This window comes from Anolis carolinensis, chromosome 4 (assembly GCF_035594765.1).
Source record: "Anolis carolinensis isolate JA03-04 chromosome 4, rAnoCar3.1.pri, whole genome shotgun sequence".
Classification (NCBI taxonomy): Eukaryota; Metazoa; Chordata; class Lepidosauria; order Squamata; family Dactyloidae; genus Anolis; species Anolis carolinensis.
Window position 1 is genome coordinate 66,399,678 of NC_085844.1, and position 144,179 is coordinate 66,543,856.

General features: G+C 38.6%; 1 long non-coding RNA gene across 1 annotated transcript; it reads right to left on the reverse strand.

Moving 5' to 3' along the window:
• Positions 1-30,056: 30,056 nt before the first annotated feature.
• On the reverse strand, positions 30,057-98,779 carry LOC134298937 (uncharacterized). The gene is made up of 4 exons (XR_010006061.1): positions 97,861-98,779; positions 59,521-59,696; positions 37,634-37,685; positions 30,057-30,824 (listed from the first exon to the last, which is right to left on the reverse strand). It is a non-coding gene; the product is annotated as an uncharacterized LOC134298937 (long non-coding RNA).
• Positions 98,780-144,179: the final 45,400 nt, after the last annotated feature.

The window sequence follows — 144,179 nt, forward strand, 5'->3', positions numbered from 1 at the left end:
TGGCCACGGTGGTCCACGCTCTTGTTACATCTCGTTTGGATTATTGCAACACACTCTACGTGGGGTTGCCTTTGAAGACTGTTCGGAAGCTGGAACTAGTCCAAATTCCACAGCCAGGTTACTAACTGGAGCACCATTCAGGGAACATACAACTCCTCTGTTGAAGCAGCTCCGCTGGCTGCCTGTTAGCTTCCAGGCACAATTCAAAGTGCTGGCTTTGACCTAAAAAACCTTAAATGACTCTGGTCCAACTTACCTCTCAGAACGTATCTCCCCCTACGAGCCGTCCCGCAGATTAAGATCTTCAAGTGAAGCCCTGCTCTCGGTCCCGCCGCCGTCACAGGTGCGGTTGGTGGGAACAAGAGACAGGGCTTTTTCGGTGGTGGCTCCATGGCTGTGGAACTCTTTGCTAAGGGAGATTAGGGAAGCCCCCTCACTCATATCTTTCAGGAAGCAGCTGAAGACCTGGCTGTGGGATCAAGCATTTGGCCCACCCTAAGATATGATCTGATATGACTTGATGGATTAATATTAATTCGAACACAGACTGGCTCTGACTTTAGCTTGAAATTTCCCCTTTTGTAATGATCACATGGTTTTAATTGTTTTAATTTGATTTGGATACCAGCTTTCATTTGTGTTTTATGTTTGGTTTTTCTACATGTTGTATTATATGTGGCATTCTGCCATTGTGTAAGACCGCTCTGAGTCCCCCTGGGGCAGGGGTCCCCAAACTAAGGCCCGCGGGCCAGATCCGGCCCGCCGGAGCCATTTATCCGGCCCGCGGCAGCTTTCCTCCCTTTCCTGCGTTGTCCTGCTCCCTGCACAAGATGTGGAGACTTGCCTTTCCGCCTTCCCGGCCACTTTTCTGCTCTATGAGCCTTTGAGCCTCACCTGGCTCCCCACTCTCCCTGCATAAGCTGTGGAGGAGCCTTGCCTTTTACTGCTGATTAAAAGGTATTTTAATTATTATTTAATTAATTATTAATTACTAAGGTGTGTTTCCTCCAGGTTTAGCAATACGTTGATCAGCAATATACTCTGGATTTCTCCCTGGGCTAGAGACCTGAGTGAGGGAGAGTTTCTTTCCCCACTCAGACGTCCAGTCCAGGAAGAAATCTGGAGTATATTGCTATTCTTGATTAGCCATATACTCCGGATTTCTCCCTGGGCTGGAGGCCTGAGTGAGGGAGAGTTTCTTTCCCCACTCAGGCTTCCAGTCCTGGGAGAAATCTGGAGTATATTGCTATTTCTGATTAGCAATATACTCCGGATTTTTCCCTGGGCTGGACGCCTGAGTGAGGGAGAGTTTCTTTCCCCACTCAGGCTTCCAGTCCTGGGAGAAATCTGGAGTATATTGCTATATCGGATTTCTCCCTGGGCTGGAGGCCTTAGTGGGGCCTCTCCATTATTATTATTATTATTATTATTATTATTATTATTATTATTATTATTATTATTATTATTAACATTGAGTCTGGGTGGCCATCTGTCAGGGTTGCTTTGCTGTGCTTTTGGTGCACAAAGGCAGAAGGGGGTTGGACTAAATGGCCCAAGGGTCTCTTCCAACCCTCTCCATTATTTTATTATTATTAGTAACATTGAGTCTGGGTGGCCATCTATCAGGGGTTCCTTGCTCTGCTCTTGGTGCACAAAGGCAGAAGGGTATTGGACTAAATGGCCCAAGGGTTTCTTCCAACCCTCTTTATTATTATTATTATTATTATTATTAACATTGAGGCTGTATTTGTTTCTTTTTTTAACCTCAAAATAAAATATGTGCCATGTGCATAGGCATTTGTTCATAGTTTTTTTAAAAAAAACTATAGTCCGGCCCTCCAACGGTCTGAGGGACTGTTAACTGGCCCCTCGTTTAAAAAGTTTGGGGACCCCTGCCCTGGGGGAGAAGAGCGGTATATAAATAAATAAACAAACAAATACCAAGTGCTTCAGGCTATATTTTGCAGAAGTATATGACAAACTGCCTTTTAGTATTCCATGCTTAAGAAAATTCATGGGCTTGCTATAAGTTGACATGCACCTTGAAGGTACATGCACATATGAGAGCCAGTGCCATGCAGTGATTTGAGTATTGAACAGAGGACTTCGTTACATGGGCCAAATACCCCAAATTGAGCCAGAATGTACTCCTAGATGTCCACATGAACTAAAGGGAATTCCAGCCCCAAATGTAGGATAAAACTGGTTAATCTGATTTTATCTCATGCAGAAGTTGAGGAATGCTCTGGAGCTTCCATGGCATTCTGGATCACCCCTGTGCTTTGAGGATGGTGCCAGCTGTCCAAATCATATTGATGGGCCAGTGCTTTATTCCCCATCCTCTGAACCACAAGGAAAAGGGAATTGCAGTGGCCATGACCCCCCAGAAAGCTTCTGGCCATCACTGGACATTTTTAACAATGGCAGCAAAGGTATCTGAATGACCTGGAGAAAAGAAGGGGAAGATTGCACCCTCCTCTCCCCCATCCTTTCCCCCAAGTCACACAGGTCAAATAGTAAATCTTGAAGTGGTTTCCTAGAGATCTCACTTTGAAAGCCCAGGAACAGTATCTTTGAACAACAGTTGCAAGAATTCCCCAGCTACTATGACATGAAGCCACCTTTTTACCTTGAGATCTGGGAAGTTTTTAATCAAAAAGCTAATTTTTATTGCTTGGCATTGAAAAAACACTGCATGTTGCTATCAGATTCAGGACTTTTTCTGTAATGACAGCTTCCCTGTGCTCTTTTTAACAAATAGTTCAGATTATTTTGGCTGTTCTATATTTTATCTGTTGAACTATTGAGTAATTTATTTAGATTATTTATACACCACTCTTCAGCCAAAATGATGCTAGGGTGGCTTACAAGGCAGTTCTGTTATTTTAGGTTCACAATCTGCATGAGGCATGAAACAGAAGAAAAAGAGGAAGGTAGAGGGGGAGAGCATTAACCTGGTTGTTTATTTGTCCCTGAAAGTCCAAAGCAATGGAAGCTGGAACTGCATGGTATGATAGCGCTTAACTGCAGTTTTCTTCCTTTGAGTTTTAGCATTGGTTTGAAATGGAGGGAACAGCTTTCAGCAGACACTTGGCAATTCTGTTTTTATTTTATAGTATGATATAATTTTTATTGAACATCACCTTTACATTCAGATAGCATGAGGAGTGGTGTATAAATGTTTTAGCATAAGGAGTAAATGTATGTCTGTGAAGGAACTGTGTTCTGTGGGATTTTTTCAGTTGCAGAGTTCTGTTAACCTAGTAACATGAACAGTACGCCTTCTAGACATGAGCCTGAGTAACTGTATGTAGGAGTTTATCATCACTTTAACACATTCACAGGGAAATCTGAGATGCATTTGAAGCAGGAAAATGTCACTAGCTGCCAAGATGTCTGTACAAACTGGAGCAAGGGATGAAACTGTTTTCTCAAATGACGGCATTCAGCGTTTGGGTAGACTGAGAACAATTTACAGATGGCCTCAATGAGTCATGTCTCCTAAAACTTGAGGATTACACAATAGCTACTGTGTCAGCACAACATTCAGAAAAGGATGCCATATGGAAAACTACTTAACACTGGTCTCTAATCCAAAAATACCGAGAAAGAAAGAAAGAAAGAAAGAAAGAAAGAAAGAAAGAAAGAAAGAAAGAAAGAAAGAAAGAAAGAAAGAAAGAGAGTGAAAACATAGGATAAAAATAGAGGAACTTGACTTGCATATGCCCCACAAGCCCCGCTGTTTGTGAATTAACTGGTTACTTACATGTGCAAAGCATATGAATTTGCAGCTATGCAGCTGTATTAGGAAATGTGTTTCTCTTTACAAATTAAAGGGGGAAAGGGAGGAGCATGAATCCATGGATTGACTCCTGTGGCAAGAACATATTTTATTCTGAAGCACTCAAAGAGGTTTTGTTTGCAGGGATGTAGAGCATTTTGTGATTTACCCCATCCTCTATTACCACTATTGCCACCACAGCTCCTACTCTCAATGCTTTCCCTCTATTCAATCTAGGAATATCTAAGGTCCCAGTCCTACTCATATTAAGAAATTGGATTTCTCTACCCTCTCAAGTTGCAGGGTGGGTCTGCATTCTCTCTGTGTGCTATGACTAGAGCCAAGAGTCCTGTAACTTCCATAAATGTGTTCCAAGCAAGAGAAATGAATTGTTGGGTTGGACAGCAGCCGCACACCTTCCCAAATGTATGTGTTATGGCTAATGAATGTTTATATGCTAGGTCACCAGTAGTGAATGGTGGCTTTCACATCAGTAAAGCAATGTATCCACTACTCCTGGTCCTATTGTAAATTTTCAAGGACCTTTGCCGGATTCTGGACTTGCTTGTAGATTTGGTTTCAGCAAATTCAATGATTTCTTGAAAGTTCAGACTAAAATTCACATAGATTCACTGCCCACTGACCTGGGAGCAACTATTATATGTCAGCATATGCATACATATTGTTCCTTTACACTAATTTTTTCTATATTCCAGTCACATGTCAAAAACATTCTAAATTCTCATAATAATCAATATTACTGTTTCCCTGATTAAATTAAAAATGTGTTCCTTTTTTTGCCTACTTCCTGGAACTGCTATATGAAGTATAAGAACATTCTGTGCTTGTGACCTTTAATAATATTTATTTTATGTTCTTTAAGCAAATCTTCGGTTTGAGAAATGTAGTCTCTCTGTGTGCCTGTATCCATGCCGTTGATGTTGTTGTTGCTACTGCCACTTACATTGTAAGCTAGAAAAAAGCAGACAGTGAGCTTATAACTGGGGTCAACTGAACTATTTTCGTTAATGCCTGCCATGTGTTGCTTTATACTGATATGTTCCCTGCAAGTTTCACAATTCTTTTAAAAAGAAATCCTCAGGGGAAGTTACAGGTGGTTAAAAATTCTGTCAGAAACTTACACTAATGTATGATATTTTCTTCTTTCTTTTTCCAAAGAATTGTACAGTGCTGAACTTTTGATCCATAGCCCTCAAACAAAATCTTATTATCTTGAATAGAGAGGAGAAAGCCTACCTGAAAGTAATACTGTACCTGCAGTTTTCTCTGAGAATACTAATACATGCATGCAGTGTTTCCTTCCATTGGTTCTGAAAAATCAAAGCTTACCGATCTGCATTAGATAATAACAGAAATGCCAAAGCTCTGACAACAACTTATCCCACGGAGACTTTCAAGAATGAAGAATGATCCGTCCATGATGTCCTTGGAAAAAGTAGAAAGCACACAAGAAGCTGGTAGTATCATAGTAATGCATAAACGAAAGCAGCATTGCCTGAGGTCAACAGAGTCTCAGACTCGTGTGATGCACTTCCCCCTTATCAAAATGAAAAAAATTATTTCTGCATAGTTAAAAGAATCTGATAAGAAGAAACCTATTTAACAGAACAGAATGGAGTAGAGCCATATTTGCAAAATCACGCCAAGAGAATCATGAGCAATGAAACCTTTTCCTTCTCTTTGATCACAAAAAACAGTGGTGAAAGGTGTCTCCAATACCAAGGCAGAATAACCCACAATATCTTCTTTGACCTGGGTTATCTGAGTCCACATTTCTATATAATCCAGTTCAAAGCAGATAATGTGGATTATCTGCCTTGATATTCTGGGTTATATGGCTGTGTGGAAGGACCCTCAGGGCTCTTTCACACAGCCATATCACCCAGAATATCAAAGCCGAATAACCCACAATATCTTCTTTGAACTGGGTTATCTTGAGTCCACACTGCCCTATATCCCAGTTCAATGTTTGGTGCTAAATTCACAAATATAGTAATTCCTACATAACATTACCATGTATTGAACTGCTTTTTCTGTTGATTTATTGTAAAGCATGATGTTTTGGTGCTTATTTTGTAAAATCATAATGTAATGGGATGTTTAATAGGCTCTTCCTTAATCCCTCCTTATTATCCAACATTTCCGCTATAGTTATACTCCTGTCTCTGTTGGCATGCATCTATCTGGGAATGAAAGCTATACATTCTTTAGTAGCCATGCACAGGTGTCAGGGCCTCCCCACTGGCTAGATTCCCCAAACAAAGTTCCCTGTTTGTTTAGGAATTACTTCCAAATACCCTACAAGCACCCTAGGCAGGGTCAGCTCTCCTTAGTACTTGGATGGCAGACTTCCCCACTTTAACTGCCAGGCTTCAATCCTATGGAATCATGGCAACTGCAGTTTGATGCTGCACCAGCACCTTTTTTGGGCAGAGAAGGCTACAGACCTTGCAAGACTGCAACTCCCATGAATCCATACCATTAAGCCATGCAGTTACAAGTGGGGCCAAACTGTATTACTTCTATAGTGTAGTTGCAGCCTTGCTCACACAATGAACCCTCCAGTTAGCCGTGCATCTTGCTGCACTTTGCCAAGACACTGAATTCAATCAAGAGTTCAAATTTGCCAAAACCACTTCCTTTCCAACCAGGCAAATAGGTTCTCTGTCTGCTGGTATGTTTGCATAACTACTTTCCACAACTCATGACTCTGCATTTCAAGTGTTACTACTGAGCTTCTCCTTCATTGGATACTCCCCTGCCCACCCTGCAGAGCCTGCCTCCCCCTGAAGGAGCAGAAGACTTGCACACAGCCCTTGTCTGGCCCTTTGCCAGGAGACACAGCTGAATTCCCCTCCCTTTCAGCAAGACTCCAGAGGACACACCCTCAGACACAATCACAGGCCACCTTCCCACACCTGTGAGATGGGCTTCTGAAACATTGTTGCCTCTGCGACTGTCGGAACACTGTAGTTCAAAGCAGCCAGCCATAGCCTTTTTCAGCAAGTAGAAGGAAACATCCCAGCCACCTTTTAGACAACCTGACTCTGTGTAATATTCTTACTGACTCTTCTCTGATTGAGGGTTGCTGTGTGTTTCCCAGCCTGCAGGGCCAGAATCCAGAGATATTCTCTCCTGTTTCATCCACATCTATCCAAGGCATCCTCAGAGGTTGTGAGGTATACTGGAAAAAACTAAGCAAGGAAGGTTTATATTAAACATCTGTAGAAGTTCCAGAGTGGGAGAAAGAATTCTTGTCTCTTGGAGGCAGGTGTGAATATTGCTAATCAGCTTAATGGCCTTGCAAACTTCATGTCCTGGCTTCTTCCTGCCTGGGAGAATGCTTTGTTTAGAGGCGTATGCTGCCCCTGATTGACTCATGTCTGGAATTCCTCTGTTTTCAGAGTGTTGTTCCTTATTTACTGTTCTGATTTTTGAGTTTTTTAAAAAATATTGGTAGCCAGATGGTGTTCATTTTCATGGTTTCCTCCTTTCTACTGAAATTGTCCACATGCCTGTGGATTTCAGTGGCTCCTCTGTGTAGTCTGACATGGTGGTCAAGAGCGGTCCAGCATTTCTCTCTTCTCAAATAATATACTGTGTCCAGGTTGGTTCATCAGGTGCTCTGCTATGGCCAACTTCTCTGCCTGAATCAGTCTGCAGTGCCTTTTGTGTGCTGGAGCAGAAAAGGGAAGGTGGCATCTCTGGCCATCCAGGTGTTTTGGACTTTAACTCCCACAATTCCCAACAGCCGGTCTCCCTGCCTTCTTCCCTTCAATATAGATCTAGCCTTTCTCCTTTCACAGGACCCAAGGTGGCTTATATTCAAATGTGTTTCTCCATACAAAAAAACCTCTCTGTACACATGAAAGCAGGATGTCAGAAAGAATAATGGATTCTCTAATGTTGAGCTTTTTATGTGTAGAGATTGAGGGAAAAGGAGTAAATTGTGTGAGTCTCCACGGGTAATCTTGAAGCAAGACAATTCACTTGCAGGTTTATAGCTTCCATGAGATGTCATTGCTGATGATACCTAAAGAGACAGAGCTTGTACTGCCATAGCTGAACAGTTATCTTAAGCGTGATAAGCAAAACACAGCTAATTGGCTCTGCCTTATGGCAATTCAATTCCCATCTCACTGTCTTTTCAATAAAGAAAGCTGTACGAAGAAACTTATTAGCTCTCCTTATACATTAGCATCTATGATCTTTATCACATCAATGTAGCATTTGGCCTGGGTTTCAGCATAATCTTATGTTACTTTTGTATTGTGTTAGCAAGAAGAACTGTATGGCACTGAGCTGGGGGCGGGGGGGGGGGGGGGACAAGCACAGCATCCCATGAAAACAATTATATAAGTTTAAGCAATGCGAAATTAATGAGCAAAGGGAATAAGACTTATGGTAGCCCAGAGGAAAACCTATTATGTGGTTTTCTTGGTATTATATGTTGTGAGAGAGTTGTCTTTGCCTTTCTCTGACAAAGCGTGATTTGCCCATGGTCACCCACTAGCTTTCCATGTCTACACACATTATAACTAACCATGTAATGGCGATTGAAAGGCTGGGAGGGGAATTGATGGCACATGAAAGGATACTTTCTGTGGTGGCCCCTAGGCTGCTGTGATACATTTGACACTTATATTAAATGCACCCCATTAGCAAGTTAAAATATACATTTTATCCATACCTTTGGCCATAGATGGACAATATAAAACTGTGTTCACATACGCCATATACAGCTTGAACATTAATTTGCAACTTACGCAGTGTGTTTTAATGTATGTATTTTAGGTATGTATTTTAAGATGATACGTTTTAACTGTTATACCTTGCCTCAAGTCATGAGGAGAAGCGGGTAAAATATTAACAACAGCAACAATAATAATAACAACAGAAATATTATAATAGTTCAATATTGCTTAATATCATTTTATTGTTATGTACAAAGGTATAGATTCTGGTCTGAAGGGTAGGCTAAATGTTTAAGTGAAGGAAAGAAAGAAGGAATTAAATATATGCAATCAATTAAAAGAAAGAATTAAATTAAAAGAAATTAAATTAAGGGAAGACTTAAACATATGCCAGTGTGGTACATTGGTTTGACTATTAGACTGGGGTCCCTTCCAGACAACCTCATAATCCAAGACAAAGCAGCAGGGCAAAAAATTGTGGTACCTGAAAGCAAATCCAAACACGGAGTTGTCAGTACCGGCAAATAGTTCCCTATCATCCTGAGAGGTTTGTTTGTAGCTGATTTTAGTAATCTGCAAAATGGACATGGGACATCTGCTGGAAGTTTTTTATTAAATTTTCATTGACTCTCTGAAATGTGCTGGACCTCATAAGCATTGATGCAGATATACAAATGTGCACACAAGCAGATTTCTTGTCATTACTTCTCCTCACCCTCCTGCTGCCTTTATATTTGCCTTCTTGAATCCCGCTTCCCTTTGGGGTCACTTGCCTGCCATGTTGGTACCAACTGCATAAATCCAAGCTGGGTTTAATTTCATAAATATGAGAACAAAGGAATGGTTGCAGAGAATTCTCATGGGAATTGTGTTCGATTTGTGCTTCCATTTAGCCAACTGTGTGTCCATGGCTACATCTGCTTACAGCCCTCCTCAGTTGTTTTGGGATTTTAATTGTGCACATGTCCCATGATTTTGTTGAGTGCAGGGATATACAGTGATGGGGAAATGCACATTTTCGGGGTGATCTCAGGCTGGATTTAATAATAATAACAACAACAACAATGGTAATGATACTTTATTTATATTCTGCCCTCTCTCTCCAAGGGGACTCAGGGCAGCTTGCAACCAGGGAAAACAATGTACATAATATCAGTCACCCTTATAATCCAATCTACACTCCCTCTTGATGGATTGTCACTTTGTCGTGGTGAGGGGGCTTGCGTGCTCCAATGAACCTGCTGGCACAACCACCAGAGTCATGCACTCACAGGGGGGCCGCAGGGGAGATTCCAGACTGAGCACAATCCGCTCAACAGCGGATCAGGCAGAAGATAACATGGCACATGTTACAATAGCTGTGAAGGTGGAAAAAGGCTGCAACAGATTGAGAAGCCACCATCATCATATTAACCATGCCACTGGTTGGGACCCTCACTCTGTGAAGACTGTATGTTGATCGGCTGTGCATTGACCTCCACACATTAAAAAAACTCACACACAGGCATCTTCCAAGAACTTGGAAAGCCATCATACCTGGACAACGAGGGATCGCCTAAGCCAATTTACACTGTCCTATATCCCAGAATCTGATTCCAGATGATCTGGCAGTGTAGATTCATATAATTCAGTTCAAATCAGACAATCTGGAATCAGATCCTGGGCTATAGGGCAGTGCAGATCCTGCTTCGGATTATAAGAACACATTTTGCACTCGTGTTTTTCAGCCAACGATCCAATTCAGTTAACATTTTTGACAAGTATCATCTAGCCCACCCCCCCCCCCCCCACACCCCCCGCCCGCCATTCCTGGTTTCTCTTGGATTTTAGGGCCTGTGCAGAAGAGTCTTAAGACTCTGGGGAACAGAGTTTGATTCCCTACTTGACCACCAAAAAACAAAGCACTGATCTTGAGTAAGTCACACATTTTTGGTTCAAGAAAAATCCTGTGATAGATTTTTCTTTGGGATCACCATAAATTGGAAATGGCTTGAAAGCATGCAATTACAACAATCCTATGCATACTTATTTGTTAGGAAGACATATTATCTCTTGTCAGTCTCATTCTTAGTAAGTGTAACATTACATGGTAGTAGCATACTATAGTCATGAGCAAATGAATTGCAGCCACAAGAGTCTGCAAATGTAATCAAATAAATGGTAGGGGATAAGCAACCTCCCTCGGAGGGCCATTTTTCCATTCAAAATCAGTTTCTCCAAATGGCTTTCCTTTGCACAGAAGGGGAAATGTTTTTGCAAGACTGTTCCATGCTTCTCAGATCAAGGAAATGCCTGCCTGTTACTTTGGGATCAGAGTGGTAGCAGGGTGCTTCTAGCATATTAACTTTTGCAGAGCTTAAAAGCTGAAAACAAGTCTAAAGCTCCTCTATCAATGAAAATCAGATGCTGTAAGAAATCAAAAGAGAACCTTTAGGCTATGGGCTCCTGTGCCAGGTCTGATTTCTGAAAGAATTTCAGCCTCTAAGAACTCTGAGTGCCGGGGATAAAATGGCTAGAGCCCAAATAACAATAGCAGCTGGAAAAAAAGTCTATAATAATAAGCTACATATTTGTGTAGCCTGAAACCTTTTTTGTGAAAGAGAAGCTAACATTAACAATAGAAGGGAGTCAGCTAAGCAGCCTAAAAAGAAGCTACAATAGCAGCATACAAAAGTGACATTTTCTAAAGGGAAAAGGCCTCCCAGACTAACACAAACAATGTCAATTTTTAATATTATTAGAACACTGTATTTGTTCTGTCCCTCTGCTTCCCAACCCTGACCCTTCCCCTTTTGATTTTGTCTTCCCCCCCCCCTCCCTGACCTGCTTACCCTCACTGTAACTCCCCGTTTTTTAACTTGTTTTGTATGTTTTCACTTTTTGCAAATTATCCAATAAAAATTATTTTAAAAAAAAACAAAAAAAAACAACACTGTATTTGTATACTGGAGCATACAGAAGAACGAGATTATATACATGCTTGCAAAGAAGAAAATCTCCCAGTGCAAAGAAAAATATGACTGGAGTTGTACCCCCCAAATGAAAAAAGGGTCCTGCAAATTTCAGGCTAATCCACAAATGGATTTGGGTCAAGATGAGTACATAGGCTTTGGGGATGTGGATGACCCGGGACGGGGATGGGGGGGGGGGGGGGAGAGAGAGAAAGAGATTAGCCTGTGAAGCATTTACAAGTACCTTACCATGTACATCTGTGAGGCTATCTACAACTACACACTTAGGCCCCGTCTACACTGCCATATAATGCAGTTTGAACTGGATTATATTAGCAGGGCTGGCCCAAAGTAATTTTCAAGTATAGGCGAACAGAATTTTGCCCCCCCCCCCCCCAAAAAAAAACCAATCACTGAAAAATAAAAGCGTTGGATAAGCAAAAATGTTGGATAATAAGGAGGGATTAAGGAAAAGCCTAAATAAAGAAACAGGAAATCCATACAGGAAATGATCAGGGCCAGCTAATACCTCCCAACCAAGAATGCTCCCAGGGAGGAAGCAGCCCGGCTTTGAATCTGCAAGGCCATTAAATGCTAATCAAGCTGGCCAATTGCAACATTCACACTAGCCTCAAACAGACAAAAGCTCTTTCTCCCATCCTGGACTTTCTAGAGATATATAAACCCCACTTACCTAGCTTCCAACAGACCTCAGAACCTCTGAAGATGCCTTCCATAGATGTGGGTGAAACGTCAGTAGATAATGCTTCTAGAATATGGCCAGGCAGCCCGGAGACATGGCCTTGAGGAAGGGGCGAGAAGGAAAGCATTCACTGCTTCGGGGAGCAGAGAAGCGGCGTTTCTCTGCTCCCCAAAGCGGTGACCTCCTTCCTTGTGGAGGCAGGCGCAGCAGCGGAGGCAGGAGTTGCCTCAATGGCGCCCCCTACAGGATGGTGCCACAGGAAACTGCCTAGTTTGCCTCGCGGTTGAACCGTTCCTGTATATGAGTCTACACCACCATGCAATCCAGTACATGGGGTTTAGAGCATTTTGATACCACACTAACTGGAGGTGCATCTACATTGAAAAATTAATGCAATTTAATCCCATTTTAACTACAATGACTCAATGTATGGTGGTGTAGATTCATATAATGGAATCCTAGTTGAGGCACCAGCACTCTTTGGCAAAGAAGGCTAACAATAGTGTAAAAATACATTTTAAATGTTCTAACATAATGCTTATCAAGGCTTGGTAATGTTCTGTTTTTCCAGAATCACTTTCTACCAACAAATGGATACCGCACAAACCATACGGTAGCCTCAAACTTCAATTAGAAAATTGCCACTACTGTGTTACACTTATAACTTCCTTTTACAAGTTCTTTCTTTGCAGTCTTTTCTTCTCCTCTGAGGCCGTGAGTTGAAGGCAGACCACTCCTGTTGCTCTCAACAGGAATTCATCCGACTGCAGATCATTTTCATGGTAAGCACATAGTAGTCAAAATGCAATTACTGTTTAAAAGGATAATTGAACACATTAAGCAAATGCAGCTTGTGGTAGAGTAGTTCAATAATACAGAATAGTGTGGTGAAGAAAAAAGAATGGGCAAACCAAGCACAGGTAGCATAATTTTAATATAGTTGCTGTTTCTCTTTTAAAAGCTAAATGGAATTTAAAACAAACATGCATGCCTATTACTATAACCTAACATTAGTTACTGCTGTGCTAGGGCAGAAGTACTTTAATATGGGTGAGGGCATGAAGCAATCACAGGATATACATGATATGTCCCAAACATAATGAGAATGATTTTTGTTGTGTAGCATAGGAGGAACAGGACAGGAAAGTGAGAAAGGTGTCAAAGTGGAGGGGAAACCAAGGCATACAGTTTGATCTTTCTCTGTTCTAGCAGTTGGTACATTGGCGAAGTACACTGTAGCTTTTGTGTCTTGTCATTGGTGAAAATACAGCAGAGTCTGGAACAGTATCTTTTAACTTCCCAAACTGAGAACAATGTGGCTTATGTGAAGGCTGTTCTGAATGCTTTCCCACTCATCTGGTTCTGTGCAATTTCGTTCCCCAAGCTCAAAACCCATCTCAAAGGACATCATTTTGGGACAGTTGAAAACGTCCAGGCAGCTGCAATAAGGGCAGCATGTTCCACTGTTATGAAGAGTGGCAGCAAAGCTGAAGTTGCTGTATTCAATCACAAGGAACCCATTTTAAAGGGGGTAAACTGTATGTTCAACAAAAAAAATATTCTCATTTCTTTTGAGATATACCATGTACAAAAACTAGATAATTAGTTGATCAATAGATAGCCTTAATTCACCTTTAGAGTTCAGACTTAAACTTGAAGCAGCCCGTAGATTCCATTGTCTTGGGCTAATTTTGAGGCCGACCAATTCAGCCGTGTTCCCTTCAAACATGAATATCAATCTCTGTCCAGAAATATAAATCTTCACACTTTGAAAATAAATTGGTAATACTCAGGTGTCAGCAGTAAATCAGATTTATTTTCTGGACATACTCCATCGCATTAGTCTCCTCCCTGCTTTGTTTCTCCCTTCCACTAATTAATTAGAGATATAAAAGTATTTAAGGCTGGCTAGGATAGTGGCACCCTTTTTCTGATGGTTCAATGTACACATTTTGTTTCATGCATAAAACTATTCAAAATATTGAATAAAATTATTTTCAGGCTATGTGTATAAGAAATATATGAAACACAAATAGGTTGTATAGTTATCTTGAGTCCCATCTCCAAGATATCTCATTATGCTTATATATGCAAATACAGATATGTCAAAATCCTAAGAAATCTGAAATCCCAAACAATTTTGGTCTCAAGCATTTTGGATAAGGGACAATAAAGCAGTATTTTGATTATTCCAAAAGGAGATATACCACGCAGCTTACAATAAAATGCATATATAAAAATTATACAGTGCAATATAAATCAGTTAAAAATTATTATTAACTTACATCAGTATTCATAAAACACATTATAAAATACAGGTAGGTGTGTTTAGTTCAAAAAACTGGGTCTGTTGATTGAGTTCCAGCGTACAGAAAGATTGGGCAGCCATGGGGAGATTGGGCAGCCATGGGGATCCCAGTAGGGTGGCCTTTTGCAGTTGACAGATCCTAATTTTGTCAATGTCTATTGTTTCCAAATGCTGGCTGAGATCTTTTGGCATGGCCCCCAGTGTGCCCATCACCACCGGGACCACCTGCACTGGTTTCTGCCAGAGTCTTTGAAGTTCAATCTTGAGGTCCTGATAGCGGCTGAGTTTTTCCTGTTGTTTTTGTCAACGTGATTATCACCTGGGATGGCAACATCAATGATCCAAACCTTTTTCTTTTCCACAACTGTGATGTCTGGTGTGTTGTGTTCCAGAACTTTGTCAGTCTGGATTCAGAAGTCCCACAATATCTTTGCGTGCTCATTTTCCAATACTTTTGCAGGTTTGTGATCCCACCAGTTCTTTGCTGCTGGGAGGTGGTACTTGAGGCATAAGTTCCAATGAATCATTTGGGCCACATAGTTGTGCCTCTGTTTGTAGTCTATCTGCAATTTTCTTACAGCAGCTGAGGATATGATCAATGGTTTCATCGGTTTCGTTGTACAGTCTGCATTTTGGGTCATCAGCTGATTTTTTGATCTTGGCCTTAATTGCATTTGTTCTGATGTTTTGCTCCTGGGCTGCAAGGATCAGGCCTTCTGTCTCCTTCTTCAGGGTCCCATTATTATTATTATGAGCTCCTTTTGGCACACATCAGATGTAATGGGAAAGCAGCCCTCTGTCAGTACCTGCTTAGGGTCCCAGAGTAGCTATTTTTACGCGGCCCAAAAATGAAAGCAAGCACAGTGTCCGTGCAGCTATCTCTTTTGTTTGACCATTTGTTTCATCCAAAAATGGTATCTTTCATTTTGTACATCCAGATGGACAATACGAAACAAATACACGAATTAAATGGATGTAGCAAATACTGTGCACAACTCTAACGAATACAGGCAGCTCAGTGTCAAGAGCAGCTGCTATACAGTTCCAGAACTAGAAACTCATATGCCATAACTAATAAAACAGGATCTGATATGATTCAGTATAATAATATAAAAATGTGGTTGGAACTTTCCTGTTTTTGATTGATTTCTATTTACAGTGAACTTGAAGAATATGCCAACATTGTTCCATTATAGTAAAACTAATCCTTTCCAAATCAGTGCTGAAGGATGATAACATCTGAAAGCACAACATTATTTTTCAAAGGATAATAAAACTCACTTATGATAGCAAAGAGACCTTTCCCTCTCCCCAGATGTCTGGGAGCTAAAGCATTAAACAAGAATAAAAAGAGAAAAAATGTAAAAGCAAAAGACCACTGCTATTATAAAAAGCTAGATAACAAGTATGACACAAAAAGTAACCAAATGAGACAGAAGAATATCTTGACAGAAAAATTCCCTTGGAAAAAAAATCATAGGAAGGAAAATGAATGTTGTCAAAAAGTAGAATACAGATAAATAGTGATTTATTGTCTATGGGTGCTATATCAGCATGAACAAATATAACAGCATTTTGAATTCTTTCTCAAGCAATGATAAAGATCATATATTTTTGGCAGTAAAAGGCCCATCAGTTCAACGAACATCCCTAGCACACAATCTTCTTCATATATTTAATTTTTCAACAATATAGTAGATGACAAATTTGATGCAGTCTTCTCTCTTCTGACATTCAATGAAATCACTGAGCAGCAAGGAATCTGATTAGGAAACATATTGATGATGAAAAAAGATATGTTAGGAAGCCAAATCTTTTCTTTTCATAGAGAAACAATAAAATAGAATTTGAATATAATTGCTTGAGATGCCTAACAAATTCCTTGTGCTTTTCCTTCTTGCATCGAGGACCAATCTACATGTTCATTTTGTTTTCTTTTATTTAGGTGAAGGGCTGGATTTTATTGCTTGCTCTCTAATTATGCAATTAGGGAAATCTGAATCCAATTGATAGTCCCAAAAAGAGTAGACTGACTAAATCAATGGAAACTACAAAAGTGTTGATTTAGCATGTTTCCATTGATCCAGTTAGCTAATGTAGTTGAGATGAACAATTGGATTTAGGCCTTGATCGTTTCCTGGTTTACACTCATAAACTATTTTAAAATGTCCCTAGGAACCAAAATGAGAGCCACTTTTTATCAATTGGAGAAATTCATGATGTGGCTGAGATAGGATATATATTTGTGTTTACTCCACCTGCCCCTACCATCAAAAAACAATCCCAATTAGAGAATTAAATAAGAAAACAAACAAAGCAAAACAGAGACCTTTAGGGATTGAGCATGTTCAGTGAGTGCTAAATTGTGGCAAATAGCAACGGCAATGACTATTGGTGGACGGATGAGGCAAAAGGATCAATAAATTGGAAATGCTGGAAAAGTGGAAAAGTGTATACAATTCTTCTGACTTGGGCAAGAGAGACTGAAGTAAAAGATTATATGACTAAATGGGAAGCTAATATTGGACACTCCATAAAAATGGAGGAGTGGGAAAGAAAATGGAATAATAAGTTAAAATATACTTATTCATATGATCTGAAAGAAAACTGGTACAAAATGATGTATCAGTGGTATATAACTCCTCAAAAGCTGCCTAAACCTTCAGGACAAATGTTGGAATTGTGAAACACAAGTCGGATCATTTTATCATATGTGGTGGAAATATGTGGTTGCATGCAAATATTGGAGAAATATACATTAAAGAATTCAGAAAATATTAAAAATAAGATTTCCAATGAAACCGGAATATTTTCTCTTGGGAATAACACCTATAAAATTAGACAGGAATGAAGAAATACTATTTAATTACTTTGTAACTACTGGAAGAATAATCTATGCAAGCAAATGGAAGACTAAAGAAATTCCAAGCATGGAAGAATGGACAGATATAGACAATCTATATCAGAATTACCAAGGCATCCCGAAAAAAATGAAAGATTGGACTTTATTTAAAGACTATTTGAAACAAGAAAAAATGAGAATGATAATTTAAAATAGAAGAATATAGGAATACCAGAGAGAGCAGATTATATACAAAAAAATGGAAGAAAAACAAAGATCAAACACCATGATGAAAGAGACTGGAAGTCAACAATATCCCACTTATATGTTGTACTATTACCCCTCTTGCTTATTCTGATAGAGTATATGTTGTCTTTATATATATATTTGTTTTGTTTTTTATAAAATGTTACACCCATTTTCCCATTCCTTATCCTCACATGTTAAGCTCAGTTGGAGCACTTTGAAACTTGTAATCACCATTGTTTGATTAATAAGAATTATTTTAAAAATTAATTGGAAATACTATTATTTATTTATGTATAGTTCTTCTCTGTTGCCTCTTCATTCACATGAGTCTCAAGGCAATGAATAAATTTAGGTATCAAAATAGCACAAAGGTTTTTAGAAGGTTTTAAACATAATAAAATACTTTTTAAAACTTTTAAAACATGCTAAGATTCCAAACAGTGCAACTTTTTTTGCAACATCACACTTTTTCTATTCATATTTTCATATTTTTCTGTACATATGCCTACTATTTTCAAAATCATAAGAAAAACAGAAGTACCACCTGTACTTGCTATTCTAACTACACAATAAATATAAAGAAGGATCAAAATAGTTGAAAATTAACAAAACATATATTGCAAATATTAAAATAAAATCAGGATATAAATATTTAAATAAATCAATGGCCTGGTAAAAACTTAAAATCGTCTTTTCATACGATTGGCTTAAGGCACAATAAGCTTCAGGCCTGTGTGATATCTGAGATGAATTCCTTGCATGATAGGTAGTAGCAAGCAAAAACACTACTGGGATTTTCTGATGCTAGCTCCATATGGTAACAGTAACAGATTTTTTTCTTTAGCAGCCTTTGGAAATCACCCACTTGAGATCTCTTTCCCCCCAAATTTTAATTTTCTTTCTTTCGCTATGGTACACACAGATAACAATGAATAGGTACTATTCAAATAGCATCAATCACATGAGAACAAGGAAAATAAATGAAGGCAACGATAAAAAAAACAACTAACAAAAGCATGATTTTAAAGCCAAAGTTGCAGTAGAAATCAATCAATGTAGAGTCAGATCCAGGGCCCATCCAGACAGCCTCTTTAATGTGGCATTTCCCATAATAAAAAGGGGGCCGTCCAGATGATGTCCCAGAGAAACATGAATTAATTCACCACAATATAGGAAAACCCTGGTTTGTGGAAAATTAATTTGTTAGTGGGTTTATTCTGTGCAGCCTTGGAAGGCGCAGGATAAACCCACTACTTCCACTGTCTGGACTGGGCCTTTGAGGAGACAGTCCAAACAGTAGCCCCACAGTTTTCCAGGCTAAATTAGCCCGGAAAACTGTGAGGACACTAACACTTCCCCAAAACCCTCCAAACCCCCTTTAAAAGTAAAGAAATTACCTGGCCTCCATTAGAGTGGTGTTGGAGCTCTCCTGGCACATAAGAATGATGCACCAGGAGTGCTCTGGCACCACTCCAATGGAGGCTAGGTTAGTTCTTTTACTTTTAAAAGGGATTTTGAGGGGGTTTGGGGAGGGCATTAGGGAAAGAACCTGGGTATTCTCCTGGAAAGTTCCAGGAGCACATTTGGACACCCACCCCAGAAAGCATGCGCTTTCTGGGGTGTGTGTGGATAAGGACTGAGTAAGATTCATGTTTTTTAAACACGAATTTTCCCGGATTAAATGGCTGCTTGGAAGCACCCCTACAGTGCAGAGTCTCAACAAGGAAACAGTTCTCTAACTGTGGTATTACAAGAGAACTTAGGGTTAACAACAAAACTTTCTTGGAAAAGTTGCTTGAATTTCTTGCAGACCTTCAGACTCATCATGTTCATCAACGGACTAAATAAAAAGGAACAATATGTCCTAACACCACCACCACTTTTTGGCTCATTCATTGAGTTACTCTTAATTTCTAAATTAGTCACTAAATATATTTCACAGTTTCTGTAGAAGATTTAAAAAGTAGCTCCGGCATTCAGCAACATAGTGTTGCAATGACTTTAGTCACCTACTCATGGAGGGTTGGAGCTGAATCATTGCTCACTTTGGGACTAAAGGTATAATTTTAATACTTCAAGGCTTGGGGGAAAGGACTTAGATAATGTTTCAGCCTCCTCTGTGATCCTTCGTTGGTTTCCTACTTCTCTCAGTTCACAGGGACAAGAACCATATGTTTCATCTACAAAGCTTGTTTCCTCTCAAACTGAGCACTGGTGTCCCATGAAAACAGTACTTTTCTATAGGATGCATTCTCCTCATTGTATGCTATTGTTTCTGGACAAGCAACCTTTGAAAAAGTGCAAAGAGTGTTTTATTGATCTGGAAAGCCTTACTATGATACTATTTGAGAAGCCTTGCTTGTAGCAGTATGACTAATAGCACTACTAAATCTAATTAAAATGGAACAGAATCCTTGGTGAGAAGACCACCACTAGGATACAAGTAGAAAAAATGAACTAAAAATTAGCAGCTATGCCATTATGAAGCCAAGGAACAAACATATTAGTGAGCAATCTCCAGACAGCAATGCACAATCAGCACAAGACCTAATTGAACTGGATTGATAAAGACACCTGTGAAAGATCCTCTCTCTATTCCTTCTTCTAAGTTGTGTATGATGAGTAAGAAGCCAAGTAAAGACAAAGCCTTAGGGCCCTTCTACAGAGGGATTAAAATCCGGATTGAAGCCAACTCAAGGTTGGCGTATCTACAAAACATACACCCACAATGCAAGCTATTAAATTCTGGATCTAGCCATAAAATCCACTGAAGCTGATCATTGTATATACAATGGACAATGGAAATCCAGAAGGAAAATAAAGAGTGCTTACATGGACAGGGCTAATTCTGAAACAGTCGAAGAAAGAACCTGGGTAAAAAGTTCAACCAGAAGGCAAACAAATATTTCATTTGAGAGGAAATTGCAGTGTTCCCATGGAAACACTCTTTCTTGCTTTTCCCTTAATTGGTCTAGTGCTGATTCTCATCAGATTGGCTGCTTCTTTTTGGTGCATCTTCTTGGAGGTGGTAGGAAAAAATATTCCTTGGATTGGAACAATCCACACTCAATGGATCTTCATGTGGTGCCAGTGTAGGCACACCACAGTGAATCAGTTTTCTTTAATCCACAACCTGATTAAATAGCTGTGTAGAAGCAGCCTTAGTTTTGGCAAGTATTGCTTTCCATTTTTCCCTGATTGGGTCTTTTCTGCATTCATTTATCTGATATTTTAAGGAATTGTCCCTTAATCACTGTATTCCTCAAAAAAGAGAAAACAGGAGTCTACAAAGAGTAGATTATAGAGACTTCAATGTCAGTGAGACAATGATTCCATCGTAGCTTTTAGAATGAAATTTGCAGCCGCTTTCCAACTATATAAATCATGCCATCCTCTCTTCTTTCAATCTCTTTAATCCATCCTACCATCTCTAATACAGTGCAAGTTTGCCGGTCATTGCTTCTGGGTTGAATAGGAATTTCTACCTCATTTGCAGGTTTTGTTTATTTGTTTGTTTCGCCTACACTACACTGTTGTCAAAGGCATGGAATATTGAGCAGAGTAGAGGTTACCAGCCTTGTTTTCTGCTGCCCTGGAGATTAGGGCTTGGAGCAATGGCTCCACCTGAACATTAGGAAGAGCATCCTGACAGTAATAACTGAAACTCACTGCCTCTAAATGTGGACGAGGTTCATTTTTTCAGACTTTTAAACAGAGCCTGGGTGGTCATCTGTCAGGGGTGTTTCAATTGTGCTTTTCCTGAGTGTCAGGCACTTGGATTGTATGGCTCATGTGATCTCTTTCAACTTTATGATTCTATGATTCTAACATTTCTCAGGTAGTGTGGGAGGGGGAATGCAGTGAACACCTATGACACCCATTTGATAAAGGATGGGAGTCTGGAACTGCTCTTGCATATCATGCAACCAGTCGGGAAGGGAAGAGACTATTTTTTGGGCTGGTTTGACCATCAGGGTTTGACCATCATTATAGAACTTGTGGTTTGATGATAGGAACCCTTGATTTGACCAGCCTGGTAGCATCCCAGATTTTTCTCAGGGATTCAGGGGCTTTTGTCTAGGGGAAGCTGGGTGGGAGGCTTGGAAGAAACCAACTGCCCCAGCTGTACCCACACTAGGTTATTCTACCATTGCACATCTCAAAAAAGAAGAAAAATTAAAGAAGTGACAGTTTAAAATAATGTCACCCATATTTCAACCCATCTACTGTGTGTGGGTTTGTCATTCCATCAGTTGGTCAGTAAAAGGCAGCAAAGTTTCTGGAAATTCTGTTCTCTGTCATTAGTTCATATCACATGTGAGGGGTTTTTAAACTGAGTTTCAGTGAGAAAGTAATTAGTCGTTTTATATTTATACAACATGTTTAGAATGTTATCAGTGCAGGGAACAAATGTTTAGATATAACATAAAGCTGTATCAATAGGAATGTCATTCTTGATGTCAAATAATTTAATAAATAGCTTGGATTCCGTTTATTTAGAAAAATGATTATAAACTGCTGCTCTGTGCTCAGCTTTCAAAATCTGTGTTCCAAAAGTTCTACTATCCAAGCTTGTATTACATCACTCTATTTCAATAACATGAGCAGCTTTAAAAGGGATTAGACAACACACAAGCCTATTATCATTACAGATATAAATTAACTCTCATATGGGAAGAATAATACCAGTTGATGTGATCCATAGATAATTTGCAAAAGGCTTGTGGCTTTTTCATTGTCATCTGGTTAGCCATTTTAGGAAAAGAATACCGTATTGGATGGGAGTTTTTTTTTCTGATTCAACATTCTTCTTTTTAGGTTATTTCAATAGTCACAATTGCTGACTTCATGATAATATGCCCTTTAACTTTAAAAACATAAACATAATAGGCATAATGTTTATTTTTTAAAGATAGTTAAGTAGGTAGGTAGTAGGGCTGTGCAAAATCATTGTTAGTCCTTGTAAGTCAGATCAATTTCAATAAATTCACACTTATTATGCGATTTCCAACACATGGGCATGACCCACACCAAAAATGTAAGAATTGAAACTTACACAATACTTTTTCGTTTGCACTTTGTAAACCTCGGAAGCCTCCCAAAATCAGTTTCATTTTCAGTGCAAGCAAGCAAAGCAAAGCCAAAAAGGTTGCCATTCTCTTTAAATTAATGACCTCTCACCATTAGGAGAGGGAAGCAGGAGGGACAAAGCTGAGTTTGCTGGGAAAGAAACTGAGAAAGCACAGAATTCTGGAAAATGTGGTTTCGGAAGTGAGGAGTCCTATGACAGAGAATTTAAAAGGCCTTGCCCTAAACTACATTTCCCAGAATTCTGCTCAGCATCAGAAAGCCACAATGAGGCAGTGATTTGTCCCTCCATAGCAGCAGCCAACTGGAGTTACAATAAATGCTTGAATCTGCAAAGAGGAGGACTCACTGATACTTCAAGTAAATAAATCTCTGTTCTGGGCTGGGAAGAAATCCCTAAATGGAATTTCTATTTGTTAATATGAGAGATATTCAATGAGATAGCCATTGTGGCTTTTAAAAAAATGTTTTTGTCAAAACTTTGTAAAATTCTCTAAAATCAGTAGATATATGAATATTTCTGAAAGTTGTGGGGAATGATCCCCTGTTATCTTGTGCCATCTTATAGAAAATTCAAGGAGATGGTTCTTGTAGTTTTTTAAAATGTTGTTTATAAAAACTTTGAAAACTCCCAAAAACTCACTGGATAAGTGAAACATTCTGAAACATGATGGGCAAACAGTGGTAAATGTCTTCTTCCATTGTAACAAGTTTCACCTCAATAGCTGTAAAAATGAGGGAGATAGTAGCCCTTGAAGTTTCTCCACTTCTGCAATTTCTATAACAAAATATAACAATTTTTGTTATTCCCGTTATAGTAACAACATTTTCACTAACAATTTTTTAGAAACACTTTAGAAACAAAACGCCAGTGCCCCCTAATTTGGTAATGAGTTTTGAAACATTTTTTTCATTGATCATGATGATGATGATAATAATAATGTTATTTATATTCTGCCCTATCTTCCCAGGGGGAGTCAGCCCTAGTAGGTAGATAGATTTTACTATATCTCAAGTGATCTCAGTTTTTTATATAAAAAACTTGTTGAAATGTTGATACTATATTTGAAAAATATTGCTTTTTATTGTCACATGTTTATTAATAATTTAATGTTTTGCTGTTCTTTGTCTTATAAATTGTGTATCAGTTTGTTTAGCATGTATTATGTGTGTTTGTAGAAAGGTGGCATATAACATAAATTCCAATCTAAGTTAATCCAATATCCAGTCTAATATATTTTAACCTTTGGTGTTTTTGTTACCTCAAACATGTTAAAGGATATTTAGCGAAAAATAGAGGACTCTCATTTTATGTGATCATTCCTTCTTAAGTCAGCCACAGTGAAGATAAAGGTGCCTCATTTTTTTCAGACCAATCTTCCACTACATTAGTGCTTCATATTAGACTTGTCTCCAATTAAAACTGGAAAACTAGGGATTGGGATTGATCCTAAGATCACATAGCCAGGGTTCCTGTCAAGACTTAACTCAAACAGAGAAGACTTCAGTAATTGGGACAGTCAAGTGCCCACTCCTCTCAACAAAATCCATTTTCAGTTTGGCAAGAGTAGCAAGGGTTTGGCCTCTAAATAGCCTTGCAGTGATTAACGATGGCTATCAAGAGAAAGATGAGAGACTTGACTCTGGCACTATAATGATTTTTCTACTTCTCTGATAATTATTGAACTTAATGGTTTTCTGGAGTGGATGAAACTCATTTTTCCTTTTCCACCCCTTGCCCAGCCATGTATGAATGAACACTAAATTAAGACATTTTCAGATGGATTAGCATTATTTTGGTGATATCTGTAGTTCACAGACTATGGCTCCAATCTAGATATGTCAATAAGTAAAACATTTCTTTTTAAAAAAAAATATCTCAGTATATAACACAATATCTGAGGCTACAACTATGTAGTTGGGTGGGCAAATCCAAGGATCACTTAAAACCATGCTTATGAATTAGCTAGGTTACAGGGATAAATCTGTTTTCCAGCAGAATTAAAGCTTTAATAAGTAGATTTTTTTTCCACAGTCCTGCTTAAAACCAACTGATGGATTTTAGATCAACCTTAAATCTCCATGGCCTTAAGAAGACCCTTATTCTAAATAAGCTTCCTTTTTCTGCTCCTTTAGACATGTACTTCACCAACAAAAAGATACACGTACCTGTACTTTTGGGCACAGATGATTACTCATTATCTTTCCTTGACTCCACAAGCAAAGCAGTTTGAACAGTGGGCTTTGGAGACTTCTGGGGAAATCAGTTTCAAATTATTCTTGCCAGGATATGGAATTTCTGGCATTCATTCAAACCACACACACACGACACACACACACACACAAAATTTTGAAACCGTCATTATAAGAATGTGGCTGATATATTAGAATTTTCCAGTCCTTCTGCAAACTGACAACTCTTCTTCAAAATATATATCACAACTAATCCCAGTACTGACTGGAGACAACTGTCAAGCAATATGATGCATCTTTTTATTTCCCAGCACAGATACTGTGAATAATTTCCCCCTGTTCATGCAATGAAATGTAATTATTTGCCCTGCCAGCACCTCTAGAAAATCAATAGCTTCAGCATCAGCAGATGATCCGAAGCGAATAGACGGCTAAGTCGAGTTGCAAACTTCAGACAAGACATAGGAACAGAGGCCTTTGGGTCACTAACCACTGCAATGAATTTTGTAGATAGAAATAATTAACAAGTTGTCTGTGAAAACTTTTTTCCCTTTTACAATTAAGCTGAGTGCTTCAACTGGAACACAAACAGAAACAGTTGAAAGGGAGATAGAAGAAAATATCACTGTCAAACCATGGAACTACCGAGTTGAAAGAGACTTGGAAGTCACCAATTTTAATCAGTTGCTTTATTCAATGAAAGAAGTTCCACCAGATTCACAATGTAGCCCATTGTCTGACCCAGAAGGAGCACCTGCCATCTCCCTCTATTCATGTCCAACCACCATTCATTACCCAACCTGGTAATGGTTTACTTTCCTGTCTTCAACCCTCTTCTCCTTTCATTATTTGCTAGCCTCCAATGCCTCTGTAGCACAAGGCAATCTCTTTGCCTGCTCTTCCTAGATTGCCTCACACTGAGCAGATATCCCTCAGAATGAGATATTTGAGCTTTCCTTAGAGACTATACCTAGGCATGTCTTGGCTGTGGCTTTGCTAGAACCAAACCCTAAACAACTAGATTTTTCTGGGGATGAAAGCTGAAGAGACAGCACTTTCCAAAGAACACACTCCACTTCTTCCATGCTGTGAAGGTCACATCTGGGAGGAATGCTGCTATCCCAGAAACCCTGCAGACTCTTTCTCAATTGTGGCAAATGCTCCAGCCAGTGGGTAGTAAAGCTCACAAGGAGAAAAGAGCACCACAACCATAGTTCAGGCTCTCTTATGAGCCCTGCTCCTATCATAGTGAGCCCACCTGCCCATTTACCGACTGCAGTAAGTGTGGTATATAGAGGATACCTCTAGACTGTTTATGCTCAGAAAAGAATCTTGTCTCTTGACATCAGATTAGTTAGTGAGACTATGGATTTGACTCTCACTCCACACACATATTGATGTAGGAAATACTTGTTAAAAATGTTCTAATCTGCATTATGACCAAGGCCTAGAATAGTCGTTAGGATATTTTAAACAGGTGACTTTATTTTAAATACTTTTTAAAAATTCCTAGCTATGTTTAAAAGATAATTAATCATCAATAATACAAATTAACCCAACCTTAACAGATTATGCTAATAAATGCTAACCTTCAAAGTAACAATAATGAAGCCTCATTAAAATAACATTACGGTCTCACGAACATCTTTAAATGCCTTTACTAAACAGGAGAGTTTTGAATTGCTTCCTAGATGAGTGTAAGGCTGAGATCTGCCTGGTTTATAGGCTGTACATGCTTAGTTTAAAAGAATTATGTCCATGCTTTCCATTCCCTTTTTCATTGGAAAGGCACAGAAGCCAACTACAGACATCTTCAACAGGCATTATCAAAGCAGATAATCCACTCTGGAGAGTCTCCACATTCAACTCAGGACCTGTGAAAAAGCATCCACAACATCCTCTCATGTTGAAACGATTCAACAGAATGACTTTTTTCTTATTCCTTTGGGAGAAATGCATTTGACTACAGCAGCACATATACTAATCAAATGCAGCACATTTTATCACCTATTTCAGACTTTCTCCTGACTTTTAAAACATGTTTTAATGCGGATGTGTGTTGCAGCGCACATTAGGGGTGTGCATTTTCAAGCCAGCCCTCCTTATAATCCACATCATTCTGAATTTTAAAGCATGTGAGCTTGGTGAAAGTAACCTTCCAAAATTCTCAACTTAAGGAGGTGAAATTCAAAAGGAGGTATGTCAGTGTGTGAATGGAGAAATTTATCAAATAGTTTCATGGATTTCCAAAAACAAATTTCTCCAAAAATATATTTTCTGAGAAATTGTGGGACACTTAATGTTGCATGACATAATAGTATTTTCTTTTAGTGAATGAATGAACACCAGGCTAAGTCAAACAGCTGGAAGCAATGAGGATAAGTCAACTGCTTCCTTCAACATCTTGTATAGTTAAAAGTAGATATACAAATCCATCCAAAATTCTTCACTTTTTGATAAGTCTCAAAATCTGATTTTTTTCAAAGGCAAGTCTCTTAAAGTTAAAAAACAGTTTGCAGTTCAGGGGGGCTAATTTCGACCCAACAAATATGAAGTTACATATATCAAAGCTACATATATTCATAATAAAAGTGACTTGCCCTTTGAGATAAGACAGTCAGATAAGAGTTACTCTGATGAAAGCTTCTTTGAATGAATTTCCTGCTTCCAAGAAAATTACAGTTCATGACATATTATTTATGTTGGGGAAAAGATGCATTTTGAGGCTCAGAAAATAGTTCTGGGAAGAAATAATTCAAATATCTTCTTGCTAATCCCAGGCAGTATATAAATAGCCCTCTCTTGTTATTGTTCTCATTTTCTTCCATTCCCTTGATAATGCACTAGAGAACACATTCTTCATGATTTTTAAGACTGGAATATGTTTTGGGCTACCTTGATTTCATGATTTCTGCTACAGCCAAGATATCTGTGAGCTCCTTGTGCTAAGCCAATTTACTCCACCAAATTTCTGGGACAATGTCCAAAACATGAGCAGAAACACATCTTTTCAACACAGTATCTTTATATTTGGAATAACAAAGGATTCATAATGAGCATTTCCATCCTTTCTGGATTACCCTCCCCTCCGCCAATATTTATCTGTCTATCACTGAAACAACTACCTCTTCTCACTAGTGCCACAAAAGAATTGGTTTGATATAGCATCAAAGTATAGACTATTGTTGCTTTTTCGGTTCCTTTTAAAAGAACAAAACTACGAACACTATGTCTCAAAATATGTCTTGTGCTTTGACATTTCCTTCTCAGTTTCTTCAGGCCAATTCAGATGTCAAGACTTCCTCTCTGCGTTCTCACAAATGTAAGTACAAAGCTAATTGAAAAATTGAAACACAGAGATTATCGTTACAGCTGAAAGGTCAGACACAGGCCTGGAACATCATGCCTGAAAGGTTCTGCTGTGACTCTTGGCAGGGTCTGTACTTCCCTTTTCTCTCTTTCCTGTCTATAGAGTTCAACAGGATGAGGGGAGGAAAAGGCAGTATTTGAAAACTGTCTTGATTTTCTCTTGCAGTCTCACACAGTTGATGTTTCTTTCTTCATGCATACGTTATGTGTTTTGCCCCAATATGTATCCTTCATGTGGCATCAAAGTAAGCGAAAGGATAAGCTTTCAGGAGCTTGTGAGAAAGCCGTGTTATATTCTTCCTGATATCAGTAGCATTATTGCCCAAATTACCCCAAAAAGATGATATTTGTATGGGAAAGGATCACACTATATGGATGTGATATGTGCATGGGAAAGCAGGTCCATGATATTTTGCTTTGTTATCCCCAACAACAGAGAACTGGATGATAAAAATGATGGACTTGACCAAGATGGACAAGTTAACATGCTTACTAAAAGAAGGGACGCTGGAATTTTTTTTGAAAGAGTGGAGACCTTTTATTCACTTTTTTCACAAGGAAGAGAAGGACTTTCCAATTTTGAGCTTTGAAAAATAATGGGGGGGGGGGGGGTGGACAAGAAAGAAGTCAACATTGGGAGACCTAGAGAGTGTTTCCTTTTCCTTTTTTTTTTTTTTTTGCATTCTTTGGGTTCCTGTTCTATATTTCTTTTCTTGATTCACTTTTTTACTTTTAATGTAATTTTTTAAACTTTTTTTATTAAAGTTATTTTTAAAAAAGCAAATGCAGAATCACAGAATATACATAAACATAGAACATGAGGAAGATTATTTATCACCCCTGCCACTGCATGACTTCACTGCTAAAGCATCTCTGCTCAATGTTTCTATGTTTCTATCTAACTTCTGTTTAAAAACATTTAAGAAAAGAAAAAGCATCAACTTCTGAAATCATCTGTTCTACTGTTAGGAAATTATTCCCGATGTTTAATTGCAATTTTCTTTCTTGTAATTTGAACCCATTAATTCAAACTCTGGAATAGTAGAAAAAACTTGTTCCCTCTATCATAGTTTTTCAGATATTTAAAAAGGCTATCATATCACCTCTTGGTCATTTCTCCTCCATATCAAATATAGCAACATTCCTTAAACCTTTATCATAGGACTTGGTTTCCTGATTCTTTATTATCTTTGTTGACCTGACCTGAACATGTCCCAGCTTGTTAATATCCTTTTTAAACTGTGTAGATGACACAAAACAAGCTGGAACAGTGATCTGTTTAATTATAACAGCTTTTAATGTTCATTCCTCCCACATGTGCTAAAGACTCTGATGTTACCATATTCTCTAATTGTTTATGCTTATCTATTTTCTGTCTCTGTGATGAATCACAGTCCCTACTTCACTTTTTAAAATGTTGAGAGTTTCCTTTTCATTGACCAAAGTCCTCAAACACATACGTAGAAATAGACTTTTTCATGTATGCCCGTGAGAATTTTCTCATGCACATTCCTCTTATGGACATTTAATCCATATGTCATGCATTTTGTAACCCATATTATTATATGTTGATAATAATTTTGGCTTCCTCATAAACAACTTTTGGATGATAGTACTGCCCTCAATATTTTTTAACCAAAAGATGAAGAAACCATGCCTACTGGAAGAATGAGGAAGATGTGGTTGAAAATATTAACTTTTCTTTGTGGTGTGTTTTCTAACTTGTGGTCAGATGGTAATCTTGGAAAGACTTATTCAAGGGATGTTTGCCAAAATTTACAGAGTATGACTTGCCAAAAGCCATCCAGTTGGTTTCCATAAATGAATGGGAATTCAGACCCTATTCGCCCAATCTTTTAGTCCAATACTCAAATGACTACACTATGCTGGTACTCAGAAAATGTGAACACAACATGCCAAATTTATACATATGGCACAGAAATTTAGCAATATGTAACAGATGGAGGGAGCGCAACAAGGAAAAAAGAAGTTTAAGAAGAGTACTACAAATTGCAATGACATCCTGATTTTCACAGAGAATACATGATGCTGAATAACAATAAAAATGATAATGCATTTTCTTGCCATCAAGATGCCATCAATAAGATACACTCTAAATTTAGTACCACCAAAACTGGAAAAATACATAAGACACATCTATGATTCCATGTCGCACCAGGGGAAGAGCATTTTAAATTTGAAATGTACAGTAAATCAAATAATTGTCCCATCTAGTACAATATAGCATGCATCTTCAGTCTGCTACTTTTAATATGTTTGAACTACACACAATGCTTTTTCATTTGCCTTGGAATAATGAAATTTTTGGTCCAAAAAGCTAGAAAACACCAAACTAACAAAGGCAAATTTGGAACTATTGTATTTATTTCACAGTATTGGACAAATCTGTCAGTTTCCTTTCTTTCTCACTTGAAAGCTTTAATGTCTCAAGATTTTCCCTTCAATTTTTCAAATAAATGTACAGTCTTGCAAAGTTCTTGTCAAAAAAAAAACCTAGCAATTTTCAGCCATCTGTAGCTGTCAAATTTTAGAAATTGAGTTATTCCCACCAAGTGGTGGAGAAAGGTGTTTTGCTTCTCTGCAATGTAGCTGTTTAACATGATCCTATAAAAGGAAAAAGAGGTTATAATCTTAACTCATGACCCTAAACATATCAGAATACGCAGAAAATCTATTCATATTACACAATTTTAGTAGTTTAAATACTATGTCTCAATCCTATAAAATATTGGCTTTTTCAGTTTTCTAAGACTTGCAAAGGTCTTCGCTAAGAAATTGCAGTGTGTCAGGCAACTGATGATTTTTAAATCTCTCACCAAAATATGAATCCCAAGATTCCATAGAATGGAATGCTAGAAGTTAAAGTGCTATCAAAGTGCTGTAATGCTTCAATGTGGCTATTCCCAGTTATTCAGAGTAAGACTTTAAGTGCTAAGCATTCAATATTCTCTGTATAGTCAGACCTGTCACTTTTGTTTTCTCCTACATTCAATCATTTTTCAAATCCAGATCTTCTCCATTGATGAAAATATTAATTATTTTGGAAAGATCTTATCCAAATTGTACCAATTTTCTCCTCTATACAGAGTAACAAAGGAAGTAAATAACAAAAGCAGATACCAGTTTTCCAGAAAAAGGTTCAAAATGATAAGGCAAAAATCAAATCAACAGGTCTATCTCCTGAATTACTCTTTGCCCCATCATGAGAGTGGACCATATCTGAAATGCCTAGAAATGCCTCACTTTCCTGCATGGTCACAAAAAAAAAGGCAAAGCCTCGAGTGTTTTGAACATTTGTATTTAAGTTCATATTTATCTTGTTTGTAATTTTCCTCCACAGAAATTGATAATTGTTTTCATGAAATCACTATATGTAATGAGAGAAAGACAATAAGTTATGTCCTTCACTTAAGTGTTAATGGCAGCTTGAGATTTTCCATCTGTGAGAAATGGAGATGGATGGGTTAGGAGGGATTAAAAGTTAATAATTCATAAAAGCAACATATATTTCTACAGTTTACATTTTGAAAAATATATTTGTAGAAAACACATAAGCTTTTTAAAAAAAAAACGCAACAGATGTTTTTTGTTTGTTTTAATTGCGTTGCATTACAGGAATTGAATAGAGGTTAAGCTCTGAAAATAATCAACAAAGAATAACATTTTTAAAAGCATGTTAAACACAGCAGTGACATATGTTATTGCAAGCAATATTCATTAATTAACATTTCTTACAATTCCCTATAATACTTGTTAATCATTTGGAATTTTAACATTTAAAAGGTGGGAAGAAAATATACCAATATCATGCTGTTATTGAATAAGGTATGCAAGCCTGAAGTGAAAATATGGTGGAAACTTGAAAGTGGTTGGATAAGATAGCAAACTGTAGAGAACATGTATATTCATTTTTTTCTGTGATAACTTCCTGCTGCCTACATACATATGCTTTCAGGTATAAAAACATAATTTAGAATACAATTCATAACACAATATTTCTTCCACATGAGCAGCAAGATCAGATTTAAGCAAGATTAAAATGAGAACATATCTGGTGAAAGCAAGAATTGATATGGAAAAAGACCGCAGTGAAATTCATCAGAATATATTTCCTTTAAAAGGGCTACCATCCTTCTTTTATTAAGGCTTCGGCTCTGGCACTTGCAGGATTTTCTCTGATTAGTTTCTGGTTTTGTATTTCATTTTGCTTGTGGTGATGGGGGCCACCATGTTTCTCCTCAAATGCCTCAGAGCAATGCTGAAACACTGTCAGGCCCAGGTCGTGAACGACACTTGTAGCAGCAGCAAACAGGAAAAGAAAAGCAAAATAAGGAAAAGAGAAACAAGGGACCTCTTCACACAGGGCATTTTTGCCCCCTTTGGCCATTTTTGATGATTGCAAGGACAGGTCTTGCTATGCGCCATCACACGACGCATGGCAGACCCTGTCTATATTCCTCCCAAAGTGGAGGAGAAGCACTGAAAGGTGCTTTCTCCTGCACTACAGGGAGGAAAGTGTAGTTTGGATAGCTCTAATGGAGCTCCTCACACTTTCCTCCCCTTTTTGCTGTGTGTTGCTGCACATTGCTACCCTTTCTGCCATCTGATGAGGGAGAGAAAAAGTTCCAAAACACCCTCTCCCATCTCCTCCATGTGATAAGGGAAGGAGGGAGGGTTCACAGCGCACCACAAGCCATAGAATCATAGAATAGTAGAGTTGGAAGAGACCTCACGGGCCATCCAGTCCAACCCCCTACAAGAAGCAGGAAAATCTCATTCAAAGCACACCCGACAGATGCCCATCCAGCCTCTGTTTGAAAGCCTCCAAAGAAGGAGACCTCCACCACAGTCCGGGGCAGAGAGTTCCACTGCCAAACAGCTCTCACAGTGAGAAATTTCTTCCTGATGTTCAGGCGGAATCTCCTTTCCTGTAGTTTGAAGCTATTGTTCCGCGTCCTAGTCTGCAAGGCAGCAGAAAACAAGCTTGCTCCCTCCTCCCTATGACTTCCCCCTTACATATTTGTATATGGCTATCATGTCTCCTCTCAGCTTTCTCTTCTGCAGGCTAAACATACCCAGCTCTTTAAGCCACTCCTCATAGGGTTTGTTCTCCAGACCCTTGATCATTTTAGTTGCCCTCCTCTGGACGCTTTCCAGCTTCTCAACATCTCCCTTCAATTGCGGTGCCCAGAATTGGACACAGTATTCCAGGTGTGGTCTGACCAAGGCAGAATAGAGGGGGAGCATGACTTCCCTGGATCTAGATGCTATACCCCTATTAATGCAGGCCATAATCCCATTGGCTTTTTTAGCAGCCACATCACACTGTAGGCTCATGTTTAACTTGTTGTCCACAAGGACTCCAGGATGCTTTCCCTTTTGTTGGCAATTGCTGGCACAATGGCACAGCCCAAAAGGGCTATGTGAAGAGGTCAGAGGAAAAGAAGAGAAAGGATGCATGATGTGTCTAAAACAAATGGTGATTTTCTCTCCTGGGAAACTTCTAAGGACATTTTTAATCATTTCTGATATAAAAGTGCATTTTTGAAGTAAGCATGGAGTAAGCTTAGCAATTTCCTTCTCACTGTAAGAAAGTCAATGATAAGCACACAGCTTTGAAAGGTTTGGGGAAAATGCCTTTTTATATGTGTATGTTTTCCCTTTTGCTGGCTAAAGGGAAAAATTGTTATTATCGTTATTATTATTTTCTGTGCAAAAAATGCTGTAATTTTCTGCAGGATTCACATGTGGTTCATTAGCATCAATACAGCATGCCAAAAATTCTGTGCCAAAATGGTATTTTTTTTTAACATGAAATTTTCACTTTGGTGCTGTCTGAATATTTGTGTGTGTGAGAGGGGGAGAAAGTGTGCATGCAAGCATGCATGACAAAAGCTGATCAGGAACATCGCCCCCTGAAAATACCTCTTTGGAATCCATTTTGCATGGAATTTGGCATGAAAAAAATATATAAAAAGATGTTAATGCTGCCACCGAGACTTTATTTCAAATACTAAATGAAATAATCAACATCACTGCGGGAAACGGGTTTTATATGGACATTTTCTATTAACAGAGGATATTCTTTTTCAATAGTATTACTGTTTATGGAGGCTATGGAGTAAAAGGACTGTAATGTGTTACTAATGAGGGCCAGGGCATGAGAACATATTTTTTGGTTCTGCTATTATTAAAAGAAGCTCCCGGTAGCACAGTGGGTTAAATTGCTGAGCTGCTGGACTTGCTGACTGAAAGGTTGGCAGTTCAAATTCAAGGAGCAGGGTGAGCTCCCACTGTTAGCCCCAGCTTCTGCCAACCAAGCAGTTCAAAAACATGCAAATGTGAGTAGACCAATAAGTACCGCTCTGTCCACATGACCTTGGAGGTGTCTACAAACAATGGCGGCTTTTCGGCTTAGAAATGGAGATGAGCACTAACCCCCAGAGCTGGACATGACTAGACTTAATGTCAGGGGAAAACCTTTACCTATTATTAAAAGGAAGAACAGGGCAAAACATGTCAACATAGACATGAAGTATAGGTCTGTGTTAAAACATTGTTTCCTTTGTTCTTCTCCTAAGAGTTCATGGAACTTTTGGTATGGCAAGTTTATCTTTCTGTGAAATTTTTCATACATATCGGATATATTAAGCTATATTAGTACATTACTCTGGTTAGTGTTGTTGAGATTTCTCTCTGCACTTTGTTCTGGTAACAGCTTTCATTGTCAGCAATATGCTCTTTCTTAAGTACTTTTCTCTCTCTCTCTGCAAGTGTGCTTGTTTCCAAAATTAGTTTATCTATCATAGGGTGATTTGTTTAATAATTAAATTAGACCTCATTCTTGCTTTAATGTCTTCCTATTTCACTTCGTTGTCTGCTTATTGCTTTCATTTGCTCTACTAAATTTTAATCAGTTTACATACTTAATTTCACTGCATTGTTTGTTTATTAGAATCTGAATTAGTATAGATATGTAAATGTCTGCCTGCCAATTTAATTGATTACCACATATTCCATTGATTGCTTACTCAATTAGTTGCCTGATTCTTCTGTTTCTGGTTAATGGAGTACTGCCTAATTTTCCCAATGCATAATTTAACAGTGAATTCACAGAATTATATTTGGTAAAATATGAAGTTTGAGTACAACAGTCAGTTACAGCCACTGCAGAGATAGTAAAATACACTTGTGCAAATTTGATTGATTTGAAGGTTCTACCCTAGTTGATACCAACAATTGGATTTAGCTCTAGGTCTCATTTCTAACCCATTCCTTCCCTCACATCTCTTTATATTTTAGCCCCATAGCCTTTTCCAACATGCTATATTAATAATAGGGGCCCCTGGTGGCACAGTGTGTTAAAGCGCTGAGCTGCTGAACTTGCAGACCAAAAGGTGCCAGGTTCAAATCCTGGGAGCGGAGTGAGCGCCCGCTGTTAGCTCCAGCTTCTGCCAACCTAGCAGTTCGAAAACATACAAATGTGAGTAGATCAATAGGTACCGCTCTGGCAGGAAGGTAATGGCGCTCCATGCAGTCATGCCAGCCACATGACCTTGGAGGTGTCTACGGACAATGCCAGCTCTTCGGCTTAGAAATGGAGATGAGCACCAACCCCCAGAGTTGGTCACGACTGGACTTAACGTCAGGGAAAACCCTTTACCTTTACCTATATTAATAAATTCCTTCACAATGACCAATTATCCTGTCTAAATCTTGTTGTCTTTGCTGCCGTGTTTGGTCACTTTAAGATGACTGGCAAAACCATATGCTGCATTCAAAATCCATATATCTGTCAGCTGTGGGTGGCTCACCAAGACGCTTTCAGACAGCAGGAAATTGCAGGCAAAAACAGTAACTCATTTTCACCTGCATTCCTGTCCACACCTCCCACCCCAAACCCCAGATTTTTCCTCCCAGGTGACCAGATAGTATCCAGATTGTAATCAGGATAGGAGCCAGCCACCCCGCAAACCCCAAATTTAGGCCCTAAAATTTACCTAAAGCTGCTGCCAGGCACGGAGTCTGCTTGTAAGTTGTTCTGGTGCTAATTCCGAACAAAGCAGGGAAATCCTTCAGTCATTTGAATGCCTCCGGTAAAACCAAGACAGGTCTCAGTTTAAAGGTGTTTCTGGATGGTCTCCAAGACAAACACTATTGCCTATCCTATTATACTTTATCACAAATATATAATGAAATCAGCCAAGCTTTGGTGGTTGTTCTATCTTATCCCTTTATCTAGGGATAAAGATAGGCTGTCACTACCTGCTATTTCCCAAAACAGAAGGAGACACGATGTGGTGCATGCAGTCCAAGCTCAATTTATGCTACCTAAGTCCCTTGTATGATAGCCAAACTTGACATAGTGCTGCAAGATGCTGCAAATGTCACTTCTTGCCACAGTCATACCAACAAAATTTAGATGAGCAGTAAGATTTATTTCTTAAAAATAATTATTTTTGTGGCCATCAAAATACTACTGAAATCTGGCAGCTTAGACATGGTATGATGTGACTCACACTGGATTTGGGAAGGGAGTCAAAGGTATCCCTTTGGATGTTGATGAAATCTAGACTAGAAAAAATCACCAAAAGAAATCAGAAAACAGAGTAGAAGGTCAAATATATGTTTGTGTGCATGTGTATGTGTATATTCAATGAAAAGTAGACCAATCTTACATAGTTTTAATAGCCAGCCACTTGTTTTTTGCAACTCATATGGTTCATTTTATATTTCTTCCAGTGGGGGTTTATCTGATCTCCTTTTTAGAGCAGCATCCCTAGGTTCATCCTCCACATATAACTTTAATTACTTTTGCAATAATCTTACAGTCTCCCACTTGATCTACCCACACAAATTTCAGTACAATTACTATGATGTGGATGAATCATGGAGCTGCCTTTCTGTTCCCTTCTTTCATCAACTTATCTTGACATCTTGGACTCCTCTACATCTCCCGGAAAATCTCAATTTAATTCCTTTACTCCTGCAATATCTTTTAACCTCTTCAGGCATGGTTACCACTGATGCAATCACATTCTCCCCACCTGCTGCAATCCTGAACACACATTTTACAAGACTTTAATCTTCTTTCTCAGTGCTCATTTAGATGGAAAATTATTGTTGATTTATCACTGAAGAAGTAGGGGGAAATCATCTAACCTTTCACCAGTAAGATGGTGATGGGATAGTTTTAGTTCCTATCTTTAAAAAATATTGTTAAAGTATGACTCCACAACCATTTTAAACCTTTCAACACTTCCCTTTGTCCATCAAAGTATGTTTTAACTATAAAAGTCTCATTTTTTTTAAAAAAAGAAAAAGTTTGTTGTATATTAGTTGTCCCACACTTTAACATAAATATTTTTGCACACTTTATGGAAATATATTGGCCAAGGGAAGAATGTACTTACACAGAAACCAATTTCTGCGAGGAGTCAATACAGAGTCATGGTGGAGAGAGAGCTGTTAATGAAAATATAGCAAAACAGAAATAATATAGATTAATTAAAAGCAAATAAAAGACAGTTAGTAAAGGAATTGTTTCTCTCCTATTAATGATTTTCATAGTAATTGTTTTAGAATGCTAATTATACTGAAAATTAACAGTGAACATGAAACAGCTGTTATCAATACAGACAAAATTTCCATCTTTTTTGCTTCATTGAACAAATGTCATTTAATGCCAGCTTTTGCAATCTATCTCTGTTTGTACCTCATGCTCATAAAAAGAGCTTATCAACTATTGGGTTAACACAACGAGAATTCTCATGTTAAACCATATCAACAATATATATTTTAATAACATTACATTGATTCAAGCTTCTCCTTTCCCCATCATCAAATATATCCAATTAAGAAAAACTATAGCGGGTGGTATCTTAATCTATCCTGTCATACAATGATATATAGATAGATATGTACAGTTGGCATTGCATGACAAATTATTGATCAGAATTTTGTTCCTTTCCTTTCGGAAAAATGTATCACAGATCCAACAATGAGAAGGAGTGTGAGAAGCATAATAGAAAGTCGTATTTTGATAGATAGGCTTTTTTAGCTAAACAATAAGATCCTCATTACCATAGGGAATACATTCGCAACAGGACTACAATTCTGTGAATAATTGATGGTTCAAGCAAAACATTTGTTTCCAGTGTCACCACTATTTCAGTGTGTGCATGTCTGTATACAAAACATATATCTATATCTACTTTTAAAAATTCAAATAAATATTAAACAACAAAAGTTCTCCTTTGTGTCTAAACAGTAAAAGCACTGATCAATAAATAAGAACAGTTTTATTCAATTTCTCCCTCTATCCATAGTAAACAAAAATCCTTCAGTACAAAGCAGGATGGAGATCCAGAGAAATTTCCACTGGAACTGTTTCCAGAGGACTTTCCACAAATAGAAGACCCATGCAGCTTATCTCTTCCACAACCCAGAATTAAAGTTTAAAACAAGACATGGGATAAAAGCTGTATGTTTATTAAACAAATACAGGACTGGAATGAGCAATGATAAATTGTGGTCTTGTAGGCAAGAATATTAGAGGCAAAGATGAAGTACTTTGGCCACATAATGAGAAGACAGGAAAGCCTGGAAAAGATCATGATGTTGGGGAAAATGGAAGGAAAAAGGAAGAGAGGCCGACCAAGGGCAAGATGGATGGATGGTATGCTTGAAGGGACTGTCTTGACCTTGAAGGAACTGGGGGTGGTGATGGCCGACAGGAAGCTCTGGCGTGGGCTGTACTATGGGGTCATAAAGAGTCAGAACCGACCGAACGAATAAACAACAACTGAAGCAAGAGAGTAATTGAAATTCATGTTGTTTCATAAATAGTCAGCACCTTCTCTGGTACTAAGCCTAGTTCAAATGATTTTTTGGGGCTCAGATAATCTTTGTTAACATGAGGTCAGGGCGAGGTGGGCCCGACAGTTCCCCTGTCCCTCTTGGTGAATAAAAAGTAGAAAGATACCTCTTAAGACCCTCAGACTAATTCTCATGCCAAATTTCTAAACCAGACAGAGCTATTTGGGTATAACAATCCTTACCAAATGAAATGCTTCCAGATTTTTGTAATGATTTCTTAAGGGAGACCTTGTGTTGTTTTGCATGTAGACATTAAAGCTTCCATTTGGGTGCTGAGAATGGTAGCTAGATTTCTTTTACTAGAGACAGGGAGAAGCAAGGAGTATTCTTTCATTGCTGGAACCACAATCTGTTGCTCATAGCTTAGCAGCTGAAAAGGAAATTTCAGATCCCCCCTTGCACCATTTTAGACAAAACCAGTAGTAATTCTGGAAAGTGTTGATCTCTGCTTACATGGAAATAATGCTTGGCAGTTTTGAAACAATTTTATCTCTCTTGAAATTCTTGGAATCATCAGTGCAAAAGCATCTCAGTACTCTAAAGGGTTTTATTTTGAGTTTTAAAAAAGGTTTATTCTGGGTAATAAAAAAACCTGCTAAAGATCTGGATCTTTCAGTAAGGACTGGATCTTTAGAAATGTGGGATTTCTTCATGATCCCAGAAGCAGTCAACACAGCATGGGCTCAACCAGCCTGCAGAAGAGGGATAGCAATGCCATCCTCCTCTCCCTTGCTGCCTTTAAAACATTAAAAATAGGCTCAGCAAGCTCCTTACTGAGCCTGTTGTATTCCCTTTGCTCTCAATGATGCAACAAAGCTTTGGAGGGGTTAATTCCCTCTTGGAAGCTTCATGCATCATTTAGAGGTGCCATGGAGCAAAGGAAACACTCCGGGCTCAGTTAGGAGCTTATTTATAATGTTTTCATGGCAGGAAAAGGGTGGGGGTGGTGACAAGAGGTCAGGTGGACATGCCCACCATGCTGACACTGGTTTGGCATAGCTGGGTGTCTGGCCATCCATTTACCCAAAAGGCAGGATTTTGGTCCTGGTGTGGCCTCCAAATTTGTGTGAAATTTGCATTTTCAATGCTGATTGGAGGCTGATTTTGTCCAGTATAGCAGGGTCCCAGACTCTGGAACTCTGTCTCTATCTCTGGAGAGACCATGATAACCAAATCCCTGCTTACCTTTTGCAGGTAGGTGAAAACATAACTCAGTCATCAGGCATTTATTGAATAAGAGGGATGCTGGGAATGGTGTGAGTGGGATTTTAGAACAGTATGTAGTTTCTAAGTGTTGTTTTAAAAGTACTGTAATATTTTTATGTTCCATGACAGAAGGATTTGGATTGAGTTTTTTTTTAATTTTTCTATTTGTATTTGAATAAATGTTGTCCACCACCTTGAGCTCTTAATATCAGGAGAAAAGCAGGTTAAAAATGAAGTACAAAAATAAACAAATGGTTGCTTGTAAACTAATAAGAAAGCTGGGCTGTGGCACAGCTGGTTAGTAGCCAACTGCAATAAATCACTACTGATCATGAGGTCATGAGTTTGAAGCTAGCCCAAGTTGGATTGAGCGGCTGACCGTTAAAATAGCCCAGCTCATTGTTGATCTATGCAACCCGAAAGATAGTTGCATCTATCGAGTAGGCAATTTAGGTACCGTTTATGCGGAGAGGCTAATTTAACTAATTTACAACACCATAGAAATTGTCCATTAGCATGTGGAAAGGAATGAGGAAGTAATCCATCAAGGACTCAGTGTCACAGTGGATGATGAAGCAGCAGCTCCCCCTGTGGCCGGAATTGAGCATACCTTCATGAAGCTGGAAGCTGGAAAATGTTAAATTGCCGCTGTGTCTTTGTCTCTGTCTGTATGTCATATGGCACTTAATGTTTGCCATGTATATGTACATTGTGATCTGCCCTTAGTCCCCTTCGGGGTGAGAAGGGTGGAATATAAATACTGTAAACAAACAAACAAACAAACAAACAAATAATAAAGCTAGAGCTACTGTCCCACTACATTCAGTGTTGCTTATCCCAGCTAAGTGTGTATAGGAGTACAAGAATAGTGAACTGATCCTTTTTATGTCCCTCTCCAGTTACAAATAACGTGCTCACTTTCCTATGAATATAATCAACTCACATCTTTGCATCACTTTCCAAATCTCCTTCCATTATTTCAAAAATTCAATAGATATTAAATTGATTTTCATCTATGTTCAAAACTGCAATTAAAGATAAAGCAATCCCCTATCCTCTATTCAATTAAAAGTTGTTTGTGAGGTGCAGGAAGAGAATATTTAATTAATTCTCATTCTACGTGTCTCTTTAATGTTAATTATCAAGAGCAATAAAAGAACCATTTGACAAAGGTGAATACTAATCAGTTTATTGTAGATCCCAGGTACAAATATATAAGCAGATGGTTAGCTGGAAAAACGTCTTGTGTCTGCTTTTCATTCTCCCCAAAATGGGCATTGCTCACATTTAAACAAATTACATTCCTCTTAGTTTGTTGGTATGCCAGAAATAAAATAGAACAACAGTGTGATGATGGGATAATTCTGGCAAAGATAATTCTGGTTATGTATGTGCTAATGACATAAAGAAGGTGGGACATACAAAAAGGTATTAGGATACAAAGCAGCCATTAAGGGTATTCCTGGCTGTTACTTAATTTTTTTCTCCTCATTGCTTTTACAGTCTTATTATAGCTTCCATAATATAATCACTGAAAAGGAATTCAAGGTATGTGGATTTCATTTGAAGCATTCATTTTTGACTACACACAGTCAGTTGGAAATACCTACTTATGAACAATATTGTTGAAGATTACTTTCTGTGTCTGATTTCTTTTTTAAAAAACTAGATGCAGGAGGGGAAAAAACAGTTTAAATTTACCAAGTGAGCTCTTTGAAATCCAATCACCAACAATTGCAGTGTAAAAAAATTGAAGCAGAGATTTAACCTAATCATCAATATGGACTAACATCAATTCATATACAAGTGTTTTCTTACTATTCATAAACAACTGGCTAATAGCGCTGCGTGTCTAAGTGCATGAATGGGTCTTCTGTTAGGTGGAGGATCGTCTGACATTCATCTTGACTTATTTGCACAATTATCTTGTTAAGTACTTTTATTATGGAGCATCTCCTTTCTGCTCATACAACAATGATGCTAGGCTTGTATAGGTCGACCACTTTGGGAGATCAACAGCAATTCGTAATTCATTGCTACACAAGCACAACTTCTCTATAAGCAGAATCAATCAATAAGATAATTTAAATTGCTTTCTGGTTGCCCATCTACTGAAAGGTCATGCCAAGGATCTAATCCCCCTCCCCCCCACAACTCACATAACCTCTAGTGAAGTCTAAACTTTCAGATTAGTCCCAAGGATGATATCTTGGATTCCAAGATATTAACCCAACTTATACTTTATGGCCCAACACTACCTGCGACGGATAGGGATATTCACCAGGTTATTATTAATGTTTAATTATTTTAATGACACAAATGCTTTAATTATATTTAATTTTTGTATTTTAGAATATACATATTTAAAATATATATTTATTGTTTGCTACCTTGAGTCCCTATATCAGGAGAAAGGAGGAATAAAGCAAAAACAAACAAATAAATATCAGACCCGCTTGCAATTTTCTAAGATGTATCTGGTTCCCTGCTTTGGATCCATGAACTCTATCCACTTGATAGAGTTCAGACATTTGAAATATTATGTCTGGAAGTGGTCCAGCCCCATCAACAGGCCATGTACATTTTCCTTGTGTATCTTCCTTTGAACAATATCTAAGCAGTGTTGGTCACTTTATCCTGGTCATACTTGTTTAGGTACAATAGCAAATCATATTATTGCCTCATCTGGTCAGAAAAACTAGATTACCTCAATGTCTTTTAATGCCTGAATAATAAGGACTAAGCATAAGTTATTACACCCAAAATGAATAACCAGGAAAATGGCCACACTTGAAGGGCACATTTACCACTGCAAGCCCCCCTCCCCCAAGTTTCAGAATGTTTGGCTCATCCCCTGAGATTTAGGAAGTTCCTAAAGTTTCTTAAAAATAATGTATCCCATGGAAGGATCTGATTGAGATTCAATAGTATCTCCCCCTCTCCCTCTGACTTTCACAAAAGTATGACTCAATTGACTGATACATTGAAACCAAGTTGTAATTTGGACTTGATCCCAGAACCTTTGGATCAAGATTACAGAAATGAAAGACTTATGTAATGATAGTGCAAGATGCTAACATTCCACTAGCTCTACATTTATGTTGGCTCTGTTAATAGTTTAAAAAGATTTAATTTGGAGAATATTTAATTTTATAAGATAAAGGATACAAATGATCTCTCACTCTAAAGAATGCAAAAGACAATCCCCTTAAGAAATCTCTTTTGCAATAAAAACTTCCATGGATACTCAAATACAACTCAAGTAGTTTGTTTCTAACTCTTTACCACAACCAGAAAAAACAACGCCATTTTTTAAAAGTAGGAAACTTGGCTAAGTGATCACTTGTTATATCCACTAATGGCCTTAAGCAGTACTTCTGATTCTTGCCAAGAAAAAGGAACTAAATTGGTCATAGCATAGCAATGCATAGAGAGAATGAACTTTATGGCTGGATTTTCTCTCTCTGTGTGAACATTAGGAAGAAAGGAATGCCGGGATGCTTTATTCAGCAGAATCAGGGTGTAGCTAGACTATTTCCGTCTGTATTTCCTTCCTGCAGTCTCGTCATTCTGGACAGACACGCTTCAAGTCTTCCAAAGCATAGAGTGAGCTCCTCCATTTGGAGACTGAGTGGAATTTCATTTTGTTTGCCCTAGTGAAACATCTTGCTTGGTTAAACATAATAATGAAGAATAGAAAATAATTGATCCAACTGGTGAGCTTCAGACACTTGGAAAGATGAGAAACAGGACAACAGCGGAACAGGAATCTAGCTCTTGCCCCTTTTAGTGTTTCATTTGGGCCCCATCTACACTAACTATTTAATGCAGTTTAAAGCTAGCTTCAAACTGCAGTAGCCAAACAATGAACACCCACAAAGGTGCATTAGAGAAAACACTTAATGCACATCAATACTTTCTATAGTTTATGGAATCACCACATTGACTTCAAAACTGGTCCAGGATTTCCTATGGAACTATCTACACAGTGAAATCACTTTCTTCAATGCTGGCTTGACTGCATTAAATTGTGAGTTTAAATATGACCTTAATGAAGACTAATCAGTGTGGAGAGATAAGAATGGTAAAAAGGTTTTCTGATCACCAGATAGGAAGACATTGGCATGATATCTATAACGTATCAGACAATGTACCAAATTGGTGGTGGCTCTGTTTACTCCATGCTGTTGACACTATGTAGATTTTGTTGTACTTAAAGTAGTTGATATAAAAACTGGAAAATGTTCCTGCTCCTTTAATGTTTTGTTGAGGGGATTTCAGCAAGTGCCGCTTATCTTCTAGAACAGGGGATATAATTTCTTAACCAGCTTCCATCTACTTAGTCATATAGTTATCTATCTAGGTGTTATCCTTTATATGCCAAATCAGATACAATGTTGACATACTTACATAAGAAATACGATTCCACCTATACTATCTGGTTACTTATTTATTTATTTATTTTATATGCTGCCTTTCTCTCAAAGTGGGACCCAGGACAAATCACAAATAAAATTAGTGATAACAATACAATGCAAAACAAAATAGCACAAAACTATAATTTCAAAAAAAAAACCAGTAGCAGTTATTCTAAATCTTCAAGACAACCATTCTTATTGGTATTCAGTTTCAGTGTTTGTCATTAACTTAAGAAAAATGTTGCATTTATATTAATAAAAGCTTTTAATCCCTGTTCATTCTGTCCACCCCTTGGTGAGCCTCCTACTGTTCTTTTATTTGGTAATTTCATTAAAATAAAACCCTTTTCTACAGCTGTCTTACTTTGTAAACAAATGTATTTGCTATAACTCATTTTATATTTAAGATAATAAATTAGATGCTGAAATTAGTAGTGAATGAGCTGAAAGAGTCTTCAAAAATCCAAGTTGAATTTTTTTCCCTTAGTACCATTTCCCCTTTCTCGTCTTAATATTTTATCTTCTTTATATTATTAGTTTCAAGAAGTATAGGTATTATTAAGGATGGTTTCATAGCTATCCTTCCAGTGAGAACTGAAAGGCTTTTTAAAAGACTAACTCTTATGTATGCAGTGTACAAAAATTATTACAATGTGAACCCAATCTTTAACAGTTATTTATTCCATCTTCCATTGCTCTGTTTATCAGGATTTCTCAATATAAATAGCACCTTCTACCATTTGATTTTTTTTCCTCAAGGAAATTCATCTGTTTAGAACCATGTAGGCTAGCAAGCAATATATTATGATGCAAGTGAGAAGATTTATTTGTAAAATAAAACTAGTTTTGCATTATTATAATACCTAAAGCAGCCCTCGTAGGGCTGAATCAGAATCATATTACAGATACAGTTTTCATTTTAAAAAAATACTAAAAAGCCAACCTAAAACGAGTTTTGGAAGGAACTAATGAATTCAGCAGTTGTTCTACTGTGAATTATGTTCTTGCAGATAGCAATTGCCACCTTCATTCAAACTGTCCAATTACTTTGTGAAGTCAGCAGTATTCAATATTTATTTGGTAAGTTCATCCCACTGCAGCTCTCAAGTGAAAGAGCCAATTTTATTTTCTAGCATGTTATATATATATATCTCAGGAAGGGAAGCTCCATCCAGCAGTCCCAGCATGGAATTAATAAAGTCTACATGGGAAGGGTTTATAGAAAGTTTACATTTCCATGAGGCATTGGGACAGGAAGCTTGCTAGGCGGAGTACATCAAGAGAAAATGTTGGAAACTCAACAACAAAACAGTGTCAACAAATGCTGTGCAAAGCTAAAGTTTCATAAGTTGCACAAACGCATGTCCCTGGAGCTGTAGCATTTTTCAAGATGAATGGAGAATGTATCCTCTTCCCTGCATGAATCAAAAATTTCATGCTACTTGGAGTTGCCTCTCTGAAGAAGAACTGATGTTATGAATTCAGAGGCTTCTCTTCTGAATATCTGTTCTCTGAGCACTGGAACAGCTGTGCATTTCCCTAAAACTATATTAATAATATACAGAGTGGTTTAACATTGGGTAATAAAACCTGGTTGAAATTTATAGACAGGCTGTAGAGTGACCCAAGGAATCAGGTGTTTGAACCAAAGCTGCAGCCAGAAAAAAAAAATCAGAGGGGGGGGGGGGAGTAAACAATTTAAATTTTTTGTAGTGACTCATGACGAATAGGTCCATAACACAAAATAATTTAAATTCTATGATTCATTCTATATTTTATATAGACTTAATTAAATTACATTTTTATTTTAGCTACAAAGTTTCAAGTCTAAAAAAGTTGAAAATTACTCTTAATTAGTAAGTTAACTGGTTACAAAAGAATATCAAAACACCAGTTAGAAGTACTTAAAAACTGTGTCAATACACTTTGACAGAAATCAGGCTCCACCAATAAATTATGGTGGACACTCAAGAGTGCAAGTTCAGTCAGTCTCTCTTGCCCCATTGTTCTTCTTATGTATGTTTTCAAATGTTTAAGAGTTGAAAACCACTTTTCATTTGGAGCTGTTAACACTGGCAATGTTGCAGAAAATTGAAGAAGTTCTTTAAACTTTTGGAATAAAATGTATGTCACAGACAAAATATGCTTCCAGTGCATTTGATGGCTTTTCTGCAGGTGCAATGTTTTTCTATTTTCTACAATGCAGGTCAAACCCTTTCATCAGTGTGTCACTATCTTGAAAGCATTCATTGTAAAGTTCTGTGCACATGTAAAAGTTGATTTGAAATGGCCAAAGTTAATAGGGAGGAACACTTGCAGTTCCTGAACTACTTCCCTGCGCCTTGTAAACCTTTCTTGACTCTGACTGTAGAAAAAGTTCAGAAGTGGGTTGTACACATTTAGCCTATAATATTCTATTGGTGTTGGTGAAGTTGCCTGGATGTTGCTTTTACAAGCCTTCCTTGAACAGATGTGAGGAATCATAACTTCTCCAACCATAGACTCCACCACTAATCTTGCTTTGTCAAAGATCCCCTGAAGTTCTTTCACAGATTCTGTGTACATCTCCCTGGCTTTTTCTAAGGGACTGTCGACATGTTGCAGACTACAGAAAATGTCCATATCCAGTCTTTGTAATGTTTTGATAAGCTGAAAAGATGATAACGGAAGCTTTCTTAGTATGTGTATGGTTGCTGCAAATTCAGCATTCAGAATAGCTAAAAGAAGGTGGGAAGAAGTTTCACTGTTGTATAGAAGACTCTCTTTTAGTTTTTCAAGTGTTCTCATCACCACACTGTATAGTTCAACAAAATGTAAAACTGCATCATGTTGTTGAACCCAACGGATTTCAAAAGCGGCAACAGGTTGTTTGCTCTTGATTGCGAGAAACAGTCTTTTATATTTTTCTTCAACAGTTCTGGTCTGATGGATAATGTCCTGAAGAAATTGTACACATATGATATTGTTCCTTGGCAGTTTCTGACAGGTGGAATCTGCAGGTTTTGCAAAGGCTAGATGTAGACTGCAGTGGATGTAGACAGCCATTAGATATTTCTGCGATATAATTGCCTGTGTGCCACTAATATGACCACTTATATTAGCAGCTTCACCATAACCCTATCCACTCAAATATTGCAAGCTCAGCTCAATTTTCCAGTGTTTTTAAAATCATGCCTGCAAGCCCTCCACCCGTCATATCACGTATCTTTACAAAGCCTATAAAGTCTTCTCTTATTCCTGAAGCTTCAACATCAATGTACCTTACTGAGAACAATAACTGTTCTGAGGTACTCTCATCCAAAGTTTCACCTGCCAAAACAGAGATATTTTAATACTTTCTCTTTCTCTCCATCCATCTCCCTTCTCCCTTCTTGTGCCCTCATGGAGGCAGCAGGGCTGCTCTCCCTTTCCCTCCCTCTCTCCCCCACACTCTATTGGCCTCCCCCTTGCATCGAGCCACACTCGGTTGGCATTGGGCTTGACGGGGAAGGGTTTGCTGTAATTTACGGACCAAGAAACCATGGCATACAGCCTCTACGCTCATCAGATGGAACCAAAATTCTGAAGGACAAAACATCAATTGCACTACGTTGGAAAGAGCACTATCAGAACCTGCTGAATCGCAGCTCCAATGTGGCTGAAGAGACCCTCTCACAAATCCCTCAACAACAAACCAGGGATGAGCTTGCAGCACTGCCTAGTTTGGAAGAAGTTAGCAATGCCATCAGCCAACAAAAAAACAACAAAGTCAGCAGATCTGATGGGATCCCTGCTGAAATCTTCAAAACGGGTGGACCTGAGCTGATACAACAACTCCACCAGCTCATTGAAAAGGTGTGGGTGACCGAGAAAATCCCAGCAGACTTCAAGGATGCCACCATCATCACCCTTTTCAAGAAAGGGGATAGAACAGACTGCAGGAACTATCGCGGTATCTCCCTTCTAACCTCTGCTGGGAAAATCCTCGCAAGAATCCTTGCAAACTGCCTTCTCCCTGTCTCAGAAGACACCCTCCCAGAATCCCAGAATGGCTTCTGTCCCTCCAGAGGAACAGTGGACATGATTTTCACTGCTTGACAGCTCCAAGAAAAATGCAGGGAACAAAACCAACCTCTGTACATGGCATTCATTGACCTTGCAAAGGCATTCGACACAGTGAATCGCAGCGCTCTCTGGACCATCCTCCAAAAAATTGGGTGCCCTGACAAATTTGTGAACATCCTGCAGCTCCTCCACGATGACATGATGGCAATAGTCTTGGACAGCAACGGCTCCCAAAGTGACCCATTTAAGGTGGAATCAGGTGTCAAGCAGGGATGTGTTATTGCCCCCACCTTATTTTCCATCTTCATTGCTATGATACTTCACCTTGTTGATAGGAAGCTTCCCACCGGTGTGGAAATCATCTATCGGACAGGTGGCAAGCTATTTAACCTCAGCAGACTGCGAGCCAAAACCAAGGTCACCACAACATCTGTTATAGAACTCCAATATGCCGATGACAACGTAGTCTGTGCACACTCAGAAGAAGACCTACAAGCTACTCTAAACACCTTCACAGAAGCATACGAGAAGCTCGGCCTCTCATTGAACATCGAGAAAATCAAAGTGCTCTTCCAACAGGCACCAGCTAATCCCTCTGCAATGCCAGGAATATAGCTTAATGGTGTCACATTAGAAAACGTTGACCATTTCCTCTACCTTGGCAGCCACCTCTCCACAAAAGTCAACATTGACACTGAAATACAACACCGCCTGAGCTCTGCGAGTGCAGCATTTTTACGAATGAAGCAGAGAGTGTTTGATGACCGGGACATCCGTACAGAGACCAAGGTCCTTGTTTATAAAGCCATTGTCCTCCCAACCCTGCTCTATGCCTGCGAAACATGGACGTTATACAGACATCACACCAAACTCCTGGAGCGTTTCCATCAGTGTTGCCTTAGAAAAATCCTGCAAATCTCTTGGGAAGACAGGCAGACAAATGTCAGCATGCTTGAGGAAGCAAAGACCACCAGCATTGAAGTGATGCTCCTACGCCATCAACTTCGCTGGACTGGCCACGTTGTCTGAATGCCCGATCATCGTCTCCCAAAGCAGTTGTTCTACTCCGAATTCAAGAACGGGAAACGTAATGTTGGTGGGCAGGAAAAGAGATTTAAAGATGGGCTTAAAGCCAACCTTAAAAACTGTGGCATAGACACTGAGAACTGGGAAGCCCTGGCCCTTGAGCGCTCTAATTGGAGGTCAGCTGTGACCAGCAGTGCTGCGGAGTTTGAAGAGGCATGAAGGGAGGGCTTAAAGGAGAAACGTGCCAAGAGGAAGGAGCGTCAAGCCAACCCTGACCGGGACCGCCTTCCACCTGGAAACCGATGCCCTCATTGCGGGAGAAAATGCAGATCAAGAATCGGTCTCTTCAGCCACCTAAGAACCCACCCCCAAGACACCAGAGATGGAAGACAATCATCCTCAGCCTACGAGGGATCACCTAAGTAAGTACTTTGGCAGGGCCTCCTCTTTCACCAGGCACATGGCTTGCTGTAAAGGGGAGGTTGACGGAGTGGTGTGTGTGTGTGTGTGTGTGTGTGTGTGTGTGTGTGTGAGAGAGAGAGAGAGAGAGAGAGAGAGAGAGAGAGAGAGAGAGAGAGAGAGAGAGAGAGAGAGAGGAGCCTCCTTTTCTGCGGTGGGGCTTTCTTCCCTATCAGGCATGTGGCTCACCCCAGGCCCAATGCAGGGCAGAGCCTGCTTGCATAAAGCTGGGTGGCGGGCAGAAAAGAGTTGCCCTAAGCACTGCAGGGCCTCCTGCCCCACCAGGTATTGCTTAGCTCTTGTAGGTTTTTTTTATTAACAATAGGAAAAAATAACAAATTTCTCATCATTTCATATTAGATATGACCTGGACCGCTTATGAATTTTTCAAAACACTTTAGAATCAATATAGGGACAGTACAAATTTTATAAATACAAAGAAAGTGGATTTTTGGAGTTATGCACACCTCTCTGGATAGCATAGGAAAGGTTTAACACCCATGTGGTGTTTGTTTTGCTGTCTGTGCCCCTGTCAGAAGATTTTACCTCACGTTCTTTCCCTGTGATAATTGGATTTTGAAAAATTTGGCTTGTTGTGGAAACAACTGGTGTGACAGTTTCAGTTGAGACATCTTTTCCCTATGATAACTCTTTCAGGGATGAATTTCCCTTGCCATGGGTAGATTTCTTTCATTTCCTGTTGTCTCACCCCCATTCTTGACTATTAGTTGTTTGTAGGTAGGATGCTTGTAACTGCCTTTATATAAAAAGCTTCCAGACTGGTCATCTCTAATCTTCACATTCAGCATAAGACCTACAATATTTCCTTTTCTTCTTCCAGGAATTCTTAAATTTTGGGATGACTCTTCTTATCATTTAACAATTTGAAGTAAAGTCCCACTAGTACATAATGATTCTGTTCAGTTTTGGATGATTCTTTCCTCCTAGTAACAGACTGACTCCTAGCACAGAATGACTCCATCCAGTCTGGAGTGATTCTTCCCTTCTTTTAGTCCATTCAAGATGACTCACATACTTCCTGAGGGTTTCTAACTCCGTTGAAAAGGACTGTAGAGAAGAAGAGATGAGATGAAAGATTGGTTTAATAAGAAACCTTCCTTGTGTGCAGCCTTTGGATATACTTGTTTTTTCCTGGTTTATAAAAAAAAACTGTACATTTTCTCCCCAATTCAAACATTATGACTGATAATTTGTCAATATTTTCATCCACTCTTGTCAATATTTTATTGACTTGACATGAAATATAAAACCCCAGAGGTTTTGCATTTATGAAGCTGTTTATTTATAAAGCTGTTTATTTAAATTTAACAGAGGAAAACAGATTAATCTGACAAGGTAATACAGGGAAAAAATATGAAAATGCAAATTACCATATTTACTTATGTGCTTCAAAAAGTGACACACTAAATAAATTATGAATAGCAGCTATTCATTAGACCTCTATCTAATTCCAGTTAAAGTGAATAGGAAAGCTTACAATGATTTCCATAAATGAAGAATTAAAACAGATTTTGAAGAATAAAAGATGCCACTTCTTTACAGCTGAGATGCACATATTAGAAATTCAGTACTTAAATTCTTCAACAGCAATATAGATTTGTGTGTGACTGCTTGCTGTCAGATTATTTGTTAATCTAATTTTAAATGAATTTGCTTTGCATATCACAAAGGCTGAACCATGGAAAGAAAAAAAGCCAGCTACCTTCTGAGAAAGAGTCAATATCTCTGAACTAAGTGAACAGATCTGAAGAAAGCCTGAATTTTGTGGAAAGGAAAGTTAGAAAGAATTATGGATGTGCAAATCTGGAAGATTGTTTCCCTTTCAAGTCATCTAACCACCTCATAAATAATTTTGATTATGTTTCTTTAATGAAACTCGTATCCCTATTGACTAAGGAATGTTTATATTAAGGCATGTGATCCCAGCTGATCTTGGAAACCAAGCAGGATCAGCTTTGGTTGTTACTTGGATATGAAAATGCCAAACAAAACAAGGTTGGCAGTATATTTTTCTGATTATAACCTTTAGACAGAGGTTGGGTGGACTTTTTAAAAAAGAAATGCCATGGTTTTCTATTCCAGCATTGGAAGGGCTTGGAAGGTAATCCTCGTGGCTACTTCTACCTCTATAATCATAATCATATGATTCTAGGATTTTATTTTTTGAATGATACTAACATGACTACTCTGATTTACTTTGGATACTAGGATTGATTATGATCAGACAAGATGGTTTTTGACTACCATCACATTCCTACTCACATTCATTTGTCACAGACTCTTCTGAAACTCCAAATGTTCTTCAACATGTTCTCTACATTTTATTAATAAAAAACCCATAGAAATCAATATTTTATTGCTAATTACAGGTAAACTATTGTGTGTTTATGCTAATGTTATTTCAGAAAACACAGTCCGTTATTCTATTGAGTAATGCTTAGCTCATCTTAGGAACGTGAGATAAGTTAAAACATCACTATGGAGTCCTCGGGCTATCAGACAAATGCACAGACAGGTATATCTTCATTATTGTTCCTGTATACTGTATTTTGTCTTACCCATTCTTTCTTATCTATTCCCTATGAAGCTGCTCCAGACACATATAGTCGATCTATTAAATGTCGGAGTATTCCTACATGCCTCGCCCCAAATTTCAGTCAGCTTGTCCCAGGTGGAGTAAAAGCATTGTGGTTTGGCTGGAGCTGTACCTTAGGAAGAATTTAATGTAGGATCAGGACCATCAGTATGTGCAACTAAAGAACAAATAGTTGCCTTTTACTGGAATTATTAGCCATCTACACGAGTCCATGGCCATGCCCAAAGTATAACAAGATGTTAGCATGTATGAGTGGTATATGCCTGAAGTGTTGTGTGGACAGGTTTTCATCTCCAGTCCAGATATGTAATTGCAACAGGAAGGTCAGAGAAGAGCCTCTGTGGGAAGTCACTTCCACATTCATGACATAATCACTGGGACTGACCAGAAGCTGAAGAAGTGCAGGAGGAGATAAAACATCCACTGCCCTGTGCTTTAAAAGTCACAGCTTGTCCAGGAAATCAATGGGATATAGAACATTGTTTAGATACTGAAAAAGTCCTAATACCTATCACTTCTGCCAGATCCCAAAGCTTTTGGCAAAGCTGGATAAACTCATGATACATGGTTCTATTCAAATGAAAAGTAGCCATGCAAAGTTTCTGAAATACATAAGAACCACAATACTGGGAGAATTGTATTTAATCTCCCTCTTTTTAAAACAAAATGCAAACTTTCTGCTTGCTCTGCTGGGGGATATTCACCTCCTGCAATCCTGCATGAGAGTGTGCATGTTGCATATGTTTGTGGCTGGCTGCTTTTCACTTATTTTTGGACATGACAGTTGTATTATTTTTTTTGTACTCCATCCTTCTGCTTTGTGCATGATGCTGAGGATGACAAATGTAGCAGTGCAAGTGCATTCCTCATTTCAGAATAGAGCAATTTAGATGGGGAAATTGCCCCACTGTTGCCTCAACACTCATGCCCATATTACAGAATTTCCTTTTTTATTACTTTTTTGTTTCAGTTTCACCATCATTTCTTGGCATTTTTTTTACAAAGACTCGGCTCTTCGGATAGGGAAGAATAATTTATATGGTGGCATTTGGCTGGCAAGTGCCTTTTGAATATTCACTCAGCAGGTTATCTGCAATTTAAATGTCTTGTTGTAGTTAATAAGGGTTGTCAAAAAAGCCCCATTACCAAGCCTTTGGGATTAATTTACAACTTATTCAAGTGTTCATATGCGAATAAGGCACCCCCCCCCCCCACATAATGTTGGGTGAGCATCTCTACATCTTTTACACATTTAATAACATCAAGTGGGAAGAGGGGCAGGAAGAGAAGCATTTATATTAATAACAGAGGAATATATAATGCCAAATGGCATGGAAATGATGTTCATCATGTGATCTTATAAATACATAGCATTATAATGCCACTTCCCTTGAGATTTTTCCCACAGCCTGATGTTGGGGATTATCCAACACTGTTCCTTATTCATGGAGATGCTGCCACCACAGTTGATAGATCTAGTTTGCCTTTACAGCAGTGGTTCTCAACCAGTGGGCTGCAGCCCAGCAGTGGGCCGCAAGAACAAAAATCCAGTCTGCGAACCTCTTTCCTCTTATTTATTTTATTTCCACTCTTTTCTGCAGAGCTGACCATTGCATTGGATAAACCACATCAGCTCTAGATTATTAAATATGGCTTTCTTTAGGTGAGCAGGTGGCGACTGCTGGATGGCATAAGTTCTGTATCAGAAACAAGGGTTGATGTGGTCTATCCAATGCAATTTTCTGAATCAGCACCCCCAAATAACCAAACTGAATCTAAAGTTGACCAAAAACTGATTAGTAACCTTTTAGTACTAATGTTGGAGAGTGGTCCCTGGTCAAAGTGGCCCTGGTCAAACTGTTCAAGTGGTCCCTGGTCAAAAAAGGTTGGGAACCACTGCTTTACATGAATTATCTTCTTGAGATGATCCAGCAAGAGACTGTGCAGGTTAGGAAAAGCTTTGATGGGCCTTCATGAATAGAAAAATGGAAATCAAAGATACAGAATGGGGGACGCGTGGCTTGACAGCAGTGTGTGCGAAAAAGACCTTGGAGTCCTTGTGGACAACAAGTTAAACATGAGCCAGTTTACATTAAACAATGTGATGTGGCAGCTAAAAAAGCCAACGGGATTCTGGCCTGCATCAATAGGGGTATAGCGTCTAGATCCAGGGAAGTCATGCTCCCCCTCTATTCTGTCTTGGTCAGACCACACCTGGAATACTGTGTCCAATTTTGGGCACCGCAGTTGAAGGGAGATGTTGACAAGCTGGAAAGCGTCCAGAGGAGGGTGACTAAAATGATTAAGGGTCTGGAGAACAAGCCCTATGAGGAGCGGCTTAAAGAGCTGGGCATGTTTAGCCTGTAGAAGAGAAGGCTGAGAGGAGACATGATAGCCATGTACAAATACGTGAAGGGAAGTCATAGGGAGGAGGGAGCAAGCTTGTTTTCTGCTGCCCTGCAGACTAGGACGCGGAACAATGGCTTCAAACTACAGGAAAGGAGATTCCACTTGAACATCAGGAAGAACTTCCTCACTGTGAGGGCTGTTCGACAGTGGAACTCTCTCCCCCGGGCCGTGGAGGAGGCTCCTTCTTTGGAGGCTTTTAAGCAGAGGCTGGATGGCCATCTGTCGGGGGTGCTTTGAATGCGATTTCCTGCTTCTTAGCAGGGGGTTGGACTGGATGGCCCATGAGGTCTCTTCCAACTCTACTATTGTATGATTCTATGATTCTATGATTCTATGAGGCCAGCTATGCATCAAGGCTTAACATATTCAGGCAGTAGGGCCATAGCCTATTTAGGTATTCAGGAGTCCTCTTTCAGCTTTGCCTTGCTATTCATCCTTCTGTCCTTAGTGCAATATGAGTTAACTGAAACATTAATGTTGGCTTCCCAGTGACAAAGGACTCTTGCCACACCCTGGACTCTCCACAGATATATATTTTTTCCTTTCCTTGCCTAGTTTATCCATGCCTCACAGCCTCTGAGGATGCCTGCCATAGATGTGAGCGAAACGTCAGAATTCTCATAAATAGGCACATGTTACTATAATGACTCTTGTTTATCCAGATCTTGGTGTCTTATTATTTCATGGTTGCTCATCAAAAATGTTTTTTGGCTGTTAGAAGGGGGGGGGGGTCATGATTCTGCATTCCTTGGCTGCCACTGCCTTTTGCTTGCTCACAATGTGCCTCTTGAAATTTTTGAGGTCTGATTAGTTCCTCATCCTACTTCACCCTTTCTTCATAATTGCCTATCTACCCATCTTTCCCTTGTCCCACAATATTATCCCTTCCATGACTGGAATCTCTATAGGTTGCTTAGAGACCTTGACTATTTCCAAATCAGATTATTTTACCCTGGTCCGCTCAGATGAACTGCTTGCTAGGAATTGTCTTTAGTTGTAGCCCAATTTGGAAGTTTTGTAAATGTTGTTATGCCTCATGTGATTTAAAATAATTGGAGACTGGTATATTTTGTCTGTAGGTCACTGGAATGCTGCTTAGAAATTGAAACCATACTTGATTATTGAGGATTCCTTGAAAGTGCTTCATGACCCTGGGAGCAGCCATCTCGTCTGGATATTTAGATCTCTTGCGGTACATAGCCTATTTGATTATTGCAATTTTGTCTGCAAATCCAGCCAATTTGTTAATTGGAATTGATTGCAATGTCTTCGTGGATTCAAGCCTAATTGTGGAGCTATTACATCTGGATGGTTTATAGGCTGCATTTTTTATTCTCAGTACTGAGCTGAGTTCTAATGTGCTTTTATGAGTAGTTATATGTAGTTTTACTGTGTTACATATATATTGTTGTCAGTCAGAATCTGCGGTGCTTATATGTATTGTGTATTAGATGATTATAAATATAACAAAATCATATGTGTCATATGAGAGCCATGATGGTGTAGCACTTGGATGGTGAGCATTGGATCCTCACTCTGGAGATCAGGGTGTGAATTCTTGCTCGATCATGGAAATCCACTGGGTCACCTTGGGCAATAATGCTCTCTCAGCCTCAGGGGAAAGTGAACCCATTGAATAAATTTTGCTAAGAAAAAAAGACATGAAAGGTTCACCTTAGAGCTAACATAAGTTGGAAATGATTTTATAGGCTACATTTTTTATGATATTATAGCTATACATTTTTATAGGTTACACAACAAAATCATACTTGTTTTACTTAAATCTTTTGGTTAATTTTGTTTGAGGACTGTGTTTCTGCCTCACCCTTTTTTATTCCTTTCTTGCAGAGGTCTTCAATAAGATGTTGCTATGGCACTGAAAGGAGAATCAAAGCAGTGTAATTGTATAGTGTCAAAAGATCCCAGGAAGCCTCATGAAATCCAATGCCATCTATTATGTTAACTGAAAAGTAAAGCGTGTGGCATGCTTTACACATGGATTATCGTTTAGAAAATATGGTAATTTTGCCAAGACTTTTAACTACTCTAATAGCAACTTAATGCAGCAAGACATCTACCAAGAAGTGACTATTTTCCATTGTTAACAATTGAAGATATGGGCAATATCCAACACATGGCTTCTTTCAGATTTCCCTAGACTGCTCTTTTCCACCCCACCCCACCCATGTCTCTTATTGAAGCAACAACGATTCCCCTTTAAAAAATGTTGCTGGGCTACACTATATACGTAATAGTTTTTCCAAAAACTTATCCTATTGCTCTATGCCTTCAGATCATTTCTGAATTATGATGCTAACATTAACATGGGGCTTTCTTGGCAAGATTTGTTCAGGGTTTTCCATTGCCTTCCTTTTAGGTTGGGTGAATGTAACTTGTCCATGATAACCCAGTGGATATTGGGATTTTAATCTTGGGGTGCATCTATACAGTAGAATTAATGCAGTTTGACATAGTTTTACTTTCCCCCCCCTCCCCATGGCTCAATGCTATGGAATCATGGGATTGTAGTTTTCCAATGTCTATCCCAAAATGCTGATTCTATAGCATTTGAGCCATGGCAGTTAAAGTGATGTCAAACTGCATTAATTCTAGAGTGTAGATGTATCTCTGGTCTTCTGGATTTCCAGTCTGATGCTCAGATCATTATACTCTGCTGGCATAGTACAGAACAGTGGTTCTCAACCTGAGGTCTCCAGATGTTTTTGGCCTTCAACTCCCAGAACTCCTAACTGCTGATAAACTGGCTGGGATTTCTGAGAGTTGTAGGCCAAAAACATCTGGGGACCCCAGGTTGAGAACCCCTGGTATAGAATGATTTCTAGAAACATCTGTTTTTGTTATTCCTCCACCACATGTTGGCAGTTTGAACAGTCCGTAATGCTTCCAGAAGGTGACAGAACCTAAAAATGGCTCCTGGATCCACCAAATTTACACACCCTGATTTAATAAATTTAAGCCATTTCAGTAGGAGTTATATTTGGGAAAACTGGACATCCTACTTCTGCATGCCCAGATATTTCAAACTACATTTGTGCGCCTTCGCTAGTATTTTTTAAACTCAATCATACTCATTCATAGAGAAGAAGATGGAACCATCAGAGGTAGGCCATTATGCAGGATACAATGTCACAAGACCCTGTAATGACAAAAAGTTCTTCTAAATGTCTTTACCAATTTCTGTTACTTTAAAGAATAATCTAGAAGCAGCAAAAGGCTAGCACAATTTGTTTACAAATTGCCACTTCCTAAATGTATGCTACTTTGTTTTGTGTTTGTGGATAAGAAATGCAATAGGAGACACTGATAAAATCCACTCAGTTCCTTAGGAAAATGGTATTTTGAATAAAAAAACAAACATGCAAAATTCAGTTCAAGAAACATGAGCTTTCTAATGTAACAAATCAGGAATTTAAGAAGCACATTCTTCACTATATTTAAAGATCTACTGAAGTTTGCATTTCCTAACAGGCAGTGTGCATCCTATGAAATATTTAAATAATTGATTTGAAATCACATAGCCACATGACCTTGGAGGTGTCTATAGACAACTCTGGCTCTTAGGCTTGGGAATGGAGATGAGCACCAGCCCCAGACTCGGAAATGACTAGACTTAATGTTAGGGGAAACCTTTGTCTTTACCTTAATGCAAGTATAAATGTGCTTGCTGTAACCTGTCATACTGTAAAATATTGTTTTGTGAATTTGGTGAACATATTTTCTGTTTCGTGTTTAATACAATAGTAGGAGAGCTATATTCCTCATCTCATTGGGAATTACTGTATGTATAAACCAAGTTTTTCAGACCTTTTTTAGGCTTAAAAAAGCCCTCTCGGCTTATACTCGGGTGAGGGTCTTGGTGGGTAGCCGTAGGGCTAAAAGAAGCCCTTCTTTAAGCCCCATGCCTTCCCGCAAGGACCTTCACTTCGAGCAGAGAAATAGCACACACACACCTCCCTCTTCTCGCTGAGCGAAATTGTATTTCATTTTAGAACGTCCTGCCTCTTGCCACCACCGATCTGAGCCATTCTGAGCCCCTGATAATGTGAAGAGGACTATATAAAGGAACGCAATTGCACAAAGAACTCCCCAACGCATTCATCCTATCTCTAGCATCACTTTCATAAAGAATTGAAATATCAAACAACCTCTAAACTCCACAAAGGGACGGCAGCCTGCCATGGATTGAACAGTCTGGGGAAATTCAGAAGTAAATTCCACTTACCAGAGTTTAGTTTGACACCCCCATAGTTTTAATTTCAAGGCCTCCATTGTTTTGTCACCACACACATTCTGCTGTTTCCCTTGTCCTGTCACCACGCGCATGCATCTCTCTCCCTTGTTTTGTCGCTGTGCACACTTGCCTGCCTCCTTCATTCTGTTGCCACACACGTGTGCCTCCTGCAAGAGGAGGATGGAAACAAGTGAGCATATGTACACACAAGACGAGCAAGGGAGATTCAAGGAGGAATTTCAAGGCCTCCCTCCTCCTGTTGCCACCCGTGCTTGCCTGCCTCCTTCGTCCTGTCACCACACATGTGCATGCTCACCTCCCTCTCTTCTCCTCTCAAGGAAGGCACACACATGTGGCGACAGGAAGAGGGAGGCAGGTGAGCATGCATGACGACAGGAGGAGGGAGGCCTTGAAACTTCTCCTTGAAACTCCCTCCCTCATCCTATCACCGCATATTACTTTGATGAAATTCAGTGCACTGGGAGGCATTTTGAGTGTAGTTCTTTTTGCCTTGGCTTCAGGTCATTTTCATACTTTTTAAGAAAGGAAGATTAATGAAATGAAATGAGCAATGGGAGAAAAGTGAGCAATTAGTAAAATGAAAGAGTAAAGAAATGTTAGTAATGTGGAAAAGTAATCTTTCTTTGAGAAAGTAATTTTCCAAGCTCTGCATTTCCATGCTTAATATCCTCCCAACACCCAATGCTGTTGCGAATGCTGCGGGAGAAAAATATAGATGCAGATGATGAAGTGTTAACATTAATATCAGTGATCAGTCTGAGTCTCTTGTGTAATCTTGAATGATCTCATCCAAGTGTATGAGATCATTCAAGGTGGGAATTGAAGATCTTCTCAATCCTCAGCACGACTAAATGTAAATGTACATCACTTCTCTCTTTTGTTAAGTAAAATAAAGGACCAGAGTAGGGATGTAGAGTATTCACAAATATCAATTAAATGGTTGAAAACATGTTTTTCAAATTTCAAGCACCCTGATGAGAATAATTCATCTGTATACTTCAATGTTCTCTGTAGGTTTAGCTGTGTTCCTCACAGTAACTGGAAAGGAAATAAATTTTTCAGTGATGATGTATTGTTATCAGCTATCATATTTCTAACCCATACTATTTTTGTGTGTTCCAGGCTGTATGGCCATGTTCCAGAAGAATTCTCTCTTGACTTTTGTCCACATCTATGGCAGGCATCCTCAGAGGTTATACCTCACAACCTCTGGAGATGCCTGCCATAGATGTGGGAGAAACGTCAGGAGAAAATACTTCTGGAACATGGCCACACAGCCTGGAAAACACACCACCCCTGTGATTCCGTCCACAAAAGCCTTCGACAACTCACATTATTATTATTTTTTTGGTGTGGCTTGGCACTGAATTGGAAAAGCCCTTCTCTTTGAATGTACTGTACACAGGATGCTACAAGTCAAGCAACTTTTGTTCTGTCGTAACAGTTTAAAAGCTCTGAATAATCTTTTCATACAATGCCCATAGTCGTTGCCTATAATTCTGCCTGTTTGCAAAGAATTACCTTTCATGAGCAGCCTGATAGATGGTATATTAATATTGCTCATTATTCACATTATCAGAACCTTGAGTCTCACAACAGTGTGATGCCTCAGGGACAGTACAATGTATAGAGTTGGCAAACCAGATCCCTTAATTTCAGTACACAAACATAGGATTGTTCAGGCATGATGCATTAGCATATAGAGTATATTCAATATATGTGTGGTGCTTCAGAGAATAATAAATCAGGAACTCGCTGCTGTCAATGCTGCATTGAATGATAACCCTGAGAGGAACAGGGAAAACACAAGCACAGAGGATTTACCCAATATATGGAAGGTGTTTATGGTTTATTTACAAGAGGCCCTTCATATTTTTCGGAGAAACAGCTGTGCCTTGATTCTATGTATTTATTCATTTACTGCTGAATGGAAGTAAAAATTAAAATAAGAGAACACATATTTATTTTTGCATAATTAAGTATTGATGGAGAACCTGATTATAGAAATGTACAGATGTGTTTGTTTTGCTTTCTTTCAAATATAAATACCTTTCCAATTGGGGAGAATGAGTACTGATTTTTTGGTACATTGTTAATTTGGAGTAAGTTCTTGAGTTAAGATGAACTGAAGAGGGAAATTCTCAACTATTTCCGCTAGTCAAATGCAATGGATCCAACAATTTCCATTATGGTGATTTGGGCTATGCTGTATCTGTGTGGAGATGTTAAGACCTAGAGGAGTGTCAGAAAAAAAGAAAAGATGGCAGTATAAATTTGGCACCAGAAACATTGGATGCAAAATCACATTTTAATAATGAAGAACTCAAAGCTAGATGGCTAGATCTGTCAGTTTTTCTATGGTTTTAAAAAATTCAACTGGAATTCTGCATAATAGTTTGTGTTGTGTAACTTTTCTCATACTTAGCTATGTAGTAAAGTCAATTGGGAACCCTGTTAGTGGATTGCAAAATGTGTATTGAAACAATGGCAGTATTGCAGCATATATGGGATCTAACAATGAAAATCTTCACAGTGCAGACCTTATTCTTCACAGAACTCTGGATTTCTGCAGAAACATGAATATTTCTGTATTAAAATATTATTTTATATGCAATAAATGTTTTCTGCACAAAAACAATAACCTTCACATTTTTTCAAAGATGGGTCTTAGATTGGAAGGAGCCTTTAAATATTGTAGTCCCCAAAGACTTTCACAGAAGAAAGAAAATTGTTGAAATTACTTTTGAGAAGAAATGCAGAGAAAGATTATACCCATGCCCCTCCAACCCAATTCCAAAAATGTATAAGAAGTTTCTATTATCAGAAACTTAGAGACGTTTAGTAAGGCAGTTGGGGCCTACTCAGAAGAATTACTAATAAATGTCTCAGCATAACTAATGTAATGTAGAACTTTGAACACTGGACTACAACTCTGGAGACCAGGGTTCGAATTATGCCCACTGGGCAAGCAAGAAGAAGGAAAAAGCAAACTACTCTGAACTATTCTTTTGAAGAAAGCCCTATAACAGGGTCAACTTAGGATTTTTTTATCATGTCAGAAGCAACTAGAGAAAATACTGTGAGTCGCTTCTGGTGTGAGAGAATTGGCTATCTACAGAGATGTGCCTCGATGTGTTGCCATCCTGTTGGGAGGCTTCTCTCATGTCCCCGCAAGCTAGAACTGACAAATGGAAGCTCACTCTGTCTCATGGATTTAAACTGGCAACCTTCAGGTCAGCAACCCAACCTTCAGGTCAGCAGTCCAGCTAGCACAAAGGTTTAACCCATTGTGTCACTGTGGCTCATCTTACCTTATAATCATCATAAGTCAGAAAAAATGATATGGTAGTTTGTTGCTGCTTGTTGCTTGAAGGAACGTAACAACAACAAATGACCATATCAACTTCACTATGTCTGAAAGTCATCTTTCTGTAAGCCATCCAAGCCCCACATCTATTAGACGTTCAGATGACAGTAAGCAGGCTAATCTAGCTATGGTGTACCAATTATCTTTAGGAGATTTCACTCAAAGAGGCTTGTTTGGTGTTAACAGTGTTTTCCTTTAAACAACAAAATCATTTTATTTACTTTTCAATGTGCTTATCAGTAATCTGCCATTATCACTTAGATCTAATAAACTTACAAATGTTACTGGAATTAATTCTCAAGGATATGTTTATGAAATGAAGAAACAAATATAATGGTTAGGTGGAAAGACTTCCAAACAATGCAAAATATTTATGGAAGACTAAGTGGTGAGTGATTTGAAAGGTCAGTTTATCTGAATGGAAATTCACTCATACAATTTTCAGTAAACACTCATAGTCACATTTATTCCAGTCATTCAATTGGTGCAATAGTGCTTACAGTGCTGAGTGTATCCCTTATAATCAGTCATAGAGGGGTCTTTTTTCAGCTCATGTATCTAGGCTTTTCCCTTTGATTCAAAGCAAAATGGGTGTTGTTCTATTTTTTTTAAAAAAAAATACTAATAATAATTAGAAAATGTTGTTTCATCTCTTGATTATAATATTGCACACAACTGTTTTGTAAAAATAAAAAAATCTGACAAAATAGCAGAGGTAGTAATGAATGTTTACAATGCCTGCTACCACACATTAACAACAGGACAAAAATTGCCAACTCTTTTTACTGTGGATTTATTTAAATATTCTAGGGTACAAAGATGGAGAGAGGCAAAAAAACCCAGAGCTATGCATCTGCAAGTAGCATTCTCCATTTTCTCATAACTGTGCAGCCAACCAGACATTCCAGTACTCTAGCAACCAATCAGATGGGGATAGAGGATGTGTTGTCGAAGGCTTTTATGGCCAGGATCACAGGGTTGTTGTATGTTTTCCGGGCTGTATGACCATGTTCCAGAAGTATTCTCTCCTGAGGTGACTGGATGCAAAGGCGGCGGCAGCTGAGCAGTACAAGTATTTTATTATGGAAAGTATCCAACCAATTAAAACCCTACCAATAGTCTTTCTATTTTTTTTTCAAGAAAATCTGGCTAACAACAAAGACAGAGTCAACCTAACATCCCTTGGTAGAGAGTTCTGGAGCCTAGGCACAAGATGTAAGAATCCCTTCCTTTGATCCTTGATAAATTTCCTTCTAATGGTTGTAAGATGAAAGCAAAAGTTGCATCTGATTATTATAGAACTGGAGCAGGCTCATATGGGAGAATACATCTTTCTGACAGGTTTGTCCAAACAGTTTCAGTCATTCCCAAGATCAGGTTGGCAATCAGAGAAGCTATTATAATGAAAGAGCTGCATGCTCCCTATAAATGATTCTATTAACAGTTTATCCACAGCATTTTATACAAGTTGAATTTCTCAAAAACTTTTCAGAGGCATAGTACTATACTACACTATACTGAAAGACAGAATAGTAGTCCAAGTGGGATGGAACTATGGCATGTGCTACTATTGATAGTTTTGACATTTTCAGGAATTGATGAGTTTGAACCCTTGCCATAAATGTGCAAACACAGATCATACATTCCAACTCACCATGTAATAGCTGAAAAGCATTGGCAATGACAATTAAAAGCATCTGTACTGCCATATAATCCAGATTATCCAGTCTGCTTTGAACTGAATTATATGAGTCTACACTGCCATATAATTAAGTTCAAAGCAGATAATCTGGATTTTATATGGCAGTCTAGAAGGGACCTTAGAAAATATATGGAAATGAAAGCTATTTCTGGAAGCAATCAAGAAGATTACAGTTTTTCTCTAGAAGGAGAAGAATAACATTTCAAGAATTGCTGAGTAATTTCAGTAGGAGAAAAGTATGTTCTGCTGTGTTTTCCATAGGCAACCGGGACCACTGCATGAACATAATGTTAGACTAGATTGTCCTCAAGGCTGTTTCCAATCTTTTTCTGATCAATTCATCCTTTTTCACAGCACACAATTATGGTCCTTCATTAACCAGTGCACCATCCTATTGAATCCTAGCATTTACAATTGGGTGAAGCACTAGCTCTCTCCGGCTCCAGAGGCGGTTCAACCACCAGGCCAACTAGGCAGTTGCCTGTGGCGCCATCTTGTTGGGGGCGCCATTGAGGCAACTCCTGTCTCCTGCGGCCTGCCTCCGCAAGATATTGAACTGCTTTTTCTGTTGATTTGTTGTAAAACATGATGTTTTAGTGCTTAATTTGTAAAATCTTAATGTAATTTGATGTTTAATAGGCTTTTACTTAATCCCTCCTTATTATCAAACATTTTCGCTTATCCAACGCTTTTATTTTTCAGTGATTGGTTGGGGGGGGGGCACCAAAATTCTGTTCGCCTACACTTGAAAAATACCTAGGGCCGGCTCTGTCTGGCTCAAAATTCTAAATACCTTTTCCTAAAAGGCAAATCCCAAAGATCCATAGAATGGCGCTATAGCGCTTAAATCATATAATGCTATGATTTTGGAGTGTGAAAGACTTTGGTTATCTCTTTTGTAACCTACTGTAGAATATTCCATTTTTTCAAGTGTGCTCTCCTCCTGGTGGAGGAATGTAGCAATCCCTTTGTGAGATGTTCAATACAAAAGACATTTTGTAGTAGTCTGTAATAAGTCTGTAGCTTGCATCTACTCATCGAAATGTCTGCAACTTGATAAACATTCTTTTTGTAAGCAGAGAACATAGTCAATATCTTACTGATCAGCACTCTATCAGTGTACTCCTCTATCATTTCTCCCCTAAGGGAAATGAGGAGAGCTAGAGTGTGCCAGTTCTCTGCCAGGAAACATAGCCATGACAATAGATCTATAACCTCTGAAATCTCAGCTTATATCTCGGTTTTGGGAGAAAATGTTCTTATCTAACTAAACATTATTAGCAAAGGACAATTTTGTTCCTCCCTGATTACTCTAAATCCAGTTTTCTCTGCAGGATGTCAGTAAGCCATATATAGTGTTCTGTCTATCTGCTTTCTTTTTAAAACACTGTGGCAGAATTAATGGAACACTTACTGTTACCTAGTGAGAGAGGGAGAGGGGATATTCTGATAAGTGATGGATTTGAAGGCAAACTAAATGGGGTATGTGTATTTTGCAGACCAAGAAGTGTAAATAGGGCTTGGAAAAATCAGTACAAAAGTGATGTGAAACTGGAATATGACATAAGGGGGTTGGATTAGGAGATGGCTTTCTCTCTGAACCTGATAATTTGGTGGCTTGTGCAACTCAGGAAATCTCTCATATGCAGGACTAGATAGCTGATGAAGAAATATGCTTGTACTTTGAATTTCTGCAAAGAAAGAAGGAACAGTATTGTAGAAGTTTATGTCAATTAAATAGAAAATGGTGAGTAATCCTTTTGGCCACATCATGAGGAGACAGGAAAGCTTGGAAAAGATCACAATGCTGGGGAAAATGGAAGGAAAAAGGAAGAGAGGCCAACCAAGGGCAAGATGGATGGACGGTATCCTTGAAGTGACTGGGTTGACCTTGAAGGAACTGGGGGCGGTGACGGCCGACAGGGAGCTCTGGCGTGGACTGGTCCATGAGGTCACAAAGAGTCGGAGACGACTAAACGACTGAGCAGCAGCGTGTGAGTAATCATGGACCTTTTGCCCAAGGTCACCCTTCACCACCCAACCCATTTCCCAACACCTGCTGGACTTTTTTGTTGCTCACTACTGTCCAGTTATTCTGAATGCCAGTGCTCTCTTAGTGGTGGAGTTATGATGTGATGTACACAAGTTTAATCAGAAGCTTGTGCTTTTAAAACAATTCTTGGCACCCAGATGTTCACAAGATCCTAGGAGCTTTTCTGAGAAGGAGGCCTTCTGTGAATTAATTTATTACATACACAAGTGATTTGTGACAAGAAAAGAGTTGCACATAAACCTGAAAAGAAGAGGCTTACTGTTATGTTTTAATGCAAAAAATCTAATCAAAACCATGCAGCCAAATTCTATGCATTGGATAGGGGATAAGCCTCTAAGTGTACAGGTGTTGAATTTTAATTAACACAGTAGGTAATTACAATCTTCCCTCTGATCTATGCTATACTCATCTCCTGCATATTTTACTCTCATAGCCCACCTGGCGATTCCCCTTTGATATCAGTGAGAACCTTGACAGGAGTGTATAAAACCGGAGCTGAGAAACATAATTTGGCTAAAAGTGTGAAAGGGTCAAGTCCCTTATCTTGGAGTCCATGTAATTTTAGAAAACGTGCTGGCTTCCTCCAAACAGATGTCATGGTTAATGAGTCATGTTACAGTAAAGCAAGTCAGATAAGTGGAAGTACTGGGAAATTATTCAGAGCAATGTGCTTGTTGATACAGTGGAGGAGGTGATGGTAGGATTAAGTCAGAAAAATGCTTGGATTCACATTATGGCATGGAAATAAACATTTCATATCTTCAGAGACAGTGAAGAAAAAAGAATGTATCTTGGAAATTCAACTAGTTCAATGCTTGTGGTGCCTTTGGGAAAGAAAGTGCAGATCAGTAAATTGTTCCAATAATACTATAATGAAAAATTAATATGTTTGAAAAATGCACGCCCTCTTCAATTAATTCATAGATACACACAAAAGCTAATGTACAACAATGTGCACCTTCTGGGATATATTCTGCCACAAAATATATTTACACACAACAAATTTCTACTTGGAATAAAAAGCCATATAACCCAATATTGAAATGGAAGCAGGATGAAGAAAATAGTTGAAAACTAGGAAACCCCTAATAGATTTTATCAGGGGTTTCCTGATTAGGTGGGGATACAGATAAACATGCTATTTCGAAACCTTCTAGCAGTACCTTCACTAGCCCTGTTGAACAATTTCTTGTTCCCATAAGTGAGTAATGATACTTTTATGTTGATTTCAGCTTCCACAACAATTGTGGGTTTGGAGTCCTGTGTGTCTATCTTCCCAGAAAGCCAAATGAAACACTGACAGGTTGAAGGCAAAAATCAGAGGCTTTATTCTCAATTGCTAAAGCAGAGACAGTACTCCAAAGAATTGACATAATAGAATTGTGAATGCATTGTATATTTATTGTGTTTTGCTATTCAAGACTACTACACTGACTCCTGATCAGTCAAGGAAGTGTCTTGCTAGAATCCATTCCCTGGCCGGTCCAGGGTTCCATTTGATGTCATCATTGGTTGGTCTTCGTTGTGGCTGGAAATTTTAATAAACTGTCATTGGATTATTTTAAAGTGTGGGTGCATTTATTATCCCACCCATAAGAGGATAGCAATCATAAAGGGAATACAGAGGGGCAAGTGATAATGGGCTGAAATGGGTCTTGATATTCCAGCTTTGGTTACTAGAAAGGATACCAGTCTAGAAGAACAAAAATGGATGTTGGTCATTTCAGTGGGTGACACAGACAAGGAAGTGTTCCCAGGAATAAATCAGATCATATCAGGGAGAAATAGGAAAAAAACCCAAGGGCTCTTGCGCAAACCATTGTGTGTAACCAGAATTTTCATGGTGGATTTTGAGGGGCTTTTGAGAATGTATGTGATTGTTTCCTGGAGTCCAAGGTATGTTGAGGCAACATTCCAGGGCAATTCATGAAGAGGTTACTACAGGATAAATGGAAAAGCCAATGTGGGCTCAATGTCCATCTCAATGGAGCCACATCTCATAATTCATAATTTTGGGGTCTAATTTTTTAATAGCAATACCATATGCTCTCTATTTATCCTTTCTCTTCTTTCTTCTTTTATGTTGGCATTTACATCTTTGTTTAAGCAAGTTAATCAAGTTAAGTTATAGGAGCCCCGGTGGAGAAGTGTGTTAAAGCACTGAGCTGCTGAACTTGCAGACCGAAAGGTCACAGGTTCAAATCCCGGGAGCAGAGTGAGCGCCCGCTGTTTGCTCCAGCTTCTGCCAACCTAGCAGTTCGAAAACATGCCAATGTGAGTAGATCAATAGGTACCACTCTGGCGGGAAGGTAACAGTGCTCCATGCAGTCATGCCGGCCACATGACCTTGGAGGTGTCTACGGACAATGCTGGCTCTTGGGCTTAGAAATGGAGATGAGCACCAACCCCCAGAGTCAGACATGACTGGTCTTAACATCAGGGGAAACCTTTACCTTTTACCTTAATCAAGTTACTGTTGTGTTTATATCTGTAATGGGAATGTAAGGTTTAATAGTATTTTACTAATCAAGGACGCATCCACACAGCCCTAAAATCCATGCCAAAGAGGGTTAAAATAATTAATTTCAGCATGGGTTCTTGTCTACATCCACCCAAACTCCGGGCTTTTCCAGGAGGGGGTGGCTACATGTCATCCCAACTGAAATCAGGATGGCATGAAGCCACATTGAAGCCTAAAATCCATACCAAAGTGGGTAAAAATAACTCATTTCAGCATGGGTTTTTGTCTACACCCACCCACCCAAACCCCGGGCTTTTCCGAGGGGGGGGTGGCTACAAGTCATCCCAATTGAAATCAGGATGGCATGAAGCCACTCTGAAGCCCCACATTTTCTCCATAAAAAGGTTCTTTGCTTCTATAAAGCCTCTCCTCATGTCCTCTTGGTGAGTGAAAATGATGCCGAGGAGATAGGAGGGGTGAGAAGAAAAATCCTGCCTTGCCCCCCTTCTCAGGAATAATTTTCCCATGCCAGGGGAATGCGAGGAGAGGCTTTATGGTGGCAATTACCTTTTGAAGTAAGTTTTAGTGGGAAATTGAGAGCTGAGGGAGGGTTGGGTGGGTGCCCAAAAGGTGTGGGATGGCAGTGGAGACTGAACTTTCTGATAAGGTTCTTAGTGATGAGAATCATCAAGGAATGTTATCTTCTAATCAATGCAGCTTTGGCCATTTTCTTCTGTAAGTCTAAAACACAACAAAAGAACTTATCTAAGTTCTTGTTTGCATGCTTATATTTTCCACACATCTAAAGATAAATGGGAAAAATAATTTCAAAACATTTTTTAAAAATTTACCACAATTTTCAGATTTTGTAACACCTAGAATGACAATAACTTAGAATATAAAGGCCCACAAAAACTGCTTACATGCCTTACCAGGGATATGAAGAATAATTAACTCAGAGGAATCTGTATCATGAAAAACAATGCTCAGTCCACATATGGATTGCTATAAAATTGTATATTTTTGGTTTCAAATCATAATATGCCTATAGGATAGTACACCCATTAATGGGTACTCTTAAAACATGAGTAAGGTAAAGGTAAAGGTTTTCCCCTGACGTTAAGTCCAGTCGTGACCGACTCTGGGGGTTGGTGCTCATCTCCATTTCTAAGCTGAAGAGCTGGCGTTGTTCGTAGACACCTTCAAGGTCATGTGGCCGGCATGACTGCATGGAGTGCCATGGTACCTATTGATCTACTCACATTTGCATGTTTTCGAACTGCTAGGTTGGCAGGAGCTGGGGGTAGCTGCGGGCGCTCATTCCTCTCCTGGGATTTGAACCTGTGACCTTTCGGTCTGCAAGTTCAGCAGCTCAGCGCTTTAACACACTGCGCCGCCTCCAGGGGCCCCTAAAACATGAGTAGAGAAAGTAAATTCTATACTTGAATAATTATTTTACTTGCTCAAAGTTTCCCTTGTGAATGTTTCACATAGAAGTCATAATAAAAAGCAATGGTTGTAAAACCTCAGACAAGCTGAAATTATGAAATTTTAAATAACATCAAAAAGCTGATTATTTTGCAGTATGGATAAAAAGTTATTGCTTTTCTATTGATTCACCAGGCATTAAAATTAAGAGCTAGTAGACATTCTACCAAATATGTGGCAATATTATATTAGCCAACATTAAATATTTTATGCTGTTGACCTTGAAGAATTAAAAAAGACCCATGAAAATAAATAGAACTGAAATACGTTAAGAAATTAGTTTAATTTTATGATACAAAAGTAAGTCACCAATTCACCAGTTCATATACTAGAGAGTATGTACCATTGGACTTAGTGAGACGTGTCTCTGTATAAAGGTGTATAGGACTATGAAGCAAGAATAAGTTTACCAGTTGGGAATAAACTCTTGAAGTGCCTTGATAATTTTTGGAGATACTGATTCAGTGTATTTGGAGAAACCAATTAAAGTAGTTTATGCAAACAGTGAAATGGTAACCCCTCCTATTGAAAATGTACTTATGCCAGGTTCATTAACTTTCCTGGCAAATATAAAATAGTAAAGCTGGGATTCTCTTTAAATGTGTAAAAGTCAGTAAAAATCATAATGTGAACCCCCCAAGCATAGCTTTGAAAATTTAAGAGATGTAGTTAAAATTTTATATTTGAACTAGCTCATTGCTGTCAAGAGAGTGCAGTACTGGATTGGAGCATAGGAATATTTCCCTCCCTGGTGTTCTAAGCTTTGCTGTGTGTAGTCACATACAGAAAAGCTTTTGCACCTCAAGGCTACATTGGATTCATTGGTGTGTTTATTGTATTTAAAATATTTATTTGCTGCTGCTCTTCTGTCTCCTGAAGAAGCCGACGGCAAAACAACATAACAGTAAAACAATGCCACATGAAAGAGAACATAAAATACAGCATCATAACTAGAAAAAAAAATCATTGCAAGTATTAACTGGGTTAGATCTAAAAATGACCCAAATTGGTATGTGTGTGTGTAAAAGCCTTATGTACATGATAGCCTATGTGGAACAAGAAGAACTTTTAAAAATGAAACATTCCCAAGCCAATAAAAAGCAACTAAAAAGCCTTTCTCTCCAGCCCCAAATTCCTAGTTTTGAAAGTAGAGAGTGAGGAGACCTGAAGGAAGACCTCTGATGATAGTCTCAAAAATTAAATTAAATCAAAGAAGAAAATGTGGGACTTATGGCCAAATTTCTTCTAATTATGGACTGTATCCAAAGATATTTACAACTTGGAGGGAAAAAAACATTTATTTGTTCTTGATTTTGCTTCCATAAGTAACATATCTGAAAGCTCTCAACTCTCCATCTGAGTCGCCGAGTCCTACAAAATTTGAGAGGAAGGATTTTTTTTCGTGTGGAAACACACAATGAGGACCAAGAGTTTCTTACTGCAATCATGCAATCTTGCTGCAGTTTTAATGTTATGTTAAAACACATTTGAAACTTTATGTGCCTATTAGTTTTAATAAAGTACACCTGCAGTATTTTAAACTATCTGCATATGAACCTTTCCAAGACTTAACAATCTTTGGAAAAAAAAGGTGTTCCTAGCTCCACCGCCCTTAGAAACTTGTCTCTTGAGGACACAGAGAAGATCCTTCTTGGAACTTGCTCCTAAGCTGTAGTACACCCTCCCAAGGAAGACTCAGTTGGTGCCATCTTTGCTCTCTGTTCATTGGAAGACAAATATCTTCCTGTTCAAAAAGTTCTTTAACTTATAACTGGCTGGAGTAAAACGATGTTCAAAGAATGTGCTCCATTGTATGTGTAACATCTATTTAATGTGTTTCTATTCGTTTTGAAATTAATGTTCTAACTGGATAGATAGTTTAATGCACATCTATTTTAACTGTTTGTTTTAAATTACATTGTAAGCTGATCTAAAATGTAAAATAAATGTTACTACTACTAATGTAACCATTTAATTCATAGATAGGTGGATGGGTAACATATTTATCAGGACATGTTAGTTTTGTTCCTGTGTGTATGTTTCAGTTTGGGGCAGTTTAACAAGTGACAAGCTGACAGCATTTCATCCAATCAGAGATAGGATGGTTTTGACAGCAATTTCACACTGTGTGAATAGCCTGATAGCCATAGTCCAGCGGGTGAAATCCATGAACACAGCTGGGACTTCTTTACTGTTGATGATGGATCAGCTTGTGCTTGTGGGCTTTCAAATGAAAGATTTAATTGGACCCAATTGAGCACATAGCTTTTGGGATCATGGCCAAGTGTAATTCTATATCACTCATACAAGTTGTCAAGGAAACCAACCTGTCAGTGAATTGCATGCTCTGGCTTGCATGCTAATGACCTGTGCTGCACGGACTGCATTTCTTTAATTCTCATTTATTACTTACTTGAGCATTATGCAATGCTATGACATGGTATTAGAATGGGGGTGAGGGTGGGCATGGCCGTAGTAGCAAGGAGAGGCAACCTCCAAATGTCTCTTGCAATTATTTCCAATTCTATGAATTGATTTATTTGAAATCCAGCTGGTTACATCAGTACCTTATACAAAGATGAAGAAACTTGTTTGAAAGTCATGGAAACTGACATATACCACAGCAGGTGGTGCAAGGCTGACTTACTTTACTTGTCATGCGACTTGAGCGGCACCAAATGGTATTGTGATAATGATGGCATGCAGCCATCTGTGGAAGGTCACAACTACAGCTATCTCTAGGATCAAGATGCCAGTCCCGTTGAAACCAATTGAGGGAAACTACCTGCAGTCTAAGCACTCCTATCAATTAAAATGATCTGGGCTCCGAAAGAAAGACTACTCTGTGATACCTGGGGAGAATTGCAGCTAGTCAGATAGACAATATTGGGTTAGATAGGTCAAAGCTTTTACACACCACATAATGCAACTTAATTTGTTCCTGCATGCTTACAGAATACCTGCTGCTTATGACACAACAGCTTTTTTGGTAAGCTAATAATAAATTGTTTCTGTGTGTTCTCTCTCTCTCACACACAAAATATGAATGTTAGATTCTTGCAGATTGACACATTGAGATTTTAGTTTGATATTGATTTAATTACATAGTAGTAATAGTAGAAATAATAATAATAATAATAATAATAATAATAATAATAATAATAATTGGAAAATGAGCACCCAAAGATACTGTGGGACTTCCGAATCCAGACTGACAAAGTTCTGGAACACAACACACCAGACATCACAGTTGTGGAAAAGAAAAAGGTTTGGATCATTGATGTCGCCATCCCAGGTGACAGTCACATTGACGAAAAACAACAGGAAAAACTCAGCTGCTATCAGGACCTCAAGATTGAACTTCAAAGACTCTGGCAGAAACCAGTGCAGGTGGTCCCAGTGGTGATGGGCACATTGGGTGCCGTGCCAAAAGATCTCAGCCGGCATTTGGAAACAATAGGCATTGACAAAATCACGATCTGCCAACTGCAAAAGACCACCCTACTGGGATCTGCACACATCATCCGAAAATACATCACACAGTCCTAGACACTTGGGAAGTGTTCGACTTGTGATTTTGTGATATGAAATCCAGCATATCTATCTGGTTTGCTGTGTCATAATAAAATAATAATAATAATAAATACACTTGGGAAGTGTTTGACATGTGATCCAATACAGCAGACAGTACTGTGATCTTGTTTGCTATGTACTAATTTTGGTGTGTATCAAAATAATAATAATAATAATAATAATAATAATAATAATAATAATAATAACTAAATTTATATTAGGAGTATGAGCTTTAGGATTATTTTGCTTTTAGAAAATCAATATTTTTAGATAATCAAAATATGCCTTTCAATATTACACTCAGTCACTAGATGGTACATTTCCCCAACTGCCCCTAACTAGCAAATCATATGTTGCATGGTAAAAATAGACATCTATTCCAGCATAACATTTCAAATGAGTTTGTTTTCTTCCTAACAAATTTTTCCGTTCTCCAGCTTTCACAACTATAGATAGGAATCCTAATTTTAGTATTTAATATCTTCATACTCCATGATCTTGTCTAGTTCCCTGATAGTCGCCCTTCTATCTATTTTTCTGATTTCTTGACTGCAGTCTCCATTCTGATTAACAACTGAGCCAAGATATGGAAATTGTGAACTATTTTTGTTTTTTGTTTTCTTCATGTCCAACTGTAAACCTGCGTTGTTGTTTCTTTTGTGAATTTCTTCAGTAAATGTTCCAAGTCATCACTATCTTCAGCTAGTAGTATGGTGCCATCTTCATATCTTAAATAGTTGATGTTCCTCTCTCCAATATTTATTCCTTCTTTCTTCAAAGCTAATCCTGTTGTATATACCATATTTCTTCCATTCTCAGACAAGCCCCCAAAACATCTTTAAAAACTGGGCGCATCATAGAATTGTGGGTTCTTTTTATATAAAGCTCTTTTTTTCCTGTTGATAGTATTGAAATTAGTGTGCATCTTATGATGAGTTGGTGTCTGGCCCCATTCACACTGTAAAATAATGCAATTTGAACTGTATTATCTGATTAGTATGGACTCATATAATGAAGATTGAACTGCACTGAGCTGGATTATATGAGTGCATACTACCATATAATTCAGTTCAATCTGTGTTATAATAGCAGTGTAGATGGGGCCCCAGAAACAAATAAATGGGAGCACATGTGTTATGTGTACACATGACCGGAGCCAGCATGGTGTCCTGAGTTGGTTTAAACAGCTGATTTTAAAGTAGATATAACTGATTTTAGTGTTTAATGTTTTAATGTTTAATGTTTTAGTGTTAGTGATTATATATAATTATTTTATGTCCCAGCATGGAATGCTTGCCATATATATCTTGTGCTCTGCCCTGAGTCCCCTTCGGGGTGAGAAGAGTGGAATATAAATGTTTTAAATAAATAAATTAAACACATAGAATGATAAAATGCAGCCTTGTGTGACCTCCTTGCCAACCAAAAATATTAAATTTCTCCATATTCTGTACTAAAAGTAGCTCCTTGTCCTGAGTACTAGAGCCACTACTAAGACCCCAAAAAGTTATTGTCAGAATACTAGCCTTTTCCAATGCATGTATCCCAACATCTGTAGGGGCAGATGTTTTCCCTTCTTTCTCATTTCCTACCTAAATGCACTAAGGGGAGATTCACAAACACAAAGAGTTCTATGAAAAGATATACATAATACCTTTTTTGATGGCATCCCCAAAATGCATGCACAGGTGTTAAGTGGATATTATACCTTTATACAACACCACATATTATCTAGCCAAGCTCTGACAACATATGTAGCTTTCCCTATGATGGTTGACACTCAGGAACCATCGAAGAATTCCTATGATGTCTGACACCACAGTCCAGCATTTCCATGCTGGACTGTGGAACAAGATTGTCACGGTAGATTGGCATATCAAAGATAATTCAAAATGTCATTTTTTTTAAAAAAAAAAATCCCATTCTTTAAAATTTTGCTGCTTAAGATATGAGTGGGTTTGACTTTTTTTGTTTTGAAGAAAGATAAAAACATTTCTAACACTCTGCTTCTCACAGATTTGTTGTTCCTGTCTGCAACCTTGAGGACAGATTTTGTAAAGCTTTGCTCCGGCTTGTGCATTCCAATTGATATAATTGTGTCAGGTGTAAAATTTGTTCCTGTTAAGACTTGTTCTGCTTGCAGCTGCCAGCCTGAAGCTTGTGCTGAATTGAGATAAGTAATATTATCACCTTATTTCCTGTCACTGCAGGTATGGTCTTCCCACTCCCAACCTGTCTCCCTGTCATCATAAGGGAAAAGAATCTTATGAATACTGCATCAAGAGGATTATTTAATTTTTTGTATTATAAGAGGTTTTGGAGGTAAGCGATATGCCTTCAGAGGATGGCAAAAACAACCCCCACTGAACAAATCTTAACAAAGAAAACCCTGTGATAGTTTTGCCTTAGTGTTACCATAAGCTGGAAATGCCTTGAAGGCATAGCAAAAATATACCTTGCACATTTGATCCTTCATGGAGGAAGACCAAGTCAGAAAAGATGCAGAGTGGATTTGTATTACGGATGATTGGAATACAGCAAATTCCTTTTTTAAATGTTCTGAATTTTAATAGAGTAGATGAATTATGAATGGAAGAGTTCAGAATGTGGTGATAGGATTCTGCACATGCAACTTTTACCAAAAGAAGACTAATTAAAAAAAATACATTTTAATTTTGAATGTTTTAAAATGAAAAGTTGTCCATGGTGCTATTGAGGATTGCCCTCTTCCAGATCCCATGGATTCTATTGCTTTGCCTGAAGTCCACCAATTCATTCTGTTTTTGTCAGAATGGGGGGGAAAATAAACCCAAATGGCCCAGCAACTGGGAGTTATTTCAGTGTCGTTTTATGGTGTGTGAGGCCTGGGAATTTAAATCCAGATATACTAGATGAAAACATAACTGCCTACTAATGATTTGGCCCTATTTTTATAGGTCACAGCTATTAATGTTTTACTATAGATTTTCAATCAAAAGCATCAATACCCTCTATCAGCCTTCAGCTACGTTAACAATGCCACCTACACAATAATTACTATGTCCATTTCAATATCCAGAACTCCTGTCAGAGTTTCCTAAGGAAAAAAAGCTCGAGGTCTCTTGAAGACATTGAATTAAAATGTGCAAATGAAAAGTTAGACCTTTGTGACCTTTATGTAATAGCAGGTTTCTGTTAGGACTTCTCTTTCTAAAATTGAATAGTAAGAGGGGAAAAAAGGAAATTGCAATCTGCTCAAGTTGTTAGAGCTATTTGCATTGTGGGGAGGGATAGCCAGAGTCTGCAATCATGAGAATAAAAACAATTTACATTTCAGACATTCTGGGTTTCAAATCTCTCTCTGACAACCTTTTGCATAGCAATTTCTCTTTATTCTCAACATTTTTTGATTTGGAGCAGTATCAACTAAGTAAATGAATTCAGTTTGAAGGGCACCTGTCATTAAATGGGTGGGAAAAATGGAAATTTTGCATGAAAAATCTTAGGCTGAATAATGGTACCATGATAGCATGTCATCTTATTTCCCCATTCCACCTTGGAAAAGAAGCTTAAACTTGGAATTGTCTCAGATTTTTCTGGTGGAGGCTTCTAAGTTAGAGGAGTAATTCATTCACTCTTAGTTTTGATCTGCATTTTTGATTCAACTCTTTGGATACTATCTTTAAACCAGTATTTTCTCTTACATGGCAGGTTGTTTTACTAAGATGTTTTGACTGTTTCTCATCAAGAATGAGATTATTTGTGAATATTCTTTATATCACAATTTTGATGTTACATTTTAATGACATTTTAATAAGTTTCAGTCATCCACTGATTTTTGGAATGTTTTAAAGTTTTTAGTAAGGTAAGGTTTTCCCCGACGTTAATTCCAGTTGTGTCTGACTCTGGGGGTTGGTGCTCATCTCCAATTCTAAGCCGAAGAGCCGGCATTGTCCATAGACACCTCCAAGGTCATGTGGCTGGCATGACTGCATGGAGCGCTGTTACCTTCCTGCCAGAGCAGTACCTATTGATCTACTTACATTTGCATGTTTTCGAACTGCTAGGTTGGCAGGAGCTGGGGCTAAGAGCGGGCACTCACTCCACTCCCATTCCAAGGAATGGAGGCAGAAGCAAACACAGACTTAAAATCAGTGTAGTGGACACAGCAAAAATAACAACAGTTCTATTTGCTTGTAATTAGTTTTTCACCCGCTGGTATAGTCAGTTTTGTGGTGGCTACAGAGTCAAAAGCTTTTGTTTGCTGTGAGCTTACTCTAATGCTGAAGAAGAGCAAGCAAGGAGAAAGAAAGAAGGGAGATATAAGATACAACTAAGCAAGTCAGAGCTTGAAGTTTCGGGACACTTACAACTTAAAGAAAGTCAACACAAAGTTTGCTGACCACAGGGACAAGTTCCTAGCGAGTCTGTTGCACTGCGGCAGAAGGGGTCAGAATACCTCCAACCAGCCTTTCTGTTGCTGCCTTTAGAACTACTTGAGAGGAGACTGCAGCTTCAGGTCCCTTTCCAGCTGGGCGCAGAACATTTCTTGCATTAGGTAATTTTTACAGACTTTACTATTTTGCCATTTTAGTATCTTTTAATCTAGCATTTTAGTATCTTTAATCATACAGTGAGAGCCATTTTTTTATAAGGCACAAAGCACACGAGAACTGACCCATTCTGGTTTTGTTAGCCTGAGAAGCTTTAAACCAGTAGGATGGTTTCTACAAGGGCCCAGCTACGCAAAGCCTCCACTATGAACACTGTGCCTAACCTAGTTCAGAAGTCAATTCTAGAATACTACGATCCAGCAAACACTGGGAAAGAACCAGAAGCAAGTGAACACCAGCTGGATCATGAATTCATGAACTTGACTGCAATGGGCAGAGCGGGCACTTCAAAGACAATTTGTACCACAGCAGAGAAAATGGATGAGGACGTGTCTAGTGCTGGACTTTCCCTTAATGAAGGCGCTGCTAATTGGTCCATTGACCCAGGTTTGATGGAATTGACCCCTCCACCTCCACCAAAAAGACAATCAGCTGCTTACATAGAAATTACAAACACTCTCAAAGATAGGATTGGCAGACTTGATGCGATACCACCGGAGAACGCCATCCCTTCATTGCATGATCTCATGCGAGACCAATGCTTCCTAGTAGAACAGACAGCAGAAAAGTTATTTCTGAGAATGGATATGCTGCAAAGGGAAGTGTCTGACCTAAAAGCTACTATTGGAGCCTTGGTGGGTCTGGTAGAGCTCAGGATTCTGACTGCAGCACCTCCAGGAAATTTCCCCAGTCAAGAACCTGAGGACAGTATTGGATCAACAGATTGGCAAGCTGACTGTGAACCTGAAGTAGCCAAACTAGCTGCAGAATCAACAGTTAAGCAATTAACCGACATAATGGAGGACTGGAACCTGAACACCAGGAGATGCCCCCTAGATGGAGGAAACGAGTTAGGTCCCATCAGCACTAAATCAACCTCAGTGCTTAGTCTCAACTTCTCAGATTCAAAATTCCAGCTAATAGACGAGTACCTGGAAGGCCATTCAGACACTTCCCCTTCTCCCTACATCCAAGGGATACACAACAACATGGATAATTCCAAACTCAGCACCACATCCAAAAATACCAACTACCCTGTTGTAAATGAAGCCTTAGCCACAGGAAACAAACGCCCTACCCTTACGGCACTCCAAAAGAGACTCAGACAAATGGCAGAGGGCAGAGGAGAAGAATATAGTAAACTTCCTAAATGGAGGAACAAAAAACCGGTCTCCAACTTTCACCAATCTAGAAAGAGGCAACCTGCCGGAGGACAAGTGATTATACATAACTGGCCAGTGAAGACACCGAATGGGGCAACAATATCGGCAAAGGAACATCTAGCAGAACTACACTCTTTGGACTTAAACAACGGTGTTTTCTGCAAACGACTGACACAGAATGGCCAAAGAGGCAGTATAGAGCTAACATTCCAGGATCCTGAGGTGAGATGCAGATTCTGGTCTTTATTACATATGCTTAAGGAAGATCTACTGCTTGAACTAAAGCAGGCACAAATCGAAATCAGGCCTGGTCATTCCAGATACCCAGAATCCTCTTTACATAACAAACAGAAAAGCGCACCCAGAAAGGAAAACTGGAGTGGAAGGAGATGGAGAAGTCATAGTCACAGCACCCCACCTTTCATTACACTCCACTCCCGGGATTTGAACCTGGCACCTTTTGGTCCGCAAGTTCAGCAGCTCAGTTCTTTAACGCACTGTGCCACCAGGGACCCCTTAAAGTTTTTACAAATATGTATTTTTTTCAAAAACCTACAAAAGGCATCCCCTTGAATTTCTGTGCAATAAGACAACATAAGCATGGCATCAATCCTGCAAAATTTCAGAATTTTTTTTTACATCTATTGATTTCTAGATTTTTTTAAAAAAAAATCATTAAAAAAAACTACTCAAGGAATCCATTCAAATTGTGGTACAGTGAGACAACATGCTCAGGGTAGTAAGCCTGCCAAGTGTTGGGACAATCAGTCTATCCACTGATTTTAATGATTTTTTTTCAATTTTAAGCACATGTGATTAATCTACAGTGGGGCTTTAATGTGGGCAGCGCCATTCTTTTGGCATGAGAAGAATTCTGGGAAATATAGTTTAGGGTAGGGCATTTTGAATATGCTGCTACAGAGGTCCTAGCCTTCCCAAACTGCATTTCCGAGAACAGAGTTGCAGTTTTAAGAGAATTGAGGGGAAGGTAAGGGCTGTAAAGTTTGGGGAGGGAGTGAGAATTTGGAAAACATAAGTTTGGGGTAAGACACACAAATGCTGGAGTGGGACACTGACAGTGATGAAGAAGGGCCTCTCTCCCTCCCTCCTCCCACCAACTGCTGTTTTCCCTCACCACGTCATCCATTCAAATTCATTTGGTTGTACCCATTTTACCTCAAAGGGGAGCCTCAGTTCTGGGAGAAAACACTGATGGAGGAGGCTGTGATGAAATGCTCCACTCGCCTCAGGAGCCTCCAGTGGCCTAGAGGATAAAAGCCTTGTGACTTGAAGGTTGGGTTGCTGACCTGAAGGCTGCCAGGTTCGAATCCCACCCGGGGAGAGTGCGAATGTGCTCCCTCTATCAGCTCCAGCTCTATGCGGGGACATGAGAGAAGCCTCCCACAAAGATGGTAAAACATCAAAACATCCGGGCGTCCCCTGGGCAACGTCCTTGCAGACGGCCAATTCTCTCACTCCAGAAGCAACTCCGGTTGCTCCTGACACAAAAAAAAGGAAGCAGGAGTCAGCACTGACAACAGCACCAGCATAGCTCCAAAACAACAAATCTTTATGAATCTCTCTGAAAGTTTTGGAGGCTGCTGTTTTGATTTGTAAATGCTTCGGAGGGTCCCTTTTCAATTAGTAATTTGGAGATTCATATTAACAAATCATATGAATCTCCAGATTATGAAATGGAGGTCCAAAGCTTTGCACACTCCTAGTATTTATAATCTCAAGAGTAAAATGCAATAATATCTACGGTGAGCGAATATAAGAGAGAAAATTAAATTAATACAATATATAACCATGCACTAAATTATAGAGAAATGGTTTTGAAGAATGCTTGCTTTCTTTACGAGTTGTATTGAGTGTAGCTCAAATGACACTCAATTCACACTCAGACCAAGTGAATCAGGATTATGATCCCACTATTGTAATAGGGAAAGCAAAAATAACCCCTGTAAGTCCTGAGTACAAAAGATAAGACAAAGGCAGGTGTGATCATCAGACTTAGAGCTAAACAGCTCTGTCTGTCCCATGGGATTAGACACAACAGCTGGTTTGTCAACACCACCTTCTCAATGTTTTGGATATGAAATAAAAAAATATATTATTAAATTGCCTCATATTTCACCATGGAATTGCAAATCTCTCTACTATAAAATATTTGGTCATCACGTACAAACAAATTCATTTGACCCATGTAATCAATGCTATAGTATGTTGTTACTTGGAATATACCTGTGCATTGTTTAAGAAACACCTTTGCCCTTTCTAAACATATTATCGATCAATTTCAACATCTCTGTGAAGTGACTATTTGCAGTCTATTTTAAATACAGTAGAGTCTCACTTATCCAACATAAATGGGCCGGCAGAACGTTGGATAAGCGAATATGTTGGATAATAAGGAGAGATTAAGGAGAAACCTATTAAACACCAAATTAGGTTATGATTTTACAAATTAAGCACCAAAACATCATGTTATACAACAAATTTGGCAGAAAAAGTAGTTCAATATGCAGTAATGCTACATAGTAATTACTGTATTTACGAATTTAGCACCAAAATATCATGATGTATTGAAAACTGACTACAAAAATGTGTTGGATAATCCAGAATGTTGGATAAGTGAATGTTGGATGAGACTCTACTGTATACATATTTTGTTTGTGTTTCTGTCTCTTTATCTGTTGTGTTATTCATAAAGGCTTAGAAACTTAGGATTGGGTGTCTCACAAGATCCTCCAAAGTAACCTACTATAATACACACAGAGATATGAGGGGAGGGGTAGAGTTAATATAAGGGAAGCACCAAACTAATACATTTGCTAACAAGAATTACCCATAATCCCACATTTGGATAGAAAGAGCTAAATGTCTGAAGAACAAGGATAACATGAAAAATCAGTACAGATGCCCAGGGATTTTCAGAAATTGTTTGAGCAGCTGCATCTGGTTGGTTCTTCCAGAAAGGAAGTTCCATGAGGTTTTCATTGAAACAATACAGCAATTAATAATGTTGAGTAAACAAATCTAATAAATGTCCTATAATGATGACAGCCTTTCATGCTCCCAAATTAATGCCCTTATATCGGGAACTGCATATTGCATTTGATGAAAAGAATTCAAGATGTCTGCTGTCTTTCGCATTTATAAACCAGAGAAAACTGAGAATGGAAACAGCCAATATATCATCTAATTGAGCTCATCATGTATTCAGAATGTACAAGAGAGAAACCACAAATTTGCACAGACATGATTGCACTGTGAATCATAGCAGCTAGATAAAAAGTAAAGAGAGCAAATACTGGATGTTCCCTCTTACTAAGAGTGATTGACAAAGGGTAGGTTTTGCTCTCTAACAATGCTGCCTAACAATGCATGAGCAAAATATGTAAAATATTTCACCATAGAAGGCATTCATAAGGTCAAGAATTCCTTCAATTTTCATAGTAAATTAAGCTTCTAGTGATTGGTAGTCCTTTCACACTGCACAATGATAGTAGTGTGATTCAACTTTTCCCATCATGGTTGTGTACTATGACATACTGGAGTTTGTAGTGTTGGGAGGCAGTTGAGCTCTCTGGCTAATAATTCTAAGTATTTCTCCCTAAACTGTAAATTCCAGAATTCTATGGGATGAAGCAAACACCACATTCTGTCTAAATAGTAGTGTGAGTTACTGTTCTTGATTCTGGAATGTATTTTGATTATCACTTCTGATGTACTTGCAGTATAGCCTCCATGATCAAATTGGAATCTGAGCTACTAAACTCAGGCTTGATCTACACTGCCATATAATCCAGTTCAATTCATTTAATCTGCATTCTGAAACTGGATCATATGGCAGTGTAGATCCAGCCTAAATAATGTCTGAAACACAAATCTAATTTATAACCATGAAGCTAAGATTTCCCTGCTTAGTTTGGAATTCATAAATGACTGCTGTACTGGCATTTTCTTTTGCTCTTGCCTCAATAAATCAGTGTTGAATTAAAATATGGAGAAAGCAACCTTGGAAAAGGCAGGCCCATAATCTCCCAGGGCACAGTATATTTATTGTCAGGACAACCCAGGCACCCTGTGTAGTTCCAGTCCACTTCTGTGGAATGTGATTGTGTAGATTCATAGTTTCTTCCTCCACAGAGAAATGCCTTAAGATGAAGATTTAACAAGTGTTTCATTATTACTCACTTCCATGCTGGGGGGAATGTTAGAATATTTAACTTTGAAAATATTGATTCTGTCTATCACAGTCTGTGAATGGGTTATGAGTACATTCATGAAACAGTGAGTGGGTTGTATAATAGTGAAGGAAATTCAGTATTGCCAGCCTGAAATCTAACCCTTGGATTTCCATCTCACTAGCCCTATTTACTCATTCAGGAAGAATATTGGCTCAACATATAAAAAGGATAGAATCCTATTTCTTCCCCTCCATCTTTCATCCCTATAGTGGTACTAACATGGAATGAGACATATCTCTACAGCACATGTCACAAATTTATTTATTTATTTATTTATTTATTTATTTATTTATTTACAGTATTTATATTCCGCCCTTCTCACCCCGAAGGGGACTCAGGGCGGATCACATTATACACACAAAGGGTAAACACTCAATGCCCATAAACACATCAAACAGAGACCGAGACAGACAGGCGCAGAGGCAATTTAACCTTCTTCTGAGGAGATGTTCAATTCTGGCCACAGGGGGGAGCAGCTGCTTCATCATCCACTCTGATGGCACTTCCTCATACCAGGTCGTAAATTAATTAAACTTGCCTCCCCACTTTATAAGTGGTACCTTATTTCCTACTTGATAGATGCAACTATCTTTTGGGTTGCTAGGTCAGCAACAAGCAGGGGCTATTTTTAAAAAATTTTAATTGACGGGTGCTCACCCCACCACGGGCTGGCCTCGAACTCATGATCTCATGGTCAGAGTGATTTATTGCAGCTGCTCAACAGTCTGCGCCACAGCCTGGCCCCAAATGACTGGGAAATATTATTTTTGAAGGTTCCCAGTCAAATAGAGAGCACACACACATTATGCACTCTTTAAATGAAAAGATTGATAGAACTAGAGAAGAAAGAGGAAGACTTAGAAGCTGTTTGCTTTGCATTTTCATTAGACATACTGTCTGAACAAGTAAACAATACTTCTGAGAAAAGGATGAGGACAAATGTACATTTTGGCGCATCTATGCAACTCATATTTGGAAAAACATGAAATAAACTTTTAGGTGGAATCACAAAACTTGGTTTCACGATGTTATTATACAAGCCTCCTAAAATGGGTCTAGCCATCATAAACCCATATTCCTTGAGGCAGGAATATGCCTGTCTAGTACATCTTGTTATTATAGAAAGTATTTTTGATACTTTTACCTTTACCTTACCACAGCTACATAAACACAACTCCTCCCAATCCATGCATTCACACACACACACACACACACACACACACACACACACACACACACACGGTTTTCTTTTTTTTTTTAACGTAAGAACTGTAAAGCTCCGAGAGTTCAGAAGTTTGAAGTCGAGCACTTCTGTACTTGCGGGTTTTCACAGTAGTGATGCACCATTCATACACACAATTACATTTTTAATTTAAAATGAGCACTTTGCAATTAAATAACTTTTCCAGTTTTGTTTATTTGGCAAGTGGGAAGTGTAGTTTGAACATTTACCATTTTTGTAAAGAGGCAGAGGCATGCATGAGTGGGAAGGTCTGCAAAATGTTATTTCCTTGCAAGAAAAAGGGTTAACTTTTTGCTTTGCAACCAAGAAAGACATGCTCACAATATAACAACATGACCACAACATAACCCCCAAAACTCATAGATGAAGTCGATTCATGATTACAACTTGTAAGAACCCACTTTCATTTGCTACAACTGTTTTCATTTACTACAACCTTTAACATACATTGAGGATTGGTTTGCGCTGGGGTCAGGATGACACCATGCAGTGGTACTTCTTTCATTGATGTTTAGGGGGCCTCCAACATGGCTTACAGCCTCATGTGATAATCTCCGCAGATTCAACAGCAACAGTTTCACCATAGGAGAGTATTTGCATCTAAGATTTTCTCTTTGCATATTTATAACTAAAACAAAATTTGCTTAAGTCTTCTGTGTGTTCATTCATCCAAAGGAAACTAAACCCCACAGCACTGCGACCAGAACTTCTAATCACTTGAGTCAAGGGAAAAGCATTATAGCAGCTTGTTTTTCTAAGAACATGGTCTGAATATTCTAAATTCAGTGTGATGAAAGCAAGAAAAATAGCAACAACATGCCTACTGAAGTCTCCCCACAGAGCTGTATGTTTTAGAGAAATAATGCAGAGCAGTTAAAAATTGTAGGTCGGTATGTGATCTCTGGAGAACAGGATGTTCTACTTCTTTTAATGTCAGGGCAGCTAGAGGGAAGAAGTCAGAATAAGTATTTCAGACTACCTTGATAAAGGAAACTGGTTAAGCTATATTTAAGAGAAGGGAGACATTTGTATAGAGAATGCAAACAATAAATGTCAAAAAACACAAAATGGGAGCAGAGGTGCAAAATAAAACTCAAAGGCCAAGATACACGCTAAATGTGCCAGTGACTCACATCTTCTCCTTACATCACTTAACAACCTGTGTTTAAGCAGATGGACGATATGACATTGTTGTACATGGTGTTCCCTGCTATCACTTGATTTCTTGCCATTTTCAGGGGAAAGGGATTTTTGTGCATGATGGTGTAGTACCTTCCAATAGTTCCAATTTGGTGGAGATAGTCCTAATCGATCCTTTGTTCTCTCACCTTTTTGAATGCTTTTAAAATGCCCCACTTTATGTTTCCTTACTCCACCTTCCTCATTTGTCATCTGTGTAGTTTAATCACTGAAAACTGAGTTTGAAGTGTACTCAATTAACCAAGTAGAAGCAAGAGAGGAAATCTTGCTGCTCCCATTAGCAAACTGCTGCAGGTTTTATCATCTTATGCATCTTTCCTCATTAATAACTTTTGCCATTTTGGTTACACTCTGATCTTGCTTGGCCACATGTGTTTTGCTTTTCATCTGAGAAATGTAGAAGGGTATGCATGTCTGCTTTACTGAGAAACACAGAATGTCCACAGCAGGAAACACATATTTTCTAAGTAGGCAAGTTTCATACTGAGAGAAACAAACATTTATTCTCATATGTAATGTTTTAGATCGATAATGATCTTGAGCTATTGCAGTCTGATTCCTTCCCATATCCAACAAAGAGGTCCATGGTCAAGATTCAATGGTGTGCTTCAGAATCCAATGCTAATGCAGTTACAATTGTTGATCCTTTCAGTTCCCATGGTAGTCCTATGAGGTACAGTAGAGTCTCACTTATCCAACATAAACGGGCCAGCAGAATGTTGGATAAGCGAATATGTTGGATAATAAGGAGGGATTAAGGAAAAGCCTATTAAACATCAAATTAGGTAATCATTATACAAATTATGCACCAAAACATCATGTTATACAACAGATTTGACAGAAAAAGTAGTTCAATATGCAGTAATGCTATGTAGTAATTACTGTATTTACGAATTTAGCACCAAAATATCATGATGTATTGAAAACATTGACTACAAAAATACGTTGGATAATCCAGAATGTTGGATAAGTGAGACTCTACTGTATTACAAATCTCTTCTAGAAAGTTTTTTGTTTTTTTTTACTTTTTAGGGCATACCAAGATGTATAGGAGGAAGAGAGGGAGAGAGAGAATGAAGGAAGGATTGTAAATCTGGGGAAAGCAATAGAATTAAGTTAATCATTACCTTTGATATAACAGGCACAACATTTGTGTGAGGAAAAGATGGAGCACAAACATTTCCATTTTAGCACAAAGCTTGTGGTATTTCATTGAAAAGGAGGAAGAAGTTCAAATGAAATGGTTCCTACTTAGGGGCTATATAATTATAACATTATGATTGCACTTTCACTACTAGAGAAATTTTATATTGGAATCTCAGAAGCTCCAGTTTAGGGAGGGATATGGTTGAATTCAAGAGCCCCTGGTGGCGCAGTGTGTTAGAGCGCTGAGCTGCTGAACTTGCAGACTGAAAGGTCACAGGTTCAAATCTGGGGCGCAGAGTGAGCACCCGCTGTTAGCTCCAGCTTCTGCCAACCTAACAGTTCAAAAACATGCAAGTGTGAGTAGATCAATAGGTACCACTCCAGCGGGAAGGTAACGGCGCTCCATGCAGTCATGCCGGCCACATGACCTTGGAGGTGTCTACAGACAACTCCGGCTCTTTGGCTTAGAAATGGAGATGAGCACCAACCCCCAGAGTCGGACACGACTGGACTTAACATCAGGGGAAACCTTTACCTTTACCTATGGTTGAATTCTAAGAGAGCTCTAGTGCTTCATTGGGTTACAGGCACCAGGATTCCATGGGATGTTACTATGGCAGTCTTAGTGCTATGACTATATAGCACTAAAGGAAAAAAAATGTGGGATGGAAAGACTAACAAAGAATAACCTTCCATGCAAATAGGTCTTTGGTTCTGAAACACATATGTGTGGAAGTAATCCCTCAACATTAATTAGGAAAATCTGTTTCCTTCAGTTCTATACCCATTGCCAGCACAAATGGGGTATATATTTAATCTGTTCCTTTGAGTAACAAAATAATTTGACACTTTGTGGTCTTGATTTGTTTCTGTTAATCACTGTAAAGGTTTGAATGGGTTTGTCATAAAACACATACACACCCCCCAAATGTAAATAAAAGCGCAGACCAATCCTCCAAATCCTAGTTTTACTGCAAGAATCAAAGAAAGGATGTTAGCAAAACTTGACTCACATTATACGGCTCCTTCCCCCACATCTGCCTTGAGAAACAGCTGTCACCTTCCACTACCCTCCAGCATTTCCCCTTCAAAGAGCATTCCCTGAAAACCCTGGGGCGCAGACATGTGGTCTTCTGCCAGACCTAATGAAAGCCTTGAACAAACTATTTGACTTCCTATGCAGCTGCAGACTGTGGGAACCAGAGCAACTATTAGCTTGGCTTCTTACTTGTCCTGATGTAATATTGCTCATTTAGGTTTCTCTCTTGTTGCAGGTGTCTGCTTGTTAGTTTTACAAGCTAGAAGAGTAGCCCTATCGCTTGCTTGGATTTTTTGCACATCACAAGCACCTTCTTGCTGGAATTCCTGATTTATTTTGCATCTTTTATATGCCAGTCTCTTTTACGATCAATATGTGACAGAATCACTTTCTTGTTTATATTTCCACAACCTTGCATTGGGATTTGGCTCAGCCCACACAGTTACAGCTTCAGAAGTAAGCTGTACAGGAATTTACGGAACTGTACACACAGTGTGTGTGTGTGTGTATTACAGGGGAAATGTTTCCTACCTCCCATCCTGACATTATATAGTTTCAAAATGAATTCAGAATGAAGAGTATTGTGTCATTTTATGATGCTCCAAAATTAGAAAATATATATTTTGGAAAGTAAGCTTTTATTATCTGAACTGCATCTAGTAAAGGTGATTTATGATAGCGAGAAAGTAAAGGAAGCAGGTGAAGAAAGTTTGCTCATTATATGCTTCCATGATATGATAAAATGCAAAATAATGATGTTGTGTTTTGATGCAATTTTGTAATAGACATACATTATCATGTAACATTCAAAGTAATCTTCATGGCTACTGATTATCAAACTGATAAAATGTAGGGATTTGGTAAAGTTGTGCTCTTAAATTTGAAAATTGGTGGATTATCAAAGAGTAAAATCTCATCTTAGTCACATTGGCAGGCATGTCAGTCAAAAGAAATGCTATTCAGACATAGAATATTAGTTTTTGACACAGCTCTTTGGAAGCTAGAATGCAATATAACACGCACTATTTTTTTTAAAAAAGCTTAGATCCTAGTGGAAAGTAAGCATAGATACTATGGCTGTGCAATCAATAAAAAAATGTTTTAATACCCATTACTAAACTGGGGAAGGGTGAATTGTTTTTGGAGATGATTCCAAAATTATGGAATTAAAATATTTTGTAATTATAAACGAAGTAACAATTTTTTTATTACTTTTTAGTTAAGTAATTGAGTAAGTGGGGTGCTGATTTCTCCCTCATTTTAGAGCTATCATAATGAAACTTGCAATAATTGTGCCACACATTTTCCACTGTTAGAGTTTAATAAATATTATGGCATAGCATTAATAGCTGGCTGGCTGCCTTGGACACTTGAAATTGAAATTTTGAGTATAATAGCTGCCTTGGGTGTATTCGAAAACTGCTTCAATAAAAATTATTAAAAATAGCTGCCTTGGACACTGGACACAGTCTGGCGGCTGCTGTCGCCTTTGACACACCAGCACAAAGAGGCAACCCTACTTGGAAATGGGAATTATTTTAAATTTAATATTATAGCTGCCAGTGTTGTAATCATGAGGTGAAATTCAGAGAGTTTTCCCACACTTTGGAAAAGGGGAATTAGTTTTATCCTCATATATCTTGTGGGATTTTCTCCATGAAAACCTCTGTGCCAGATGGCCCAGGACTGCCAAACCAACCTGGTAGAGGGCCACCATATTTTCTCTGGTCATTAATCTGCACCAACTGGACTCCAGTATCTTTCACCCAAGCCAGAAGGGCAGTTTTGTTATCCCGATTTAGTTTATAATTCCACATTTCAGAAGGCACCTCCTCCTTCTTTCATCTCTGCAATGTAGCAGCCATGATGCCCTTCTCCCCTCCAGAAGCATGTGCCTCACCTTTGCAGTCACGCCTTTCTGCCCTGGAAGTATATTAATTAGTTTAGTGGCTGGATGGACATCTGTCAGGAAAGTTTGGATAGTGTCTTTCTGTCTGGGAGAAAGGGGTTGGACTAGATGGTCCTTGGGGGACTCATCAAATCCTATGATTCTGTGAAAATGTAGAATTGATATTGGTTTCTAATGGTTAATATAAGAGACATTCAATGAGATAACATTTGTGGCTCTTTTGTAAATTTTGTGAAAAAATTAAAATTCCCTAAAATCAGTAGATGTATAAATATTTCTGAAAGTTGCAGAGAATGATCCCCTGTTATCTTGTATGATTGTATAAAAATTCAAGAAGATAGCTCTTGTCATTTTTTTTACAAAATGTTTGTTTAAGAATTTTGAAAATTCCCAAAAAATCCATGGATAAGTGAAATGTTCTGAAATTTGGTGGACTACCAATGGTTTCATCCCAATAGTTGTAAAACTGAAGGTGAAATGAGCCTCTGAAATTTCCCCACTTGCAAAATTACTATAACAAAAAAGTAACATATTTTTCACTAGTGATACTAGAAACACTTTAGAAATGAAACGCCAGTGCCTCCCAGTCTTGTAACAACTTTTGAAACATTTTTTATGGATCACATACAATATGTCTGTATGCCACAAAATTAACCAGCTTAGCACAGATTTATACTGTTACTTACTTACTTTAGTCCTCTTTGCAGATTCAATAATATGAATTTATTATTATTAGTCTGATTCTAAATGACTGGCTGCTGCAGCCCTCATTGGGCTTTCTGATGCTGAGCATCCTGAACAATGTGGGCTGGGGAGGCATTTCTGTGAGACCAGTATTTTTTTCTAATGTGCCAAGAACTAATTCCGTAACAAGGCTTGTTGGCTACAACCTTTTCTTTATTTCCTGGGCAGTTGTGATGATCAAACAGCGAACATCTTGTAAACTGGCATTGATCCATGGATCACCACTTTGACTAGCACTAGATTGGGGAACAAGGAGTTGTTGAGCTGAAAATGAGATAAAACAGTGGAATGAATTTAATATTTTGGGTCTCAGATCCATGCCTTTTAAGTCTAATAAGGTATTGGGCCTGTGGGGGCTGACATCTGGTGAAGACAGAGGGAGCTTCTCATGAGGAAAGAGGTAGCAGTTGGATGAATCTGGCTCCATTGCAGCCAGCCCAACACGAGAGGCCTCCCGTATTGGGGTGCAAGCGTCCGGCAATGTTTTCATCCCAGTTGAGGGCAGGGCCTATGCCAGAAGTCACATAACACCATGTGATTTCCAACATCAACCCCCATGTCCATGCATCCATGTCACCACCATTTAATAATATGGAGTGATCATCTACAGTTTTTTCATATCAGCACAGGGGCTCAGAAGAAACCCCCCATTGATATGTTGGGCCTATTGTACTAAAACTATGCAAATTTATTTTAGAGTGGGCAGTCAGGATGGACAGTCAAGGTGGCAACAGAGGTGCATAATAGAATAAGTAAACATACAGCATCCTTGTTTATAAAACAAAGTCATTCATTATTGGAGAAAGACAATGTGAAAGTTCAAGGAGTGTATAGCACTACCTTCAATTATTGTATATATTCTTTTATAAGCTAGAATTTTTGATGCAAAATATTGGCTTGACTTATCCATGGGCCAAAGATCCCTAAACTGGGATCTACAGGCCAATGTGTACTCTATGACAGACATCAGAAGAACTGCAAGACCAATAATAATAATAATAATAATAATAATAATAATAATAATAATAATAATCTTTATTTATACCCCGCCACCATCTCCCTGCAGGGACTCGGGGCGGCTCACATGGGGCAAAGCCTGGTCAACATAGTTCACAGACGTAACGACATAAATACATTTGCACAATATACACAAGTGAAAACACAATAAGGTAATAACACAAGCGTTAATACAACAATAATAATATCAAACAACCACCAATATAGTTCAATCAACTGCTGCAGCAATATAGAGATAACATCATCAAATTAAAATGCCCAAATAAGAGGGACCTAATAAAATTCAGAATAGAATTATAATGAGGCTGGTGATCCAGTGACTGTTTCTCCAAAGGCCAACCTAAACATCAAAGTTTTCAGTTGTTTCTTAAAGGAGGATAGAGAGGGCGCCAACCTAATCTCCCTAGGGAGGGAGTTCCAGAGCCGGGGGGGCCACAGCTAAGAAGGCCCTGAGAGTAAAGATCCAGCTAGAGGAAAAGTGTTGTTACCATTCATCAAGGGAATCACTGATCGTAAAGGGAAACTGATGAAGAAACACAACCTATAAACAATCTACAGACCCACTAAGAAAATTCAATAAATTCTAGTTCAGGAAGTCGACCATATACCATACAGCTGTGTACAGGTTTACATAGGGACAACCAAATTCAGTGCTCAAACACCAATCAAAGAACATGAAAGGCACGGCAGACTAATTCAACCAGAGAAGTCAGCTATCGCAGAGCACTTCACGAAGCAACCTGGAAACAAAATATTATTTGAGAACACAGAAATGCTGGACGACTCTGACAACATCATGTCAGACTACAAAGAGAAGCCATTGAAAACCACAAACATATTGACAATTTCAACAGAAAGGAGAAAACTATGAAGACAAACAAAATCTGGTTACCAGTATGAAAAGAAACCAGCAGAATCAGGACAGCAAATAAAGAACACCACTTGGAAACAGGGAAATTCCAGACAGCAAACAATCAATTACCAGTTAACACCTCCCTAACTAAGGTTACCTCTAGGCAACAACAGCTTGGCTACCTCTATGCAAATACCCTCACTGATTGGCTTTGTAGCTGCAATGGTACTCAATGCTTATCAAACTTGCAAATTACAACATTCAATCTTTCTTCAAACAGACAAGCATTCTTTTTCCCATCCTGGACATTCCATAGGTATACAAACAGATAGACAGAAGGCATGTGCGATCCATAAAAAATGATTCCAAACTGTGTTGAAAAGTAGGGGGGCGCTGGTGCTTTGTTTATAAACTTCTTTCCAAATCTTTGGGGTAAAAACTTCAGAACTTAACAAAACTTACGAATTTTCATAAGTACTTTGTTAATGGTGGTCAAAAATGCACAATAGAGAAAACATCACTAGCAGTGGGGAAACTTCAGGGACTTCTCTATTCCTCATTTTTGTTGCTATCCTGATGAAACTTGCTACAGTGGTGGAACATATTTGCCACTGTTAGCCCACCAAATTTCAGAACGTTTGACTTATCCATGGATTTTTGGCAAATTTTAAAATAACATTTTTTAAAAAAAACTACAAGAGCTAGTTTCTTTAATTTTCTATCCAATGACACAAGATAACAGGGATCATTTCCCCCAACTTTCAGAAATACTAATACATCTACTGATTTCAGGGATTTTAAAAAAGTTTTCAGAAAGACAACCTGTTTAGGGAGAGGGATCATTTTCTCTCTCCTCTCCTGATTGAAACATTCTCATTTCAAGGCATTCTGAAAAATATCGTTAAAACAGAGACTTTTGAATTCTTTGGCATAGGGCTGCTCCCCTTCCCAAACTACATTTTCCAAGTTCTGTGTGTTCCCAAAATGCAATTCTGCCTGTCTTAATGTGAGAAGCAAGCCATCATGAACTGGAGAAGTCATTAGGAAGAGGAATGGCAAAAATGGCAGCCAGGCATCGTAGCTTTAGCTTTTCTTATACTTCCTTTTACTAGTAGCAGGTAGATTGCTTTCTGACTGGGAACCTTCCGAGTATTACAAAACACTAATGAAAATGTTTTGAGGGTCAGATTCAATTCTTAAGTTTTTGGAGTGGGCCATGCTAATGCTTTGGAAATACCTTCGACTTACAAAACTTCAGAATTCTTCCGATTTCCAATTTTTACAAGTCATTTGCACACCTCTAATAGATAGATATATAGATAGTCCACTTGCCTCATTTCCAACAGACCTCTTAACAAACCTCTGAGGATGCTTGCCACAGATGCAGGTGACACATCAGGAGAGAATGCTACTGTAACATGGGCACACAGCCCGAAAAGCTATCAGCAACCCATGAAAGCCTTCAAAAACACATTGAACATTTCTATGTTGAACTGGTTGCAACTCATATAGTCATTGCAAAATGTGCTGCAACAAAGTTTTGGCAGAGTAATAATTTTTTCCATGTTTTTATGATAGAACCAATTAATAAATGACATTTTTAATGTCATTTCGAGGAGATAGGGCAGAATATAAATAAAATCTTATTATTATTTATAACCCAGAAACAAAAATCATGTTGCATAGTGTAATTGAAGGGTACCAAATTTGATCCAGATTCATCCTTGAGTCTTTGAGGTACAAACATACATACATACATACATACATAGACACACATGTATATAGAGATAATGTCTACATTCCATTAGCATTCCTTCCTGAGCTGAAGAGATGCACTCCTTTAAGTCTATTGAGGTTTTCAGGTCTGAATAGTTGTAGCTTCTTTTCTTTCAAAGCAAATTAAAGCTATGTTTTTCTTGAAAAGATCACATCACCTGGGCAATGAAAATAACTGATGTTTGCAAGCCTTGTTTCTTTTCTGTTCATTTTTGTAACTCGGGTTGATGATTATTGTACATTTGGAGCTGTTTTCTGCTTATTTCCCCTTACTGTTGGAGTTGGCATGTCATTACACTGACCTATCTGCTCCCTTAGCTAATAATGGCTGTGTCAGCTTAGTTTCCTTCAGATGCTGCTATCAGTTAGGATTAGTACATACCTCAGAGAGCTTGGTCATTTTCTATTTTGCCTTAGAAATAGTTTGGGTGTCTATTTGTCAGCAAATTTTCATTTAGCTTCAATACGGTGATATCAGCTTGCAAGCAATAAAAATGTGCAAGGTTTTAAGACTTCCTTCAAAATATTTCCTTTATTATGTTTTGGTCTTTTACTTGAACCTTGGAAAATTAATTTAGGTATGGAAGATGGAAATGCATCAGGGGAGCATTACATCTAAAATTTATGGATTCTAGCTTGGATGACAGTAAGGTATATCATACATAATTTTCTAAACATTTCTCTTTTGGTTAAAGAAGAGTAAGATAATGTGTAGTAGATAAATTAAAAAAGAAAGCTAGTATTATGATTAGGGCCCCTGGTGGTGGCGCAGTGTGTTAAAGCGCTGAGCTGCTGAACTGGCAGACCGAAAGTCCCAGGTTCAAATCCCAGAAGCGGAATGAGCGCCCGCTGTTAGCCCCAGCTCCTGCCAACCTAGTAGTTCGAAAACATGCAAATGTGAGTAGATAAATAGGTACCACTCCGACGGGAGGTAACGGCGCTCCATGCAGTCATGCCGGCCACATGACCTTGGAGGTGTCTACAGACAATGCCGGCTCTTCAGCTTAGAAATGGAGATGAGCACCAACCCCCAGAGTTGGTCACGACTGGACTTAACGTCAGGGGAAAACCTTTACCTTTACCTAGTATTATGATTAAAGCATTAACATGATTAATCTTTGCTTGCATGGGAAAGTGGAGCTTTTCACTTTGGAAGGCTATGGGTTTCTCAAAAAGTGACTTCTGGTCTCTCAGAAGAAGGGAGGATGATGCTTATTGAATCAAAATGATAAAATAAGTAATTTGTGTAAATAGATCTTACAGTACAGCCCTCTGGATCAAAACAATAGGTTTCATGACATAGGAAGAAACTCACAAAGGCCACAGAGAGCCTTAGTGAAAGTTGTATAGGTGAAGGAAAAACATATGGCTAAGACCAATGAAGAATTGTACATGACAATATCTAAAATTAACACTACACACTTGATTTGAGAAGCAATCTCTAAATGTCATCCCCAGCTCATGATTCAGGAAGTCAGCTGCCTGAACCAGATAATAAGAAGCAGTTGTAACAGCGCTATTTATATTGCACATTTATTTTCATCATTTTGTTTTAAATTCATGTTTCAAATCAGTGCTGTTTTTAATAGGACAGTTTATTTCATTTTTAAAAAGATGTTCATTCAAATCATGTTTTTCCAGAAGTATTTTGTTTTCATCTGCAGTGTATGTGACCTTGGAACCGATGTGGAGAGAAAGATGAATATTAAATAAATATAAGAATAAATGTTGATCCATACTTAATAAGTATTGATCTAACTTAGTACTGTTTATATATACAGTAGAGTCCCACTTATCCAACATAAACAGGCCGGCAGAACGTTGGATAAGTGAATATGTTGGATAATAAGGAGAGATTAAGGAGAAGCCTATTAAACATCAAATTAGGTTATGATTTTACAAATTAAGCACCAAAACATCATTTTATACAACAAATTTGACAGAAAAAGCAGTTCAATATGAAGTAATGCTATGTAGTAATTGCTGTATTTATGAATTTAGCACCAAAATATCATGATGTATTGAAGACGTTGACTACAAAAATGCGTTGGATAATCCAGAATGTTGGATAAGCGAGTGTTGGATAAGTGAGACTCTACTGTACTAGCAGTTGCCTTTACATATACTAGCAATAGTACATATACTAGCACTAGCAAACTAGTAGTAGCTTACATATACTAGCAGTGGCATTTGAAAAAGGACTCTTTTTCAGCCTTTCCCTGTGATGATAGGATTGAACCTTAGACCAACCTCTATCATATATTGTACTTGAGTTATTGCTATACTTTGTAAAACCTTTTTGAAGAATCTTCAGTACAAAAAAAAACCCCAGAAAGTCCTGCTTTGTTGATCAAGCGTGGTAGAACAGCAAGTTCCTATCATTTTTTGTTAAGACCTTGCCAACTCAGAGTATATGGCCTGCTAATTGCAGGAAGGAATTCTGCCTAACTAGATTCCCCTCGGCATCTGAAGAGGGCTTTGAAGGTGAACATTTAGTAACTCAGTACAAGAGTTTCAGCATAATACTCCCAATCCAGGTCCATAACAGAATACACATTTGTGTTTCCTTAATGTGGTGCCATCCAAATCTTGTACCCTTAAGAGGTTTTGACCATTCACCATGTTGTAGTCCAAAATATCTACTAAGAAATAGATAATAGCGGGAGAAACAGGGATAATTGGAGCTAGATAATTAGAAAATAGGATAATATGGAGAACGGAGTAGGCTTACCTTTTTTGTTTTGAAGTTTTTGAAAATGAAGGGCTTTTCTTAAATGTCACTGACTGAGAATTACAGGAACATGTTGCCAATTCAAGGATTATCCTGCAGCAAAGACAGCCAGTATTAATCACAGCCTCAACCAATGAGAGAAACTGGCAAGATTCCATGCTGAAGTGCAACCTCTGTCAGCTTGACTGAGCCTATACAAGCTCTCCTTAGGGAAAAAGTGTTCAGTTACAGAAAGCATAGATTCACTTTTTGGGGTGTAATTATTCTATTCTACAAGCCACCTAAGCTGTTCTGTGGAACAGCCATTTGCAGAGGAAAGTAAGGAAGAGTGTTTTTTGTTTTATTACTTTGAAAATTAGCACCGTTATACAAAGTATACATTTAATGTGTACCATAAGAATGCCTCACCAGGATACCTACTGCTTATCTGTGCAGGGATATCTGCATATATACCTCAGCCTCTGCAGAAATGATTGACAAATTTAGTATATTCCATTTTACGTGGTCACCTTTCCATAAACAAATATTTAATTCACTTCCTTCAGTCCTCATTGCACAGAGTCAAACATTGAAACTCATTCACATCTAGAACTCTTATATTTGCTGTGTTTGTCCCAACATCAATCAAAATCAAAAATCAAAAAGATTCATGAGGGAAATTCCTTCATTATACCCATCTCCACTACCTCCATCCCTCATTTAAAGGTCAGGAATAGCAAGGCTGGTAGGTACAAACTCACAGACACATCTTTTGTGTAGGGGTCTCAAATTGAGGTTTGGATTATTGTTTATTTTCTTACCATGCAACAAATGTTACTAGCAAGGTCTTGCTGATCCTGAATGAATTAGGTGCCTTCATTTATAATCCAATAGAAATATTTTATTCTACTCTGAACCACTTTTTCAGATGTTTATCATTTCCATGTTGATCTACAAATGCACAGAAATGTCAACTTCTATATTTAATTTTGAATATATTCTCAATATACAATTATATATTTTCTCTCAAAATATGCATGGTACAATAGATATACATGATTGCTTAGCTCAAAACTGTGTTGGGAGATTTGAAAAGTATGAAAGAGACTGAATCACCGACATCTGATCTACATTTAAGTCTAAATTTTAGGTCAGCTTGCACTGGAATTTCCAGAAATTGAATTCTTCAAGCACTCTTCCAGGAATTGCTCTATATGATATTCTGGGCAAAGTGCAGAAAGGGGAAACCAGCATGAGACTACTGTATTGCAATAGCCTTTTAAGAGTACAATGGTTGAGACTTTTCACCTCAGAAAAACAGACAAATATAATGGTTTGGACATGACTGGGATGGTTTTTGTCTCCCTTTCATAATACTGAAACTTGGGTTATCCAATGAAATTGTATGGTGAGGGACAGAGAAGTGGAAAAAAGGAAATATTTTACACAATGTATATATTTTACTACTACAAGATCTAGTGAAAGCCACCAAGTTGGATGGCTTTAAAATGTAGACTAACTTATGGAGGAAGGTGGTCTCGATGAGTGCTAATCATGGACATATTCCAACATTGCACAGACAAAAACCTGGACAAATATAGCCAACCGTCATCAAAGTTGATGTATAAACTATCACTTGTTTATGATAGTAAGCTCTCACCATCTTACAATAGTGGGAGATGGCACTGGGGATATAACCCAAACCTTCTATTTGTGAATGACAGTATTGTGCAACAATGCACTAAATCAGTGGAACCACCAATACCAAACACACAGCATTGGCTAATAATATGCCAATTGTTTCCAACTATAAGGGCTCAGGAAGCATGATTTAAATGAAGATTCAACTTCAGAAAGGCAGATTGGTCTAAATTCTCAGATTTGTTAGATGATAAGATTATATTGGTTGCCCCAACCCCTGAGGAATATGAACGCTTTATCTAAATAGTAACAATCTGCTCATGGGCTTCCATACCGAGAGGCTGTAGGACACACTATCTTCAGGGTATTACTTTGATATAGCTGTCTTGTAGGAAGATTATTACAGGCTCCAGAATGAAGACCCATTTAGTAAACAAACTCTTCAGGCAGTGCGGAGCATTCTGTCATCCATCTCTGAAGCCAAGAAAGAACCGTGGATAAAGGTTGCAGCCCAACCGCCTACTTGATCCCTTGTTCACCCAAACACCACACAGATGAACAAGAATAATAAGTTTATTAAGAAAAGAGTATCTAATATAAAAACAGTTTCAAAATACTTCTAGGAGCTAGATTTCAAGAAGCTTAGCAAAAACCAAGGACCAACTCTGAATAGGAATCCCAAAATCACTTAAGGCAAAAGCAAGAAACTGTAATTCAAAGGCTGTTGTACTTAAACTAGAATCATATCCAAAAGCTTGAAAGCATTAACATGACCATAATCCAAAAACTTGAAACAAGATTTATAATCCAAACAGGAGACATAGAACTTAAAACAGGAAAACAAGATGCAGAACTCCTAACTTGGAGCTCCCAAAACAGGCAACTTGACACACTGAAAATCCAATGTTGATCTCCCCACCAAACATTGACTCAAATTCTTTAAGAATACTCCCCCTTGCCCATGACCTCACTCTTTCTCACACCTGTGTTCCCCACAGAAATCCCAGGCTTAACCACAAAATCCTCATTCTCAACTTCAGAGGTTTCACAGTCCTCAACAATAAAATTGATAACAAAAGTTGATATGGGCAGGAGGGGTCAGAAGGCATGAAGGCTGTTAAAATGGTTGAGCAATGAACCTTCATAAACCAATACCCATGCCAAAATAACAGCAGATCAGATAGTGCATCAACTTCTGATGAATTGAAAACCCAACCTTTGGTTGAAATTTTGGAAATTAACAGTGTATTTTTTAATTACAAAAATGATGTACAGGCACTGAAAGAGTTAAAATGATGTAATGACTAAGCAAAACCAATAGGTTAATATAAGCAGGGGTGACTGTGAGTTAGTGCTCCTCCTGTGTGAAGACTTCCTTCTGTGTAAAAAAAATGCTTTGGTGTAAGGCGTGTTGTGTTTGACTGCTCCAAGGAGAGAGCAGCTTCAGTTTGAAGACTGAGAGAGAAGCCCAGGTTGAAGGCAAGAAGCTGAAGCAAAGATATACTAAGGAAGTATAAAGAATTTTGTTTATGTTATGGAAACTTTGTTTTTGTAACTATATTATTTTTCTACAAGAAAAGCCTCCATAGGAAGACAACAATAGTCTGTGGCTACTGGTTCTGGGTCACACTGCTGCTGCTAAATAAGCTGCTCTGCTATATAATTTTTTGGTGAGGGTCTTTTGTTATTAAGCCCATTCACCAAACAACCTTGCCACCAAACTAGGAAGGAAACCAATAGTCAGACAACCAGATAATGAGAACAACAACCTTTATGAACTTTCTACTGAACTATCTACTGAATTGGAAATGGCTCTCAATAAATGTAAAAATGGCAAAAAAGCTGGCCTGGATAATCTATGGATGGAACACATTAAGCCCTAAAAGCAAGGTGTTGGCTGCTGAAGCTGATGAACAACTGCACTGCATCTTATTAGATCCCTAAAATCTGGAGGAAAGCAAGAGTCATAACCATTTTGAAACCAGGCAAAGGCCATAATGATCCAAAAAGCTATAGACCAATCTCCTTGTTGTGCCATCTTTATAAAGTTCTGGAGAGACTCATTTTGCATAGAATTATGGAAAAAATAGATCCATGTATAATTCCACAGCAAGCTGGTCTCAGGAAAGGGAAAAGTTGCACATCACAAGTGTTGAACCGAAGCCAGCACATAGAAGATGGTTTTGAAAGGCAGTTAGAGCATATGACACTGTAAATCATTGCCTTGTCCTGAGAAAAAAATATATCACAAAGGATTACTACTTCAACTGCTTCATGGGAAATCTGCTACAAAACAGGAGCTTTTTTGTTGAGTTACAGGGTCAGAGAAGCAGACAAACAGATTCTCTGTTCTGATATCAGCCAGCAAACCAACACCTTAAATCAAGAAACAGCTTTCTAAGATCTACAGAGATACTCGCAGGAACACCTCAGGAAGAGAGTCCAAAAGTAGCAGGTTAAAACCTGGAATTGCGATCAGTGGCTGACACCAGATGAGAAATTCTCCTCTGGGCACAAAGAAGCCTGGGTAACTTGGAAGGCACTGAACAGATTGTACTCTCATACTAAGAGATGCAGAGCTAATGTTAAGAAATGGGGCTACAAAGTTGAGTCCATGACATGTGAGTGTGGGGAAGAGCAAACCACAGACGACCTACTACTCTGAGCCCTGCCATGTTGTGCACAATGGAGGACCTTCTTACAGAAACACAAGAGGAACCTGAAGTGATCAGCTTCTGGTCAAAGGAAATTTAGTATAATGCTAAGTCGTTAACTTTGTTTGTTGTGTGGTCAATTTGCTTCTGACACGATAAATAAATAAATAAATCATTAGAGTGTGGTCAAAAAAAGAAAGAACAAACAAAACAGGTGTTTTAACATCTGATGGAGCTATATTCCATCTAATATACCATTTGCTTCCAAATAGCAATTGCTGGGATGCATAAGGATGCAGTTGTAGTCAATCATGTTTTTGTTGGGGATAACTGGTCTGTCAGTGCATAAACCATATACTGGACTTGATAGGTCTTTGATGTGATCCAGCATATCTCTGCAAATGTTAATAACTTCACTACTTTGAGAAAGGGAGTCTCTATGAAATATTATCTGCTCTTCCTCTACTTGGTAGAAAAACATTTCAAATTATTTTGGCTCGCTCCCTTAGGGAGAAGCCAATTATTAGTGTTTCATTAAAAACACTAGATATTCACAACATTTCCTTGTCACTTGGCATATTTTCTTTGAGGGAGAATAACAACTATGCCTTAAGATTTCTACCACAGATAAAATTGCTGCAAACAATTTGTATTTTGCAGGTTTTTTTTTAAAAAAAGCAAGAACATTAATTTAATCGCAACATAGTGCTATGCTGCACAAAAACAGATGTCAATTTCTAATGCCTATCAATGTCATAATGACCTTCCTTGTCTTATCTTTCCTGCAGCTTTCCTATATAGAAGCTAAATCCTTTATTATCAAGCATTTTTTTTAAAAGATTCCTTTGCCCATCTGTCACAGAAATCAAATATTTTCTGTTGTGTGCTTTCATACCTGTCATTTGTAATCATAAGAGGATGTGCTCTTTCGTAATTATTCATTTACTGAACAACTCACTCCAATTCTAATACTGTAGTTGTAAAAATCAATCTAGAGAATGCAAATAAAATAGATATGATTGTGTTCTTGGACTCTAAGCAATGTAAGAACTGATTAGCAACAAATTGTTTTGACACCTTACTGTCATTACAGGCATGAAGAAGACATGGTATTTAATCCCTTACATTAAAAGTACCTTTGAATAGATAAACTGTCAGATATGCCAGATATTTGAGACTCTACAAATCTATTTATTGGAAAATGGATGAAAGAAGATGGTGACCTGTAAGAATCAAGTACCTAACTGCTTGTCTTCCATAGTTTACTGTTTTGATTTACCAAAAAGAATGGTTGTAAAATTGGTGGGATATTTATCTGCCAAAGATTTGAATAAAGCAATGGGACACTACAGTTATTCTCTAATATATGACAGTGTATCCCTCCTACTTGTTCATTATAAGTATAAAACTTAAACCATTACAATATATTGAAAATTTACAAACAAATGAGAAATAAATCAACATTGCAGGAGTGCATTGTGTTATCATTATAAAGCATGTTTGACAATTTACTGGTTTAGGGTAGCTGTTAGCAAACACACCTGCAGATTTCTTTTCTGTGTACAAGGACAACAATGAACACAAATGTCTAGGCAAATTAGTTCATATGTCTGCCAGGGAAATTATTTATTGATGTGATCTAGCTTTATTCTGCCGGAAAATGGGCTACTATTTGTCTAAAACTAGTGAAAACTACTGCTGTTAAGATACAGGGAGTTGGGTACGCATAACAGGAATCATTTAATCTGGGAGTGAATCACTTCATCTAAGAGGCATGATGTGCTTCTGAAGAGACAATGGAGGTGAAATAACCTTCAAGAAGGTAACGTTGATGAATGCAATGTAGCAATTTACTGATTGGCTATGAAAGGTTTCCCAGAAAGAGTGAGAAAACGAAGGGAAGGTTTGAAAAGTAAGTGGAGATGCTGGAAAATATGGCATTTGGAGTAGTAATAAGAAATTGAAATCAGGTTATAAAGAGAAGAGGAAAATATGAGTTGTAGGAGTTATCCCCAAGACTTCCCAACTGGGTAACTGAAGGATAAGAGATAGAAATTAGTTGTATGGAAGTGATAGCCAGAAATAGGGCCTTAAAAAAAGGATTTTTTTCCCCTGTGGGCAATGGGAATTCAGGCTCAGTTCTAGATAACCTATACCAAGGACAATCATAGGGATGTGTAAAGGTTATTCTGGGAAGCTGTTCTCTGTGTGTATCTTTAGAAGTGGGAATGCTTGCCCAAAAGAACCTGATGTAGTAGTACTTTGAAACAACGTTATCACACCAGGACTTTGAAGTGGGCAGCTCTGCATTTCTTCCACCTGCAGAATTCTGGGATAGGTAGTTTGAGAAGGCAAAGACCTCTATAGCTGAGAATTCAAAAGGACCCTAAACCACATTTTGTAGAATTCTAACAATGTTAGAAATGCAGGGCTGCCCACTTTAAAATCCTGGTATGATAATGTGGTGAGACTCATAGGACCTCTTGGACAGTGGTCCCCACTCATTTAAGGTAAATAGACAAAACTGGGCACAAATCAAAAGTGATGATTTTTGTTTTTTCTGAAAAGCGTGGAAGAGAAAAGGAAATAGCTCAGAACACAGGTGATAAGGTGAGACCTTCAGTAAATTATATCACTAGGTAATTGGAGGAGAGGTTCTATTTACCTTAAATTATATGTTGACCAAGATCGATTTACTTTTTTCTTCTTTTAAGCCATTCTGAACATGCTGGGAGTGATACACGATTCCTCATATTCAAGCAATCATGTTAATAACACATTCTGAAATATCCACCTGGCTGTGAAACTACAGAATATTCATCAGATAATTCTATTTCAAGAAGTAATTGGCCATCTTATTTCCAGGCCAACATATCACTTTATCTAACAAAGAATGTGCCTGGCCATATCTGGATGATTAAGTTGGGCTGCATATCTCCTTCAACCAAATCCTGACTTATGAAGTAACTCAGGCTGATATGTACCAATTTGTACATGTTCCAGGTTGGATCGGAAAGGCCCTGTAAAATAAAAATATATTTTATATTAGTTGTCATATTAAAATAGATAAAGGTGAAAAAGAAAAAAAACACTAGTCACTAACTAAAAGAAAGGGGGTTCTATATTTGTAGCATTGCTTAAACATTTTGTTCCCTTTGTTGTATAAATGGTTTATGTAGGGATTAATGTGCTAACAGCATGTGTTCTCACCGTGGCAGTTCACCTAAAAGTTTCATAGCTTCAAACTAGTTAATAAGGGAAGTCTAATACATGAGGTACAGATTTTCCATAAAACTCCACAATACTATATTTATAAAATGAATCAGGTATTCTTCTAAAAAAAGGTAAAGGTTCCCCTGATGTTAAATCCAGTCGTGTCCGACTCTGGGGGTTGGTGCTCATCTTCCTTTCTAAGCCGAAGAGCCGGCGTTGTCCGTAGACACCTCCAAGTTCATGTGGCCAGCATGACTGCATGGAATGCCGTTACCTTCCTGTCGGAGTGGTACCTATTGATCTACTCACATTTGCATGTTTTCAAACTGCTAGGTTGGCAGAAGCTGGAGCTAACAGCGGGCACTCGCTCTGCTCCCCAGGTTTAAACCTAGGGCCTTTCAGTCTGCAAGTTCACCAGCTCAGAACTTTAACACACTGAGCCACTGGAGGCTAACATAACATTATTCTAACATACTAGAAATAATGGTGGTTTAAGTAGTGGAGCTAGTTTAGGCAACAGTCATGCATACCTTCTGCGACACTGGAGCAAGACAGCTCCAGTCCCATTGCCCCCCTGTAGCTGCTTTCCTCAATGTGAATCTCCTGAAAAGAAGAGGTTCTTCACTTTGAAGGGGAGAAAGGACAAATTTAAACTAACCAATTAGAATGATATGAAAAGTGATCCGCCTCATGGTGGCTAAAGGCTGTACAGAGCTGATCTGCATTAACCCAGGACAGAGCTGTTTGCTTTGGGCTAAACTAACTGGGGTGTACGGGTGGGGGGTGGAATCTGACTCCTGAAAAGTCCAGCTCTAGCCTGAGTGAGGAACAGTCCAGCCAGCTGCAGGTAATTCCTAAGCAGGACTGGCTGCAACTGTCTCAACAGCTACCCTGTGTTTCCTAGACTCGGGTTGCCTAGGGATGCAGGCTGGCTTTTCCTTCCTGCCCCATCTCCCATATCAATGCTGGCTAGAGCAGTGACACAGCCACCTACCTGGAGCTCCTATTTGAGGGACATCATTTCTAATTAAATTGCCATGGCTCAATGCGATGCAACCCAAGTATTTGTAGTTTGGTGAGGCACCATTGTTCTTTGGCAGAGAAGGCTCAAGACCTTATAAAACTTCATCCCCCATGACTTCATAGCATCGAACCAGGGCAGTTAAAGTTTATTCATTCTACAGCATAGATACACCCCAGAGTTTCTTTTCCATTGTTGAAAGCTTTGGTTTTCTAACTCTTGTTTTTAAAGAAGGAATCCTAAGCAGGCAGCAACTGTAATAGCCAAATTATAAAGAGTGCAATTTTTGGTGCTGCACATTACATTAGGCAGCAAATACTTTTTTTGGTTTCAAGGTGTTGAAAATTGAGGTGTGCATTATATTCGATGGTTCAATAAACTTCAGTAAATAGGGTCATTATTTATTTTCTCATTATGTTATCTGTTACAAGATCTAAGATTTGTTTTTCTCATCTGAGATTGAAATGGAAATCATTATGATTATAGGGCAAGTTTCTGCTATTTTTTTTTTTTACCAAACTACATATATTGCTTCCTTTTTTCCCCTTCTGCTTCCAACTTTAATGACTTTTGCCAAAGAACTGAGATCTTCTGCAGAGGACCTCCTCTGTGTTCTGTCAGTGAAGGCAATGAAATGTGAGAAAACACCAGAGAGCCTGCTTTCCAATCTTAGAATATCATCTTCTTGATGCTCAATTGGTACCAATGTTGCCATCATTCCAGTGCCAAGTGAAACATGGGTCTTCACTCAATCTTTTGGGGTCTAATTGCTTTTACATCACCCCCTACATATGCATGGCTTTAAAACATTTTAAGCTATCTTAACCAGTTTTAATCTGTTTATCAATTTGCTAAATCATTTAATCTGTCTTGAATATTTAGGTTTTTGAACTATTTACATTAGTTAGCTTTTTATTAAGGGTGTGCAAAATTCTGTTGGTCAATTCGGATTTTGGATAATTTCTGACATCCAGCAGCTGAGCAGCCGGAAACAGACTGGGAAGGACCTCTTTGTAGTCTTCCCCAAACAACATGCAGACAGCCTAATCTTTCAGCAGAAAAATTGGGAAAGATTTGTTGATTCTAAATTATTTTTCACATTAGTATTCTGACCATTTGTTGTTTTGTAAGCACAAGCAACAATCTCTCCTTGGTGGGGGAATGAGGCTGAGTAAGCTTCTCAACCAGTCATAAACCTAGTTCTATCCATTCTCATCCCCTCTTGTGGCATGCACTGGTTTGGACTTCAAATTCTAGAAACTCCTCTTATGTGTGTGTGTATGTGTGTTTTAAAAAATGCTATCAGTAAAAACTTAAAAGTTTCCAAAAATCAATGGAGTAGTTAAATGATTTGAAAGTTGGCAAGCTTGCATTTGTAAATATGTCCTGCAAATGTGGCAAGTTTCATCCTGATAGCCATAAAATGATAGAAAGATGAGCCTCACAAGTTCCCCCATTGGTGTTAATGGACCAAAACAAAAATGGAACTCAGGGTTCTAAATTTTGAATCTGAATCCCCTCCTTCCAAATTTTCCCAAAAACAAAATGGGGGGCGGGGGGGAATCAAACAACAGAACCGAAAACAGAACGAATGTTCTGTTTCACACTTTTCTATTACATGACATCCTGAGATCCTTAAAAATAGAAGGCATCATGTAAACATTTTAATAAACATATAATAATAAATACATTTGTTATAGAGGAATGGGTAGATTTTATGAACAGAAAATACAGACTTTTAGACTCTCATTGTTTTATGCCATTCTAAATGTGATAGATAGCTCTAGAATATTTTCTTTTGCATGAAGACCAAGGCCAAATTAAATGGTTTCACACTGGTCCAAACAAACCTGGGATATTATCCAAATAACCAAAGTTTATTTATTTCTATCATTTCTACCCAACCCTTCTCATCCGAGGGGACTCAGGGCGGCTTACAGACTGGCAATTTATGCCGATACAACATAGTACAATAAAATAAACATTAAAACAGTTATAATGACCTTTGTTTCAACTCTTGTGATGGTAGGTGAAAATGTTAATATTGGATACTTTTGTATAATAATTTCCGTGGGTATTTGTGTGTGTATATTAATTCCTCAAGAGGTTGGTGGGAGGATGATTGCTAAAGCAATCTGTTTTGCCTGCTGGGCAAGCATAACAAGGCACAGTGACTGTGATCTCAGCCAAATTGGTGGGTGGATGATTTTGTAAGAGCTTTGTTATGTCTGCCTGGAAAACAGTTAAGAGCCTATTGGATTAAAAAATACAGCACTTAATATGTCATTTTAAAATCACAGCTCAAGCATCGTCTCACCAACTCTGCAGCTTCAGCAAGACTTTTCAAAACTATTTCAAAGGTTCAACAGCATGTCAGCAATAGTGAGGGAATGATTCATCTAGTGTTTCATTATGATTCCCCAGCAGGTAGAACAAAGTTCTTCTCCAATCATCCACCCACAGGCGCAGCAACTTTTTAAGCATTAAGTAAAGCTCTCAATGATAAAGAAGAGTTTGTTTTTGTTCCCCCTTTCCTTTCTTACTCAAGCGAGTTTTAATTTTTGGAACTCATATTACACGAGTCTTGGAAAATAGTCACATTACAGAGTTTGAGGATGGATAAGTTAATCAGACAAATGGAATAGTAGACTACAAGATATGAAAACAATATAGCGAACCAAACATATAATTGGAGCATAGAATTGAAATCAAACTGATGTCTTTACAGATTTGTAGACCGTTCCTGCTTTTTAAATATATTTAAGTATTTATTCTGCCCAGACTGGCATACTCACAGCAGACAGCTCAACACTTCATTGGCTGTACATATACAGGTATATCAACTGCAGGGTATCTGGAGGCAATAGCAAGGGATTACTTTTATGTATATATTTTTTTACTATAATAATATCTGTACTAGGAAATAATATATCAGTTGTGATGCCCAGTTATATTCCACCTTCTCCATGCAAGTGTTTCAATGAAAGCTCATATTTTTTCTTTGCCCAAGAATTTCAATTCACTGTTTATTGTATTTAATTTACTGCTTTTGGAGAACATTATTAAATACACACAAAGGGTTCATCATTGTAAGCATTCACTGATTTACCCTTAGAGTTCATATGCACCGGAGGATTAATGGAGTTTGACATTACTTTGACTCTCATGACTCAACATTACAGAATACTGAAATTCCTTGTTTTGGGCTAAGACTCAAAAGAGACATGCACAAAAAGTGGAAAAGGGGAGAAATCACCAAAGAACAATTCAAACGAATAGCCAACTCCTGTTGAAAAAGATTCGTAAAACAAGCTCAGGCTTGCCAGAGACATTAAAAACAATAAAAAGGGGCTTTTTTTGCTTACGTTGGTACGAAAAGGAAGAACAAGGAGGCGATAGGGCCTCTGTGAGGAGAAGATGGGGTAATGCTGACAGGGATTAGAGAGATGGGCCGAAACTAACAAAATGAAGTTCAACAGGGACAAATGCAAAATACTCCACTTAGGCAGAAAAAATGAAATGCAAAGATACAGAATGGGGGACACCTGGTTCGACAGCAGTATGTGTGAAAAAGATCTTAGAGTCCTTGTGGACAACAAGTTAAATATGAGCCTACAATGTGATGCGGCGGCTAAAAAAGCCAATGGGATTCTGGCCTGCATAAATAGGAGTATAATTTCTAGATCAAGGGAAGTCATGCTACCCCTCTATTCTGCCTTGGTCAGACCACACCTGGAATACTATGCCCAATTTTGGGCACTGCAATTGAAGGGAGATGTTGACAAGCTGGAAAGTGTCCAGAGGAGGGCGACTAAAATGATCAAGGGTCTGGAGAACAAGTTGTATGAGGATCAGCTTAAACAGCTGGGCATGTTTGGCCTGCAGAAGAGAAGGCTGAGAGGAGACATGATAGCCATGTATATATATGTGAGGGGAAGTCATTGGGAGGAAGGAGCAAGCTTGTTTTCTGCTGCCCTGGAGGCTAGGACGCGGAACAATAGCTTCAAACTACAGGAAAGGAATTCCACCTGAACATTAGGAAGAACTTCCTCACTGTGAGAGCTGTTTGACACAGGAACTCTCTGCCCCGGAGTGTGGTTGAGGCTCGTTCTTTGGAGGCTTTTAAGCAGAGGCTGGATGGCCATCTGTCAGGGGTGCTTTTAATGTCATCGTCCTGCTTCTTGGCAGGGGGTTGGACTGGATGGCCCGTGCGGTCTCTTCCAGTTCTAAAATTCTATGATTCTATAATTCTATGAGACACCATCCCTCTTTGATATAGAAAGCTAAAGAGTAAAGACCTTATATAACTATAGCATACTTTCATAGCATTGAACCATGGCAGATAAAATGGTGTCAAACTGCATTGATTCCACTGTCTAGACTCAGACACTAACACCCCCACAAGCAATTTGGAGCGCATCCACATAGTGCCTAATACACGCAAGCTCACGCACTTTTATCTAGGGTGTTCAAATGGTGCCTCAGGTAAAAGTGAATTAATTTGGGACAAAGCAGGAAAACCCTGCTTTGTCCTGAATTAATTTGACACCTAGACAGAACTGGGTCTTTCTATTTGTGTGTGCTGTGTTTGATTGGGCTCAGGGATCACATCCTGTGACTTCCAGTCCCGATCTATACAGCTGTCTCAGGATTTTTGGGCTCCTGGAGCCGGCAAAACCCAAGATGACCCTCACCCTCTCCCAAAACACCTTTAAAAAGCCTTAAAAAGTAAAAAAAATCACTTACTTAGCCTCCATTACTCTGCTGACAGCCCTCTCCTGACATGTAGAAAAGATGCACCAGGAGAAGGGAAGAAGAGGAAAATTGTTTCTGCCCCCACTTCTCCTGGTGCATCATTTCTACACACCAGGAGAGCTCCAGAAGGCTGGGTAAGTTATTTTTCAGTTTTAAGGCTTTTCTGTGTGTGTATGTGTGTGTGTGGGGGGGGGGGTGTTTTGTGCTCAGGTGACCTTCCAGAAGGTCCAGTATGGCATCTGAACACCCACCTCCAAGGAAAGTGTGGATGTTGTGGGGAGGTGTGTGGACCCATGTACAATCAAATTTAAGAAATCTGATTGGGCATGGGTTAAGTCATGTGTGGAACCACCCCTGGTCTTCGAAAGCTATTCAAATGTTTAATAAATAATAATAAATGATTTGACATCACTTTTAATTTAATTTGTTTGTGTTACATGGTATACCTCCTAATTAAAATTTCCCATAAATGTCTGTCCCTACACCCAAATGGGTAAAGAACCTTTGCCTTCAAAGTTTTTAGTATATGAGGAGAAAATTATTAATAACCAAGGACAAATCATATATGACCACCAGCTTTAAAAAAAGCAAAAAAATAATAATAATTAATGTTCAGTTGTATGTTTTCTTAATTAGAAGTATTGGGAGGAGAAGCATTATAATCAATATAACAATTTATGGGAGAAAAGAGGTTTATTAGTTTTCTGTCTAGCAACAACCTGTTAATGTTGTGTTCTCTGCATAGCTAAAAGATCTTCTATTAATGCCAATAAAACTTTCTTCTGATTTCATTAGCTGAGTGCATGAGGGTTTGAAAGATGTTGCGGCTGGGCAAAGAAGGGAGACTCCTTGATAATAATCTCTTTGACCTCTAATGAGTTTGTTTCCTGTATACCTTGGTTTACCCATGCATGTTTCTCATTCTAGTCAACAACATTAAACAATGATATGCATAAGTCATCACCAGAACAAATCATACAGAACTTCTACAGCAATTCAAGATGAGTGCAAGGGCACTCACACAAGGCCTGTCCCTACCTCTCTCATATCACGATACCTGAAAGCTCCCCCAAATCACCAGTTCTTTCTGGAAGAATTGACAGGAGATAGCTTGTACAAGGGAACAGCAGGATCCTTGAATAAGGGATATATTGGATAGAAAGGAAAGTTTATCAGTGACATCAGTACACACAATAATTTGTTTGTAATCAAGGACAGAAACAGGCAGTATTTCAGTAACTATTAAAAAGGGTATAGTTGAAGAAATGCAACAAAATTGAAACTGAGAAATTGTCACACCCCTTATTATTATTAAATCATTTGGAGAATTTTATACTGTTGAGAAACTTACAAATGCCACAAGGAAATAAAGAAATAAGTAAATAACAAAACTAGATATTCTTGTTCAATAGAAACATCTTGTTTTAACATGTTTTCTTTCTGATCACAGTTGAAAGATAGGTGCATTCTAATGTATACAAATGTCAACAACATTTAGAGAATAATGCTTTGACCTTCCAGTGCTCTCAGTATACAAATTGTGTATATTCTAATTTTTTAAATAGAAAACCAAAAACACTTTTTGTTTAGAGTATTTTGAATAAGGAATATTCAACCTGCATTATTCAAATACCTGCATGTGCAGAGGTACACACACACACACACACACAAGCTTCTGACACAGCATGTAAACCTAACACCAGAAGCAGCCACACAGGCAGTACTTTTGCATATTTATGAGCCGATTTGATGTTTTTGCAAATACGTCACATCATTTTGAAAACTTTCTCTTTCTCTACGGCTTCAAAAGGAGAGATAGTGTGTGTCAGAGCAGGCATTAAATGATCAAAACTTGTTTTATTGCTGCTGAATATGCGGGGAAACCATCCTCTAGCTGTTTACCTTGACCACAGGAGAGATCAAGGCAGCTCATGTTTTGAAAGCAAAACATCTCTGGAAGTGTGTTTTTCAAGACAAAAAACAACCCAGATAATGTCCTTTATAAAATGTAAGGATTTGAGGAACAAGCAACACACTGAAAACTGCCTGGTTTTATATTTCTGGATGTTTTCTTTGTTCGTTTTGTTTTTGATTTCCTGAAAATACTCAATTATACAATCACAGGTCTAAATACAATCACCCACTAAACTATGGATTTTAATATTTGGACCTAACATATGATTTGACCAGCCTTATTTGAAAACCGCAGAGAAAATTATTACTCACTCTTCCTAAATAGATGATTCTATTATGTGCTGAATCAGAATTAAGTACTTTCTAAATTGTATCATGCTTGCAATTTACTTGTGTGTTATTTAAATCTCCATATTTTGTTTTCTTGAGTACAGGAAGTTTTATATTTCACGTAATTCATAGAAGGCATATTTTGCTGAATGCTATTACAGAAACAATTTTCTGTGACAGAATCCAATGATAGATTTTTTTCTGATGGAAAAGCATAGAAAGGCTAAGAAGAGATGATGATGATCTTTGCATTGCAGCCCTCTCATTCATACAGGCGTATAACTACTTATTGGAGTTAGGAAGCATTGTAGAACTGATTTCCATTTTCCTTGTGTGTGTGTGTGTGTGTGTTGATAATTGTGTTACAACCCACATAATATTGAATTTAGCCCAAATTATGTAATAATCAATAAACATAATACCACAGGGGAGTATCTGGAAGGGGTTTTAGAAGCCATGAATATACCAAAAACAAAGATGGACAAGGATAAGGAAAGGAGAGGAAGTATAAGTGTAAGAAAGGAATCAGTGACAGAAGATTATAGCATCAAAGATGTGATGATGGAGATTTTAAAACTACAAACAGAGGTATCTAAAATTCAGGAAAAACAAGATAGACAATATCTCAAGATGAGAGAAGAGATGATAGAGATGAAAAGGGATATAAAGGAAGAAATACAAACTCTAGTAAAGGAAGAAATAAATAGAATAAGAGAAGACTTAGAGTTAACGAAAGAAGGTTGTAAAGAAAGGGAAAAGGAAGTGGAAATAATTAAAAAACAACAAGGAGTCCTGAGAAAAGAGATGGGGGCAATTGAGAAAACAATAAATATAGTTAAGACACAGCAGGAAATCTTAGAATCAAAAGAAAAAGAATTCCAATTGAGATTTCGAAATCTAAGAGAGGAAAAAAACGAAAATATAAGGGACAAGATTGTGGAAATTGTATCAAATATTACACAAAAAACAAGAGAAGGGGTAGATACCAACATAGATAGAGTGTACAGAATACAATCAAATTACGCCAAAAATTATAACACCCCAAGAGATGTATTAGTTTATTTTTGTAAAAAGAACCTGAGAGATGAGGTTTTGAAGGGAAACGCCAATAATCCAACAATTGATAGAGGAAACAAAATAGCAATTCTCAAAGAACACCCCGTATCAGTATTGGAAAAAAGGCGCAAGTATTTTTTCTTGACAGACGAACTAAGAAAAAGGAATATAAGATTTAAGTGGGAGAAAAAGGAAGGCCTGATGCTGACATGGGAAGGGAATAGGCATTGGATTATAAGCGAACATAAAGCAAGAGCGTTTTACAAGAGACATTTGAGGAAGGGAGCGGGGGGAGAAGAGCAGGAGGGGAGGAGGGAGGGGGGCGAGAGGGGGGAGGAGGGAGGGGATAAGGATGAAGAGACAGGTAGACAAAAGAAAAGGATAAGAGAAAAATCACCAGAAGATTTTATTAATCTAATGGATTTCGAGAGAGGGATAGTGGATAAGGAGAGCGCAGCAAAAGAAGACGATGGCGCAAGGAATTAAAATATACTCTAACAATATTAATGGTTTTAATTCTCCTAATAAAAGAAGTAAAATATGGCATCAACTAAAAAAAAGGGAAATATGATGTGATTTGTATGCAAGAAACACATATTTCAAACAAACATGTTGCACATTTAATACAAAAGAATCTGGGAATAATGTACTACGCATCGTGCGCGGAAAAAAAAGTGGGGTAGTAACATATGTGAATGACAAGATTCCATCTAGAAAAACATTCAACAGCCAAGAAGGGAGGATGTTAGGGGTCATGATAGAAAGGGAAGGGAAATTTTTTTTAATTTGTAATATATACGTCCCTAACGGGAGTAAAACAAAGTTTGTAGAAATGCTATTTGAAAAAATATTGGAACAGGAATATGATGACCTTCTACTAATGGGAGATTTCAATGGGGTATTGAATTCAAAATTGGATAAATCTAAACAGGGGAAAACTAGGGAAGGGAAAGCTATAGGAGAATTGCCCAAAAAATGTAAACAAATGAAAGAAGATCTTGGACTACAAGATATATGGAGGTTTAAACATGCAGACGAAAGAGACTATACATTCCTCTCTCACAGACATTCAACTTGGACTCGGATAGATATGATTTGGGGTACAAAGTCAATAACGAGTCAAGTAAACAGAATTAAAATACTGCCCAGATTAAATTCAGACCATTCTCCTATAGAAATGACAATAGAGAATAAAGGGGAGAGAAATAAAGAATTTAATTGGAGAATAAATGATTTACTATTAAAAAATGCATCGGACCAGAATAGATATAGAGAATTACTACACGAATACTTCAAAATCAACAAGGAGGAGGACACACCAATCGAAGTGATATGGGACGCCAGTAAGGCGTACATAAGAGGACTTATGATTCAGCATAATGTCATAATGAACAAAGCAAGATCCTTAAGATACAGGAATTTACTAGAGGACATGGAGAAATTAGAAACTAAACTAAAAGAAAAACCCCAAGATAAAGAAATCAAATTAAAAATAGAAGTGGCCAAGAAAGAAATAGAGGCATTGCATGTGGAGGAAATAGGAAAAAAATTAAAATATACTAGACAATACCATTTCGAGAATGCGAACAAAGTAGGTAGATGGTTGGCAAGGAGGATAAATAAAAAGAAACAGGCAAATATAATTAACAAAATACATGAAGATGAGAAAACCTACTACAATAATGAGGATATAGAAAAACAATTCCTAAAGTATTATGAAAGATTATATTCAGAAGATAAAATCCCAAAAGAAAAGATCACAGAATAGCTAGGAAAGCAAGAAATTCCAAGGATCACGGAAAGCCAGAGAGAGACCCTAAACAGGAAGGTAACACAAGATGAAATAAATAGAGCCATCAAAAAACTTCCATCTAATAAAGCACCGGGACCCGATGGATTCACAATGCTATACTATAAAACATTTAATGAGATTTTAACCACCCCACTCCAAAAGGTTATGAATAAGATATTAGAAGAAGGAATAATCCCAGCAACCTGGAAAAGTGCAAATATAACATTATTACCAAAGGAAAAGGCAGATATTACCAAGGTAAAGAATTTCAGACCAATATTGCTTCTGAACGCTGATTATAAAATATTTACAAGTATTTTAGCAGCAAGACTTAAAGAGATACTAAAGGAAAGGATTAAGAACGATCAAACAGGCTTTCTACCAGGTAGACACATGAAGGAAAACATCAGAAACATTCTGAATGCCATAGAATATTACGATAAAAATCCTCAAAAGGAAATAGCTTTTCTATTTCTCGACGCCGAAAAGGCATTCGACAATGTCAACTGGTATTGCATGCTAGAAATCCTTAGAGAAATGGACGCAGGCTTTTTCTTTATAAAGGCAGTAAAGGCGATTTACTCTCAACAAACGGCAAGAATAATAATAAATGGGAAACGGTCAAGTAGTATAAAGATAAACAAAGGAACAAGGCAGGGGTGTCCACTCTCCCCGCTATTGTTTGTTATGACCCTGGAAGTCCTATTGGAAGCAATCAGGAAAAACAAAGATCTTCAAGGTTTAAGAGTAAGAAATCATAACTATAAAATCCGCGCCTTTGCTGATGATTTAGTTTGCTTGATAGAGAACCCACTAGAACAGTTTGAATGTTGGTGGGAGACAATTGGAAATTTCGGGGAGGTAGCGGGATTGAAGATCAACCGAGAAAAAACAAAAATTTTAACAAAAAACATGTCGCAGAAGAACAAGGAAAATCTTCAAATGAAAACGGGGATAGAGATTGTGAAAAAGATAAAATATTTAGGGATAGAGCTGACGGCAAGTAATGCTCAGTTACAAAAAAATAATTATGAAAAGAAATGGAGGGAGATAAGGGAAAAAATGAAAAATTTGGGTTTCTTAAACTCTCACTACTAGGTAAAATAGCTGTAGTCAAGATGAAAATTTTGCCGGAGGTTTTATTTCTTTTTCAGAATATACCGATCCTGAAAAATAAAAAAATGATTAAAAACTGGCACAAAGAAATAAGTAGATTTCTGTGGGAAGGCAGAAAGGCCAGAATTGCTTTAAAACACCTGAAAGATGACGTGAAAAGAGGAGGACTGGGGTTACCAGATCTACAATTATACTATGATGCAGCAGCATTGAGCTGGATCAGAGATTGGGCTAATCTAAAGGACAAGAGAACATTAGATCTGGAAGGATATGATTTAAACAAGGGATGGCATAGCTATTTATGGAAAGAGAAAGACAAAAAGGAAAAAAACTTTAGAAATCACTACTTAAGAGCAGCCTTGATAGGAACATGGTATAGGTATAAAAGAAGATTTTATATGAAGACCCCGATATGGTACTCACCTTTAGAAGCAGAGCACAGAAGGGAAATACCAAGGGAGAATTGGTTAACGTATAGACAGATGTTAAAGATAGAGAATCAAGAAATTAGATTGAAAAGATACGAAGAAATAAGACAGCTAGAACCAAAAATGACATGGTTAAATTATTGGCAAATAAATGAAAGCTTTAAAGAAGATTGCAAGATAGGATTTGAAAAGAATGAAACCTGTTGGGATAAAATGTTAAAATCAGAAAAGAAAATAATTAAAATATTATACCATCAGTTGTTAATATGGGAAACAGAAGAAGTGCAGGTTAAAGAGGTAATGACGAAGTGGGCAAGAGAGATAGGCCGTACGATAAGCATGTCAGAATGGGAAAAAATATGGAAAACAAAAATCAAATACACATATGCGGCAGAAATAAAGGAAAACTGGTATAAGGTATTCTATAGGTGGTACCTAACTCCAGAAAAGCTTGCGAAAATGAGTAAAGGGAAAAGGGATGACAAATGTTGGAAATGCGGAAAACATATAGGCGATTTCATGCATATGTGGTGGAGGTGTAAAAAGGTCAGAAAATACTGGCTAACTATACATAAAGAAATGGAGAAAATAATCAAAATGAAATTCGGTATCAAGCCGGAGTATTTCCTGTTAGGAATAACGGACTTTCAGATGGACTATAATACAGAAAAGCTATTTACATATATGGTGACTGCAGCTAGGATATGCCTGGCAAAAATGTGGAAGACACAAGAAATCCCATCTAAAGAAAACTGGTTTCTGAGACTTTTGGACATCAGAAACATGGACTTACTAACCCAACTTTTAAAACAGGACAATGCAACCAGGCGAGAGACAAAATGGACTCTACTGAGAGAATACATGGAAAAAGAAAAAATGAACTGAAGACAAATTATTGTAAGAAATTACCTTGAGATTATTCCCATGGACGCCGTAAAGATAGAGTTAAAATTGTTGTCATGTAAAAGTTCTGGAAGGTCAAGAGGGTTTTTCCCTTTCCTTTTTTTTTTCTCTTTTCTCTTTTTAGCTTACCGATTGCAGTGAATCCCGTTGTTGTAAGCTTACTTGATATAAGTGTGGAAAGATGAAATTAGAAGGCAATTTAGAAGCTACGCACCTATTATTTTATTTTGGTTTACTTTACCCTTTTTTTTCTTCTTCTTTCTTTTGTTTTATGTATCACAAAACACTCATAAATAAAAAAATTTTAAAAAAATAATACCACTATGGATATTATTTTCAAGCTCAAATATTTAACTCTTCTCCCTTTCTTATTCCAGTAGTTCTTTGAAAAGTATCGGAACACTTTGTGACTACATGATACAATGTAATTACAGCTTCTACCATTTTGGTTTAAAGAAACTGGATCACTGACCTACATAACAACCAAATGTTCGGGTTCTGTTAATTGCTTCTTTTAAAAATGGTCCAGCTACCCTTAAAAGCACAGACACAAACAAACAATATATGACCAGGTACTATTACATATGTTCATAACAAAACTGATGTCTTGCACCAGATGTTGCATTTAACTGGTCATTGGCCTAAATTAATCCTTATCTTGTGTATTCCTTGTCTAAGCATAATCATTTTACTGTACTTACTTACTGTTTTGAAATGTTGGACCTTATTCAATATTCCACTAATGTTATTACTGTACAAAACTTAACTGTTTTTATATTTTCATTGGACATGGTTGTCTCTGGATTCCTTTTGAGTCTCACCATTTCCATCTTCATCAATGTCCTAATTCATTAAAACCACAAACTGAAGGTTACTTAGTCTCTAGAACTGTTTGGGGCAGAATTTTTACCTGTGTCCATTTACTTGTGAGTCTCAGTGATTATATTCTGGAATAAGTATTCAACTCCCAATGCTTGTATCAGTTCTCATGTCAGCAACCTCCCAATCAAGTTGCTTGTAATGCAAGGCAAGAGAGAGTAAAGTGATAATGTTAAATACGACCTATAAGTAGATATTACCCTGCATTCATTGCCATTTAATTCACATAACTCATATGGTATTATGTTTATAAATTGCCTTGCTATCATGAACACCTTTTCAGATACTTTGTTTGTCCTTGTAGTCTTCAAAAACACACATTAGTTATCAGTCAAAGCTGCAGGAAATGAAACATCCTCCAAGGTCACCCATCTCAAAACAGATGTTCCTATAATTTATGACAATAAACATGTGCTTGTGTTTCATTCAATTAAAGACTAGGCTATAAATTAAGAGAAACATTATTTTGCAGGAAATTCAGAAGCTTTGTTAGTGTGTTGTAATTTATTTTATTGGAAAGCACAAAGCTCTTAAACTGTATTCTGAATATTTTGCAACGAATCTGTTACCTTAGATGTAAAATTGGTCACAACAGGGAGTAAAACATAAGGGTTTCTTTTAGCCTTTAAGTTCTCAAGCACATAGTGTTGTGCCACATGAAGACTTTCACTGATTACCTCCAGTTAAGCCCTTTTTAGTAAGAGGGATTAATATTTTATGTACAGTTTCTGGGGGGTAATCTAGACAGTCTCTTTGCATTTGAAGCCTCTGTCACCCTTTAAGAATCTTCTCAGGGGTGGAGCCTCAGGCAAGGCACTTCTGGTTCCTGGAAGAGTCAGCCTTTTTGATGATTGGAAGGTGAAGAGAGAGGAAGGCCACAAAGTCTACAAAATAGCACATCCAGTCAGAGGTGTATAATCTGTATTCAAGTCCAGTCAGAGTTGAATATTGATATCATCTTAGAGACAGTTGAACACCATACAAGAAAGAGACAATAAGAAGAAATAAAGATTCAAGACCCTCAGTTCAGCCAGGACTGTGTATATCTCTCAAAGACTTTACCTCTCCTCATAAAGACTTTGTAGTGAGATTCAGGAGGAGAGAAAGTTTACAATTCTTTTCAGTTAATAAACTCTTGTTTGATTCAGCTATATAGTCTCTGATCTGTTGCATGTGTAGCCAATTCACCTTCCAAGTAGTTAAAATAGCATGGGGGCAGAACACATAGCAATTTTTGTCTGGAAAATCAGTATACAAAATGATCTCATAGCACCCTAGAGACTATTTTTTAGCATCCTAGAATGCTAAAGGATGCTGCTCATAACACAACATCACTGGACTTGCTGTTGAACCCCCGCCCCCAACCAGAGTGAAAGCATTATAGGATGCTTCCCTCCTAATATGCAAAGACTCCCATGGCGCTCAAGGTGATGGAATTGCCCTGTGTCCCTGCGGTTTCACCATAAGACTGGTGAAAGAGCACAGGGTGAAGGGGTGTCATCTGTGTGATGAGTAAGGGTCCATCTACTTAGTCCCAATACTCTGAAGTGGGCAAGAAGTTGCATCTGGGCATCTAAATGATACAGGGGGGCTTCCCATCTTCAACCCTGGTTAACCCAGTTTTGCCCCATATTAGATAGAGTTGCAGAAAAGTCTGGATCTTTCCTGAAGCTCCAAAGCAGCTCTGCATTTAAGGCTGATGAGAACAGTTGGACCAGTTCTGAGTTGGAACCATCCTCACTGTTGACATGGGTCAGTGCTACCATGTTGTTGTTTTTTCCATGGTATGCATGCCTTGGAAAATGAACTGCCCCCATCTTTTTAATCTCCCATATCTATGTCATGCAAATGCCTTTGCTGGCATCACAAAGACACCAAACTATGGCTAGAAGCTCTACAGAGCCTTGAGGCCAGCTCTATTTTTAAAACAACGATAAGCTGATGGTGGTCAACTAGCAGAGCTGAATTGGGCTCGGCCCACTTGGGTGGTCTATGTTCTGTTCTACCGCTGCAGGATGATAGGACAGAGCTGTCACAGTAATAGGGATTTCCCAGGGCGAATTTGGAATATTGTTACTTTGAACCAACTTCACATTAAGTAGCTCATGTAGATGGGCCCCCAATGTAGAGAATGAAATTAGTTGCATAACCTATCATACTAAAGTGTTTTCTACATTGATTTTTAAAATCTGCTCATTTCATTGTAGTGACACAAAGTCTGGATATACAACATTCTCGATTATTCACTTGAAATGTAGTTTTAATCCATTTTTAAAAACCCTTGGTTTTTATTCCACAGGCTCCATCTACACTACCAAATAATGCAGTCTGGAATTGCCTTATATGGTCAGTGTAGATGGAGACCACAGTTTTCCTGAAGATCTGGATTTTTTTGCCATGCAAAGTTAGTGATGGGCAAAACAAACTAATGGAAGGTGACCTGGCCCAGGCAGTAATCTGATCATTCCTACCAGAAAGTGTTTATTTTTTTGCTTATTTAAATTTTACATGTTAAGTTTACCAGAATTTCCAATATATTTATTATTGTTTAAGGTATATGTGTGTATGTTGTATGTATATAATTGCATATCAGTATATGAGATTGATTGCACCCCCACCCCCTTTAACAACGTCCTTCCAAGTCATTGGTAAATGTGGAAATCTGCATGTATGATGAGAAAAATTTTGAATGGCCAAGATCATACAACCGAAAGTAATGTGAAGAATGGAAGATATAGACTGCCCTTTATATCAATGTGAGATCACCAATGGGAAATGTGTTGCTGGTTAATGTGATGATGCCACTTTTAAAAAATATAGACAACCTTGAGGAAGTAGACTCAGTTTGTGAAAGTTTATTCTACCAGCTTGGTCATCTCTGTTATTCTCTAAGGTGCTACAAGTTCCTTTTGCATACTTTAAAGTCCTGTTTCTGCTAACAATTCAGAAACATTTGAGATTAGGATGTCTTTCCTATATTCCTTTATTGCAGGGATGAATGGCCGTGTGGCTCTGTTGATTTTGGTGAACTACAATTTGGTCTGTTTGGTGTAGATTACGGTGTGTATTTGGAGGTGGGAGAACAAGTATGACTAGACTTACCATTAGGTGAAATGAAACAACTTTCTCGTGTACTACATGTGGGGGGACTTTGGTTTGCAGGCTCCTGAGTTTGGTTATTTGCTGGGTTACTTAAAATTTCTTCTTGAAAAACTCCAGTTTTCTAGTGCAGCTACTTTAATTGAATGTGTGCCCTGTATGTGTATAATGTGATCCGCCCTGAGTCCCCTTCGGGGTGAGAAGGGCGGAATATAAATACTGTTTATTATATTATTATTTATACTTTGGTTCTCAAGATGTATCTTTTGTTTAGGAGCCAATATTTTTCCTCTCAGACATGCCACAGAAGGATAAGAAAACCTAGGAGAAAATCATTTCAGAACTGTTGTCAGACAGAGAATTATTGAGTAATTCCCTGCTGTAAAACTTTCTAAATGACTGCTGCTGCAACTTTGACCATTTGCAAGCTATGGCATTGTATCGTTTCTTTACAATCTTTGAAAAGGGGGAAAATATTGTCCCACAGGAATGGTAAGATTTTTTTTAAGTGCCTTAAAAGCAAACATACTATTGCTTCACGTATTTGTCTCCACTGATAGTACACTGACTAAAAGTACTTCCTCGTCACCCTTGTGGCATTTAACCCTAACGATTTATATCCTTTCTGAGGTTTTTGTTTCCCGCACATGATGTACAGACAAAATCAAGGGGAGAAATACTCAACAAATCATTTTGAGAAGACAGAAATAAATTGTTTCAGGTAAAAAAATGTCCTTGTACCAGGAAAAGTTATAGCTTCCTTTGAAAGGGCTGCATTTTCATAGGAGGGTTTGAAAATGATAGTGAGCCATTTTGCTTGTACATGGACTTTCTTCAAATTGCTGGAAATTGTCAGCATAAATGAGAAGAATGTTATTGAAAATGAATGAAACTTGGCAGGTCTATGAATATCATTCTTACAAACTCATTGATGTCTTGTTAGACATCTTTTGTAGTCTGTTAAGACTACAGGACAAAATGATTTATGGTACAGAGCATATTATTCTGTTCATAGTTAGTTTAGTAGTGAATGCTGTTCTAAAGCAAACCCCTAAAGCTTGTGAATTGATTCACATGAGAAACATTTTAAAAAATGAAACACAAAAAATAAAGCTCCATATAGCAAGCATGTTCTTTAACATGAACATATCTTCTAAAACAACAGTTGATTCTGTGAATGCAATGGCTGACATCCAGTCAGTAGCATGATTAAATTTGCTTCCCCTCTTTGTCCTCACTTCCATAGTCCCATTGTTTTGCTGTGTGCCTTCTAGTCATTGCCTACTTATGGAGATGCTATCACAGGATTTTCTGAGGCTGATAATATGTGACTTTTCCAGGGTTACAAATGGGTTGCCATGGCCAATTGAGGAGTTGAACCTTGGTTTCCAGAGTTATAATTCAACATTCAAACTATCCCATATCCTGACTCTCCGATATAGCTCCTGAAACACTGGTCTGAAGAATTTGAGAATGTGGGATGAGCTGAAAAAGAAGGGGAAATCACCCTTCCCTATGGCTGTTTCACACTACACATTATAACACTATGATTCCATTTTAACTACTATGGTAAAATCCAATACAATCCTGGGTTGTTAGTTTAAGGGGTGTATTTAGAATTCCCAGCCAGAGAGCCCTAGCTCCTCACTAAAATATAAACCCTAGAATTTAATACGACATTGTTATAGCAATTAAAGTGGAATCATAGTGTTATACCTGTATAGTGAGAAAAAAACCTGTGGTTTTATAGACAGATGCAGTTCCTTCACCTAAACAGCTCTACCGGATCCTGAAAAATGCTACCAATCATTTCTAAACTGTAGAGCCAGACATTCTAGTGCCCAATTCATCATTCTTTCTCCTACACCACCTTTAATAAGGGAGGGATGGACAAAGGTTGGTGATGAACTTTGGCTAAATTTCTTTGTGTTGTGGAGTCAACTAGCAAGGATCTCTGACTCTCAACTGTTTAACAATAGAAATACAACTAAAGTTAATACTATAATCCTGAAGTCACCTGAATGCCCAAGTATCATGAAAGCAGAATGATAAGCAGAAATGCTAGCTTTGCTGTCATGCACATACTATGACCTGTCTCATAATGCAATCTTATGTTGTTGTTTTTATTATTTGGAAATTTCACTGCAGTCTAAACAAACTGGTGCTTTTCTCCCTTAGTCCCACACACCATTTCGTTATTTTTTTTTGTTTTATTTGAGATCTAGCCTGAAAAAGAGTCATGTCAACCTTGCTGATGTATTCTATGTTGTTTTGAAAAATCTATTAGTATTATAATTCCTCTATTTCATTTAATTGTTCTGGTGGATCAAATGGACTGCAAACATAAACCAATTTACTTCAGAGCTCTATTTTTCTGGCTCTTTTATGGTATGATTCTTTTTCTAATATGAATGTGACTTGACTTGACTAATATGAATGTGTGCATACAGTTCATTAAATACCAAAAAAAGAAAAACAGACTTCATGTCATTGCATATATCATTATTTCAAGATTATTTTTATGTGCCACTTTACCAATGTGCAGAAGTGCATAATGCTGCACAAAGAGAATCTTGTTACAAAATCATATGTCTAATTCCATCAAGACCAGTATTTGCAGTCCTTTATTATTATGCACATGTGTAATGCAGAGAAATAGAAGAGATGCCAGAAATCTGGAAGAACTAAAGGATGCAACAAACTGCTCATAATCCAGTTATGACACTTTGTTGTCATAGCAAATTTGATACTACATTAAACTGTCATTCGTGTAGTCCATGGACTGCACATTCCTCATGTGCTCCAATGTTCAACTCAATGCAGCTGCAGGAAAAGCAATACTAAAATCAGTTTAGAGCTATACAATCCAGTTCAGCAACAGGGTCAGTTTTCAGGAGATCTGCACAACACCTTACAGGAAAGGGACCCTGTCAGCTCTCAAAAGAGACAGGTGTTCGTCGTAGGTGACTCCTCCCTGAGAGGCACAGAAATTGTGATTCACAAACCCGATAGGATGCTTAGAGAAATATGTTGCCTCGCTGGAGTAAAAATCCACCACACAAATCAGTGGTTTACAAGATTCATCAAACCCAGTGACCTTCCCCTTTCCATGTTGGTTTATGTAGGAATCAATGATACTGCAAGCCATAGCCTTCAAAAGATCAGAAAGGATGCTGAAGTTCTCTGAAGAAAGCTAAAAGATCTTAATGTACAGAAGGTATTTTAATCTCTCTTCCCCATTGCAGGACGCAGACAAGGAAGAGCGAAAAAAATTATAGAGGTGAATAACTGGCTCCGCAGATAGTGTCAGGAGGACTTCCTAGACCATTGTCTAATTTTCCAAGAAGATGTCCTACTGGCATGAATTGGGTTGCACCTCACAGAAGAAGGAAGGAATGTTTTTGCTCAGAGGCTGGCAATCCTGATCAAGTGGACTTTAAACTAGGTTGTGTGGGTGAGGGTGACATTATCCTTGGGAACAGTAATTTATCAAGGCTCAGAGTGAACAGCAAAAAGGCTAAAGTGAAGGTTGGACAAACACAACAAGCATTAAGCAGCTAGCGGGACAATAATCTCAAATAAACAGCAAGGGGGAATGTCAGACAAGCCGAGATGTCTTTACACTAATGCCGAGAGCATGACAAATAAGCAAGATGAACTGGAGCTCTTAGCATGACAAAACAGTTACAATTGTGATGTCTCAGGCACCTTTGGCCCCTGACCCCGCAGCCATTGCTGACTAAATTGAAGAGGACTTGGTTTTTTTCCAAGTGAGCAGGATTCAGTTCCTTTCCAGATGCCTTCTGTTGACATTTCCATGCAAGAGCCAATTAAAGATGGCCTTGAGAAGGAGCCGGCTCTTCCCGGCTCTCCGGAGGAGTTACCGTTCGATAGAAGGGCTTTTTTGAAAACAGACCGCTCTCTAAGGCAATCTTTAAGAAGAAGTGTCAGATTGGCAGAGCGAGGCGATTGTGGCTGAACTCAGTTCTCTTGGGAAGAATTAGGGGGGCAGGCACCTGGCATGATGTTTTGGAGGTTCAGTTCTCTTGGGAAGTTTTGGGGAGTTTAACACCTGGTTTGGGGGAGCTATGAACTTCAATAAAAGTTGTGCACGGAGAATCTTCTGTGCGGTGTCAACTTAACTTTGGACTAAGAAGTAGCGTCGCCTCTCGTTCCTGATTTCCTAGCGGCCTGATGGTGCGCTTATTCTGGAGTAGACCGGGTGTTGGTTTACCTTCTTGCCATGATGGGACTGCGTTTCAGCTCCTGAACTTCCAGCTTGCCTTGCCTTGAAACCCTGTTTGGAACCTTGCTTCTAAAGGACTCTTTTTGCTCTCTGCTCTTTTCCCCACTCAAAACTCGGGCAGAGTTTGAGTGTGTTTGGGATATTGGATTTTTGATCTTTAATACCTGACATAAGACTTTATATTATTCGACTAAAATTGATCTTACCTGGAAGGTCAATTGCTACTTCTACTTGACTGCTTATTTCCATTTGGAACTTTTATTGCTTTAATAAACATATTATATTGTTATTGGCTGTGGTCTTGGTTCCCAGTGTTCGCGCCACTTAGGAGTGTTACAACAATGTTATAAGCATAACTGAAACCTGATGGGATGAGTCCTATAATTGGAATGCAGCAATGGAGAGGTATAACCTATTTCAGAGAAATAGACCAAACAGAAGAGGGGGTGGAATAGTATTATATGTCAAAATATTTACAACTGTGAAGAGATGCAAGACTTGTATCCTGGAAACCATGTTGAAAGAATGTGGATAAAAATTAAGGGAACAAGGACCAAAAAATATGTAGTTATGGGGGTCTACTATAGACCTCCAACCCAGATGGAAGAACTGATGAAGCCTTCCTTGACCAGATGACCAAAATTGCAGCTTAGTTAACCCTTTCAGTGCTTGAGTCACATTTTTGTAATTAAAAATACCTAGTTAATTTTTATTTTTTCTGACAAAAGGTTCATACGGCTAAGGCACAAAATGAGCTCAGGCTTGCCAGAGAGATCAAAAACAATAAAAGGGGCTCTTTGGTTATGTCAGTAGAAAAAGGAAGAAAAGGGTAATGGTAGGACCTCTGCATGGAGAAGATGGTGAAATGCTAACAGCTGATAGGGAAAATGCAGAGCCATTCAACACCTTCGTTGCCTCAGTCTTCTCCCAAAAGCAGATTTGTGTTTAACCTGAGCAATATGGAGCAGATGAGGTAATAGGGGAAATGTAACTCAAACTAGATAAATAAGTAATCCAGGAATACCTAGCAACTCTAAATGAATTCAAGTATCCAGGGCCAGATGAACTACATCTAAGAGTAATGAAGGAACTAGCAGGAGTCATTTCAGAACAAGGGGGGGGGGTGAGCATGCTTGGTGCACGTAGCTCCCCCCATAGATTGTATGGCAACACAGGAGCTCTCTCACGCTTGCTATGGAGTCACCTGGCTCCATGGGTGACCTGGGCTAAAATTGGCACATGCTGCTGATTTTAGCCCTTTGTGATGAGGTGGCCTGGCTATACATAGGAACTGAAACATTGACTTTTTCACACTACATGGTTAAACCACTATGATTCCACTTTAACTCTCATAGCTGAATTGTACAGAAACCTGTGGTATACAGATTGGTGAGATCTCTGTCTGACAATTGTGGCCACACAACTCCAGGCATTCTTGGATGATACTGATTTTCTAGATCTGGCACAGTCTGGCTTCAGACCGGGGCATGGTACCGAGACAGCCTTGGTCGCCTTAGTCGATGATCTACGCTGGGAACTGGACAGGGGGAGTGTGTCCCTGCTGGTTCTGCTGGACCTCTCAGCGGCCTTCGATACCGTCGATCACGGTATCCTTCTGGGACACCTCACAGGAATGGGACTTGGAGGTATTGTTCTGCAGTGGCTCTGCTCATTCCTGGAGGGTCAGTCCCAGATGGTGTCACCGGGGGACACCTGCTCAGCTCCACAACTGTTGACTTGTGGGGTCCCGCAGGGTTCTGTACTGTCCCCCATGCTACTTAACATATACCTGAAGCTGCTGGGAGAGATCATCCGGAGTTTCAGGGTTCGGTGTCATCTGTACACAGATGATATCCAGCTCTGTCACTCCTTTCCACCTGTTATTAAGGAGGCTGTCCAGGTCCTGAACTGGTGCTTGGTCGCTGTGTCAGACTGGATGAGGGCGAACAAACTGAAACTCAATCCAGACAAGATGGAGGTCCTCCTGGTCAGTCGTAAGGCTGAACAGGGTTGCAACCTGTTTTGGATGGGGTCACCCTCCTCCTGAAGACACAGGTTCACAGTCTGGGGGTTCTCCTGGACTCATCGCTGAGCCTGGAGCCCCAGGTTTCAGCGGTGGCCAGGGAAGCCTTCGCACAACTCAGACTTGTGCGCCAGCTGCGCCCGTACTTTGGGAAGCCGGACTTGGCCACGGTGGTCCATGCTCTCGTTACATCCCGTTTAGACTACTGCAACACACTCTACATGGGGCTGCCTTTGAAGACTGTTCTGAAGCTTCAATTAGTCCAACGGGAGGCTGCCAGGTTAATAACTGGGGCGGCGTACAGGGAGCGTACCACTCCTCTGTTACGCCAGCTCCACTGGCTGCCGATTAGCTACCGAGCCCAATTCAAGGTGCTGGCTTTAGCCTGTAAAGCTCTAAACGGTTCTGGCCCAAACTACTTGTCTGAACATATCTCCTCTTATGAACCTACTAGGTTAAGATCATCTGGAGAGACCCTGCTCTCAGTCCCACCTGCCTCGCAGGCACGGCTGGTGGGAACGAGGGACAGGGCCTTCTCAGTGGTGGTTCCCCGGCTGTGGAATGCCCTTCCCAGTAGTGTTCAACAAGCTTCGACTCTCCTATGTTTCAGGAAAGCTGTGAAGACATGGCTATGCACTCAAGAGTTCGAGGAGGTCGATATGACATGAATCAAGGTGCACATGAAGGTGTTAGTTTTTATTGATGTGTTTTAACTTTGTCTTATTAATGGTTTGATTTTAATCATATGTTTTAATTTTTCATTTGTGCGTTTTCGGTATTTGATGTTCCTGTATGTATACTCTTTTGCATTTGTAAGCCGCCCTGAGTCCCTGCAGGGAGATAGAGGCGGGGTACAAGAATAACATTATTATTATTATTATGATTATTATTATTGGATGAATTTAACTATACATGAATTTTAAATTTTATAACTCATGGTTTTTTAGAGTCTAATTAGAGTTTTAATTGATGTGGTACTGTTTTATTGTTTATTAATATGTTGTTGTTTTATTGAATGTATTTTGGGCAATGTAATTTGCCGACTGTTGTAAGCCGCCCTGAGTCCCTCCGGGTGAAAAGGGCGGGGTAAAAATGATGTAAATAAATAAATAAATAAATAAATTCTAAATACCTCCCTGTATATCTGCAAATTCTATGATTTTATAGGATGTTGTTATAAGAGTAAATAGAAACATACTGGTATAATTATACAGTATGTTATGGCCCCATGACAACTGGATCAAGGCTGCCCAAACAGTATAACTGCCTCATAGTTATTTTCATCCAGAACTATCTAGCATAGCAAAGTTTTAGTTCTTCCATTAGGCAAATTGAGGTAGCAGATTTGAAAGTGGGAGAAGCATTTGCCACATCAAATATACATATGCATATGCTAGGATTAAAATAAGATTCAATTGATAGACTGATCAACTTTTCTGTATGGGATGTGAGGGGCATCATCTTGTCCATCTTGGACAGCAAAGTTTTGCTTGAAAAGTGTCTCTTAATGCAATGTGGGGTTTATCATAAGTTCATTGGTATCAGTGAAGTAGTCAGTAGCACAGTCAAGATACTCACGACAGTCCCTCTAAGCCATGACCACAAGAGAAGTCCAAAATTTGGGTAGCAGTATCTTAAGTCAACAAATTAGTTCCAGCAGTTTTCACCTGAGCTAGGAACAGAAAATGACTCTTAATTGCCCATCCAAGATCAACCCACAATAAAATATCTGTTTAACAGCAAAGATATCTCACAATATATATAAAACCAGTAAGAACATCCCCAACTACTGTGAGGATTAAATAACATCACAGAGTACAGAAACACACTGGAAGACGGCAGATGACATTTTTGTCTCTTAAAGTCCTGGCACTTTAATCCCGTGAGTCGAGATTCCCCTACTACATTGTTAACTGGTGTCACAATAAGAAATGTGACATATAAAAAAATCTAAGTTACAGTGCCATTGCTGCAAGTACAGTTTTGTTACAATGAAATTTGGAGAAAGTTCCATTACATTCAGTGCAACTTATAAACACATGTAGACTTCCATTCTGAGAATAGCTTGGAAATGTCATCACCAAGCCTCCTCTTGTTAATGTTAAGTGGACTTGTTATGAAACAGAGATTTGAAACAATTGTCATTTGAATTTGCTTATTTTGCTTTCTTTGTCTCTAGTCATTTAAAATCACTGGGAGTAACAGATGGTTCATCATGAAAAGTTATTCCTGCATAGAATGATGGAATGACTTCTTCCCTCAGCCCACATAGCCAGTGAATATTACAATTCTAAACACTAGCTTAATCTCATTCTAGCTCTTTTTTCTTCCTTTCTCTTCAACAGTATTTGCTTTAACCTCTTTTGACAACCTGAATTATAGTTCTCTGCTCAATGAACGACCTCTACTGCTGCTGATGAACTTGATTGGCAGGTAGTGGGATGTGAGTGGGTTGTAGAATTTGTACTTCAGTTTAAAACATTCAAGTTTGAAACATCCAAGCAGAATACAAGAATTTGGAATATGCCTCTTGAGTACACCCCTAGCAGACAGATACATGGCTGGGAATCTGCTGACTGTATGTTGTATAGGGATATAAATCTTTACCTATTGTAGTTCATTCATGCATATGAGAACAATAAATAATTCAAAGTTTTTTTTTCCTCTGCTGAATGAGAGTTGAAGAAATTTTATATGTTTTGTATTTTGTTGTAGTCGTTGTTTTACATTTGATCCTGCTAAGGCAAAAGTAATTGCTTAGACATAAAGTATTGCTTTTCGTGCAGAAGTGCAACATGTTTCACAAACTATTTTGATCAAATATAACATTTTTGCTTGAGACATCATAATTTGTGCAAAGTGTAATTTTTTTGGGGGGGAGGGGAGATTACTTATTTACAAAAATGCTCTGACTATCCTTTTTTCCATGGGTTTAAAATAATTGCAAACCTCAACATTAAGCATACCTGAGAAAGTGGATGTCCCATAAATCATTGACATATATGTGGAATGTGGAAAGCTGTTAGCCTCCATTGCAATGTGGCCCTCTAGATGCGGCTTTATGTGTTCTCACAATGGCTAGCCTTGGTGTTGTCAATGGGAGCACTTTCAGGTCAGCCTTCCACTTTAGATTTGCTGAGGACACAGTCAAAATAATTGGTTTAGCCCTTGGAATCTTGGTGCTAGTACAAGGATGGTTCTCGGGGTTGGTCAACGAAACCAATATCTGGCCAAGAGACGTTTGCCCACCAGGTGGCAAAAAGTAAAGTGTGTTTATGGTTGCCAATTTCGTTCCCTGGAAGGTTAACTTGTTGGAAGCTTAATAAATAAATATCAAATAGGTAAAATAAAATGGCCCTTTAGCTCCATGTACTGTGTGTGGCCTCTTCTTCAGGGGTGAGAATTCAATATGGAGACTTGGTGATTTAACGCAGCAATCTACTATGATAGAGGGAAAGGAAATGTGTCTTCCTCCACCTGTTATTCGACTATATCTTTCATGATCCCTCACCTCTGTCAATCCTGGATGTTGGAAGCTGCCCTTGAAGCAGTGGAGACAATGTCAGGTATGGAATGCAAAGAACATGGACACCCTCTCACCCATGAAACAGAGTTCATGGCCTTTGGTAAATCTATTAGTTTAAACCAATACTTTGGTAATGGGGACAACATTGGAAAGAGAAGGCAAAATGTATGTGTTAGTCTGACTTCTTAGAAGAAGCAGAGAATTTTGGTAGGGATTAATTTTCATTTTTTCCTAACTAGCAACCTGTTATGCTAGTCTTTGCACACATTTTCCTTTCACTCTTATTTCCTCTACAGGGCCAAAGCCCTGCACCAACAAATTGGAAATATCATAGTGCATATTAGTAATATGATTACATTCTGAAAATGTTTTCAGTGTGAAATTCTGGATTTCCCCCAAGAGTAGTTCATTTTCAACAGCTAACAAAAAAAACCGGAACCCCAGTGGCAAAGTGTGTTAAAGCACTGAGCTGCTGAACTTGCAGACCAAAAGGTCCCAGGTTCAAATCCCGGGAGTGGAGTGAGCACCCGCTGTTGCTCCAGCTTCTGCCAACCTAGCAGTTCGAAAAACATGCCAATGTAAGTAGATCAATAGGTACCGCTCCGGTGGGAAGGTAACGGTGATCCATGCAGTCATGCCGGCCACATGACCTTGGAGGTGTCTACGGACAACGCCGGCTCTTCGGCTTAGAAATGGAGATGAGCACCAACCCCCAGAGTCAGGCATGACTGGACTTTACGTCAGGGGAAACCTTTACCTTTACCTTAACAAAAAAAAGCAGACTTCAGATTTCCCCCCTTTGCTGATGATAACATTAGTGAGTGATTTATTCTGTAACAGCATTTTCAAGATTCCTGACAAACTGTAGATCAACTATTATTTCCAGCTGGCAACATTGTGCCTCACTGGTACCACTAACTTCACATCCTGAAAGACAAAACATGTTCACATCATTTCACTGATTGTATTAAATCTGATTTGTCTGTCAAATCCATGGAAGACCTTCAACATTTGGCATCTGTAGCTGATTAGCATTTGAGAATGGCTGAGAAAACCAACAACTCAAGTAATTAGAGATCTAAGTGAAAAAGCTTACTTGGCGGAAATCCAGTGTCCATATATTAATACAAAAAGCCATTGCAGCAACTTTCTTTATTGCTGTTCTCAGGAGATCCAGCAATACAAATAACAAAGATGCACCAACTGTTCACAACTGGATATGATTTATTGCAGCCAGAAAATTTAATTCACAGAATCTGTTATTCCAGTGTGAGCTCTAATATGTGTTTAACTTTTAAACTGAAACCACCTTTTATTTTCCTGGAATTTTTCTCATTTAATGATTGATAAAGAAGATTAATAGGTTATATCTATGGAGTGCTTCACATTGCAAAAAGCATTATTTTACAGCACAGATAATGCCATTTTCCCAGAAACTAGGTTAACATCAATGGTGCATTGGGGATGAATTCTGAGTACATTCATATCTAGAGATAGGCTTGAATTACTAAATGTGCCATGTGAAAAGATCTGAGATGGGAAAATCAGTATGTTTCTAGAATGCATAGTGCAAATATGTGATCACATAGTGGTCCTAGTTCCATTTAAGTATGTTTTTTTAATCTGCTTATATTTTGAGTTTAAATATTATTTTAATCACATTTTATCTCAAAATACATATTTAAAGTGTATTTTGATCATATTGCTTAGCCAAACCCTGCATGAAAAGATTCTGTCAAATTGGAATGTGCATATATAACTTACATTCCCATGAATTGTATGAATCTACATTGACCATTTAATGCAGATGAGATGTAATTTTAAAAGGTTGGCTGGTGAAAGAGTTAATTTTAGGTTACACCTTGTTCAATGAATAGATTCACGATGGGGACAGGCATCTGGTGAAGATGAAAACATAGACAAGGCAGATGGGATAAGGATCATTACTGAAGATTTTGGCATAAAGAGTTCATTTTCAAAACTATATTTTCCTTGAATGGTTTTGAAATGACCAGCTGGGAAAGGACAGATGGGGTGGAAGGGAGTATATCTGCCAAACACTTAGGAAACAATAAAAGGGACTCTTTTATTACTGTGGCTTCACAAAAGTTTTTTTTTTTTTTAAACCAGAACTGGTGTTGGAACTGAGAGGATTTCATAAGGATTTGATAATCCAAACTTACTGAGAAATATTCCTCTTACCATGGTGGAAAAAGGAGTAGAAAATGTTGCTGGAGTTGTCTTCTTGTCACCATTCTAGTGCCCCAACGTATACATCCTATCAAACCCAACTAGTAAATCATCAGCATGTGATTTTAATTATGCAGATTATGTACAACATTTGCTATAAGAAAATTAGACAGGGAAAAGCCTGTATCTATCAACACCACAGTTCCACTTGTACACAATATGCATTAAAAACAAAACTGGAAACATTCCTATGGAAAGATTTGTTGCATAGATATTGCTATCATTTATTTCTAAGTAATCTTACCTGCAAGTCAAATTTTCTTTCAATGTGATGGCTCTTGAAACCATCGTATTTAGCAGTATCACTCTCATTGAATTGGTTTTCTCTGACTATAACTTCAGTCTGCCCCTGTCAAATGATAACTTCAACTTGTCTTGACTCTAGCTGCCAATCTACAGTGCCCCTGCTGCCAATCATTCTCTTTTATTTATTCTAATGCAAAGTTGGATTAATACAAAAGAAGATCTCAGCAAACCCTGCTGAATTTGCAGGGGAGTCCTCTAATCATGCATGGTGATCCAACAGTGGCCTGTTAGCCTCATTAAATTGTTTCCTTTTCAAAGAAAACTCAGTCGGGAAGGTCATTCAATACCTGACATGCTGCAGCATTTATTTACATACCCATCGAAAGTCATGTTTTCTATACTAAAAATGATGGGAGGCTTTGTGAATAGAATAGGCTCTCCTCCATTGCTGGGATTAGGGGTGCATGACACATGTAGAAATGAGAAACCATAAATAAAAATTAGACATGACTGGTGGGGACGAGAGACAGGGCCTTATCAGTGGTGGCCCATCAGCTTTGGAACTCCCTCCCTGGGGATATTAGACCAACCCCATCCCTTTTGATCCTCTGCAAGAAAGTAAAAACATGGCTCTGTGACCAAGTTTTTAGATTGATATGTTATGACTATAGGAATGGCCTGGTTTATGCTTGTGGATCATGTGAATAATCATGACTGTGATTTTAAATGTTTTAATTGTTTTACTTGAATTCTATGATTTTTAAATGTCTTTTAATGTTGTATTGTAGTCAAGGCATTGAATAGCTGCCTTCTATGTAAAGCCGCCTTAAGTCCCCTTTGGGTTAGAGAAAGGGGAGATATAAATATCACAAATAAATAAATAAATAAATAAACACCTTTTGGTTAATTATCACCCATTGATTATTGACTGTACTCTAAATGAGACATACAATTGGATTTAGACCAATATTCTGTGCTATTCACTCAGTCCAGGCCCGTAGCCTGATTCGGGAGGGGCTGGGATTTTGGTTTGGGGGGGGGGGGAGGCTGAGTCTGGGTGAGTGAGGGTCTACCCTAGCAAACCTTTTGTATCGTTATTCCAATACCCCCTTGCATATGGGATATATTGAGCATGGTGATCAGATCATGATATGAATAAACATAATAGTTTAAATAATAAATTTAAGGCCTTCTTGCGGACCACCCTGAGAATGTCTGGGTGGGGGCTGAAGCCCCTCAAGCCCCCCGGCTACATGACTGAGTCTCAGTCAAATAGTGGAATGTCTTAAGAACTGAAATGTTATTAACTGTCAGCAAGCTTAACATCAGGAGACACTCCAGGGATCACAATTCTGACTTTGGCTTCTTGCCTGATTACACTATCTAGGCCATATGATAATTGACTCAAAGTGCATTTCCTGCATTTGCCTAGCTGTTTAATTGAGATTACTTCTCCTTCTAGATTTGTGGTTCAATTCTATAGCTGAAAAATTATCAACAGATGGAATGAAAGTTTGAGTATCAATGAGCAAAGTTTTATACATTCATATAGTGGTAATATGACCATAACCACAGAGATTCATAAGCAGCTGATATGGTGTAGCCCAACTGCTAGCATAATTGCACTCCTTAAAGATTTATCATTCTACTCAAGTACTACAGTATCAGGATGCCAGAAATGCAAGTCAGGTAAATTGCAAATGCTATAACAGTCACCTAGGAAGTCCTCTGAGAAACAAGTTAATTTCACTTTAACTGCATAAATGTTGAACATATCTATGGAACAACCATGCTCTTCCTAGCCAAAGACACAAATTAACTTGAAAGTTTCACTAACTAAGTAATTATGCTGGATAGACAGTCAGGTCTCACTGAGGTAGAAAGTACAAGTAATATCTCTGCCAAATAAATTCCATTCTATCAAGAGGAAATGCTCAGAGAAACAACTGGACAGTGGTCATATCTACATGAATGTGGCCAGAGCTTGGACATGTATCATCTGCTGTGACCAGGGATGGTGCAATTAAGTGCTTGCTTATGGGAATGGGCAGAGTTAGTTTGGCATTCCCCAACAATTACACATACCCTATTTCCCCCAAAGTAAGACAGGGTTTTATATTAAGTTTTCCTCCAAAAGATGTATTAGGGCATGTTTGTGTTTGATCCAAATTAATTTGATTTTACAGGAGGCATCATATGGATGCCTCCAGTAAAACCAAGACGTGTCTCGGTTTCAAGATTTGTCTGGATGGTCCCTAGGGCACATGAGGCCAAGCAACATTATTGACCAAAAAGGTAAAAATATTAATGAAAAAGAACAGAAAAGCTAGAAAACACTGCAGCAATACTTTTGCCAGTCAGCGTGAAGGAGATGTAGTTTCGTAAGATTTTATAAATGCCCTCTGCAAAGTGTATACAAACAAAGGTATAGTTTTAGAAAGAGCTGCCACTGAAGTTTGAGGAGTAATTCTCAGGCTTACCCTCCCAATTCCTTCACACAGCATTTTTGCTTTCACATGGATCAAAGAGATAAGCCGGTGCCTGCCTAGCACATCCTGCAAGTCAGGGTCACTTTGAGAAGATATGAAGTTCCAGTTCATCCCAGTTTCTGCTGTTTTTCACATGTCTGCTTGCTTAGTAATAGAGAGCCAATCAGAAATGTATTAGGTAAGCATAGGCCAATTAAATGGACAATATATTTACACCAATCAAAATGTGCTTTTTGTATTCCTGTAAAATAATAAATAATGGCGTTTCATGCAGTCATGCCGGCCACATGACCTCGGAGGTGTCTACGGACAACACCAGCTCTTCAGCTTAGAAATGGAGATGAGCACCAACCCCCAGAGTCGGACACGACTGGACTTAACGTCAGGAGAAACCTTTACCTTTTACTAAAACAATAAAAGATTGTGGCCCTATTTTGGGGGTGCGGCAGTCTTTTCATGCCTAGAGCACAACTGCTGCCATTTGCTTGGCCAGAAAATAAAAATATCTTCAGAGAGATTCACCTCTTGATGTGTTTCTTCTGCACCGCCCTTCCGAGTCAGAAAGGGACTCCTGAGAACGTGCAAAGTGCATGGCCCTTCAGGCAAAGGGCATCATACTGCACCTTCCTGGGCTGAGTTAACTGAATGCAAACTGCTTTTGCGTTTTGAACTCAATTTGCAGCACTTGAAATAAACCTTGGTCAAAGGGGAAAAGTGAAATGAGGACACAGAAGCTGGGACACTTTAAAATCAGCAGAAAAGGTGGGACAACAGAAAATTAGCTGAGGCTGTGCCTGCCACATCAGGACAGTTCTAGGTTATGTCTACAAACACAATAAATTCCCCCCTCCCCACGCAGCTGGGGGAGGGAAGTGGCTTTGCCCCCTCCTGACAAAAGAGAGAGTTCTGGAAGCAGGAAGCAGCCAGCCCCCTTATCACTTGCCTTCAAAACGTTGACCCACCCACCCGCCACTAACAGTATAGCTTATGTGGTCGCCTAGTGGGGCCGGGTAGGAATTTTTTCCCCTCTTATGTTCTAGGGGTTTTTTTCGCCTACCCTATACTGTGTACACTGGGAGGTGTGGTCATTTAAACAGGTTGCCAGCGGAATGTATAGAGGAATCGCATATTTTTGGTGTGTACCACAAGGCACCTCAGTTTTGGTGTAGGCCAGAAGAGGAAATCCTCGCCTAGCATTCATACAGCCCCAGTGAGGGTAAACAATTATGGCCTAGGAATGGGTGACTATGACCTCATGCTTCCTGGGGCAGAACTCTCCACCACATTCCCCTGTAGGCCACCCAGGTTTAGTTAGGCTAGGTACCTGGTGTTTCACCCTAAATTCAGTTAAAGGGATGGTCAGGAAGGACCACCCATTATGTGCTTTAGGCCTCACCAAATGCATAGATGACCCTAGAGATTGAAATTCAAGTTACAAACTAAAGAGCTAATTAGGTAACTTCAATAAAATTGCCCAATTTTAAGTCCCAGTTATTGTGTTGACTCGTTATTTCGGCGGGTTGGAGAGCAAATGCATTGACTGTTATGGTTGAGCCTCATGGCTCTGCTACTGGGAGACGTGGGCGTAAGACTCCTCGAGAGTCAGATACTCTCGAGGAGCGAGAAAGAAAGCGGCTGCGAGATATCTTTGCAGAACCATCTGACGAGGATGATTTTGAAGGGTTTACTGAGAGAATGGAGGAAGAGATGGTTAGCTCGGAAGAAGATGATATGGAATGGACTCGTGTAAGGGAGGATTTGGGTGCCACTGGCAATGATAGAATGGAAGGCGATTGGGGACCTTCAGGATTAGATCCATGGGCAAGCTGGAGGGATGGGACGGGATCCACAGCTGGGGATGCTGTGGGGCGTAGTCAGAGGTGTTCCAGCTCTGATGAGGAAAGTGATGAGGAAACGCCCGGGCTAAGGAGGGCAGCTGATAGTGATGAGGACTTGTAACTGGCATAAAATGGGGTTTGGGAGCAATAGCAAATTGCGTTGGGCAAGGTAATCTGGACGAACGCTTGGGATCTGTGTGGGAAGTTTCCTGAAGACAGGTGTGTTTCGTTTGCTGACTACGTAAGTTATCTCGGACATTGGGCTCAGACGGCGGGAGGAATTGTGTGGGGTTTTGTTGTGCAACCTCTGCTTAATCTTAATAGCTTTGACCTTCCGTCGTCTTCTTGACGGACGCCATCTGCTTGTACTGGACATACGGACTGCTTGACTACGGCTTCGGATACTCCTACCTGTATTGGACCTGGTGAACTACAAACGTCTGCATCTACCTTACGACCTTCGGAACGGATTGGGACCACGCTGACTGCTAAGCCCTCGTCTGCTGAGTTTGTATCAGGAATCTGTCTGCTGTGTGGAGGAGTAACCCTTAAAGTTACTCAGAACATAGTTTTGGCAGCAGAGAAGCATCTGCTGCCAATTAGTTGCATTCCTTTGAACTCTTTGTTCACCAGCTTCTGTTTTGTTTGTTCCCAGGCTGAAGCAAGCTGTTTTGATTTTACCCGGATTAAACTCCGGTTTAATCCGGTTTATCTTTTGAACGTTTTTCTTGCCCCTTTTTACTTTTTAGGCTAGTGTTTGCCTAGCCCTTGTCTTTTACGAGCATTTCGAGTGCTGTAACTCCAATAAACTCTGTTATCTTTTATCTTGTGGCGTTCTGTCCTTGACATTGACCTTCCAGATATCCTTGGAACACATTTCCCACTACTTCTAACCATTGGTCATCCTGCCTAAAGGTGATGAGAGCTGGAGTCTAACAGCATCTAGAGAGTGATCACTTCCATCATTGTTTTATAGAGTTTATTTTATACCCATAAAGCAAGAAATCCATTAATCCTGTCCCCAAGAACAAAAAGAGAGCATACAGAAATTTGCATTAGCCTTGCAAATTCATTTATCAAATCAAAGGTGTATATCACTTCAGATGGTATCACCCTGTGCAAGATCATTTATTCTAAAAATTTTGAAGAACACAGCTGGATTTTTACATTTGTGCAGATTGCATTCCCCTCTCTTCCCTCTGTAGCAAAAATAACAGAAATGTGGGAACAAGTCCATTCTCTTTATTAGCACATTCTATTATTTTGTTTTGTTTTAGAGACAGTACAAAGAGAAAAGCTTTGAATGTAACATACAATATCTAACACAAAACAACTTGCTAACATATTGTATTAGCACTTTTTCTGATGACCTGTTGAAACAATGCTGACCCTCCACTGAACTCTTATCTTTCAGAAGTGATGATATATGGCTGTAATATGGAACCATACCGTGGAAGGGAAATACTTGAGAACAGGAAAAAAGTATTGGCCTTTTTATTTTATTTTTCTTTAAAAAAATACATGAAGCTAGAGTAAAGAAAATGGGAAGGGCTTATTTTCTGTTCTTCTGTAGCCAAAGGGAAGCTAGTTAACTTTATAAAACAGGGATAAAATGAAAAATGAAGTAGAAGCTAAATTGGCTTTTCACAGTCAACTATTGTAAGCCATTTGTTTTGAAATAAAATAAAATTAAAGCATTAATTCCAAATTAAAAACATGTGGAATCATCACCATCATATTCATTTATACCCCACATTTTTAACAGTTTGGGACCCAAGAAGGTTTCTACAGTAAAAAGTTAAAGCAGGAGAAAAGTTGGATCAATTTTTATAGATCCAAAGAAAATCTGATTGTACTGAGGTGATGAAATCATACATTGCAGCTACATGCCAAATGGTCTCTTCATTCAATATTTTTTCTGAAGCATTTCTTCTTTCGCTTCCATTTATTATTATGGTCACACATAATAGCCAGCATGTATTGAAAACCACTATACCTCTGAGAATACCATCATTGAAACAAAATGAAAAGACCCATCATGTTAAAAGAATGAGTATTTTCCATGACAATTGTCTTTCTGGAAGAAATAAGGAGCTGCATGGGCATTTTTTGAAGTGCACACACTCACGCTTGTACATACAGTAGAACAAAGTAGTGGCTGGTGAGTAAGTGGGATATGGTGAGCATATAAGAGAAAACATGAAATGGGAACTATGAAACCCACAGGCTCAATTTGAACATTTGAATAAGTACAGTGCAGTCCATGGACATATACAATTTTCCAAAAATCCTAATTCATATTTTGTTTTTTGTTTTTTTGTTTTTTTCAATCCAACTGATGGATTGTGGCTAAGGGAAACATAATTTTGGGCACCATTGTATGCATATGAAGCACACGAAAATGATACAATTTCCATTTTGATCACTCTAAGGCTGGGGTCCTCAAACGTTTAAGCAGAGGGCCAGTCCACAATCCTTCAGACTGTTGAGGGCCTCTCTACAAGGGTGACACTTTCCTTGTCGCACCCCTAGGCTGCAGAGACACCTTAAAACCACACTGGTACCCCAGGCTTTCAGTAATGCAAGCTTTTTATTGAAGATAATATGTAAGTATAAGCAAATCAAAGTTCAAAGTCATTAAAACAAGGTTATAGTCCACAAGGTACAAGGCACTTAGAAAACCTGAAGCAAGGGTCCATAGAAATCCAAACACAAGAATAAACTTCAGTGAAGGTAGTCAAAATTAGTCCAAGGAACAGGGTCATGTACTGGATGGAACAAGGCTCAAAGTACAAAGCTTAGAGGAATTTGGCATGAAAACCCACAGGAACAAAGCATGAAAATCCACAGGAACAAGGCATGAAAGTACAAAGGAAACATGAAACAAGAGTCCATGAAGTAGGATCAAACCTCTCGATGAGCAAGGTTACCACCTCTGAACTCACCCTCAGAAGCAGTTCTTCTTAAAGCTGGAATCAAGGCCCCTTCCAGTGGGAAGTATCTTCAAACCCCTTTCTCATTAGTAACCGTTTGCTCCTTTTCAAAACCTCCCTTTCTTTTCTCTGTTGACATATTGCTTTCTTTCTGTCAACCTCATTACTCTTATCAAGACTGAAATGCCCATCTGCCAAGGGATAACTCGACCTTGACTCTCTCAAGAAATGCGGTTCAAGCTGCTTGCTTGAAACCTTTGTATGCCTGCTTCCAAAATTCTCAGGAACAGCAGGCACATCTAACTCTCGCTGTACAGAATCATCTACCTCTGGTTGCATGGGAATCCTAGGCCCCAATCCAGATTCATCTGACTGGTCAGGTGCAGGTACAATCACAGGCTGAACAGGCCCAACCCCCGGCTCATCTGACAGCTCAGATGCAGGCTGTAATACAACGTTCCCCATGTGATGAGAAAAGCTTCGCAGAGAGGGAGATGTGCATGGGGCAACAGATTCACCCTGCTGCTCCCTCTTTCCTCCTGGATGCCAGGAGAAGCGGGATGCTTCGACTGGCCTTAATGATGAGCATGAAAGTAATGTGCAGTGTGGCCCTTCAGGTTACAGAAGACATTCACTCCTGCTCTAGACCAAACAAACTCAAAGAAAGAGAGGCTTTTCTTAGGGTGTCTTTTCTTGGTTATGTATATATGTAATCTTGGGTGTGGATATCTGTTGTGCTTTTCAGAATCCTACTAACATTCCAGTTCTCTCCTGATTCCATCTGCATCATTTTCCACTGTTTCCATATAGACGTTTATGATTCTTCTAGTACATATTTTTCCTGATGCATGCATTTCATAGTACTTTTTATTTTCCTCATTGTTTCAAGTATGTTTGTGATTATGTTGTGTTTCTGCAAATGCTTGCCATTTTTCCTGGATAAAATGAAATGTTAAACTTGTCTTGCATTTCATGAATGGTTATATTTGTTTTAACAATCTCAGTTAATGGGAATGTCTTTTCACTGCTAACCAGCTTCTCTCTTCATAGTTTTGTCAGTGTCCAAATATGGAAATAAGGAAGCAGAATATTTGATTTGGGCTCAGAGATGACAGTTATGGTTGTGGATTAGTGTGCAGGCCCATTATCATAGAGGGGAAAATATCACCAGTTTCTAGGTCATGCTTGAGGATATTTATACTAACTTCTCCGTAGCTTAGAAAAATGACCTTCTAGTGTCAAAAAGCAAATATTCTTTAAAAAATGAGCTGTTGGTCCATTAGGGAAAATATTTAAATGGAAAACTCAAATTCTTGTATTTTCGGAGACAGAAATAAATGGGAATTTCTGTGTGGCACAGCACTGTTGTGAGGGAATGTCATATGACTGTCTCAGGGGGCTTCCACACAGTACTAAAATCCGCACTAAAGTGGGTTTAAATAACCCGCTTTGATGAGGGTTTCAGTCCCCACTCCCGAACAAAAACCCGGGCTTTCTTGGGGTATGTAGCTACATGCCACCCCCATTAAAATCAGGATGGCATAAAGCCACACCAACCCCCCCCCCAATTTTCCCCTAAAAGTTAAATAAAATGTACCTGGCCTCTATAACTTTCCTCCTCATGTCCTCCTGGCACAAGGAAATGGTGCCTGAGGAGGCATGAAGGGCAAGGAAACAAGGAGAAAACTTATGGTGACCAGGTACGTTTTCTTTAACTTTAGGGGAAATTGGGGGCTTGGGGGAGGGGGTGGGCATGATCCCACACCTTTGGACTCCAGAAGCCCAAAAGGTGTGATATGGCAATTGAGACGCATCCCCAGGTAGTCCCAAGACTACCCAGAATTGTGTCTCCACAAGCTCAATACCCCATTAGAGTCCAGCCTTTCAGGAAGGCCCGGATCTAATGGGGTATCTAATTAATTCAATACAAACTAAGGAAACCTTGGTTTGATCCAAAAGTCATTTGGATGGCTCCTGTAAAAACTGGG